This window comes from Bubalus kerabau, chromosome 7 (genome assembly GCF_029407905.1).
Source record: "Bubalus kerabau isolate K-KA32 ecotype Philippines breed swamp buffalo chromosome 7, PCC_UOA_SB_1v2, whole genome shotgun sequence".
NCBI classification, from domain to species: domain Eukaryota; kingdom Metazoa; phylum Chordata; class Mammalia; order Artiodactyla; family Bovidae; genus Bubalus; species Bubalus kerabau.
In genome coordinates this window covers 87,842,069-87,983,378 of record NC_073630.1, presented here as the reverse complement: position 1 = coordinate 87,983,378, position 141,310 = coordinate 87,842,069, and the positions used below count along the sequence as shown (strand labels likewise).

The window sequence follows — 141,310 nt, the reverse complement described above, 5'->3', positions numbered from 1 at the left end:
CAGTGTCTGGCATATATTATACACTATATAAAAGTTTGTTATAATGGGAAGGAATGCCTTTATGAATTTTAAAGTTAATGAACTTGTTTAATGAGTGAATGACCTGGGGCTTAAAACAGCCCCAGGTCTAGTAGGAGAGAGCACAGGCTTAGAACCAGACTGCTTGAGCTTGAATGTTGACTCTGACATGTGTAAACTATGGGTCCTTAACATCTCTGCATTAGCACTTTCATCTCTACAGTGAGAATAAAAATGATACCTACCTCATATCATTATGAGGATTAAATGCACTCATACAGGTAAATTACTTGGAACAGGGTCTTTATACAACAGGCTCTCAATATGGACTGTGTATCATGCCATGAGTGCATGCTCAGTTGTATCTATCTCTGTGACCCCATGGACTGAAGCCCGCCAGGCTCCTCTGTCCATGGGATTTTCCAGGCAAGAATACTGGAATGGGTTGCTGTTTCTTATTCCAGGGGGATCTTCCTGACCCAGGGATCGAACCCATGTCTCCTGCACTGACAGATTGGTTCTTTACCACTGAGCCACCTGGGAAGCACGTATATGGATTAGCTGCTACGAATTATTATTAATGTGCTTTGGACTCAGTAAAACAAAATACTTTTTAAAAATTGTACTTTGCTTCTTTAAAATCATGTAATTGATTTCAGAATAGTTTAAATTACATTGTAAAAAATTAGGTGAATTACTAGGTTTTCAAAATCAGTTTTGTATGCCTCAGTAATGTATGTCGAACCAAGTTTGCTTATACACAAGTAGTTATAAGATGCTTGGTCATCTGTCATCAAGGCTGTGGCCACAGAGATGCAGCTAGATTCACACTCAGGTCCCAAACATGAGGTCTCAAATTCTAGACTTGTTGCTCTGATTTATCTAAGAAAAATCTAGCCTATTAATTTCTTTAATGACCAAAACTTTAAATTTGCATGTATGTGTGTTATATGTAATATATATGTAAACAAGATAAAATGTAACTAAACAACTCCTAGTCATTTAATGTAAATGTTAAGATATAATAGTCACAAAATGGTTATTCATATATACTGCCTTTTTGAAAACAAAAGATCACCAAATTTCTGATCTGATGACTCCTAGCAACTAAATATCAACAGAAAAAGCAGAATAAAAATTTAAATCATTATGCTTCCTTTTATATGTAGAGATACAGCCAAAGCTTTTTGGAAAATATTTAACATATTCAAAATGTGTTTGATTGATGATGTAACTTCTTTATATTAAAGCCTAACACAGCCTTTAGTAGACACAAGAAAACAAATCTGTCTAGATTGGATGGATATGTGCTTTTGTGTACCTATATTTTTATTTCGGAAGACTGTGACTACTCTTTGAATATAAATATCTGTGAAACTATATACACATATTTAAATTATAATACAGTTAATTTAATTCAGCCCAATGACATTTTGACACATATAGAGGAATAAATGCAATAGACTATAAAAATCTAAGAAATGGAAAAGCAGATTTTAAAAATAGATTTATATATACTATTTATAGTTTGATTCTGATCTGTTGTGTGGTGATATGAGGATCATGCAATAGCTTCCTCATGTTTTCCATCTACTATTTGGGACATTGGGTGATCTAGCGCATGGCATTGTTGTAAAGCTTTCTTGTAAAATAATAGAGTTGAAAAATCAAAGAATGTTTAAAACCTGCTCAAAAAATGCAAAGTATATTACTGCAAACTGATATTAGTACAGATGAGGCTGTAAATGCATTAAAATTACACAGAAGGGGGTTTTTTTAGTGTTATTTTTATTTATCAATAGTATTGCTTTGTGAATTTTGCTGATGTTTTGTGGTTAAAAAAAAAAAAAAAGCCTGGGCTGTGTCTTGTATGCTGTGAATACTATAATAAAACACACATCTTTTCATAGAAAAAAAAAATAACAACTCTACAATTTGTCTGACTCATTGTTTTTAAAAAGACAGGTCAAAGCCATTTTAGTTGACATTTAGTTGACAGTAAATTATGACAGCACATAATTCCTGTAGAACCTTGGTAGAATTTGGGGTGCCATGTGGATGAAAGGGTTAATTTTTAATGCTAGAACAAGATTGAAACAAAAATTTTGCAATGTCTAACCACCTCTCAGGAAAATCTTCATGATTCAATAACACTAAGAGAAAAAATACATTAATAGCAATCATCCAATGAACTTGATGCTTTGCTCATATATTTATTTGACAGAGATGGGATGTGTGCAAGGCATTCATTCATGTCATCATAGAAGTGAAAAATGAACCTGTTACAAATTATTGAAATTAATGCTAAAGTTATAGCTGTTAGAGCTAGACAGGACCTAAGAGATTATCTATATGAAACTTCTTTTTCAAGAATTCAAAGCCAAGAGAATTTCCTCAGGAAACACAGTAGATGATAATCAGTAGAGGAAGAGAATGCAGGAACTCTTTCATCCAGTTCAGTCATGAGTTATGCATGTTCACTAGACAGGGATATTGTGATTCTAGAAATCACTGGAATGAAATGATTATTGCTAGACCAGTGTTTCTCCTAGGAAAAAAGTTCAACTCATATCGTGTTTGGCAAAGTATGTCATTTAATCAAACCAGCTTTATGGTTAAGATAAATAATACCACTTAAAACTATATCCAACTATACCTATGGAAATGAAGGATGATTTTAATGTAGGTAAAGTTGTAGAGCTAGTTAAATTGGCAGGTCAGAATAATCCATGGAAAGTTTCCCCTACAAATCTACACAATATCCCTTCTCTTTCTCATCCCTCTACACTAAACTTTCTAATTAAAGCCTTTAGTGGCATAAATTAAGAATCTATACCATATTTTAAATGAGGAGCAGCAAAAGATTTCAGATCTTGCTAAAACAAAGTGTTTGCTTTGAACTTTGTTCTTTTTAATGCCTCATTAGAAGATCTGTTTTATAAACAAAACTACAGGAAGTGCACTAAAATGCAGCGAACTAAAAGTTTTGATTAAGATGATTTTGTGAACACTTACAATGAACATTCTTTTACATGTTTCAGTATTTTTCTTGCCTGAAAGTTTTAACTATGGCTAATAAGAAATGAGAGAAATCTAATCATGTCAGGCAATTAAGAGAAATATATCTTTGCTCCCACTTGCCCTTAACTTTTTAAATGGAACGTTAACCTATCTACCTCACAATGTCGTGAGATTTTCTTCTTGAATGAGAGAGTCCAAGTTCAGAGAATGTTTCAAACTGCTTGAAAAGTGCCAAGTATATTATTATAAACTGGTAACAGAATAGCTGATATTGTACACACACTAAGATTTCATTAAGTTTTTATACAGTTTTAGCATTTGTGTTTATCATTAGTATTGCTTTATGTATTTTGCAAATACCACTGTTTTGTTGAAATTATAGTTATCATTTTCTTGAAGAGAAATAATGTATAATATAGCTCATACTGGTTGTTCAGTCACTCAATTGTGTCCAACTCTTTGTGACCCCATGGACTGCAGCATACCAAGCTTCCCTGTCCTTCACCATCTCCTGGAGTTTGCTCAAACTCATGTCTATCGAGTTGGTGATGCCATACAACCATCTTGTCCTCTGTCATCCCCTTATCCTCCTGCCCTCAATCTTGCCCAGAGCAGGGTCTTTTTCAATGAGTGGGCCCTTCCCATCAGATGGCCAAAGGATTGGAGCTTAAGCTTCAGCATCAGTCCTTCTTATGAATATTCAGGTTTGATTTCCTTTAGGATTGACTGGTTTGATCTTCTTACTATCCAAGGGACTCTCAAGAGTCTTCTCCAGCACCACAGTTTGAAGGCATCAGTTCTCTGGGGCTTGCTCTTTTTTATTGTCCAGCTCTCACATCTGTGCATGACTACTGGAAAAACCATAGCATTGACTATATGGTCCTTTGTCAGCAAAGTAATGTCTCTGCTTTTTTATACAGTCTAGGTTTGTCATAGTTTTTCTTCCAAGGAGTAACCATCTTTTAACTTCATGGCTAGAGTCACCGTCTGCAGTGATTTTGGAGCCCAAGAAAATCAAGACTGTCACTGTTTCCATTGTTTCCCCAACTTTTGCCATGAAGTGATGGGACCAGATGCCATGATCTTCATATTTTGAATGTTGAGTTTTAAGCCAGCTTTATCACTCTTCTCTTTCACCTTTATCAAGAGGCTCTTTAACTCCACAGCTTGTACGAGAATATTAATTTATCTTGAAAACTACCAGGCAAATCAAATTGTTGTTCACTTGATAGCTTTAAGAATGAATACAGTCCCAATTTATTTTATTTACAGCATATTTTGGGCTTCCCTGGTGGCTCAATAGTAAAGAATCCGCCTGCTAATGCAAGAGACACAGGTTTAATCCCTGGGTTGGGAGTAACCCCAGGAGAAGGAAATGACAACCCACTCCAGTATTCTTGCCTGGGAAATCCCATGGACAGAGAAGCCTGGTGAGCTATAGTCCACAGGGTCACAAAAGAGTTGGACATGACTTAGCAACTAAACAACATATTTTACCATAACATATTGGAGAACTCTATAATCAATCAACTGGGAATATTGTTAAAGCTACCTTATAATTGACAGTGGAAAATATCAAAATCACTTCAAAGTCATAATTTAACAAAGTATATTTCAAGTACTCTGCTTAGTACTAAATTCTGAACCATTTAAGATTCTTTAAGTCACAGAGTTATGTAATTGTGAGTATGATAACCAGATATTAAAGGTTTCCTGTGAAGTTCTATTTGTATACATTTTGTTCCATTATCAGAATCTATGTCCCAACTTCTACTTAAAATTTAGTTTTGGAGATGAGGAGGGCATTGTTAGATCTTTCTTCCCTTTCTACTCCCAAACATCAGTACTCTCCATAAAAGTTTTTCAGATATACCCCTATTAAATATTTTCAAGAGGACAAATTTCAGAAATACATAGGATTACTTTCCTAATGGTTTCAGCTACGCTTCATCTGTATTCAAAACAAGTGCATTCTTATGAGCCTCAAACTCATACCTTCCTGCTTAGATCTAGGTGGAGATTAGTGAATGCTTGGGAAATTTTGAACAATCCTCTAGTGTTTGTCTGGGTGGCTACGTGGGCACAGGAGGGCCTAGAGGAGCTATCCCACGTTGAAGGTCAGGAAGGGCGGTGGTGAGGAAATACCCCTTGTCCAAGGTAAGGAGCAGAGGCTGCGCTTTGCTGGAGCAGCTGTGAAGAGATACCCCACGCCCAAGGTAAGACAAACCCAAGTAAGATGGTAGGTGTTGCAAGAGGGCATCAGAGGACAGACACACTGAAACCATACTCACAGAAAACTAGTCAATCTAATTACACTAGGACCACAGCCTTGTCTAACTCAATGAAACTAAGCCATGCCTGTGGGGCAACCCAAGATGGGCGGGTCATGATAGAGAGATCTGACAGAATGTGGTCCACTGGAGAAGGGAATGGCAAACAACTTCAGTATTCTTGCCTTGAGAACCCCATGAACAGTATGAAAAGGCAAAATGATAGGATACTGAAAGAGGAACTCCCCAGGTTAATAGGTGCCCAATATGCTACTGGAGATCAGTGGAGAAATAACTCCAGAAAGAATGAAAGGATGGAGCCAAAGCAAAAAGAATACCCAGCTGTGGATGTGACTGGTGATAGAAGCAAGGTCCGATACTGTAAAGAGCAATATTGCATAGGAACCTGGAATGTCAGGTCCATGAATCAGCAAATTGGAAGTGGTCAAACAAGAGATGGCAAGAGTGAATGTCGACATTCTAGGAATCAGCGAACTAAGATGGACTGGAATGAATGAATTTAACTCAGATGACCATTATATCTACTACTGTGGGCAGGAATCCCTCAGAAGAAATGGAGTAGCCATCATGGTCAACAAAAGAGTCCAAATGCAGTACTTGGATGCAATCTCAAAAATGACAGAATGATCTCTGTTAGTTTCCAAGGCAAACCATTCAATATCACAGTAATCCAAGTCTATGCACCAACCAGTAATGCTGAAGAACCTGAAGTTGAATGGTTCTATGAAGACCTACAAGACCTTTTAGAACTAACACCGCAAAAAGATGTTCTTTTCATTAAATGGGACTGGAATGCAAAAGTAGGAAGTCAAGAAACACCTGGAGTAACAGGCAAATTTGATCTTGGAATACGGAATGAAGCAGGGCAAAGACTAATAGAGTTTTGCCAAGAAAATGCACTGGTCATAGCAACACCCTCTTCCAACAACACAAGAGAAGACTCTACACATGGACATCACCAGATGGTCAACACTGAAATCAGATTGATTATACTCTTTGCAGCCAAAGATGGACAAGATCTATACAGTCAACAAAAACAAGATGAGGAGCTGACTATGGCTCAGATCATGAATTCCTTATTACCAAATTCAGACTTAAATTGAAGAAAGTAGGGAAAACCACTAGACCATTCAGGTATGACCTAAATCAAATCCCTTATAATTATACAGTGGAAGTGAGAAATAGATTTAAGGGACTAGATCTGATAGATAGAGTGCCTGATGAACTATGAACGGAGGGTGGTGACATTGTACAGGAGACAAGGATCAAGACGATCCCCATGGAAAAGAAATGCAAAAAAGCAAAATGGCTGTCAGGAGGCCTTACAAATAGCTCTGAAAAGAAGAGAAGCGAAAAGTAAAGGAGAAAAGGAAAGATATAAGCATCTGAATGCAGAGTTCCAAAGAATAGCAAGAAGAGATAAGAAAGCCTTCCTCAGCCATCAATGCAAAGAAATAGAGGAAAACAACAGAATGGGAAAGACTAGAGATCTCTTCAAGAAAATTAGAGATACCAAGGGAATATTTCATGCAAAGATGGGCTCGATAAAGACAGAAATGGTATAGACCTAACAGAAGCAGAAAATATTAAGAGGTGGCAAGAATACACAGAAGAACTGTACAAAAAAGAGTTTCATGACCCAGAGAATCACGATGGTGTGATCACTCACCTAGAGCCAGACATCCTGGAATGTGAAGTCAAGTGGGCCTTAGAAAGCATCACGAAGAACACAGCTAGTGGAGGTGATGGAATTCCAGTTGAGCTATTTCAAATCCTGAAAGATGATGCTGTGAAAGTGTTGCACTCAATAAGCCAACATATTTGGAAAACTCAGCAGTGGCCACAGGACTGGAAAAGGTCAGTTTTCATTCCAATCCCAAAGAAAGGCAATGTCAAAGAATGCTTAAACTACCGCACAATTGCAGTCATCTCACAGGTTAGTAATGCTCAAAATTCTCCAAGCCAGGCTTCAGCAATACATGAACCGTGAACTTCCATATGTTCAAGCTGGTTTTAGAAAAGGCAGAGGAACCAGAGATCAAATTGCCAACATCCGCTCGATCATCAAAAAAGCAAGAGAGTTCCAGAAAAACATCTATTTCTGCTTTATTGACTATGCCAAAGCCTTTGACTGTGTGGATCACAATAGACTGTAGAAAATTCTGAAAGAGATCGAACTACCAGACCACCTGACCTGCCTTTTGAGAAATCTGTATGCAGGTCAGGAAGCAACAGTTAGAACTGGACATGAAACAACAGACTGGTTCAAATTGGAAAAGGAGTACGTCAAGCCTGTATATTGCCACCCTGGTTCTTTAACTTATATGCAGAGTACATCATGAGAAACGCTGAGCTGGAGGAAGCACAAGCTGGAACCAAGATTGCCAGGAGAAATATCAGTAACCTCAGATATGCAGATAACACCACCCTTATGGCAGAAAGAGAAGAGGAACTAAAAAGCCTCTTGATGAAAGTGAAAGAGGAGAGTGAAAAAGTTGGCTTAAAGTTCAGCATTCAGAAAACGAAGATCATGGCATCTGGTCCCATCACTTCATGGGAAATAAATGGGGAAACAGTGGAAACAGTGTCAGACTTTATTTTGGGGGGCTCAAAAATCACTGCAGATGATGACTGCAGCCATGAAATTAAAAGACGCTTACTCCTTGGAAGGAAAGTTATGACCAACCTAGAGAGCATATTCAAAAGCAGAGACATTACTTTGCCAACAAAGGTCTGTCTAGTCAAGGCTATGGTTTTTCCTGTGGTCATGTATGGATGTGAGAGTTGGACTGTGAAGAAGGCTGAGCACCGAAGAATTGATGCTTTTGAACTGTGGTGTTGGAGAAGACTCTTGAGAGTCCCTTGGACTGCAAGGAGATCCAACCAGTCCATTCTGATCAGATCAGCCCTGGGCTTTCTTTGGAGGGTATGATGCTAAAGCTGAAACTCCAGTAATTTGGCCACCTCATGCGAAGAGTTGACTCACTGGAAAAGACTTTGATGCTGGGAGGGATTGGGGGCAGGAGGAGGAGGGGACGACAGAGGATGAGATGGCTGGATGGCATCACTGACTCGATGGACGTGAGTCTGAGTGAACTCTGGGAGATAGTGATGGACAGGGAGGCCTGTGGTGCTGTGATTCATGGGGTTGCAACGAGTCGGACACAACTGAGCGACTGAACTGAACTGAGTGTTTGTCCTATAAGTAGTAATCCTTAGAGAAAGAGGATTAGGAAATTAATTCTTGGTTGAAATCCACAACGAAGAAAAGAAGAATTTAAAAGTGGGGAGGAAAAAATAAATAAATAAAAGTGGAGAGGAGAAATAAATAGAACCTGAAAATGAATAGGAAACCATTGGAAAGACAAATAGATTAAGCGAAAGCCACTTTATAGAACTGTCATAGAAAAAAAGTAGGCTACAGAATAAAAGCTTTTCTTTTTTTTCATTACAGGAAATGAATGATTTATTTATTCCGCCCTAGAAAAACCTACAGGAATATTATTAACTAAAACTTTTTGAGAGGATGAGGGCACATAATTGTATCGACTTACAACTATTTTTATCTTCCTATTTTTGTATTTATGCATACATGCATTAATGAAATTGACAAAGTAGCATTTTTAAAATTATTTATTTCTCCATCTAAGACTATATATTTTTCAATGACCACATGTTAATGTACTCATCAATTTTAATGGCTACCTTTGAGTCGATACATAGATCTGTACACCACATAGACCTTGCCCAGAACATCAGGCTAGCCTGCTATCAGCTTAATTTTATACCAGGGTCAAGAGTCATAAAGCATGGCATCCTCTCCTTCCTCACTCCATGAACTCTCTTGTACTGCATGAAGGAAGACCCCTAAAACTCACCTATCTTTCCCTTTACATTGCCTCTCTCTCATAAGACCTGTGGTTTCTTCTCCTCCTACAGTTCCTTGTCTTCCCATGGGCTTAACACCTCACTACTACCCCTTTTCTCAGCTGATTCTGCTTTATCTTTCTTGTTGTTGTTGTTTTTTTAATCAAAAATATTCCTATACCTTCAACGTTTCACAGTATGTTTCCTCATTCTTTTACTTGAGTCTGGATGTCTCTAACACATGCCTTCACTGTAACCCCCTCAAGTGATTGCTCTTTCTCTCTACTTCTCATACTAAGTCAAGATTCTTCCAACTCCCCATTAAAAGCTTCCAAATATTTGTGTTCATCCAACAATTACTGTTGCACAATAGCATAAACATATACTAATATTTTTAGTATTTAGGCTCATACCTCTAGCTATACCACATATTGTCCCTCTTAATAACTTCTAAGCTCTGGACACCACCCCCCACACACACACACACATTAGCTGAGGTACTAGGCATCTGCTCAAAATAGACCTCTCTGTCTGACTCCTAATTTCACTCTGGTCAATTTCAGCATCCAAATGGATAATCCACACCTAGCCTCAATTCTTTGAACTCATAAATCCAAATGACCTTAATTTCTTTTCCACTTCTGTCACTTCTGAATTATTAGAAGAACTTCAAAATGATCTTTTTCCAAACTTGCAGTCCTCTATTTCATGCTCCTGCACCTCTAATTTCAAATACCTCGTTTCTCCAATTCCTATAAGAAGTACTTAATCTAGAGCACAACAACTTAGATAGGAAAAATAAAATTGTCTTTTTTTATTTTTTGAATTTATTTTTCATTGAAGGATAATTGATTTACAGAATTTTGTTGTTTTCTGTCAAACCTCAACATGAATCAGCCATAGGTATACATATATCCCCTCCCTTCTCCCTCCCCATCCCACTCCTCTAAGTTCATACAGAGCCCTGTTTGAGTTTCCTAAGCCATACAGCAAATTCCTGTTGGCTCTCTATTTTACATATGGTGATGTAAGTTTCCATGTTACTCTTTCCATACATCTCACCCTCTCCTCCCCTCTTCTCCTGTCCATAAGTCTATTCTCTATATCTGTTTCTCCACCGTTGCACTGTAAAGATTCTTTATTACCATTTTTCTAGATTTTGTGTATATATGCATTAGTATACAATATACATCTTTCTCTTTCTGATTTACTTCACTCTGTATAATATAGGTTGTAGGTTCATCCACCTCATCAGAACTGACTCAAATGTGTTCCTTTTTATGGCTGAGATACCATCGTGTACATGTAACACAACTTCTTTACCCATTCATCTGTCGATGGACATCTAGGTTGCTTCCATATTCTAGCCATTGTAAACAGTGCTGAAATGAACAATTGGATGCATGTGTCTTTTTCAATTTTGGTTTCCTCAGGGTATAAGCCTAGGAGTGGGATTGCTGGGTCATATGGTGGTTTTATTCCTAGTTTTTAAAAGAATCTCCATACTGTCTTCCATAGTGGCTGTATCAATTTACATTCCCACCAACAGTGCAAAAGTGTTCCCTTTTTTTCACACCCTCTCCAGCATTTATTTTTTGTAGACTTTTTGCTGATGGCCATTCTGACCAGTGTATGGTGAAATATCATTGTAGTTTTGATTTGCATTTCTCTAATAATGAGCGATGTTGAGCATCTTTTCATGTGTTTGTTAGCCATCTGTATGTCTTCTTTAGAGAAATGCCTGTTTAGGTCTTTTTCCCACTTTTTGATTGGGTTATTTGTTTTTCTGGTATTGAGTTGTATGAGCTGCTTGTATATTTTGAAAATTAATCCTTTGTCAGTTGTTTCATTTACTATTATTTTCTCCCATTCTAAGGGTTGTCTTTTCACCTTACTTATAGTTTCCTTTGCTGTGCAAAAGCTTTTAAATTTAATCAGCTCCCACTTGTTTACTTTCTTTTTCCCATTACTCTAGGAGGTGAGTCACAGAGGATCTTGCTTTGCTTTATGTCATCGAGTGCTCTTTGTATGTTTTCCTCTACGAGTTTTATAGTTTCTGGTCTTACATTTAGGTCTTTAATCCATTTTGAGTTTATCTTTGTGTATGGTGTTAGGAATTGTTCTAATTTCACTCTTTTACATGTAGCTGTCCAGTTTTCTCAGCACCATTTATTGAAGAGGTTGTCTTTGCCCCATTGTATATTCTTACCCTTTTGTCAAAAATAAGGTACCCATAGGTGCATGGGTTTATTTCTGGGCCTTTTATCTTGTCCATTGGTCTATATTTCTGTTTTTGTGCCAGTACCATACTGTCTTGATGATTGTAGCTTTGTAGTATAATCTGAAGTCAGGAAGGTTGATTCCTCCAGCTCCATTCTTCTTTCTCAAGACTGCTTTGGCTATTTGGGGTCTTTTGTGTTTCCATATGAATTGTAAAATTTTTTGTTCTAGTTCTGTGAAAAATGCCATTGGTAATTTGATAGGGATTACATTGAATCTGTAGATTGCATTTGGTAATATAGTCATTTTCACAATATTGATTCTTCCTACCCAGGAACATGGAATATCTCTCCATCTGTTTATGTAGTCTTTGATTTCTCCCATTAGTGTCTTGTCATTTTCTGTGTACAGTTCTTTTGTCTCCTTAGGTAAGTTTGTTCTTAGATATTTAAGTCTTTTTGTTGCAATGGTGAATGGAATTGACTCTTTAATTTCTCTTTCTGATTTTTCAGTTCGTATATAGAAATGCAAGTGATTTCTGTGTATTGATTTTGTATCCTGCAACTTTGCTAAATTCACCGATTAGTTCTAGTTATTTTCTGATACTATCTTTAGGGTTTTCTATGTACAGTATCATGTCATCTGCAAACAGTGAGAGTTTTATTTCTTCTTTTCTGATCTGGATTCCTTTTATTTCTTTTTCTTCTCTGATTGCTATACCTAGGATTCCAGAATTATGTTGAATAATAGTGGTGAAAGTGGATACTGTTGTCTTGTTCCTGATCTTAGGAGGAATGCTTTCAGTTTTTCACCATTGAGAATAATGTTTGCCATAGGCTTATCATATATGGCTTTTACTATGTTGAGGTAGGTTCTTTCTATGCCCATTTTTTGAGGAGTTTTAATCATAAATAGGTGTTGAATTTTGTCAAAGGCTTTTTCTGCATCTATCGAGATGATCATATAGTTTTATCTTTCAATTAGTAAATATGGTGTATCACATTGATTGATTTGCATATATTGAAGAATCCTTGCATTCCTGGAATAAACCCAACTTGATCATGATGTATGGACTTTTTGATGTGTTGCTGAATTTTTTGCTAAAATTTTGTTGAGGATTTTTGCACCTATGTTCATCAGTGATATTGGCCTTGTGGTTTTCTTTTTTTGTGTTGTCTTTGCCTGGTTCTGGTATCAGGGTGATGGTGGCCTCGTAGAATGAGTTTGGAAGTGTTCCATCCTCTGCAATTTTTTAAAGAGTTTTAAAAGGATAGGCATTAGCTCTTCTCTAAATGTTTGATAGAATGCTCCTGTGAAGCCATCTGGTCCTGGGATTTTGTTTTTTGAGAGATTTTTGATCACAGCTTCAATTTCAGGGCTTGTAATTGGGTTGTTCATAATTTCTATTTCTTCCTGGTTCAGTCTTGGAAGATTGAACTTTTCCAAGAATCTGTCCATTTCTTCCAGATTATCTATTTTATTGCCATATGGTTATTCATAATAGTCTCTTATATGCCTCTGTATTTCTGCATTGTCTGTTGTAACCTCTCCTTTTTCATTTCTAATTTTGTTGATTTCATTCTTTTTTTTTTCTTGAGTTTGGCTAAAAGTTTGTCAATTTTGTTTATTTTCTCAAAGAACTAGCTTTTAGTTTTATTAATCTTTACTATTGTGTCTTTCATTTCTTTTTCATTTATTTCTGCTTGGATCTTTATGATTTCCTTCCTTCTACTAATTTTGGGGGGTTTTTTCTTCTTTTTCCAGTTGTTTTAGGTGTATAGTTAGGTTGTTTATTTGAAGCTTTTCTTTTTCTTGAGGTAGGATTGTATTGATATAAACTTCCCTCTAAGAACTGCTTTTGCTGCATCCCATAGGTTTTGAGTTGTGTTTTCATTGTCATTTGTTTCTAGAATTTTTTTTATTTTCCTTTTGATTTCTTCAGTAGCCTGTTAGATATTTAGAAATGCGTTGTTTAATCTCCATGTGTTTGTGTTTCTTACAGTTTTGGTTTTGTTTTTTTTTTCTTGTAATTGATATCTACTCTCATAGTATTGTGCTGGAGAAGATTCTTGATACGATTTCAATTTTCTTAAATTTACTGAGGTTTGATCTGTGACTCAAGATGTGGTCTATCCTGGAGAATGTTCCATGCACACATGAGAAGAAGGTGTACTCTGCATCTGGATGGAATTTTCTGAAGATATCAATGAGATCCATCTTATCTAGTGTATCATTTAAGTCTTGTGTTTCCTTACATATTTTCTGTTTTGAAGATCTAGCCATTGGTGTGAGTGGGGTGTTAAAGTCTCCTAATATTATTGTGTTATTGTAAATTTCTCCATTTTTGTCTATCAGGGTTTGTCTTATGTATTGAGGTGCTCCTAAGTTGGGTGCATTAATACTGCTACTGCTAAGTCGTTTCAGTCATGTCCGACTCTGTGCGACCCCATAGACAGCAGCCCAAGAGGCTCCCCTGTCCCTGGGATTCTCCAGGCAAGAACACTGGAGTGGCTTGCCATTTCCTTTTCCAATGCATGAAGTCGGGTGCATAGATATTTACAATTGTTATGTCTTCCTATTGGGTTGATCCCTTGATCATTATGTAGTGTCTTTCCTTAAAGCATCTGAATGCAGAGTTCCAAAGAAGAGCAAGGAGAGATAAAAAAGCCTTCCTTAGCGATCAATGCAAAGAAATAGAGGAAAACAACAGTATGGGAAAGACTAGAGATCTCTTCAAGAAAATTAGAGATACCAAGGGAATATTTCATGCAAAGATGGGCTTGATAAAGACAGAAATGGTATGAACCTAACAGAAGCAAAAGATATTAAGAGGTGGCAAGAATACAGAGAAGAACTGTACAAAAAAGAGCTTCACGACCCAGAGAATCACGATGGTGTGATCACTCATCTAGAGCCAGACATCCTGGAATGTGAAGTCAAGTGGGCCTTAGAAAGCATCACTATGAACAAAGCTAGTGGAGGTGATGGAATTCCAGTTGAGCTATTTCAAATCCTGAAAGATGATGCTGTGAAAGTGCTGCACTCAATATGCCAGCAAATCTGGAAAACTCAGCAGTGGCCACAGGACTGGAAAAGGTCAGTTTTCATTCCAATCCCAAAGAAAGGCAATGCCAAAGAATGCTCAAACTACCACACAATTGCACTCATCTCACACACTAGTAAAGTAATGCTCAAAATTCTCCAAGCCAGGCTTCAGCAATATGTGAACCATGAACTTCCTGATGTTCAAGCTGGTTTTAGAAAAGGCAGAGGAACCAGAGATCAAATTGCCAACATCTGCTCAATCATTGAAAAAGCAAGAGAGTTCCAGAAAAAATCTATTTCTGCTTTATTGACTATGCCAAAGCCTTTGACTGTGTGGACCACAATAAGCTGTGGGAAATTCTGAAAGAGATGGGAATACCAGACCACCTGACCTGCCTCTTGAGAAACCTATATGCAGGTCAGGAAGCAACAGTTAGAACTGGACACCCACTGCTGGGCATACACATTGAGGAAACCAGAATTGAAAGAGACACGTGTACCCCAATGTTCATTGCAGCACTGTTTATAATAGCCAGGACATGGAAGCAACCTAGATGTCCATCAGCAGATGAATGGATAAGAAAGTTATGGTATATGTACACAATGGAATATTACTCAGCCATTAAAAAGAATACATTTGAATCAGTTCTAATGAGGTGGATGAAACTGGAGCCTATTATACAGAGTGAAGTAAACCAGAAAGAAAAATACCAATACAGTATACTAACGCATATATATGGAATTTAGAAAGATGGCAACAATAACCCTGTATACGAGACAGCAAAAGAGACACTGATGTATAAAACAGTCTTTTGGACTCTGTGGGAGAGGGAGAGGATGGGATGATTCGGGAGAATGGCATTGAAATATGTATAATATCATATATGAAATGAGTCACCAATCCAGGTTCAATGCACGATACTGGATGCTTGGGGCTGGTGCACTGGGATGACCCAGAGGGATGGTATGGGGAGAAAGGAGGGAGGAGGGTTCAGGATGGGGAACACATGTACGCCTGTGGCGGATTCATTTCGATATATGGCAGAACCAATACAATATTGTAAAGTTTAAAAATAAAATTAAAAAAAAATAAAGAAAGAAAGAACTGGACATGGAACAACAGACTGGTTCCAAATAGGAAAAGGAGTTGGTCAAGGCTGTATATTGTCACCCTGCTTATTTAACTTATATGCAGAGTACATCATGAGAAACGCTAGGCTGGAAGAACCACAAGCTGGAATCAAGATTGCCAGGAGAAATATCAATAACCTCAGATATGCAGATGACACAGCCTTATGGCAGAAAGTGAAGAGGAACTAAAAAGCCTCTTGATGAGAGTGAAAAAGGAGAGTGAAAAAGTTGGCTTAAAGCTCAACATTCAGAAAAAGAAGATCATGGCCTCTGATCCCATCGCTTCATGTCAGATAGCTGGGGAAACAGTGGAAACCGTGTCAGACTTTATTTTGGGGGGCTCCAAAATCACTGCAGATGGTGATTGCAGCCATGAAATTAAAAGATGCTTACTCCTTGGAAGGAAAGTTATGACCAACCTAGACAGCATATTGAAAAGAAGAGACATTACTTTGTCAACAAAGGTCCGTCTAGTCAAGGCTATGGTTTTTCCAGTGGTCATGTATGGATGTGAGAGTTGAATTGTGAAGAAAGCTGAGCACCGAAGAATTGATGCTTTTGAACTGTGGTGTTGGAGAAGACTCTTGAGAGTCCCTTGGACTGCAAGGAGATCCAGCCAGTCCATCCTAAATGAGATCAGTCTTGGGTGTTCATTGGAGGGACTGATGCTGAAGCTGAAATTTCAATATTTTGGCCACCTCATGGGAAGAGTTGACTCATTGGAAAAGACCCTGATGCTGGGAGGGATTGGGGGCAGGAGGAGAAGGGGACGACAGAAGATGAGATGGCTGGATGGCATCACCGACTCAATGGACATGAGTTTGAGTGAACTCCGGGAGTTGGTGATGGACAGGGAGGCTGTGATTCATGGGGTCGCAAAGAGCTGGATGTGACTGAGTGACTGAACTGAACTGAACTGATTTCATCTGATGTGAGGATTGCTACTCCAGCTTTCTTTTGCTTCCCATTTGCATGAAATATAGTTTTCCATCCTCTCACTTTCAGTCTATATGTGTCTTTAGTTCTGAAGTGGGTTTCCTGTAGACAGCATATATATGGATCTTGCTTTTGTATCCCTTCATCCAGTCTGTATCTTTTGGTTGGAGCATTTAATCCATTGACATTTAAAGTAATTATTGATGTATATGTTCCTATTGCTGTTTTATTAATCGTTTGGGGTTGATTTTTGTCAATTTTTTCTCTTCTCTTGTATTTCTTGACTATATAAATCTCTTTAATATTTGTTGTACAACTGGTTTTTTGGTACTGAATTCTCTTAACTTTTGCTTCTCTGAAAAGCTTTTATTTCTCCAACAATTTTGAATGAGATTCTTGCCTGGTACAGTAGTCTTGGTTGTAGGTTTTTCCCTTTCAATACTTTAAATATATCCTATCATTCCCTTCTGGCCTGCAGAATTTCTGCTGAAAGATCAGCTGTGAAGAATATGGGGTTTCCCTTTTGTGTTACTTGTTGCTTCTCCCTTGCTGCTTTTAATATTCTTTCTTTGTGTTTAGTCTTTGTCAGTTTGATTAGTATGTGTCTTGGCATGTTTCTCCTTAGGCTTATCCTGTATGGGACTCTGTGCCTCTTGGACTTGATTGACTATTTCCTTTTCATGTTGGGGAAATTTTCAACTATAACCTCTTCAAAAATTTTCTCATACCCTTTCTTTTTCTCTTCTTCTTCTGGAACCCCTATAATTCGAATGTTGGTGCTTTTGATATTGTCCCCAAGGTCTCTGAGACTATCTTCAGTTCTTTTCATACTTTTTACTCTATTCTCCTCTTCAGAAGTTATTTCCACCATTCTATCTTCCAGCTCACTGATTCGTTCTTCTGCTTCAGATATTCTGCTATTGATTCCTTCTAGATTATTTTTCATTTCAGTAATTGTGTTGTTTGTCTCTGTATGTTTATTCTTTAATTCTTCTAAGTCTTTGTTAATTGATTCTTGCATTTTCTCCATTTTGTTTTCAAGATTTTTGATCTTTATTATTCTTTATTATTATTCTGAATTATTATTTTTTATCATTATTCTGATTCCTTTTTCAGATAGTTTGCCTATTTCCTCTTCATTTATTTGGACTTGTGTGTTTCTAGTTTGTTCCTTCATTTGTGCAGTATTTCTCTGACATATTATTATTTTTTAACTTATTGTGTTTGCGGTCTCCTTTTCCCAGGCCTCAAGGAAAGTTGAATTGTTTCCTTGAAGAAGGTTAAATTCTTTCTTTCTTTTGGTTTCTGCCCTCCTAAGGTTGGTCCAGTGGTTTGTGTAAGCTTCATATAGGGTGAGATTTGTGCTGAGTTTTTGTTTGTTTGTTTGTTTTTCCTCTGATGGGCAAGGGTGAATGAAATATTAATCCTGTTTGCTGATGATTGGGTTTGAATTTTTGTTTTGTTTTGTTTGCACAGGGTGCTACTGGTGGTTGGGTGATGCTGGGCCTTGAATTCAAGTGGTTTCCTTTGTATGAGTTCTCACTGTTTGATACTCTCTAGGGTTAGTTCTCTGGTAGTCTAGGGTCTTGGAGTCAGTGCTCCCACTCCAAAGGCTCAGGACTTGATCTTTGGTCAGGAATGAAGATTCCACATGTGGTTTGTTATGGCATTAAGTGAGATTAAAACAAATATCCAAAAATGAGAAACCAAAGATGAACCCCAGACAAATGGCAGCTACAAAATCAGGCAAGTAATGATTAAAATAATGGAATGTACATATATACAAATACACCCATGTGCAAAGTCAAAACTCAAACAAAAATAAAGTACAGTAGATTGACCTGAAGAATAAAGGAAATCAAAAATTATATTTACCAGTTAAGAACAAAACTAACTAAAGCACAAACTGGAAAACAAAACTAAAGCAAGGTGCCAAGTGGGGAATAGAGCAATGAAAACAAAACTAACAGATATGGTGAGAGGAAAGGAAAGAAAAAAAGAATAGATATGCAACGTTCAATAGAGGTAGATGAAGAAAATGTATATACATTAAAGATTAACTACAGGGGGGAAGAACAGAAGGAAACACAAACAAAGGAATGAATGTAGAAAAATATAATAGGTTTTAAAAAATTAAAATTATAAAAAAGAGAAAAGAAAAAAAAAAAAAAAACAGAAGAAGAAAGAAAAAAAAAAAAAAAGAAAACTTCTCAGAACTGCAAAAGCCCAATGTATAGGCAGAGGTTTATAACAACAATAAAAAGTGTGACTGAATATACACATATACATATACACTCATAAGTGGAATCAAAACAGTCCAACAAATGTAAAGTACAATAGATTGACCCAACAAACAAAGGAAACCAAAATTATGTCTACCAGAACAGAACTAACTAAAGCACAAACTAGAAAACAAAACTAAAGCAAGGTGCCAATTGGGGAATAAAGCAATGAAAATAAAACTAACAAATATGTTGAGAGGAAAGAAAAGAAAGACTAGATATGCAAAGTTAAATAGAGGTAGATAAAGAAGATTCAAATATGCAGTTAAAGATTAACTGCAAGGGGAAAAGAAGAGTAGGAAAAGCAAGCAAAGGAATAAATGTAGAGAAAATAATTATAGGTTTAAAAAACTAAAATGAAAAAAGAGAAAAGAGAGGGGGCAAAAAGGAAAACTCCACAGAGCTGCAAAAGCCCAACGTAGAGGCAGAGGTTCATAACAGCGATAAAAAACTTGACTGAGGAAAAAATAAAAGCTCAGAAGCTTAATTGGACTTCATACTGCTACTGCTAAGTCACTTCAGTCGTGTCCGACTCTGTGTGACCCCATAGATGGCAGCCCACCAGGCTCCCCCATCCCTGGGATTCTCCAGGCAAGAACACTGGAGTGGGTTGCCATTTCCTTCTCCAATGCATGAAAGGGAAAAGTGAAAATGAAGTCGCTCAGTCGTGTCCGACTCTTAGCGACCCCATGGATTGCAGCCTACCAGGCTCCTCCATCCATGGGATTTTCCAGGCAGGAGTACTGGAGTGGGGTGCCATTGCCTTCTCCGATTGGACTTCATAGTGCCAATAAAATCAACAACTACAACAGAGGTGGGAAAAAGGGAAGGGGGGTGATTAAAAAAGAATCTACAGAACAAGTTAAAACATAAGAATAAGAAATGTTTTCTTGAGTCATTGCTGTCAGAGTCCTTTCCCTAGCTGGGAGTCACAGTCCACCTTAATTCCCTATGATGCCCTCCATCACTGTGGACCTGCAGTGGGGGCAGCTGATTCTAATCTGGTCCTGCTCCTGTATGTCCTTGCCTCCAATGTCCACAGCTATCAGAACTAGTGTGTTTTATTTTGTGGGCACTCTCCCATGACCTTTTATATATTCCATAGACACAGAGTCTGCCTAGTTGATCGTGTGGATTTAACCTGTAGCTTGTACAGCTGGTGAGAAGGTTTTGGGTGTTCTTCCTGAGCCACACTGCCCCTGGGTTTCAACTGTGGTTTTATTTCCACCTCTACATGTGAGTTGTCCACTGGGGTTTGCTCCTGAGGCTGCCCTGGAGGACCTGGGTTTGCCCCTGTGAGGGCCAGGTGTGGAGGTGGTGCAGCTGCTTGGGTCACAGGGGTTCTGGCAGCACCAGGTACTCAGGGGAGTTGACGGCTAGGGCCACAGGAAATATAGTGGTCTAGAAGGGTATGGCAACCAGTATGGGCCAATAGGCTCCAGAATTCTTGCCTGGAGAACCCCCCTCCCTGACAGTGAAGCCTGGCAGGCCACAGTCTACAGGGTTGCAAAGAGTCGACATGACCAAAGCAACCCTTCATCCATAGACAAGAGACTTTTTTTGCCTGTGGCAGCTCTGCCCCAGTAAGAGTTGAGCGTGAAGGTGACACAGCTGATTGGCTTTCAGGGACCCTAATGGGACCAAGTGTGCAGGGACACAGATTGCCTATGCCACAGGAATTATGACTCTATCCGAGTCTTTTTTTGAGCTTCTTGTAGCTGGCGCTCAGAAGGCCATTTTGGCTAGTCTTTCTCCATAGCTCCACCCATTCAGGCACTTAGAGGGCTCCCTTGGCTGGGGTCCTACTCTGTAGTTCCGTGTGTCAGGTGTCTGATGGGCCAGACTCTTTATTGTTCAGCTGCAGATGCTTGCGGGTGGGGAAAGAGAGGCTATGGTGATGGCTCCACCCACTATGTGTGACTCAGCAGTATCACCTTGCTTTCATGGCTGCCAGGCTTTCTTCCACCAGCATGTCCCACCACGATCTCCTCCCTCACATCCCCTCAATCCATCTCCCCACAGTCAACAGTAGCCTCACCCTGGGATTGCTCCACAATCCCTAAACTCCAGGCCCCAGCCACTGCGCCTTCCATGGGGGGCCAGAGTCCCTGTCCAGGGTATGTATGACTGTGGCAAGGACTATCTGATTCTCACTCCATTTAGGCTGCCTCAGATGAGCTGTTTCACTCTCAGCCTTAAATGTTTCTCCTCTGACTCAGACAATTGCCCCAATGTGGGGATCGGACCGCTGCTTCAGTTTCCCCACCCACCAAGGGCAGGTCCTGTCCTACTAACACTCCTGCTTTTTCCCTTAATTCCTTCCTCCTACTGAGTTTTTCATGATTCTATATATTCTTTTCCACTGGTCAGGTATTCTTGTCCACTCTCAGCTGGTGTTCTGCATGCACTTCTGTGTCTGAAGGTGTATTCCTTATGTATCCATGGAGAGAGATGTACTCCACGTCCACCTACACCTCCTCCATCTTTTTTCTCCTAAAATCATCTTTACATTTATTAACTTTAACAGAAGCTTACTATTTCTTTCCATTACAAAATAGGCCAAACAAACAAACAAAAAAAAAACCCCTCAAAAACCCTGTAACATAAGCTGTATCAGTGACTTTTTCACCAAGAGAAATCATAGATATTTTCATTTAATAGTTGTTAGATATGCATCAAAATATATTTATACTCATTACAGCTATGAAATTATGTTATTAGACTCATTGCTATATCCCATTATCTAACATTTTAAAACAGAAGCATATTTACTTATATTCAAAATTGTAATGGACACATATATAGCTATGGCTGAGGCCCTTCTCTGTTCACCTGAAACTATCACAACATTGTTAATTGGCTATACCCCAATACAAAATGTTTTTGGTATTAAAAAAAAATTTTTTAATCCAAAATAAAAAAAAGATTTTGATAACTACATTGCTATATACTGTTTTTTATATAATCCTATGTATTTTATCTTATGCATCTAAAAACATTATTATGAGAAGGGGTCCATAGTCTTGACCAGAGAGCCAAAGATGACAATGGATATGGCACAAAAAAGAAGTAAAGAGCCTTTAACCTATAGAGTAAAGACAAAATATAGTTTCAAGACATACAAAAATTTAATGATTATCCTCTTCCCATTTTCCATTTTAATCTCTCATCTTGGCTCTTTCCTTTTGCTCTTATCCTTAATTTTCATTTTTTAAAAAGGTAGTTTAGTGCTGTAAACACACTATAATGTCACATGCACACATGATTCCCATTGCATAGAATTTCTTTCTTCCTCATCACTTTAGCAAGTTTGCATTCTTGAAAGGGATATACCAACTGACCATACCCTTAGAGTATGTGAATGTTAAATTTTTACTAAATATCTACTATTGTTAAACATATAGTTCAAAAGATAGAAAACAATGCTTTTTTATATTATTGTGCTAGGCAGGATTCTAAAATAGTCCTCCAAGATCTTCTGCCCTAATCTTACTGCAAATACAGTGAGATATCATAGCCATGCTTATGCTACTGCTGCTGCTGCTGCTAAGTCGCTTCAGTCATGTCCGACTCTGTGCAACCCCATAGATGGCAGCCCGCCAGGCTCCCCCATCCCTGGGATTCTCCAGGCAAGAATACTGGAGTGGGTTGCCATTTCCTTCTCCAATACCTAAAAGTGAAAAGTGAAAGTGAAGTCGCTCAGTTATGTCCAACTCTTAACGACCTCATGGACTGCAGCCTACCAAGCTCCTCCGTCCATGGGATTTTCCAGACAAGCGTACTGGAGTGGGGTACTTATGGTACATCACTTGGCAAAAGGCATTTTGTAGATATGATTCATATTACTAATCTCTTGACTTTGAGTTAATAAAAGAAGGAGATTTTTCCAGGTGGGTTGAAGTCTAAGCCCTTAGAAGTAGATTTCCTGAGAAATAGAGAATGTTCACTTCTGAACAGTGGAAAAATCAAACAGATTCCAAGTGTGAAAAGATGCACCACTGCTGGCTTGAAGACAGAGGGGACCATTTATGAAGGGATGCAGATAGCCTCTAGAAACTGAAGGCAGCCCAAGCTGACAGGCAGCAAAGAAACCAGGACCTTAGTCCTGCAATGAACTTAATTCTACCATCAGACTAAATGAGCCGGCAAGTGATTCTTTACCACAGCCTCCAGATAGGAGCCCAGCAGAGCCCTCACCATGCTTTTAGTCTTTAAACACTAAGCAGGGAACAACACTGAACTCACCTGGACCTCTGTCCAACAGAGTGAAAAACAGATAATAAATGGCTATTGTTTTAAGTGGTTACATTTGTAGCAATTTGTTATACACGAACAAAAAGTGGACAAAGGCATAGAATTTTTAATTTATTAGCAAATATGTTCATTTATTTGTTGCAATTATATGTGCCTGCTTTGCCAAAAACTTCTTTTCAAAGCAAAAGGGAACTTGAAATATGAATTCAAATGTTGATTTTCAAATCAACTAAAAGAAAGATTGAGTAAATATTGAATATCAAAGTGTTTGCAGAAGTGCTGAAAATTCCATTCATTCATAGACATCACAATTTCTGGCCTCAAATCTTTCATTATCTAGCAGAAGGAATATTTTGAAAATAATCAAAACTAAAACTAGATGCCTGCTTGAGGGGAAAACATGGGTCAAGGGCTATTTAGAGGAAATTAGAGGAAAACATCCTGGGGGGAACATAGGCTCTCAAAGTCTAGGGACCCTGTGTAGTCAGATTCTAATTAAATGACTTGAATCTTACAGTGAGGTGGGTTTTTAGCTGAGAACTATACTACAAAGAGGGGAAACAATATTTTAGGTATATGGGCAAAGACACAATGGGGAAAAAAAGGATCTGATCTACAGAAAACAAAACTCTAAGTCAATGAATGTAGGTGCTGATGTTGTTGTTTAGCCGTGACTGACCCTTTTGTGACACCATGGACTGTAGTCCACCAGGCTTCTCTGTCCAGGAGATTTTCCAGGCAAGAATACTGGAGTGGGTAGAATAGAAGATCTTCTTGACCATAGGATCAAACCCACATCTCCTGCATTTCAGGCAGTTTCTTTACCACTGAGCTATCTAGGAAGCCCAGGTGCTATTTTAGCTACAAAGAAAATCACAAGATGAGTTGGGAGAGCCCTTGAAAATGGCAGTTGGCACAAACATCAATATATTTTCACTTTCCCATCTTAAAGTTAGATATCTCTTTAAGCAGACACCAAAGAATTACTGGGCCAGATCCAGATATGTCTCAGACTATTGCATTAACAAAATTCAGTGAACAGCTATCCAACCTTTTACGAAAAAGGTTGATCTTGTTCAAAGGTTGATCTGATCGTGTTTCACACCTGTCTCTAAAAGGGAAAAGGGCAGGGCCTGAAGACCAGACTGTCCTGACTCAGAACAAAGAGTACCATCTCTTGAAAGACAAACACAAAACTGCTCCAAGTATTAAGGGTGTTGCTTAGGTTTTGGACACAATATTTTCTCATTTAATTAGCCAGAACCAGGAAATTCTTACTTGCTATGACAAAGGTTATCAAGCGATTCTTCACCTCAAGTCACACTATTGGTTAAAGTTTACCCATCCCAACTTGTTCAACTAGTTTATTTTAAATCCTTTAAGTATCCTTTCTTTAGTCAGCTGAAAGAATGCCCAGAGTGCTACTCATTTGACGAGAAATCACAAAGCAGCACAGAGGTGGAAGAGTTTGCATTCTTGACAGTGGATGATGTATCAGTAAGTTTAATTTTATTTCATGTTTAAAAGATATGTTTCATATTTGTGGCTTCCAATTCAGGAATTATTCTGATTTGTGAATTTAATAGTTTTTTTTTTTTTCTCTACTATTGGAGAAAATAGTAACAATAGTAATATTAAAACTCTTTATTTCAGGAAACCATGCTAACAATTTTTTTTTAATCTGAAAATTCCACATGTTGGATTTTAATTGGGAAATTTAAATTTAATGTGAAAATGACATAACAACAGAGAAAGGGAGGAAAAACACAGAGCCTGAGGTAAAATTGTGTACGTTTTCAGCATGGAAAGATAGAGAAAGTAATAAAGTGTTTTCTCATCCCAGTTTAGAATGCTGTTTGTGATCTTTCTAAATTATGCATTTAATAGATACACTGAAAATAGAAGAAGTATATAGGTCGTATGTGTGTGTCTGTTAGTTGCTTAGTCGTGTCTGACTCTTTGCAACCCTATAGACTGTAGCCCACTAGGCCCCTCTGTCCATGGGATTTTCCAGGCAGGAGTACTGGAGTGGGTTGCTATTTCCTTCTCCAAAAGGAACTATAGAAAGAAATAAAGTGAAGTCACTCAGTATGTCCAGCTCTTTGCAACACCATGGGCTGTAGCCTACCAGGCTTCTCCATCCATGGAATTTTCCAGGAAGGAGTACTGGAATGGGTTGCCATTTCCTTCTTCATATAAGTCATATAGGAAGTATCATGTTATAGCCCTTCTTCTGAAAATGATAATTATTATTAAAACCTCAAAAAGCAAATAAGAACTTTAATGTCCTTTGATAAATTCTTTGTCTTTTAAAATAAAAAATTAAAGAACAATATAAGAATAATTTATACATATGACTATAAAAAGTGAAAAGCAAAAAATAGTGAGAAGTAAATAAATAATTCTAAGATTTTGTCTTTAATAGATTTGGAAGGAAATCTACTGAAAATAAAGCTTAAATGTTTTAACCTCCATTTCCCTGTCCTATCTATTCTTCATTTTTCTACATTTCCCAAATGTTTTATTTGGAACATTAATTCTTCTTACATAAATATGATGTCAATAAGTACAAACTGCTCAAGGTAATAAAAGAATTACAGATGTCTTTTCTAATGACTTTTAACTGGAGTTGCACTCTTGTCTTCATTGGTAATAATAGAATATTGTCTATAAAATTCAAAATACATGGATTTCTGGACCACAATCCCCCCTCAACAAACTCTTTACAATCACTCAAAATGTTCCCCTTTCTCCTTGCTCACCTTAGAGACACAAATTAAGTTTTAAGTGGTTAAAAAAAAAAAAAAAAAAAAACTTTTCACACGACCTTATTTCTAGAACAGGCACACGCTAGCAATTTTCTTTTCAAATGGACAGTAATAGAAACATAATGATGATGCTATTACCAGTATTTTTATTTTTATTTCAAAGTATTTCTAATCTGTAGGGGAAATATGATGATTCTATACTAATAATGATAATTCAATTAATCAAATTATTTTTTGCTCTTCAGTATATTTAACTGTCATGTATTTATGCAAAACCTATTTGCTATGTACCAGTCACCATTTTTTGATATTGAAATGCTATGCGAAGTCACTTCAGTCGTGTCCGACTCTGTGCGACCCCATAGACGGCAGCCCGCCAGGCTCCCCCGTCCCTGGGATTCTCCAGGCAAGAACACTGGAGTGGGTTGCCATTTCCTTCTCCAATGCATGAAAGGGAAAAGTGAAAGTGAAGTCGCTCAGTCGTGTCCGACTCTTAGCGACCCCATGGATTGCAGCCTAACAGTCTCCTCCGTCCATGGGATTTTCCAGGCAACAGTACTGGAGTGGGGTGCCATTGCGTTCTCCGTGATATTGAAAAGATGGGAATAAATAAACATAAAGTTTTTAAATTTTTATTTTTTAATTGAAGGATAATTGCTTTACAGAATTTTGTTGTTTTCTGTCAAACCTCAACATGAATCAGCCATAGGTATACATATATCCCCTCCCTTTTGAACCTCCCTTCCATCTCCCTCCCCATCCCACCCCTCTAGGTTGATACAGAGCCCCTGTTTGAGTTTCCTGAGACATACAGTAAATGCCCATTGACTATTTTATATATGGTAATGTAATTTTCCATGTTACTCTTTCCATACATCTCACCCTCTCTTCCCCTCTCCCCATGTCCATGAGTCTGTTCTCTACTTCTGTTTATCCATTGCTGCCCTGAAAATAAATTCTTCAGTACCATTTTTCTAGGTTTTGTATATATGTGTTAGTATACAATATATATCTTTCTCTTTCTGACTTACTTCACTTTGTATAATAGGCTCTAGGTTCATCCACCTCATTAGAACTGACTCAAATGTTTTCCTTTTTATGGCTGAGTAATGCTTCATGGTGTATATGTACCACAAGTTCTGTATCCTTTCATCTGTTGATGGACATCTAGGTTGCTTCCATATTCTAGCCATTGTAAATAGTGCTGCAATGAACAATTGGATACATGTGTGTTTTTCAATTTTGGTTTCCTCAGGGTATATGCCTAGGAGTGGGATTGCTGGGTCATATGGTGGTTTTATTCCTAGTTTTTTAAGGAATTGCCATACCATCTTCTATAGTGGCTGTATCAGTTTACATTCCCACCAACAGTGCAAAAGTGTTGCCTTTTCTTCACACCCTCTCCAGCATTTATTTTTTGTAGACTTTTTGATGATGGCCATTCTAACTAATATAAAGTGATATATCATTGTAGTTTTCATTTGCGTTTCTCTAATAATGAGTGATGTTGAGCATCTTTTCATGTGTTTGTTAGCCATCTGTATGTCTTCTTTAGAGAAATGTCTGTTTAGGTCTTTTTCCCACTTTTTAATTGTGTTGTTTGTTTTTCTGGTATTGAGTTGTATGAGCTGCTTGTATATTTTGGAAATTAATCCTTTGTCAGTTGTTTCATTTGTTATTATTTTCTCCCATTCTGAGGGTTGTCTTTTCACCTTACTTATAGTTTCCTTTGCTGTGCAAAAGCTTTTAATCAGCTCCCACTTGTTTACTTTTTATTTTATTTCCATTACTCTAAGAGGCAGGTCATAGAGGATCTTGCTTGGTTTGTGTCATTGAGTGTGTCATTGAGTGTTCTGGCTATGTTTTCCTCTAAGAGTTAAACCTACAGTTTTAATTCAGCTTCTTTTAGGATTTATGTAAATTTCAATTCTGGTTAAATGTTACAGCTGGTTAATGGAAAATGAAATCGACCAGAAAGGTAAGGAGAGAAATGAAAGTGACATAAAGAGACAAAAAAAAAAAAAAAAAAAAATAGACTGAAGTAAAAATCAAAGAAAAGCAAGAGACCTACATCTGGCTAACAGACTAACAAACCATTTAGATCTCTCCATTCTTATTACTTTCCATTTTCAAGGTTTTCAAATTTTTCACCTCCAGGACCAAAATTCTTAAAACCTTGACGGTCCCATCCACTATTCAGATAAGTCATATGCCTGCTTTACATATTTTTGCCATATTAGCCTTGGCTTTCTTTGGCTTTGTGCCTCACAGGAATAGTAAAGGATGAGGGTGCTGGAAAGAGTTGGAAGAGGTGTTGTTGAAAAAGCTGTCTCTACTCTTTCCATTGATGATCCACGCCCCAGAGTAATTAAGTCTCAGAGGATTTTTTCCATTTGGAATACCCAAACATTTAGTTATTCGTTTTTGCCACCCATGGCCAATATGGAGAAAACCTATCTTATTCCTCATTGTGCATGCCAATACCAAGTAGAATGCTTGGGACATGTTAGTTGAACCATTATTCATTCTTCAAATTTATTTGGGACCAATTTCCAACTAACAACTCATCAACTACTGGTTGTTTGAATATTCTCTGTTATCTTAATATCCACGTAGTTAGATTTCATACTATTTTTAAAGACTCCCTTGTATAGGGAAATATTTTGTTTACTTGTCTAGTGAGCCATTCTGTATTTAGATATAGTAACATATGTGCTGTGCTTAGTTGCTCAGTTGTGTCCAACTCCATGACCCCATGAACTGAAGCCCACCAGGCTCCTCTGTCTGGGGATTCTCCAGGCAAGAATACTGGGGTGGGTTGCCATGCCCTCCTCCAGGGAATCTTCCCAACCCAGGGATTGAACCAAGGTCTCCGGCATTGCAGGCAGATTCTTTACCACTGAGCTACCAGGGAAGCCCATGAATACTGGAGTGGGTAGCCTATCCATTCTCCAAGGGATCTTCTCAATCCAGAAATTGAAACAGTGTCTCTACCAGGGAAGCCCCATGTGTATATGTATATGTATATATATATATATATATATATATATATATATATAGAGAGAGAGAGAGAGAGAGAGAGAGAGGCATAAATATATTTCTAATATTTAGTCCTTTTTTCTTTCCTGAAAATGAATATCTATGAACTAGATTCCCTGGATTATTGCATTCTTACAGTGAGGTTCTGAGTAATATTACATTATTCTTTACCCCACACAGAAATATTGGAGTCTGTTTCCTTTTTTTAAAAAAATTAAGATACAGTTGACATATAACCTTACAGTTTCAGGTGTATGATGTAATGATGTAATATTAGTATTAATATATCTTGTGACCACCACAGTGATCACCAGAATGTTTAGTTAGCATCTGTCATCATACATAGTTACATTTTCTTTCTTGTGATGAAAACTTTTAAGGTGTACTTCAGTAATTTTCAGATACAAAATATGTTATTATTAATTATGCTGTATATTACATCCTCATAACTTCTTTATTTTATAAAAGTTTGTACCTTTTGATCCCCTTCACCCATTTCACCATCCCCACCCCTACTTCTGGAAGCCACCTAGAATCTCTTTTCATGTAGTAACACCCATCAGTGAATTTTACTTCCCACAATGATTGTTTAAATGAGGTTTATGTTTTATACCAATAGGCATAAAAGAACTCTGTCAAGTGAAAACATATCAATGTAGAAATCAGAGACTAATGATTTTAATTTAAAAACAAAACTTGATTTTAAATGAGAGTCTTTCCTCAGCTTCTGTAATAGTACCGTATGTCCTAGGAGTTCAGCATGATCAGTGTAGTAATAGGAATAGATATCAAAAAGGTGAGATGACTGATGGCCCCCAAAATGAATAATTAATATCTCTGATGTTTCTTTCAAGTTCAAAAATGCACTTAAAACTTTACCAGAACATAGACACATATAATATATATATATATATATAGTCTTTTTTATAATATATATTTTTAAAAATAAGAGTTAAGATACAAACATATCTATTTTATCTATCATGTATTTTTTACAGGAAAATATCATGATAGATTATCCATAATTTAAAACTCTTCTGTTTAAAATGTTTTTAATCTTGGAATAATTGATACCCATTTTATAAGAAACACCACAATAATGAACAACCCTCTGGCTAATTTTTGCATGCATTCAAAATTATTTCCTTAGAATAAGTTATTTTCTGCACTTGCACAATTTCTGGAGTACCATCCCATAATTACCAAATTACTCCATGTCCCAAATAATTTTTTCTCTGAATATTGCCTATGTCCCTGTAAAACTGAAATATAATCATTCCTCAGGACACAGCATTGTTTACAGCCCTCTGAAGTAAGAGCTTATTATTGAAGATTTTGCCTTGTCCTTACTTTTTAATGCCACCTCAGATCATTCCTTTCCACATCCCTGTAAACCACCTTATTCCTTTGAGGCTCACACAGTTCTGCTCGTACCCTTTTCCTTCCTCATCTTTGTCCTCATGGACCCATGATAATGCCTTTTATTTATTAAAGGCTGACACTTGCTTCCCTATATCATTCTTTACTCCAAGTCCTACATTTACCCTAAGTAGCCTCAGTGCTCATGCTGATTGACCTTGAAATCCTACTCATTCATTTCCTTGTCTCATCACTATAACCTTCTCTTCAAATATTACTCTCATCCCACACCCTAGACTTTGTCATGACTCTCTGAATCATACTTTTGGACAACTATCACTATCCTAACCTTCCTTCTTACAGTCTCAGTTACTTCTAGTGTATAAGTCATCCACCTTTTAAAAATTATTATTCATTGGTTTTTCCAGTCTATGAATTCTTCCTATCCTTCAGCTTTCCACCTCCACCAAACATACCACACACACATACATACACCTATCTTGGTTTCTCTTGTGATCCTTAAATTCATCAATGGAACAAATTTTTCAATATCTCAAACTCCACTAAATTCTCCTGCTGCATATTTTCCTTCATCATTTATACCTGGATAAATTCTAGAGAGCACATACCTCTGAACAATGGTTCAGCTCTGCCAAGACAGAACTCTGGGAATGCAACAAATGTGTATGACATGCCTGTTCATCTGAGCCCTCAGCCCTAATCATTACCTCCCCTTATTCTATGCTCTCATTTTCTATAATTACTGTTTTCAATTTCTCTAGCCTCCTCAAACTGCCAGTTCTCACCACCTGTCCTCTCATGTTTCTATTTCTAAGATACATTTTGATGATCACTTAGATGAGAATTCCTTCAGCTTCCTTACCTCAAACCAACAAAGCTACCTATATCTATTCATACTCTCAAGAGGATGCTGCAGTTTATTCAAGTTCTCCAATCTATTAGATTGAACCATATGAAGCTGTCAACATATCATCAGTTTTGTCCTACACAAATGGCAATTTTATATGTGTGAACTTAATAGTTTAGAATTCATGATCCTTCAGCTGTGCTCTCAACTCAGTCCTCCTCCAAACTTCAGCTTCTCTACAAGTTCCCTGGTGGCTCAGATGATAAAGAATAAGCCTGTAATTCAGGAGACCTGAGTCTGATCCCTGTGTCCAGAAGATCCCCTGGAGAAGAGAATGGCTACCCACTCCAGTATTCTTGCCTGGAAAATTGCATGGACAGAAGAGCCTGATGGGCTACAATCTATGTGATCCCAAAGAGCTGGACGTGACTAAGCAACTAATATTTTGACTTTCACTTTTCAAGTATACTCAAAACTTACATATTCTTAAGAAAAAAAAATCTTCCATCAACCCCATAACTTCTCTCTCTTCTAATCTATAATTCAACTCATAAAAAATTGTTGATATCCACTGTTTCATCTCATTTCTTCCAGTTATTCCTCAAACCCTTGACATTTGGGTTGTAACTTTGGTTTGCTACTCTGTTCCTTCACCTGTTGTGGTCACCGTGATCCACTATTATTTAATCCACTAGTTATTCTAAACTTTTATCAAGTTTGATTTCCTAACCATATTGGACAATTTGGATCAATCTCTCCTTGAATATCTTTTATCCTTTATTATCATATCACACATGTTTTCATTAGAGAGTGAAGAGGAACTAAAGAGTCTCTAGATGAGGGTGAAAGAGGAGAGTGAAAAACCTGACTTAAAACTCAATGTTCAAAAATCTAAGACTATGACATCTTGTCCCATCACTTCACAGAAAAGAGAAGGGGAAAAAGTGGAAACAATGACAAATTTTCTTTTCTTGAGCTCCAAAATCACTGCGGGTGGTGACTGCAGCCATGAAATTAAAAGACGCTTGCTCCTTGGAAGGAAAGTTCTGACGAATCTAGATAGTATATTAAAAAGCAGGAATATCACCTTAGCAACAAAAATCTGTATAGTCAAGAAACTATGGTTTTTCCAGTGGTCATGTATGGATGTGAGTTCAGTAAGTTCAGTTCAGTCGCTCAGTCATGTCCGACTCTTTGCGACCCCAGGAACTGCAACACGCCAGGCCTTCCTGTCCGTCACCAACTCCCAGAGTCCACCCAAACGCACGTCCATTGAGTTGGTGATGCAATTCAGCCATCTAATCCTCTGTCGTCCCCTTCTCCTCCTGCCCTCAATCTTTCCCAGCATCAAGGTCTTTTCAAATGAATCAGTTCTTCGCATCAGGTGTCCAAAGTATTGGAGTTTCAGCTTCAACATCAGTCCTTCCAATGAACACCCAGGACTGATCTCCTTTAGGATGGACTTGTTGGATCTCCTTGCAGTCCAAGGGACTCTCAAGAGTCTTCTCCAACACCACAATTCAAAAGCATCAATTCTTCAGTGCTCAGCTTTCTTTACAGTCCAACTCTCACATCCATACATGACCACTGGAAAAACTGTAGCCTTGACAAGATGGACCTTCGTTGACAAAGTAATGTCTCTGCTTTTTAATATGCTGTCTAGGTTGGTTATAACTTCCTTTCAAGGAATAAGCGTCTTTAAATTCCATGGCTGCAATCACCATCTGCAGTGATTTTGGAGCCCAGAAAAATAGTCAGCCACTGTTTCCACTATTTCTCCATCTATTTGCCATGAAGTGATGGGACGAGATGCCATGATCTTAGTTTTCTGAATGTTGAGCTTTAAGCCAACTTTTTCACTCTCCTCTTTCACTTTCATCAAGAGGCTCTTTAGTTCTTCTTCGTTTTCTGCCTTAAGGGTGGTGCCATCTGCATATCTGAGGTTATTGATATTTCTCCCAGCAATCATGATTCCAGCTTGTGCTTCCTCCAGCCCAGCATTTCTCATGATGTACTCTGCATATAAGTTAAATAAGCAGGGTGACAATATACAGCCTTGACGTACTCCTTTTCCTATTTGGAACCAGTCTGTTGTTCCATGTCCAGTTCTAACTGTTGCTTCCTGACCTGCATACAGGTTTCTCAAGAGGCAGGTCAGGTGGTCCGGTATTCCCATCTCTTTCAGAATTTTCCACAGTTTATTGTGATCCACACAGTCAAAGGCTTTGGTTTAGAGAAGGCTGCTAACTGCTGCTAAGTCACTTCAGTTGTGTCCGACTCTGTGCGACCCCATAGACAGCAGCCCATCAGGCTCCACCATCCCTGGGATTCTCCAGGCAAGAACACTGGAGTGGGTTGCCATTTCCTTCTCCAATGCATGAAAGTGAAAAGTAAAAGTGAAGTCGCTCAGTCTTGTCTGACTCTTAACGACCCCACAGACTGCAGCCTGCCAGGCTCCTCCGTCCATGGGATTTTCCAGGCAAGAGTAGGGTGCCAAAGAATTGATGCCTTCAAATTGTGGTGCTGGAGAAGACTCTTGAGAGTCCCTTGGACAACAAGGAGATCAACCCTGAATATTCACTGGAAGGACTGATGTCTGAAGCTGCAATACTTTGGCCCCCTGATGTTAAGAGCTGACTCATTGGAAAAGACCCTAATGCTGGGAAAGACCAAAAGCAAAAGGAGAATAGGGTGGCAGAGGATGAGATGGTTTAGATAGCATCACCAACTCAATGGACATGATCTGAGCAAACTCCAGGAGACAGTGAAGGACAGGGAAACCTGGTGTGCTGCAGTCCATATGGTCACAAAGAGTTGGACACAACTTAGTGACTGAACAGCAACAATAAGATTTATGGTAGGTTAGAGACCAATGTCAACCTGAGAGTGACAGTGAAAAGATGGTAGGTTCTGTGGCTTATAAATCTCAGTAGGATTGAAGTCAGGGTACTAAGGCAGTAAACTAGAAGGATATGTCATGACAATTGAAGAGTTGGATGACTAAATTAACATTTAGTTTATGGAGAAATAGAAGCTTTTGGTAATGACAAGATATAGAGTTTGAGTATGAAGGTGGGCAGCTAAGGTAAAGAGAAGGACAACGTCACTGGCACAAACAGCCAGAATATAAAATAGGACATGATCACTATAACAAAATAGATAGCAACAAAGCAGGATAGGAAGCGTCAAGGTAGCTGTTAACTGGAGTGGGATAGCTGTGAATAGATTAATGGTTTTGGCCCTTATAGAAGGCTTTAGAGCAGCACACTGAAAGGTTTTCAGAAATGGAAACACCAGGGATTTCCCAGGAGGCTCAGTGATTAAGACGTTAGCTTCCAATGCAGGGGCTGTGGGGTCAATCCCTGGTCAGGGAGCTAAGATTGCACATACCTCAGGGCCAAAAAAAAAAAAAAAAAAAAAAACAGAAGTAATATTGTAACAAATTAAATAAAACCTTTAAAATTGGTCATCAAAATATCTTTTTTAAAAAATGAAAAAGAAATAAACAAATGGAAATGTCAGCCACTGGAGAAAAGGAGGTTAGAAACACAGAGGGAGAGGGGATATTTTAGGTAGAGCGGTGCTGTGAGTAGAACAGGAGTGGGTGGCTGTAAGAAAGATAATAGCACATGTGAAGGGAAGTACTATACATTAAGAACCCAAAAGTGAATTAGACACAGTAAATGAAAGACATTTTTTTAAACAACATGTAAAGCATATCAACATCCCTCCCATATTACTGCCCACTGTGTTCCTATAAACCCTCAGAATTAATAACACCTTGCCATGGGTTTCGGGGACCCCATGATTTGGTCCTTGCTTGTCTCTCTGCTGAACCTTTTCTACATTTCCCTGGACCAACTATGATCCAACACTGTTCATTTCTTCCTGGGACTCAACAAACTCATTCCTGTTCCAGCTCTAGGAACTTGTTACCACTGGGTTGCTCTTTGCCCAGTTCTTCTAGATGTTTCCTCACTATTTACCACTTAGCTCAAAGGGCATCTCTTTGGGGATGATTCCTTAAATACTCTCTCCCCCTGGCTTCCAGTCACTCTTTATTCATCATTGTGTTTTACTTTCATGAGTTGAATCTTACTCTTTGGCTTAAGTATTTCTTGAATGAATGAATGAATATTAATCTAAAGAGTACAGTCTATGTAATGATAAACATCTGAGAGTTTTTATAAAAGGGGATCACATTAATAGAGCTGTATATTTAGAATATAGCTCTCACTGTAACACTGTAGAATGTAAATATTTGATAGGAAATCATCTGGAGATAAAGAGATCTATTAATGGCCACTCTGCTTGTTCAGATAAGATACCATGAATGCCTAAGGTTGGATGGTATTAAGCAAATGGGAAAAAGACAAATAAGAAAGACAATTCAGCAGTGACTGATGAGGTAAAGGAGTTGTTGAGAGGAAGATGTCTGTGATTTCAGGTTTCAGAGAATGGGTAATCTAGAAAACTGCAAATAATATTGTTAATACATATATTTGCTTTCTTTATTTGATAAAAAGGTAAAAGGAAGTAAAAGGTGATGGGAATAAGAAATGAATAGACTCAAGTGAAAAAGAATGATATAATAAGAATGAGTCAGAAGAAACTAGAAGACAGAAAAGATAAAAACCACTGTGCTGTGCTGTGCTTAGTCACTCAGTTCTGTCTGACTCTCTGTGACCTCATGAACTGTGGCCCTCCAGGCTCCTCTGCCTATGGCTCTGTCTGTGTCTTCTCCAAACAAGAATACAGGAGTGGGTTGCCATGCTCTCCTCCAGGGGCTCTTCCTAACCTAGGGACTGAACCCAGGCCTCCGGCATTGAAGGTGGATTCTTCACCATCTGAGCTACCAGGGAAGCTCAAAAACCACTACAGCACAGCAAAGAAAAAAAGATTAGTTGAAGATGTGGTGAAATTATAACATTTTTAGATTGTCAATGGTAATGTAAAATGCATAGACACTTTGGAAAAGTTTAGCAGTTCCTCTAAATGTTAAACATAGATTTAGCATATGACCATATTCAACTCTTTGATATATATGCAAAGAAATGAAAACACGTACATACAAACTTTGAACATTAATGTTCACAGAACCATTATTTATAATAGCCAAAAGTAGAAACAATTCAAATGTCCATCAGCTGATGAATACATATATAAATCATAGTATATCCATAAAATGGAATCTTATTTGACAATAAATAGAAATGAAGCTTTACCTTTCATTATGGAAAACCATATGGAGGTGATACATGCTACCACATTGATGAATTTTGAAAATACTACATTAAGTGAAAGAAGACAGATAGCAATCACTTCATATGACTTTATTTATATGAAATATCCATAATAAACAAATCCACAGAGACAGAAAGTAGATTAGTGGTTGTCTACAGTGAAGCATTAGGGGAAAACGGAGAATGACTATAAATGGGTATGGAGTTTCTGTTTGGGGTGATGAAATGTTTGAAAATTGATTGTGATGATGGTTGCACAACTTTTGTGAACACACTGAGAACAACTGAATTGCATACTTTAAGTGAGTGAACTGTATGGTATGTGAATTACATCTCAAGAAAGCTGTTAAAGAAATAAAGGAAGGAAAGAGCCAAAAAGAAAGAAGAAGGAGGGAAGACACCAAAAAGTTCAAAAGCTCAAAAGGGAGTTTTCATTAAATATAAAAGCTCCTGAGAGCTATTGTTCACTGAAGCTGCCAGTTACCTGCCTCTCACCATCCCTCCAATTTGGCATTCATGAGACCTCTACAGCAGTATCAAACAGTTCCTTCAGTAATTCTTTCTGACTCAAGAAAATCCTCAGTTAATTGTCTTTTCATGTTTTAAACTTTATTTTTTCAAATAAAACTATCTCCCAATGCTCAAATATAGTGACCGAACTCTTTCATTAGGAAGGATTTGTAGCTAACACATTAGGACATGTTTCAATGTTCAGAGAAGCCCTGTGTCCTTGTGGAAGTCAAAATTTGTTGGTAAATATCAGTAGGAAGAGACATGATTAATTGAAAACATTAGTAGGAAATCAGGAAAAATTGAAGCCAAAGTGGGTGGGAAGTACTGCTCCAGCTATCTTCTTCAACAGCCCAGGTCAATGGCATATGCCCTCTTTTTGGTTTTCTTCAGGCTTTAATGACCTCAGTGTTCTAAAATTCCCTTCAAAGAACAGCTTCTCATAGAGTTTCACCATGTAAATTTGCATTAATAAGCAAAGTTCTGAAGAGTAACACTCTCTGACCTTGTTTATTTCCTTTTGAACTCTTATCAACTAAAATACTAATTATTTTAATTACATTTTAATTATGACACCATCAACTTTCTATCTATGAAACATTATATCTTTCCTATTTGCATTATGTGGGGTTATGTAAACAATACACACAGCTTGTCAGAACATGAAACATAAAAGAAAGCACAAATCACTTAATCTTTTACACAGCGTTGAATAAGTCTACGCACATTACAGATTTAATGAAAGTCTCATAATGTCTTGTGGTACCACTGAAATGATCATCATCATTGTTCAGCCACTGTTAGTATGAGTAATAACACCACCGCCTACGGATATTTGCATAACAACTTTCTTCCAGAGTTATTCCGTCTTCCTCAGGTGATGAATTAAAACCCCAGCTAGATGATTCATCTGTATTATTTTGCCTTGAATTTTCCCATACCCATTATTTTTGCCCAGTAATTCTTTCCTCATGGATGATCACCATGTGAGCATCAAAATGTGTTCACCAGATAATGTCTACTTTTGAATCCTATGATTTCTCTTGAAGGCTCTAAAGTCCTTCCTCAACCCAGATAGAATGATTCTATCTGCTGGAACTTTCCAGGGGAAAATCAGGGCTTTGCTAGTCTCCCAAGCTGCTTCTCTATCTCTGTGTATTTTGTGCCAAGTGTCGTCACTCAGATTCCGAAGTCCTGGACACCAGTTCTCACTTTTTCTTTCATGAACAGCACATCCAATATCTAGTATAAACTTTCCACCAGCTCACTCCACTCGATTTATGTACAAACTTCTTGCTAACATTTTCAGTTGCTTTTGATAATAAAAATAAGAAAATAATCCAAACTCCTAAGTCCTCACCTTGTTTTAGATAGAGTTCTAAGTGCCTTTTCATACATTAACTCATTTAATATTTTCAATAAATCCCACAAGGTGGGTATTATTACTTTCATCTTACCATAAGGCAGCTGAGGCACAAAGAAGTTGAATGGCACAAAGACTGTCCATGGTCCTGCAAGTGGGGAGTCAGGATAAAAACTCAAGTAGGCTGGCTGCAGAAACTACACTCTTAACTGCTCTGCTGGGTAACCTCTTTCAGAGACCAGAAGCCCTTCAAATCATGTGGTGGCTGCTGTGCATAAAAATCACTTTATTCCTCATATTTGAATTATTGGGCTTCCCACATGGTACAAGTGGTAAAGAACCCACCTACCAATGCAGGAGACATAAGAGAAATGGGTTCAAACCCTGGATCAGGAAGATCGCCTGGAGGAGGGCATGGCAACCACTCCAGTACTTTTGCCTAGAGAATCCCATGGACAGAGGAGCCTGGAGACTTACAGTCTATGGGGTCACAAAGAGTAGGACACAACTAAAGTGACTTAGCATGCATGCACATTGATTCACTGACTGACAACATTTTGATTAAATAAAGCATTTGAAAAAGCTCCAGAAAAAAATAATAGATGTTCAGAGAGCCATGTAAGGTGAAATAACCTGAAGATATACCTTGGTAAACGTTGTAACATTGAAAGAGAATGGTTGATAATGAAAAAAGCAGGATAAGTTCTTTCTATTCTGAGGTTTGGTTGAATACCTCTGCATGAGATAGTCTGGATAATGTGTCTGTGAGTGCTCAGTCACAACTGACTCTTTGCGACCCTGTGGACTATAGCCCACCAGGCTCCCCTGTCCATGGGATTTCCCAGGCAAGAATTTTGGAGTGAGTTGCCATTTCCTCCTCCAGAGGATCTTCGTGACCCAGGGATCAAACCTGTCTCTCCTGAATTAGTAGGCAGATTCTTTACCACTAGAGTCACCTGGGAAGCCAGTCTGGATGATAAGCCCCCTCAGAATTTAAACAAAAGTAGAGAGCGTCAAAAGATGAGATGGCTGGACAGCATCACCGATGTAATGAACATGAACTTGGGCAAACTCCGGGAGGTGATGAAGGACAGGAAGGCCTGGCATGCTACAGTTCATGTGTTGCAAAGAGTCGGACATGACTGGACGACTGAACAACAACAACAACAACAACAACAAGAGGAGGGATTAAAAGGATGACACTTTTCAAAAATACTTTGACTCTTTGTGAAAGGCTTTCTAAAGCCTGCTGAAAGGAAAACTTTTGTCACTGCTCATCTTCACTCTGATGTGAATGCCTCAAAGGTGAGGTCACTTAAATTTTTATTTTGTTTGTATGGCAAAGGCTTTTCTAAGGCTGGATTTTCCTAATTACAGTGAACTTGTTTAGTCATCTTATTGGAACAGTCTGACCAAAATTAAATTCTTTGTATCTGAAGGGTTGGGGGAAGGAGAAACCAAGAAGGGAAGAGGAGAAAGCTGCCCATTAGCAATTTTTAAGTACAAAATGTACAATTATATCTTGATTCCAAATAAGTGCTTAATCTGATTTTTTCCCCTGCCATGTTTGAAGTGATTCATCTCTAGCGAAACTCTCTACTAAAAATAGTTTTTCTGTTGCAAATAGTTTAGGGTTGCTTCTACCTTATTACACAATATTTTATTTAGTAAACAAATATCTACCAAGAACCTATGAGGTATAATCTCTACCAATATCAAACAACCACTGAAATTAGTCATTGAAATTTGTCAATGTTTAAGATAAAACTGTGTTAGAACTAAAATAAATCAGAAATAAAGCATTGTTTTACTTAAAACAAAAACATATATTAATAAATATTTGAGGGTATGTCAGCATGGTTTCCTGGCAGCTCAGACAGTAAAGAATCTGCCTGCAATGAGGGAAACCCGGTTTGATCTCTAGGTTGGGAAGACTCCCTGGAGAAGAGAATGGCAACCCACTCCAGTGTTCTTGCCTGGAGAATTCCATGGACAGAGGAGCCTGGTGGGCCACAGTCCATAGGGTCACAAAGAATCGGACACAACTGAGCAACTAACACTTTCACTTTCTGCATGGTTAAGGAGAAGAACTCAAACAATTTTTCACTTATGACCCTTACATAAAATGGTAAATAAGTCACATTGATTTTATGGAGTTCAAACAGTTCAACAAGAAACCACATCATTTTGATGATGAGAATTTTGTTGCAAAACAATCTCCCGCTTTACGAATGGTTTTCTATATCTGATACAGAGGGGGAAAGAATGAGAAGTGGATCTAGCATTTTCAAGTTTTAAAAAGAATCATTATTTTTCAGCCATTATTTCCTCCAAGGAGAAATTGTTAGTTCTTCTCTGAAACTCCATTAGAAATGCTCTGCAAATCTGGTACAATGTGTTACACTATGCTCCTCCTTTAAAATACTGTAAGTTCCTGGAGGGGAATATTGAAGATTCTTTTCTATGTTCCCCTGCATTTTCATACATATGTAAATAAGTGCTAGTCACTCAGTCATGTCTGACTCTTTGCAACCCCATGGACTATGGACCTCCAGGCTCCTCTGTCCATGGGATTTCCCAGGCTAGAATACAGGAGTGGGTAGCCATTTCCATACATAGTACTGCTCAATAAATATCCACCAAGCTAACTAATTGCTCCCTCTTAATTAACTTCACCTCCATTCTCATTTATGACTTCTTTTATGACTTTCTCAGGTATGTTCTTGAGACATTCTTGTCCTTGTCTCATGTCACCTTAATTTATACTATTCCTTCTCCCTGTGATACATCCATTCTTGCCAGCCTTCCTTCTCAGCCTTCAAGAAGCAGTTCACAAGACAACTTCTCTAAGGCAAAACCATGTGCCCACTCAGCTTCCATAGCGTACCAGGCATAATTCCATCATGACATTTATCACTTCTATTACAGTAGTTACTTAATATGTTTCTAGATCACACATTCTTTTAAGATGGGAACCTATATATTATTCAGTTTTGAGTCTTAAGCAGAAAGTGGCACACAGAAGGAACTCAGCAAATCTCAACTGAGTTCATGATTGCCCATGATCTTCTATTAATAAATGTGATGAATACATTCACCAGCACTTGCCTGGACCCAAGCAGGATCCCAGCCCTTTTATAGATATTTCAAATGTTTGCAGATGTAATACTCTTCCCACCAACCAAAGAGTAGAAGGCCAGAGTAACTTTAACTTTAGATCTTTCCAGAAACACAGAAGAACTCAGATTTGGTGCTACCTGAGATACTTATAAGAGGTCAGGTTAATGGTTCTGAGTGGGGAAACTGCCTCTATCTTCTTGCCCAGATACAAAGATGCATTGTTGCTATTGTTTTTCAGTCACTAAGTCTTGTCCAACTCTTTACAAACTCATAGACTGCAGCCCACCAGCCTCCTCTGTCCTAAACTATCTTCCGGAGTTTGCACAAATTCATGACCTTGAGTTGGTGATGCTATCTAACCATCTTATCCTCTGCCACCCCCTTTTCCTGCCCTCAGTCTTTCCTAGCAACAGAGTCTTTTCCGGTAAGTCAGCTCTTCACATCAGGTGGTCAAAATTTTGGAGCTTCAGCTTCAGCACCAGTCCTTCCAGTGAATATTCAGGGTTGATTTCCTTTAGGATTGACTGGTTTGATCTCCTTGCAGTCCAAGGGACTCTCAAGAGACTTCCAGCACCACAGTTTGAAAGCATCAAGGATCCCTAATCCTTCCAGATCGCTGATGCCAAAAGGCACATCTCAGTTAATATCTTTAATTTTTTAGCTGGAGCCTATTTTCCACCAGCTACCAACTCCAGGGAAGAAAATTCCTTATTCTTTTTTTTTCCATGTGTAATTTTTAACAGAACAAGAACTGGTACCTTTAACTTTGTAAAGGATATTCCTGTTCAGTTCTCCCATAGATTAGATCCTCCCAGACCATCCATGTTCATCACAACCCATTGTTCAGTTAGTCCTTAGACTCTGGGCCCTGACATTAGGATGGAGACAGGCTTTGCCACATTTTCCCCCTTCCACAAAATTTTCCCAAATATCAGTCATTTGCATTCCACTTTCATTCTTTCCATTATATTTTCAATACATTTCAATATATTACTGTCTTAATATTTTTCTTTAAATCTATTATTTATTCAAATAAATCTCTCCTTATCCTGTGCAACATCACCTATAAAAGTCACAAGTTTAAAATCTCATCGTCTTATGAAATAGATGTTTATTATATAACACCAGTGGTTCTCACACCACATAATTCCTTGGTCCAAAATGCCTAGCTATCACTATTTATTTGTTTATCATATTAATGATATCATTTTGGTTCACATATTATTTTTTTTCCTTATAGTTCCATTCTGTTTTCTTTTCTTCAACCTGTCCTATTTCAGATGCTCTTCATATGCATTATAGATTACTTGTCTTATAAATAGGGATTATGGGTTTAAGAAGTGTGAAAGAGTCCCAGAACCCATGTCCTAGTGCCAATTCCTCCAATATCCAATTTGAGGATTTAATAATCTCTCTGAGTCTGACTATTCATGCTAGAATGAGAGGAGTGTCCCAGAAGCCCTCACTCTTTGAGGCTCATATGATTTGAGGCACATAAACCAAATATAAAGTATTAGTTTATTTACAAAAACAAAAATATTTCAGAACATCTAGTATCATGAACCAGAAACAAAAGAAATAGTAGTCAACTATAGTACAATTCTGAATTTTTTAAATAGAAATGTAAAGTCAAATGCCAGTGAGACCTTTAATGGTACTTTTTCTAATTTTTTATAGAAAAAATATATTCAAATGTTAGTAAGTGCAGTAAGGGCTAACTATGAATTCCAGAAAAAAAAATTCTATACCAAAGCTATGTGAAATGAGATTCTAATGTTTAAGTTCTATTTGTTTGTAACATACCACTCTTTCTCAAAAGGCCATCAATTCTTGGTAGAAGAACACATTCATTGAAACCATGGATGATTGCCCTTATTATTACAGCTGTTGTGTTGGTTCTAGCAGTAATCATCGGTCTCCCTGTTTATTTTTTGGTATTTGGTAAGAATCTGATTGCATTATTTTGAAAATTTAAAGATCTAGACAATTGGTTTTAAAATCTTAATATTTTAGAAACCCTTTTCTAATATTTTCAAATGTAATTTTCATTGCAATAATAGTTTATATAGATGTATATATACTTTGTATAATTAGATATTTATTTTCATAAATTTGTCTACATTTGGGAAATGTAAACATTTATGTGTAAAAATTACTTCTAGCATTTAAAATTTTACTTGGTTCATATAATATTTTCTCTCAAACAGTGCAGTAGATTCATAACATATGTTATTGTATGGTTTAATAATATTTAATATACTGAGAGCAAAATATTATTTTAGTAGCAATTCTAACTTTGTGGTCAGCTTTTTTAATATAATACAGTCTACTATTATTATTTAATTAACAACTTAAATTTATAAGTTACCACTAACAGGTGGTAATTGTGTCAGGATACAACTGGCAGCCATGTGACTATGAGAAGGTTTGATCTTAATAAAGAGTTAAAGGAAGTGTTGGCTACAGCTGTTGTGTTTAATTCCCAACAACTTGTCAGTTACAGGAGTTTTCTGCATATCATTTCTTCTGATGGTTATAGAACTCAAATGATCCATTTTTGTTTTCCTTTCCAGATCAGAAGGTTCATTATTACCAAACTTCCTTCCAGATCCCTAGTATTGAATATAATCTTGATTTTTCAGTGGAACATTCAAAAAATAGGACAGACCTGAAACAAAAAATCAGTAATGAGGTAAGTCTGAGCTTTTCTGCTATCATTCCTACCCTGATAATATTATTATGAGGGAGTTTAAATTATAATAAGAGGCAATTTGAGAACATACCAAATTGCAGTTATGTTAGGGTTGCCAGAAAAACAAAGAATGCCCAGTTAGATTTTAATTTCAGATTCTCCTGAGTATATATTTCATGCTTATACTAAAAAAAATCATCGTTTATCTGAAATTAAAGCTTAACTACATTTTTATTTGCTAATCCTGGCAATTCTATCTCAGGAAGATTGGAACAATACACTGGACAAAGGATAATTGTACCATATGCTGAACAACATAAGCCCAAGAGATAAATGGGTAGCTCAAATACACACACACAAAAATAGATTTATCTGGATACATAACTTAGTTAGGTACAAACTTTACCACATACTATATAGTAAGCACTTACTGTGTGCATGACCTGATACATTTCCCATTAGGCAACTTATACTGAACATTTTAGTCCTGAAAATAAACACAGAAACACACACACTAGCTCTTTCACTGAAGACTTCAGTCTATACACAGATTCTACAGAATATACCATTGACCAAAAATGGCAGATCTTTGCCAGGTTTAGAAATACTTCTTTAGATCTTTCCCAACCAAAAGCAGAAGCTGATGAGATGAGTCGAAGGATGCAACTGAGCGGGATTGGTGTGCCTTTCCAAAAATACATCCTAAGCAAATACTTAGGCGGAAAGAAAAATTGGTGCAGAATATATACTATTTTGTTATATGATTCTAGGTAAAGATTTGATGCTTTTTTCTTGATAAGTAAATTAATTTTTAAAAAGTGTTCCCCAAAATACACATTTTCCTCCTCTTCCCCATTTACCACAGTTTCAAAACACAGCCTATAAATTTTCACCAAAGCCTAAAAAGTTTATTTTTAATCACACTCATGGGGATGATAATTATGTTTGAATGATAGTAGTTGTTAAGTCCATTCATAGCAAGTTTTCAATGAAATTCAGTCTCTGTACTGGCTGTTGAAATATGTTGAAACATTCGACTCTTTATCATTCATCTTTGACCAGGTGATAATTTATTCAAATACCAACATTCAGTTACAGAGATGACCTTTATGATGAGATTATGCCCAAAAGAGCTTTCTGGGCATAGCTGTAAACAAACTTAGAAGTAAATGCTATTTGAATCACTGTACATTTTATACAAGCATTTTTGTAATGTACTGAAATGTGCAAAATTCATATTTAACAAAGTTCTACACTTTTTTTTTTTCTTTTCTCAGATAGATGAGATATTTCAAAGATCCAGTTTAAATCATCATTACATCAAGTCTCATGTTTTCAATGTTAGGTAATTATAGCTAATTACTTTGATGAAAAGGCAACTTTGTATTATTTAGTTTTTCTTCAATTATTTGCTTTCTGGATATGATGTAAAAAATTAAAATATACTGAGAGTAAAAATAATTTAATATTATTACATTTAATTGTTATTTCTCCTTTACAGAGTACATTTAGGGAGAGAGTGCTGTAACTGGGTAGTGATGAAATATATTCTACTGGTTGTCCTTTTAAAGTTTTTTGTATTTCAGTTAAAGATTCTTACAATCATTAAAAACTCCTCTCAATTTTACTTACTTTTTTAAAAATAAACAAATATAATGGATTTTTAAAATCAAGAATAAAATACAAGTTTGATGAATTTAACAAGTGCTTTTATTTGTCCAGAAAAAAAAAAGATTTTACCATTTTCAGATACTCTCCCCTCCCTAAATATGATCAAGTTTTACAAACCAGGAGTAATTCAGGTATTAACACCTATATGATACATAAAGGGAAAACATCCATGACAATGAAGAGTATAAAATATTTATGTTGTATTTTCTTGAATATATAACTATATTTATGTAATAAGTTATAGTAATTACTATGCTACATCCTCACTCATTTATTCTGATATTTTTGTTTTTCAGGCCAAGTAATAATGGTTTGAAAATAAACATATTGCTCAAATTTCAGTTTACCTCTAACAATGCATTCACAATAAAAAGAGAAGCTGATAGCATTTTGCATCAGAAGTTGAAATTAAATGAAAGCTTCTTGAAGATAGATACTTCTTTGCCCTATCTTAAAGGCAAGAAATACCATTTTTCTTTCTTTGTTACAGTTTATCATTTTAACAGTCTTCTCAGCTACAGAGAAATCTTTATTTAACCATAAAATTAAATCACTTTTATTTGTAAGTCTCTTATTCACTTGATAATAAACAAATCTCCACACAATCAACACTTCCTTTGGTTAGTATGGACACAATTGTAAAACAAGGATAATATGATAATCCAAATAGAGTAGTATGTCTTACTCTTTAAAAAATATTTTAGTGCAATTTTTTGAACTAATTAACCATTGTTGTTTTTGTTCAGTTGCTAAGTCTTGTCCAACTCTCTGTGACCCCATGAACTGCAGCATGCCAGTCTTCCTTGTCCTTCACTATCTTCCAGAGTTTATTCAAATCCATATCCATTGAGTCTGTGATGCCATCCAACCATCTAATACTCTGCTGCCCACTTGTCGTCCTGCCCTTAATCTTTCCCAGCATCAAGGTCTTTTCCAATGAGGTGGCTCTTCACATCAGGTGGCCAAAACATTGGAGTTTCAGCTTTAGAACCAGTCCTTCCAGTGAATATTTACAATTGATTTCCTTTAGGATTGACTGGTTTGATCTCCTTACTGTCCAAGGGATCTCAAGAGTCTTCTTCAACACAATTCAAAAGGATCAATTCTTTGGCACTCAGCCTTCTTTATGTTCCAACTCTCACATCTGTATGTGACTACTGGAAAAACAGCTTTGACTATATGGACCTTTGTTGGCAAAGTGATGTCTCTGCTTTTTAATATGCTGTCTGGGTTTGCCATAGCTTTCCATCCAAGGAGCAAGTACCTTTTAATTTAGTGGCTGCAGTCACTATCCACAGTGATTTTGGAGCCCAAGAAAATACAATCAGTCACTGTTTCTACTTTCCCCCATCTATCTGCCATGAAGTGATGGGACCAGATGCCATGATCTTAGTGTTTTGAATATTGAGTTTTAAACCAGCTTCTTCATGCTCCTCTTTCACCCTCATCAAGAGGCTCTTTAGTTCCTTTTCACTTTCTGCCACTAGAGTTGTATCATCTGCATATCTGAGGTTGTTGATATTTCTCTCAGCAATCTTGATTCCAGCTTGTGAGTCATCCAGCCTGGCATTTCACATACTCTGCATAGAAGTTAAACAATCAGGGTGACAATATATAGCCTTGACATATTCCTTTCCCAATTTTGAACCAGTCTGTTGTTCTATATCTGGTTCTAACTGTTGCTTCTTGTCCTGCATACAGGTTTCTCAGGAGACAGGTAAAATGGTCTGGTATTCTCATCTCTTGAAGAATTTACCAGTTTGTTTTATCCACATAGTCATAGGCTTTAATGTAATCAATGAAGCAGAAATAGTTATGCATGTGATAAAAATCTACTCTCTCCTACTAATATAGTAATACTTAGTGCTTGGGTCTTTCTGATGCAATACTCTCTCCAATCTGAATTCAAAATGTAAGAATGGTCTGCACACAGGTATCACAATATGTGAGGTACAGCATGATTTGGCTCCAATGAAATGAAGTCTGATATTTTTTCTTGTACTCCCATAACCTTTTCTAGGCATGTAGGATAGGACTGGTCTAGGGAATAAAAGGAAAAGAAAAATGCCACACCCTGATAGTACCTGTCTCAGGCATAAAGACACCATCTCATTCACAACAAACATATTTCTAGGTGATGAATGTTTGGGGCCTGAGATTAAACAAAGCTTATTATAATTTGAAGACTACTGTTCAATTCAGTTCAGTCACTCAGTAGTGTCCGACTCTTTGTGACCCCATGAATCGCAGCACGCCAGGCCTCCCTGTCCATCACCAACTCCCGGAGTTCACTCAGACTCACGGCCATTGACAGTGATGCCATCCAGCCATCTCATTCTCTGTCGTCCCCTTCTCCTCCTGCCCCCAATCCCTCCCAGCATCAGAGTCTTTTCCAATGAGTCAACTCTTCACATGAGGTGGCCCAAGTACTGGAGTTTCAGCTTTAGCATCATTCCTTCCAAAGAAATCCCAGGGCTGATCTCCTTCAGAATGGACTGGTTGGATCTCCTTGCAGTCCAAGGGACTCTCAAGAGTCTTCTCCAACACCACACTTCAAAGGCATCAATTCTTCGGTTCTCAGCCTTCTTCACAGTCCAACTCACATCCATACATGACCACTGGAAAAACCATAGCCTTGACTAGAACGAACCTTTGTTGGCAAAGTAATGTCTCTGCTTTTGAATATGCTATCTAGGTTGGTCATAACCTTCCTTCCAAGGAGTAAGCGTCTTTTAATTTCATGGCTGCAGTCATCATCTGCAGTGATTTTGGACCCCCAAAAAATAAAGTCTGCCACTGTTTCCACTGTTTCCCCATGTATTTCCCATGAAGTGATGGGACCAGATGCCATGATCTTCATTTTCTGAATGCTGAGCTTTAAGCCAACTTTTTCACTCTCCTCTTTCACTTTCATCAAGAGGCTTTTTAGTTCCTCTTCACTTTCTGCCATAAGGGTGGTATTATCTGCATATCTGAGGTTATTGATATTTCTCCCAGCAATCTTGATTCCAGCTTGTGTTTCTTCCAGCCCAGCGTTTCTCATGATGTACTCTGCATATAAGTTAAATAAGTGGGGTGACAATATACAGGCTTGACGTACTCCTTTTCCTATTTGGAACCAGTCTGTTGTTCCATGTCCAGTCCTAACTGTTGCTTCCTGACCTGCATACAAATTTCTCAAGAGGCAGGTCAGGTGGTCTGGTATTCCCATCTCTTTCAGAATTTCCAACAGTTTATTGTGATCCACACAGTCAAAGGCTTTGGCATAGTCAATAAAGCAGAAATAGATGTTTTTCTGGAACTCTCTTGCTTTTTTGATGATCCAGCGGATGTTGGCAATTTGATCTCTGGTTCCTCTGCCTTTTCTAAACCAGCTTGAACATCAGGAAGTTCACGGTCCACATATTGCTGAAGCCTGGCTTGGAGAATTTTGAGCATTACTTTACTAGCGTGTGAGATGAGTGCAATTGTGCGGTAGTTTGAGCATTCTTTGGCATTGCCTTTCTTTGGGATTGGAATGAAAACTGACCTTTTCCAGTCCTGTGGCCACTGCTGAGTTTTCCAAATTTGCTGGCATATTGAGTGCAGCACTTTCACAGCATCATCTTTGAGGATTTGAAATAGCTCAACTGGAATTCCATCACCTCCACTAGCTTTGTTCGTAGTGATGCTTTCTAAGGCCCACTTGACTTCACATTCCATGATGTCTGGCTCTAGGTCAGTGATCACACCATCGTGATTATCTGGGTCATGAAGATCTTTTTTGTACAGTTCTTTTGTGTATTCTTGCCACCTCTTTTTAATATCTTCTGCTTCTGTTAGGTCCATACCATTTCTGTCCTTTATCAAGCCCATCTTTGTATGAAATGTTCCCTTGGTATCTCTAACATTCTTGAAGAGATCTCTAGTCTTCCCATTCTGTTGTTTTCCTTTATTTCTTTGCATTGATCACTGAAGAAGGCTTTCTTGTCTGTTAGCCTTCTAAAAATTAACTTTGAAATGTTCATATTTTACCAGACTAAGGTGTGAAATGAGATTAATAAGCTGACAAGTTACCAATAAGTCTTCTCTTGGTACTTTTTTTCCCCAAATTGTTTAGAGGGCTAGAACAGATATATTATAATATGTTGAAGAGGAGAAAAGCATTGTGGATTTGACTAAAGAAGAAAAACAGCTTGAAGATAAAGACATGAAGTCTCTGTAAGTGATGTTCAGCATTCAGTTCTGCTAGTTGTGCAAATAGAACAGGGTAGATTCTGAATCCAGTGCATTGGGTTTAGACAGCAAAACAAGATTTCCTGAAAGAAACATTTTGTTAAAGAGGTGGAGGTATGTACAAAATTTTAATTTCAAAAAATTTAGATTTTGGCCTCCCATTAAGACAACTGTTAGAAACTGAAACTGCATCATTTCCGTGTCTGTCCCCACCAATCTTACCCCTACTCTGTGATGTTAGTGGATTTAAGTTGTATACAGAGTTGCTGGATCAGGGTTGGGGGACTGGTCCATGCAGGCATCTGCTGGTGATCCATCCATCTGAAGATTTTCAGTTGCCTATCTAAGCAAGTTACTGTTAAGACATTCCTCATTCCCATGGGAAGGTCTCCTAAGATTCATAATTTATCCTGAGACACTTCTGTCCTTATCAGGGTGCTTGAAAATTAATTCATATATTATTTTTAAAAATTTACTTCTCTGCAAAAGAGTGGTAAGTCCTTGAATACAGGAAATGTGTCTTCTGTAGACATAATCACCTTCAGAAGATTAGCACAGAACTCAGTACAGGACAGGAACAGGGTATTTGCAAAACACTGTGTCTTTAACTCTGTAAACTAACTCAGGTTCTCGAAAGTGAGCATGAAACAAAAGTAGTGTTTTAATGTTAACATATACCACAGAACACTGAGGAACCTGGAATCCTTCCTTTTCTCACCTAAGAGTTTTACAACTATGCTTTAGAAAATAAGAGGTTATATATATATATATATAATTTAAAAACCAAAAGTCGCGTTTTATAGGGTAAGAGAATTCGTTTAAATACATATAATATAAAGAGAAAATGCATGGAATGTACACTAGGAAGGACTGTAGGTGGTAGTGAAAAGAAACCAAGACTTGAAACCAGAAGACCTAAGTCCTAGTAATAACAGTTGTAGCCTTTGATAAATTATCAGACCTCTGTGTCTCGATTCCTGTTTTGCAAAATGAAAATAATAAGTGAAACTTATTCTTTAGGAAAACGTAAACATTTTGAAATGTACAAGAACAAGCAAATTAATGTGAAGTATCATTAAATGGATTTTCTTTGATATCTTTAACAATGTTGATCCTGAGAAGTTGGAGAATTGATTAACTTGTCTTTTAAAAAAAAAGAGAGCTTGGAAACTAAACACACAAATGGCTCCAAAACATAAATATTGAAAGAGTTATCTGAGAATATCTTGAGTCCAGCAGAAATCTGTTAAGCTTAGTCTTTTAAAGGTAATTTTTACAGGATTATGATAAAGCTCAAGGAGAAGCTTTGAGTTTAGCTTTCAACTAAATTTTGTTTTGGGTAATGAATATTTAGTTATAATAGGAAAGGAATGACAGCAAATCAAAAAATTTTTAAAGCTGATTATCTAAATATCATGTAATTCAGAAAAAAGAATGCTTTTTAAAAATCAATTTTAATTGGAGGATAATTGCTTTACACTGCTCTGTTTATTTCTGCCATGTAACAACATGAATCAGCCATAAGTATACATATGTTCCCTCTCTCCTGAACCTCCCTCCCACCCCTCACCCTATCCCATCCCCTCTAGGTTGTCACAGAGCACCAGGTTGAGCTCCTTGTGTTACACAACAACTTCCCACAGCTATCTATTTTACATATGATAATGTATATGTTTCCATGCTACTCATTCAATTTGTCCCACCCTCTCCCCTTACTGTGTCTACAAGTCTGTTCTCTATGTCTGAGTCTCTATTCTTGCCCTGCAAATAGGTTCATCAGAATCATTTTTCTAGATTCCATATATATGCGTTAATATATGATATTTGCCTTTCTCTTTCTGACTTACTTCACTCTGTATAACAGGCTCTGTGTTCATCCACATCAGTTCAACTGATTCAAATTCATTCCTTCATTCCTGGCTGAGTAATCGTTGTATATGTGCATTGCAACTTCTTTATCCATCCATCTGTTGTTTGTTTGTTTGTTTGTTTTTAAGGAATGTCCATACTGTTCTCCATAGTGGCTATATTCATTTATATTACCACCAACAGTGCAAGAGTTTCCTTTTTCCCACATACTCTACAGAATTAACTGTTTATAGATTTTTGATGATGGTCATTCTGACTGGTGGGAGATGATACCTCATTGTAGTTTTGATTTCCATTTCTCTAATAATAAGCAATGTTGAGTATCTTTTCATGTGTTTATTGGCCATCTGTATGTCTTCTTTGGAAAAATGTCTTTTTAGGGCTTCAGTCCATTATTTGCTGGGCTGTTTAAAAACATCCTTTTTTTATTTGTTAGTTACTTCATGTTTCTCTGTAATATCTTACTATTTTTCCCTTGTCTCTTTTTTTTTTTTTGCTGTACACTCTTCAAACATCAAACTTTTTATATTATTTTCTATAGAAAAAAGAGAAAGATAATTCAGACTTTCTACCAGCATGTTTGATAGGCTTTTAAATTATTATTTTGAAATAATTATAGATTTACATGAGGTTGCAAAGAAATTAATAGAGAAATCTCATGCACTTGCACCCTTCCCCCAGCCTTCCTTAATGCAGTACATTAAACCAAGAAATTCAAATGGATACAATGCACAGAATTTATTCAGATTCCACAATAATATATGAACTAATTTGTGTGTGGATTTGTATGTACAGCTCTAGGCAATTTTATCACATATTGTATAACTACCATCAGCATCAATATATTCAACTGTACAATGTCAAGGATCTCTAGTGTTACTTCTTTAATGCCACACCTATTTCCTCTATCTATACCTAGCCCAACTACCACTAATCCATTTTTCATCTCTGTAATTACATTATTTTATAGATTTCACATAAATAGAATTATATACTTGGTATTCTTTTGAGATTGACAATTTTTGTTCAACATATTTTGCTTGAGGTTTATCCACCTTATTGTATCAATAATTTGTCCCTTGTTATTGCTAGGCAGTTTTCATAGCATTCCAGTTTGTTTAACCACTCATCTGCTGAAGAGCTTTTGGGTAGTTTCAAGTTTTTGGCTTCTACAATGAAACTGCTATAAACATTCATGTCCAAGTTTTTTCATGAAAATGTCTTAATTCTTTGAGATAAATGTCTAAGAGTACAACTGCAGTTGATAAAAACATTTTTAGTTTTGAAAGGAACTACCAAACTATTTCTAAGAGTGGCTGTACCATTTAGCATTTCCTATTATATGAGTTACCCAATTTCTCTTCATCTTTGCCAAAATTTGGTGTTATCACTATTTTTCATTTTAGCCTTCCTGATAGGTGTGTAGTGATATCTACCTACACCCTCTTCTATTTAACTTATATTTTAATAAATTGATGTGGGATTAATTAATTAGATGTAGTCATCCATCATGGCAAACAATATCCTTCCCCACGCCAATGATTTTGTAATTATCAACAGGATTTTCCCAGAGGCTACATATAGTCAGAAGAAGAGTTTAATCTATGTCTAGGCCTCTACTTTTTGTAGAATTTTATTTAAATTAAGAATTTATTGACTCTTCAATTCCTCCAGAATAGAAACATTCATGTCGTGTAGACAGAGTATTTAAATTAGAATTGTTCCACTGCTGACCAATCATCTTGTTTTTTTTCCACAGCTATGAATAATGTACAAGCAGAGCACATCCTGAACAGCTGTAAGTTCAACATTATTATTGAGATGTACATAAATCAAATGCTTGCACATGTGCTCAGTCATGTCCGACTCTTTATGACCCCATGGACTGTTAGCACCAGTCTCCTCTGTCCATGGGATTTTTCAGGCAACAATATTGAAGTGGGTTGCCATTTCTTCCTCCAGAGTATCTTCCCGACCCAGGGATCTAACCCACATCTGCTGCATTGGCAGGCAGATTCCTTACCACTGAGCCACCTGGGAAGCCCATATAAATCAAATAATATAACCCAAAACACTTTTGGAATATCACTATTCCCATATAAACATTTTCCCGGAAGTATATAACATCTTTTAATGGATACATAATTTAACTCTCCCTAAGGGGAAAAATTACTATTAATTGGAAATGTCTATATGGACATACTTGCTCTACTGCAAAGAAAATTTTGCTGATGACTTTTTTTTTTACAATCCCTTTTAATTTTATCTTATTTGTTTTTATTTGACTCATTTTGTTAAAGCAGAAGATTTTGCTTAGAATTTAATGACATCCACTAACTTTAAATATGTGAACTTTGACATTTATGCTATTGTAGTGTAATGATTTTTTGTAACACTAGAGAAGTATTTTAGAAGAGTAAAAATGGTATTTTTCTGCTATAAGTACTGTACATTTCACACTCAAAATTGTAAAAAATCACTTGGGTAAATTTCTGCCTATAAAAATGTCATTCAGAAAATATGAAAAAATATTTAAAATGAAATTGCTGTAAGATGTATCAAATACTTTTTTAAGTTAATCCTTTTTTCAGTGTGAATAATTATTATTCTGTCATGCAGTTTTGATTAATTTTTAAGGTAAGGCAAGGTTACATTTCTATCTTAATGTGCCAAGCATACTCACACACATTTATAACTCTGGAAATAACCGTCTAATTCCCTCTGACAGGTTGCGGTTTAGGGAGGGAGTTCCCATCCATGGAAAGAATTGCTTATGGTAATGTTGCAAAGAAAGCTGATTGGCCTTGGCAAGCCAGCCTGCAAGTTGATGGCATCCATTTCTGTGGAGCCACTTTGATTAGTGAGGTGTGGCTTCTGACTGCTGCTCATTGCTTTGATTCGTAAGTCCTCACCTGTACCAAACTCTCCATATGTAATAGATCACCAATTTTATCTCCTCACCTTCACATCCTGTAATTATTATCCCCTTTTCATTGGTCATCTTAGACCCTAAAATGGTATACATAATTGTCCAGCAGACTTAGAAGAAGTAACAATTACTGCAGAATAGGAAAAAATTAGAATATTTTCAATTCCATCTGAATATAGATTCTCCAACAACCTCAACTTTAAAAACTGGAGCCTATTATACAGAGTGAAGTAAGCCAGAAAGAAAAACACCAATACAGTATACTAACGCATATATATGGAATTTAGAAAGATGGTAACAATAACCCTGTGTACGAGACAGCAAAAGAGACACTGATGTATAGAACAGTCTTATGGACTCTGTGAGAGAGGGAGAGGGTGGGAAGATTTGGGAGAATGGCATTGAAACATGTAAAATATCATGTATGAAATGAGTTGCCAGTCCAGGTTCGATGCACGACACTGGATGCTTGGGGCTGGTGCACTGGGACGACCCAGAGGGATGGAATGGGGAGGGGGGAGGGGGGAGGGTTCAGGATGGGGAACACATGTATACCTGTGGCGGATTCATTTTGATATTTGGCAAAACTAATACAGTTATGTAAAGTTTAAAAATAAAATAAAAATTAAAAAAAAAAAAACAAGTTAACATCACCAGAAGTTAAACACATACACACATATCAGTTTTCCTGAAGTATACTGTACATTTCTTAAAATAAAACTCAGATAATAGTATCCCAACCCTCAAACTTACATCTAATTTTCCCACATGAATATCTGGTGCTGTGCTTTTATTATTTGTATGCTTTTTGTGACTTAACATACTGAACACTTGGGGATACTAAAGAGGTACAATAAACCTATTGAAATTCATATAAAATGGGGAAATATTCTGGATAAAATGTTTACTGAAAAGGAAGGATGTGAAAACAATATGAAAGTGGCTCCATCTCTCTCTCCTTCCCTCACTCTTTTCTCTCTCCATAGATATACATACATTTACGTGCACAGATATGAGTACTTATGTGTGTGTACATGTGGGTACATATGTCTAATTTTTATTTACTTGTATACTCATCAACTAATCTGAATTACTTTTACAACCAAAACTGGTGATGGTAAAGTTTCCTTTAAAAAAAATACAAACTTTCCCTCAAGAAGAGTAATTTTAAGCTATTTTAGAATGGGGAAGGGTTATTAGCAAAATGAAACAAAGCAGTCCCAGGGAGAAGCCACAGATAAAGAAAGTGGGAGGATCCCAAGCAACTACCACTTTAAATAATTTGCCTTTCCCCACCGTTATGTCCATGCTCATTCAGAGTCCTGGGCAACTTCTGATCAGAAATGATCTAAACCAACCATAATCCTTTTAATCTGTGATCAGCTACAAAAACGCCAAACGCTGGACAGCTAGCTTTGGAACAACTCTAAGCCCCCCACTAATGAGACGAGAGGTGCAGTCGGTTGTCATTCATGAAGACTATGCTTCCCATAAGCATGATGATGACATCGCTGTGGTGAAGCTCTCCACCCCTGTCATATTTTCGGATGAGGTGCACAGAGTCTGTCTCCCGGATGCTACTTTTGAAGCCTTGCCTGAGAGCAAAGTGTTTGTCACTGGATGGGGAGCTCTAAAAGCAAATGGTGAGTATCTCAATAAAAATGTACAAGTGAAAAAAGAAAACTCATCCTCCATTGGAATGCATGTGTGCATGCTAAGTCACTTCAGTCATGTCCAACTCTTTGTGACCGTATGAATCATAGCCTGCCAGGCTCCTCTGTCCATGGGATTCTCCAGGCAAGAATACTGGAGTGGGTTCCCATTCCCTCCTCCAGGGGATCTTCTCCCCCATTGGAAGAGATATAAGATACAAAATCAAAATATAGAAAATAGATGAAATCAAGATGTCACATGAAAAATATGGCTGAAACAAGATATAAACCCTTGGTGATGGACAGGGAAGCCTGGCATGCTGCAGTCCATGGGATCGCAAAGAGTCAGACGTGACTGAGTGACTAAACTAATGGTAAATTATGAAAACTACTATTAAACAGTGCCTGTATGTATTATCTTCTTTATGGGGTATTTTGGAATCTATATAGCTATAGCTTTCCTTAAAAAAAAAAAAAAAAAAAAAAAAGGCAACCTACTCCAATATTCTTGCCTGAGAAACCCCATGGACAGAGGAGCCTAGCAGACTACAGTCCCTGGGGTGTCAGAAGAGTCAGACGCAACTTAGTGACTAAACACAACTTTCCATATAATGTTATTCTTTCTTTTGTTATCTTTTGTACACAGAGATTGTTATGGTTGATGATTCTTAAAGTATGTAATTTGTGAGCAGTAATAATGACAAGCTTTCTGTAATGTGCACAAATACAGTTAAACAGAAATACCTTAAGCAAGCAATTTGAATGGTGTTCTTGATGCTAAACATTAAAGGAGCCCTTTGTATCCATGTATCTATGAAAGCGTTTTTGAGACTGAGACTTGATAAATTTGACAGACATAACATTTTACTACACTTAATAATATACAATAAACTGCAAAGAGAGAACTTTAGAGCCTGATTTGAGTTTCCAGTTCTATGTCTCTTGGTTGGCTTTATTACATATAATTTAATCTGCTCTTGAATTTCTGACTCTTATAGGCTTCCCTGGGGGCTCAGTGTTAAAGAATTTGCCTGCCAATGCAGGAGACACAAGTTCCAACCCTGGGTTGGGAATATCCAATGGAGAAGGAAATGACAACCTAATCCTGTATTCTTTCTAGAAAATCTAATGGACAGAAAAACCTGGTGGGCTCTAGTACATGGGGTCGCAAAAGAACCAGACAAGAGTAAAATACGAGCAACAATATAGACTCTTAAAATGGCATTACAGTCTTGTTTGTGTCCTTGCTCAAAGTATAGCTTTTATCTGAGTCTTTATCAAGTAGCAGTTAGTATTTTCCAGCAATAAGATTTTTAAATTAATGTGTATATATATATATACATACATATATATATATTAGACATAATGCCATTGCACACTTACTATCAGTTCAGTTCAGTTCAGAGGCTCAGTCGTGTCTGACTCTTTGCAACCTCATGAATCGCAGCATGCCAGGCCTCCCTCTCCATCAACAACTCCCGGAGTTCACCCAAATTCATGTGCATCGAATCGGTGATGCCATCCAGCCATCTCATCCTCTGTCATCCCCTTCTCCTCCTGCGCCCAATCCCTCCCAGCATCAGAGTCTTTTCCAATGAGTCAACTCTTTGCATGAGGCGGCCAAAGTATTGGAGTTTCAGCCTCAGCATCAGTCCTTCCAATTAACACCCAGGACTGGTCTCCTTTAGGATGGACTGGCTGGGTCTCCTTGCACCGCAAAGGACTCGCAAGAGTCTTCTCCAACACCACAGTTCAAAAGCATCAATTCTTCGGCACTCAGCTTTCTTCACAGTCCAACTCTCACATCCACTGGATGTGACCACTGGAAAAACCATAGCCTTGACTAGATGGACTTTTGTTGACAAAGTAATATCTCTGCTTTTCAATATGCTATCTAGATTAGTCATAACTTTTCTTCCAAGGAGTAACCATCTTTTAATTTCATGGCTGCAATCACCATCTGCAGTGATTTTGGAGCCCAAATAAATAAAGTCTGACACTGTTTCCACTGTTTCCCCATCTATTTCCGATGAAGTGATGGGACCGGATGCCATGATCTTCGTTTTCTGAATGTTGAGCTTTAAGCCAACTTTTTCACTCTCCTCTTTCACTTTCATTAAGAGGCTTTTTAGCTCCTCTTCACTTTCTGCCATAAGGGTGGTGTCATCTGCATATCTGAGGTTATTGATATTTCTCCTGGCAATCTTGATTCCAGCTTGCGCTTCTTCTAGCCCAGCGTTTCTTATGATGTACTCTGCATATAAGTTAAATAAGCAGGGTGACAATATACAGCCTTGACGTACTCCTTTTCCTATTTGGAACCAGTCTGTTGTTCCATCTCCAGTTCTAACTGTTGCTTCCTGACCTGCATATAGGTTTCTCAAGAGGCAGTTCAGGTGGTCTAGTATTCCCATCTCTTTCAGAATTTCCCACAGTTTATTGTGATCCACACAGTCAAAGGCTTTGGCATAGTCAATAAAGCAGAAATAGATGTTTTTCTGGAACTCTCTTGCTTTTTCTATGATCCAGCAGATGTTGGCATTTGATCTCCAGTTCCTCTGCCTTTTCTGAAATCAGCTTGAACATCTGGAAGTTCACCGTTCATGTATTGCTAAAGCCTGGCTTGGAGAATTTTGAGCATTACTTTACTAGTGTGTGAGATGAGTGCAATTGTGCGGTAGTTTGAGCATTCTTTGGCATTGTCTTTCTTTGGGATTGGAATGAAAACTGACCTTTTCCAGTCCTGTGGCCACTGCTAAGTTTTCCAAATTTGCTTGCTGGCATATCGAGTGCATGGCACCCCACTCCAGTACTCTTGCCTGGAAAATCCCATGGACGGAGGACCCTGATGGGCCGCAGCCCATGGGGTCACTAAGAGTCGGACACGACTGAGCGACTTCACTTTCACTTTTCACTTTCATGCATTGGAGAAGGAAATGGCAACCCACTCCAGTATTCTTGCCTGGAGAATCCCAGGGACGGGAGAGCCTGGTGGGCTGCCGTCTATGGGGTCGCACAGAGTCGGACACGACTGAAGCAACTTAGCAGCAGCATATTGAGTGCAGCACTTTCACAGCATCATCTTTCAGAATTTGAAATAACTCAACTGGATTTCCATCACCTACACTAGCTGTGTTCTTAGTAATGCTTTCTAAGGCCCACTTCACTTGACATTCCAGGATGTCTGGCTCTAGGTGAGTGATCACACCATCATGATGATCTGGGTCGTGAAGATCTTTTTTGTACAGTTCTTCTGTGTATTCTTGCCACCTCTTCTTAATATCTTCTGCTTCTGTTAGGTCCGTACCATTTCTGTCCTTTATCGAGCCCATCTTTGCATGAAATGTTCCCTTGGTATCTCTAATTTTCTTGAAGAGATCTCTAGTCTTTCCCATTCTATTGTTTTCCTCTATTTCTTTGCATTGATTGCTGAGGAAGGCTTTCTTATCTCTCCTTGTTATTCCTTGGAACTCTGCATTCAGACGCTTATATCTTTCCTTTTCTCCTTTGCTTTTCGCTTCTCTTCTTTTCACAGCTATTTGTAAGGCCTCCCCAGACAGCCATTTTGCTTTTTTGCATTTCTTTTCCATGGGGATGGTCTTGATCCCTGTCTCCTGTACAATGTCATGAACCTCAGTCCATAGTTCATCAGGCACTTTATCTATCAGATCTAGTCCCTTAAATCTATTTCTCACTTCCACTGTATAATCATAAGGGATTTGATTTAGGTCATACCTGAATGGTCTAGTGGTTTTCCCTACTTTTCAATTTAAGTCTGAATTTGGCAATAAGGAGTTCATGATCTGAGCCACAGTCAGCTCCTGGTCTTGTTTTTGCTCACTGTATAGAGCTTCTCCATCTTTGGCTGCAAAGAATATAATCAATCTGATTTCGGTGTTGACCATCTGGTGATGTCCATGTGTAGAGTCTTCTCTAGTCTTGTTGGAAGAGGGTGTTTGCTATGACCAGTGCATTCTCTTAGCAAAACTCTATTAGCCTTTTCCCTGCTTTATTCCATATTCCAAGGCCAAATTTGCCTGTTACTCCAGATGTTTCTTAACTTCCTACTTTTGCATTCCAGTCCCCTATAATGAAAAGGACATCTTTTGGGGGTGTTAGTTCTCAAAGGTCTTGTAGGTCTTCAGAGAACTGTTCAACTTCAGCTTCTTCAGCATTACTGGTTGGGGCATAGGCTTGGATCACCGTGATATTGAATGGTTTGCCTTGGAAACTAACAGAGATCATTCTGTCGTTTTTGAGATTTCATCCAAGTACTGCATTTCAGACTCTTTTGTTGACCATGACGGTTACTCCATTTCTTCCTAGGGATTCCTGCCCACAGTAGTAGATATAATGGTCATCTGAGTTAAATTCACCCATTCCAGTGTTTACACTATACACTTACTATAGTATAGTGTAAACATTACTTTTCATATGTACTGTAAAGTAAAAAAAATTTGTATGACTGGCTGTATTGAGATATTAGCTTCAGTGTGGTAGTCTGGAACCTAACTTGCAATATCTCTGAGATATGCTTATATAGTTGTGTGCTTTGTCAAATGATGAGGCAGATTTTCAGATAAGGTAAGGTAAACTGTCACAGATTATCCCAGGTGGTGAGGAATCCGCTGAGTTTAAATCTAACATTATCCTTCATGTAACTATGTGATCACATCTAAGACTCAAAACCAGGTGAGCTTTGGTTTCCTCATCTGAAAAAAAGAATATTCACACCTATCTTTGATGACAGTAACTAGGATTAAATAAAATAGTAGGAGTCAGTGTGCCAAGCATGGTACCTAGCACATAAGAGATACCCTAGAAATAAAACTTGAATCTGAACACTGTCATCGAGTCCAGAGTTATATTACCTCTAGAAATATGTTTTATCACTGGTTGATCATTTGCAAGAAACAACAATTAACTATCATAAGCAATAATATGGAAATTCTTCATCTGTTTATTTTTTTCTCTTTAGGTCCCTTTCCCAATACTCTGAGAGAAGTTGAAGTAGAGATCATAAGTAATGACATATGTAATCAAATTCATGTATATGGTGGAGCTGTATCATCAGGAATGATATGTGCTGGATTCTTGAAAGGAAAACTAGATGCCTGTGAAGTAAGAATATATTCACATCTACAAAATGAATCTGTTACTAGAGATGACTTGACTGAACATAGACTAATGTCACTTTATGTGACTCTATGAAATTAAATTTGTGGAGGAGAGAGAATAGCAGAGTATACAGAGTTACATTTAAAACAGATAACCAACAAGGACGTACCATATAGCACAGGGGACTCTGCTCAATATTCTGTAATAATCTAAATGGGAAAAGAATTTGAAAAACCATAGATACATGTATATGCATAACTGAATCACTTTCTTGTACATCTGAAGTTAACACAACATTGTTAATCAACTATACTCCTATATAAAACTGAAATTAAAAAAACTTGAATAAAATTTTAAAAACACAGGCATGATTAGAAATTTTTTTAAAAAGTTACAGGGAACAGAAGAGCAATAAGAAATAGTTCTCGTTTACTATTCTCTAGTGCTGTGCTTAGTCGCTCAGTCGTGTCCAACTCTTTGCAACCCTGTGGACTGTAACCCGCCAGGCTCTTCTGTCTGTGAGGATTCTCAAGGCTAGAACACTGAAGTAGATTGCTGTGCCCTCCTCCAGGGGATCTTCCCAATGCAGGCATTGAACCCAGGTCTCCCACATTGCAGGTGGATTCTTTACCATTTGAGCCACCAGGGAAGCCCAGAGCCATGTGTAAAGAATAATCACCAGCTGCAAACTGGTGGGCTCTGATTAAAGAAAAGCACTTCTTGTAGAAGAGAGATATATAATCATTGCTTCAAGCCATAGTCAGACTCTGTAGTTAGGTATCTAATCCCTCTAATTGCAAGGTGCTGTGGCCTGGGACCTGGGGATGTCTCCACAGCCAGTACAGCATCATCCCACCAGTGCTTGAACCTTTGAACTTAAACAGTGTACATCACATAGAATTATACTACTTAAATGAGAAAATATCTATACATTCGTTTTAAAGTATTATCTCACAAATCATGTACTAATTAAATAAATTACATTTCCCTCAACCTTACAGAGCATTAATTTTAATCATTAAGCATTTAAAGAAAACACATTGTAAAGTATGGCTATTTCAAGGACTGAAAATAAATAATTAAACCTTCTACCTATAGCATTTGAAACTGAATCCAACGGTTTAGCAATTCTATGTTTGAAATAGATTCAGCTCCACAAAAAAAGGAATCTGTTGAATAGAGACTTGTATCTGAGTTTATTCCATAGGAAAGCAGATGTTCTCATTCTGTTGGTTCATGCTCCCTTGCTTCCTTCACCTCTTGTATACTAAGAACCTAAATTAGGATTTAGGACTTTGGGAAAGAAGATCAGGATGATTGCTTTTGGTAGACCAGAGTTCTTACTCTCTGTCCACTGGGCACGAGAGTATACTAAGAAGTATGTGATGGGAAGAGAGTTTAAAGGCACAAGACTCTAAGAACCCTGCCTACTTCAAACAGAATCATCTCTCTTATTTAAAAGAAACATCTGGAAGGAGTTTCCACATAATATTTCTTTTACATGAATAAACTCATTGCTAAAAGATAAAATTAAAAATCATTTGTGAAAGGGTTAAATACATCAGGGAAGCCTTCTTGATTCCTACACTCAAACCAGTTCACTTGGGAGCAAAACTCTGTGTGTAATCAACAATGCACATTTATTTGGAATGTCCTTTGCCTATCTTTCTCCTCTCAAACCTATTGCTACACAGTGATACAGTGCCTCAGACACTTTCCTATCAACTGGTGGAGCAAGGTGGGGATTCAGATTCAAAGCATGAGATTATTCCTACCTAACAGATTTAGGAGAGGCTTCATGGCAAAAGTGACACTTGAGGTCACATTTATGTAAGAAATTGATGCTTAGACCTAGGTTCAATTTGTGCTGTCTGCTGAGACCAAGCAAAACTAAAAACTATACAAGGATAAAACTGAAACCTCAAATTTAGTCACACTACCTTCCAGAAAGAGACATTAATAGAGGTAAACAGAGATAATCAGGTAACAGATAATAAGAACCTCAACTATTAAATTAATGGTGAGTAAAACAGAATTTGTCTTTCATATTTCAACTTAAAATGTTATTTATTAGACATCCAGATTCTGATTAACTTGTATTTCTGGCACCTCTTTATTTATCACATTGATCTTTTTTTCTCTTCCCACTTGCCAGGGTGATTCTGGAGGACCTCTGGTTATACCACGTGATGGAAACATCTGGTATCTTATTGGAATAGTAAGCTGGGGAATGGACTGTGGAAAAGAAAACAAGCCTGGAGTCTATACCAAAGTGACTCGTTATCGGGACTGGATTAAGTCTAAAACTGACATCTAATGTAATAATCACCTCTACATCCAAAATGTAAATGCCATGTGTGGCCTCTGGCAAATCATGTGCTGCTATGTATATTGTCATCAAATTCAAGATGCAAATAAGCCTGATCTGACAACTCTCCTCTAACATGTGAGGAAAGAAGGCTTTCTTTCACATCACCTGAAGTGTCTCACTGACCATAGTGTCAACTCCAGTAAGATCTGCCATTGCTGCTAAGTGTCTCTGATTGCCTCCTGGCTCATCTTTTGGTTTCTACTACACACTTTGCATTTTAGAAAAATCCAGCAGTTTAATCAGATGAGTACCAGCTGGCTAAGTATTCCTTATTTTTTTCCTGACACAGCATACTGCCCTTCCCTGACTTCATATCTTTTAGCTTCCTCCTCAAATAATCCTCATTCAGGATCTGTAGGTTCACTGCACCAGACAAATCCAGGTAATTCATTTTGGCTGACACTAATGCAAACGATGAAGAGGCATTAGACATGAAACCAGGACTCAAGAGATGGCGCTGCAAGAGTCCTTTCCCCTTTGCCCTCAGATGTTCATTTAACCTCTTTCTGAAACTTGAAAAATCTTGACATTTAAATTTACACCCAACAGTGCAGATTTTAAACTCTTTAAACAACTACACTAATGTTCACTTTAGAACAATGAATAAATTCTTGGATCAGATAGTAGAAGAACTGGAAATATTGCCAAGGACAGGATTTTGTTTCAAACTATGTAAAAATGACTTTTGCTATTCAGAAAATAAAAGCAGTTCCTTGGCCTTTTCGTCAGGTGGGGAATGAGAAGAAGCAAGGACTTAGTGAGAGAAGTTACTTTCCAGCTCTAAAAAATGGAAAATGTTCTGGTTCTTGTGTAACTGTGCTTTTTACTTCTGTTTAATTACTTACTAATGCAGTTTATTTCTTAAACCATTTTATTTTCAACTTTAGAACACTTAAGGGACCCACAGAATGAGATGCCAGTATAAATTATATATTCATAAATATATGAGAAGTCAACAGAAAATTAGAAATTCATTCAGTTTGATATGAGTTTGGGAAAGACTTTATTGTATAATATTTAAATTTACTTTTACAAATGGTAGTCATTCTTTGAAGAATTGTATTTATAAAGAATATTCAAATAAGAAAGCATCTTTGGAATGGTTTAATAATGATATAGTCATTTTATATATCTTTAAATGCATATTTTGTAGCACGGTACATGACTAGTGTTCAGCAAAACTCAAACTTTTCTTGTGCATCTGAACTTTATTTGGCTCCCCCTCCTGTTACAATTAATTTAGTTGATGAAATAACTGCCACGTGAAGACATTTTGAGTTTTATATCAAGTAAGAGTCTTTCTTCTCCCACATAATATTATATTGTAAATTAAAATGTATTTATAATGATAAATTCAGACTCATTATCTTTGAATCATCACTACAAGACAGGGTTTCTCAACCTTGGTACCACTGACATTGTGTCAGGTAATTCTTTCTTGGGGCGGAGGTGGAGGCGGGGGAGGTTTGAGGGGCGGCAGAATCTTCTACAGTGTAGAATGATTAGCAGCTTTCTTTCCCTCTGTACCCTAGATGCCAGTGGTAACTCTACCAAGTTGTAACAAATAAAAATGTACCCAGACATTGTCAAATGTCCCCCAAGGAGCAAAATCACCCCCCCAGGGGAGAACCACTGCCATGGAATCAATAGAGAAAAAGAGTCATCGTTAAAAATCTTGCACCCCCAATTGCCTTACATGAGTTTGAAAATATCTTTCTTCTCATCCTTTATATAATGTTGATACCCTGAGAATGCCAAAATGCCATTTATCATGATGGTATTTAGACACTCATATCTAAACAATCCAAGCCAAATTAAGATCATTTGGGAATTGAAACTAGTTTGATAAAGGAGGCAGTTTGAAGACTGAGTTGCTACAAGCAAATAATTAATCTCTAGTTGGGCAGATGGGTGGGTGGATGGATGGATGGATGGATGGATAGATATAGACCTAAATAGATAAATCTATTTATCTAGAGATATAGACAGATTATATAGATATTGATATAAACATTTATCTAGAGGCATAAATGTCAAATAACTAAATCCTGAGTAATTTTTATCTATTAAGTATCCTTGCAATATATAAACAGATACCATTTGAAAGAGTATTACATAATGAGTTGAGGCAGAATGTCTCAGACCATCATTCACTAACACTGTAGACTGAAGAATAGAGAATCATGTAGCATTACTATGCACTAAAATTTGGATTGTCTAATATAGTAGACACTAGCCAGTTGAGGCTATTTAGATATAAATTAATTTAAATTAATACAATTAAAATTTATTTCTTCAGTCATACAAATCACATTGTTTTAAACAATTAAGGTCATTTCCTTTTTTCTAAACGAAAAATTAAACAAGAACCATATTTCAAATCCCTTTTCTGCTGGAACCAGAAAGATGTAGATACAAATATGTTTTAAAGCTTTACCCTGAACACTTTTACACTCATGTAATTTAACTTCATAAAAATCAGAGTATAAAACACATATGTAATCTAAATATTCTTAAGCCCCAAGTGAAACTGCATAAATGTTAGTATTCATCAGCTACATAAACAAATCACAATTTAAACACAAAATCACTACCTGTGACTAGCGGCTACCAGATTGGGTAGTGCAGATATACATCATTTTCATTGCAGAAAGTTCTATTGGACATCACTGACCTAGCATATTTGATGCAACTACTTACATAATAACTTATTCATCTAACAAACATTTCTTAAATCTCTATGCTTTAGACATTGGGTATTCTAGACAATGGGTACACTGTTGTATATAAACCTGAGTCCTATGCTCAAGACCACTTAAAGAACCAAAAGTATTTTTTTAAACTGCTGTTGAAAGTAGCAGACCCTTTGGAGAGTATGGTTAGGCAGGCAAAGCATGACCACTTTTGGACTCTCCTTCCAATGGAGCTGCTGGTCTACTAGTGGAGAAGGGATCTGTATGATCTACAGCAGGTCCACAGGGACCCACAGGTAGAAATGGGGCTTTCCTATTTCCCTTAGATAAAGATCCTAGAACTTCCTCAATTAGTAGTGTATTAAAGAATCAAAGAGAGGTGGGTTTTTTTTGGTTACTTTTTAAATCAATAGGGAATTTCTTGTAAACACAAAAGCTATGTTAATGGCAACCAAACAAGAGTAGCAAATAATGAGGTGTATGAGAGTGACTTAGTCACAAAGAAAAGAAATATCAAATTATAGGTTAAGCAAGAAGTCAACCCAAGAAAACAAGGATTGGATTGTGCAATCTGTTAATGTAGATTTATTATAGATGAATCTGTAAAATATGAAAACAACAAATCACTGTGACCCACACCTATGTTCATTCAAACGTTGCGAGGACCTAAGAAACAGGAAACCTAAGAAACTTAGACCAAACGTGTTACTATGCTGCCATCTCCTGGTTCGTGTTATTTTAAAATATATTTTATTGCCATTTCATTTCAAGATATGAAATTACAGGAGCTGTACAGAGATAACTCTGGCAATACCTCTCCAATTTTTTCCTAAGATAACCAAGTTTAAAGTTCTATATATGTTTCTATTGGGCTGGCCAATAAGTTCGTTCAGGTTTCTCTGTTACAGCATATGGAAAAATCCGTACAAACTTCTTGGTCAACTGATTATGTTGTTTTCTATGTATACAAATATAAACGAACATATCTGTTCACTTATAAATAACTTACCCACCTTTTCCCCCCAAAATGATATTATCTTGGCCTATCTTGAACCAGAGTATGTAGGAAGGGTGGGCCACTGAAGCCTAGAATGTAATGAGCAAATAGTTGAAAGAAGTTTTTTTAAGTTTTATTCGGTCCCCCAGGACCCTGCCTTGCCCTACATTACCTTGAGACAACATTCACCTGTTTTTCATACCAGTCTAGGCTCAGCAACCTAAACCACCAATTTTGGAAGTATCAGGGAAAATTCATACAAAGGAGAGAAACTTCTGGAAAAGATAGCAAATGATCAGCTGCTTTCAGGTTTTCTTTTCCTCACCCTCCCTCCTCCAGCCCTCCAGCACTGGTGAACTGCAGTCTAAGAACAACATGACTTCTCCTGAGTGCTGCTTCACTCTGAGAACCCAGATCTGTAGCTATTAGTATCATGGTCAGCCTTCACCTGCAGAGGAGCACCAACACTGAACTTCTTAGCTATGCTCAAGCCCCTCCCACCAGTTCAGTCCTGGTGGATTTGGTAAGCAGCATGGGCCTGACCATGGTACATATCCACTGGTGGGTCTTCTGGTTTCATATAATACCTGTTCCAGAATGGCCATTTTCCTTGGCCTTTTTATTTCTTTCTCCAGTATCTGCCCGGCCAACTAGGGAATTTCTGCTTCATTCAGTATTAATTGTGCTTCTTCCAATCTGTTAAGATCTACTCTTGCAAGTGTGTCCAATCTCCTTGGTCCTTGCCAGGATGTTAAATTCCCTACCTCAAGAAGGTCAATGGATTCTTACTTATCCCATCTTCAGTTCAGCCCTCCTTCATCAGGCAGCTTCAGAACCCAATGCCAGGAACAGGAGTACTCCTCTGCCAGCACATACTCACTAATTCTTATAACTTCTTCAGTGCATAGTCTCCTTACCTCCTTCTCAGGCTCAGCACATTCTTAGCTGAGTTATTGGCATGGTTGTCAATAGAGGAGGGGGGATATCTCTTGAGGAGCCATCGGTTGCCAGATGAGGGAAAGGGCTCTGCAGCTCTTCCACCATGGGAGAAGTGTTGGCTCCTAAAAGGAACAAGGGGCTGAGGTTCAGGAAATCTGCAGGACTAATACCAATATCTTTCCACCTGGCTCCATCTCACATTTCAAGATTCCAGGTTTTCTTTGTGTGTGTGTTACTCAGTCGTATCTGACTCTTTGAGATCCCACAGACTATACACCATGAGGCTCCTCTGTCCATGGGATTCTCCAGGCAAAAATACTAGAATGGGTTGCCTTGCCCTCCTCCAGGGAATCTTTCTGACCCAGGGATTAAACCTGCATCTCTTATGTCTCCTACATTGGCAGGTATGCTTAACCTTTAACTGATTTTAAACAACCTTCAGTTTCTCCTTATCTCTCTGCAGGGCAATGATACAATTTAACAGTAACCAGCCAATTCCACTATTTGTGTAGGCATTCCTCCTTCTCATCCCTTAATTGCTGAACCATCACCCCTACAATCATGTCCCCTCCACCAGGAAGTTTTCCGAGATCACTGTTGGTGAAATCTTTAGCAAATTAGATGTCACCTCCTGCCACGGATTATCTGTGCCTCACATGCCACTCAGAATGTCCTCTTTACCAATAGGTGGGGAAATAAGTTTTTTGACCTTCAATTTTCTGAAATTACTCAATCATACCCCATAGTCGGATTTAAGGCACAAGAGATTTATAGGGGTAAATTTCTGTGAAAAAAGTGGGACATATGTTGGAAGAGGAAAACAGACCCTTCAAGATGCAGTTCAGGTCCAAAATTTGTGTAGTTAAAGGGGGAAAAGAAGAGTTAGGGGAAAAAAGTGCAGTGCAGGTTCAAGAAAATTTGGCCAAGTCTATGGGGAGTCTTCAAATTAAAGTCAACCATCAGAGAAGTCTCACATTTTCTAAGAATATGCTTGTCTTAATATGCCTGCTGTGTGCTTGTATACTGCTTCTATTAGGTAAATAACACTATGGATAGAATGGAAAAAAGATATTTAAAATGTTTAAAATTGAAAAGGTAGTGATATCTTTAGCAAAATACAAAATACTCTTGCAAATCAACAAAGAAATGAACAACCGTATTAGAAATATGGACAAATGATATGAAATGGCAATTTATAAAAAAGAAGCAAGCATATAAAGCAAATGCTTAAAGAATTAGTATTCAGATTATTCAAATACAGTTAAAGCAAATGTAAGGCAGGGCTTTATACCTAATAAGCAAGTAGAATAATGGCAAGTGCAAGGAAGGATGTAAACCTTCATGAACTACTGATATTTGCATCAGTTTTAGTTAAATTATGTATACACTTGTCCTATGACCCCCAAATTCTATAATATATCATATCATCCACAAAGTCAATTTCAAATTGTTTCCTTCTACATTTTCTTCAGATCAGATAACTTGGAAAAGTTTTAATTTTCTCATATAATTTCAAGTTCAAGCTAAAAATCAAGAACACAGGAAATCTTCATTTAACAATAGTTTAGCTATGAGAGTAGAAGACTTATGACAGAGAAAAAGCGTGCATTCTCAAGTAATGCTGTTAGCCTTCACAGTCTTGAGAATTGATGACCCATCTCTATTGCTGAAGAAAGGAGAGAGTGTTTTCTCACTTTGAATAAATTTTCCTAGGTTGTTAGAGTAAGCAGTAAATGATGACCCTGGCATTCTATGCAAAATAAATGACATATTTTCATCTCTCAGAGGTGCAAGGAGTAGAGGGAAGGTTTTGAACATTAATCTTTTAATTTTAATAGATTCTTATATTTATAACTAATACCTGTAACTGCATTAATTCACAATTTTGATTGAAATTAATACATTAACAAATTTTCTTCCTTTTTTCTACTTAATGTAAAATGTAAACAGTATGATATCCATGCCAATGATATTCCTAGATTATAATCCAAGCCATGTTCTTTCTTTTTCATAGAACAGGGTAAACAGGCTTCTGAAACCTCTAGGGCAATAGCTTTCATGGGGACCATCTCTCAGGAGACAGAGATGCTAAGTAAGTGGGATTCCAGTTTTGCCCTGCTCAACTCAACCAGAACTACTTCAGTGTGATTTGCTCATGTATTTAACTTCAGCATAAAATTCATTTAAATGGTTCCATTACTTCATCTCCCCCACACCCAAATAACTGTTGTAATTCATTGTTTTAGGAGGATGTTTGTTAATATTTTGTGACTTCGTGGAGGTGGGGTATAGATTCTTATGTTAATAAGGAGGCTTTGAAGAGAATAAATGCAAGTCATGACAATTTAATAGATGTAGAAGACCCGAGAATGGATGAAGGGAAATTGGAGAACAATATCTTGTTTGGGCATTTTAAATTTGAGATATCTGAAACAATACCATGTAGCACTATTTCAGAAAACAGAACTTTAAATCAGAAGAATTATAATAAATATTTAAAGAGATTTTTGGGTCAGATGCTTATAGATGATATCTGTGGCAGTGGATTAGAAAGTATGGAACACAAATTTCATGATATGAATTTGGCAGTAATTTCTTTACACATGACACCAAAAGAACAGGCAACAAAAGAAAAAAATGGTTAACTGGACTATGTCAAAATTTAAAACTAGATGTCCATCAGCAGATGAATGGATAAGAAAGCTGTGGTACATATACACAGTGGAGTATTACTCAGCTATTAAAAAGAATACATTTGAATCAGTTCTAATGAGGTGGATGAAACTGGAGCCTATTATACAGAGTGAAGTAAGCCAGAAAGAAAAACACCAATACAGTATACTAATGCATATAATGCATATATATGGAATTTAGAAAGATGGTAACAATAACCCTGTGTACAAGACAGCAAAAGAGACACTGATGTATACAACAGTCTTTTGGACTCTGTGGGAGAGGGTGAGGGTGGGATGATTTGGGATAATGGCATTGAAACATGTATAATATCATATATGAAATGAGTTGCCAGCTGGATGCTTGGGGCTGGTGCACTGGGACATCCCAGAGGGATGGTATGGGGAGGGAAGAGGGAGGAGGGTTCAGGATGGGGAACACGTGTATACCTGTGGCAGATTCATGTTGATATATGGCAAAACCAATACAATATTGTAAAGTTAAAAAATATAGTAAAATTTAAAAAAATAAAAAACTTTTGTACATCAGTGGACACTATCAACAGAGTGAAAAGGCAACCCATGGAATGAAAGTACATATTTGAAAATCAAATAAGGGGTTAATAGCCAGAAATATCAGAGAAGGCAATGGCACCCCACTCCAGTACTCTTGCCTGGAAAATCCCATGGACAGAGGAGACTGGTAGGCTGCAGTCCATGGGGTCGCTAAGAGTCAGACACAACTGAGCGACTTCACTTTCACTTTTCACTTTCATGCATTGGAGAAGTAAATGGCAACCCACTCCAGTGTTCTTGCCTGGAGAATCCCAGGGACAGGGGAGCCTGGTGGGCTGCTGTCTCTGGGGTCGCAGAGTCGGACATGACTGAAGCGACTTAGCAGCAGCAGCAGCCAGAAATATATAAAGAAACTCTATGACTCAGCAACTAAAAAACAACCAACCAAATTCAAAACTGGGCAAAAAACTTCAACAGTATTTCTCTAAAGATACACAAATGGCAATAGGCATATGATATATTGCTTCCCTGGTAGCTCGGCTGGTAAAGAATCCACCTGCAATGCAGGAGACCCCGGTTTGATTCCTGGATCAGAAAGATCTGGAGAAGGGATAGGCTACCCACTCCAGTTTTCTTGGGCTTCCCTGATGACTCAGTCGGTAAAGAATCCAGCTGCAATGCAGGAGACCTTGGTGTGATCCCTGGGTTGGAAAGATCCCCTGGCAATCCACACCAGTATTCTCACCTGGAGAATCCACATGGACAGAGGAGCCTGGCAGGCTGCAGTCCATGGGGTCACAAAGAGTTGGACATAACTGAGCGACTAAGCACACACACGTGTTGCTCAATATCACTAATCATTAGGGAAATGCAGATCAAAACCACAGTGAGATACCACTTCATATCCATCAGGATACAAAAAAAAAAAAAAAAAAAAACAGAAAATAGCAAATGTTGGCAAAGATATGAAGAAATTAGAATACATGTTCATTTTTTGGTAGAAAATAAAATGATATAACTGTTATGGAAGGTGGTATGACATGTCTTAGTTCTTTCTGGCTGTTATAACAAAAATAGCAAGGAATGGGTAGCTTACTAATAAACATTTGTTCCTCACAGTATGGAGGCTGGGAAGTTCAAGGTCAAAGTGCGGGCAAATCCATGACTGTTGAAATTTTACTTCCTGGTTCTTAGACAGCCATCTTCTTGCTGTGATCTGACATGGCAGAAGAAGAAACAGAGTTCTTTGGAGTCTCTTTTATTAGGGTTCTAATCTCATTCATGATGACTCTACCCTCATGACCTCATCACCTGTGGAAGGCCCTACTTCCTTTATCATCACATGGGGGGTAGTATTTCTACATATGAATTTTGAGAAGACACAAATAGTCCATAACCAGTGGTTCCTTGAAAAATGAAACAGAATTTCCATATGAACAGTGATTCTATTTCTGGGTATATATCCAAAAGAAATGAAAACAGGGACTGATATTTGTATATCCATATCCATAGCATCATTATTCTCAATAACCAAAAAGTGGAAGTAACTTGTTACTCAAGTACATCGACAGATGAATAAACAAAATATGATATGTATGTATACAACAGGATATAATTACAGTTTTAAGAGGAAGGAAATCCTGACACACGCTATAATATGGATGAACCTTGAGGATGTTAAGTGAAGTAAGCCAGTCACAAAAAGACCTACTATATGATTATACTAATATGAAGTAGCTTTAAAGTCCTTAGAGTCGTCAAATTAATAGAGACAGAAAATAGAATAGCAGTTGACAGAGTCTAGGGGAAGTGGGAAATTAGAAATTAGTGTATAATTGGTACAAAGTTTCAGTTTGGGAAAATGAAAAAGTTCTAGAGATGGTTGATGGTGATGGTTGCAGAACATGTGGGTTCAATCCCCGGTCAGGGAGTTAAGATCCCACACATCCCAGAGCCAAAAAATCAAACTGTAAAACAGAAACAATATTGTAACACATTCAATACTTAAAAATCATCCACATCAAAAAATCTTTAATAAAATAAATAAAATGGTAAATTTTGTGATCTGTATATTTTATCACATTAAAAAAGAGAGACAGGAAAGGAGGGAGCACAAAGAGAACAAAGAAGAAATCCATGTCAAGACTAAAACAGAGATTGGAGATTTTTAGATACAAGCCAAGGAATTCCTGGAGCCACCAGGACTAGAAGAGGCAAGGAAGGGCTCCCTTAACCTTTGGAGGGAGTGCAGCTCTGATGACACCTTAATTTCAGATTTCTGTCTCCTGAACTGTGAGAGATTAAATTTTTGTGTTTGTTGTAATTTGTGACAGCAGCTTCTGCAACCTAACATAATCATGTAGGAAGCAAAGTCATCAGCTAATAGTGAGAAGTGAAGGGATTTGAGTAAAGAAGAGAGGTGAAAAATTGCTGTTCAGGAGTATGAGAAAAGGAAAGGTCTATGAACTATAAATTGACTACCTGCAGCACTAGGAGCCACTTTAGGATGACAGAAATTTAAAATTAGATCTATCAGTTTGTGTGTTTTACAGGTTTGTATATCTGCATAAATTACAGGTGTAGAATCATAAAAAGTTCGATTTATCTAAGGTTATCTTTTTATCAAGAGAGTACTAAGTGAGAGAGAAGTTGGCAACATATGAAAGTGAAGTGAAGTGAAAGTTACTCAGTCATGCCCAACTCTTTGCAACCCCAAGGACTATACAGTCCATGGAATTCTCCAGGTCAGAATACTGGAGTGGGTAGCCTTTCCTTTCTGCGGGAGATCTTCCCAACCCAGGGATCGAATCCAGGTCTCCCACATTGCAGGCAGATTCTTTACCAACTGAGCCACAAGGGAAGCCTGAGAATTCTGAAGTGGGTAGCCTATCCCTTCTCCAGTGGATCTTCCAGACCCAGGAATCAAACCATGGTCTCCTACATTGCAGGTGGATTCTTTACCAACTGAGCTATCAGGGAAGCCCCAGCATACGGAAGGAAGCAATTTTTTGTTCAACAAAAATTTAACAGCATTTCCTGAGTCATATTATAAATCTAGGCTTTAAGAATAGCTGATTGCTTTTATTGAGAGCTTTTTATGTGAAGGTTTCTTTAAGATATTTGTATACCTACCAATAATCTTCTTTAAACTCTTAATCCTAGTGCATTCCTAAGGTATTTCTCATGCAAATCCCTGTAAACAGTTTCTTCTCCCTTAATAAAATTAGTCAATATCAAAAAAAAAAGAAAGAAAGAAATATTGCTTTCTTGTTGGGACTATGCTCTCTCTGGGCTCTTTTCTTCAAGCTGTTCTATGGGTTGAGGCTTCTCTGTTCAGACTTGTCAAACTAGTTTCATTTCAAGTGCTTGTAATTCGTTTCCTTATTTCTTCCAGCCGTAGACCTCTAATATATCTAGAGATGTCATATAGTTGATTAGAAGGTCAGACTGAGTAGGTGCACACCTTGAGATCATATTCTCCTCCTACAGATAATGTATCGGTAAGTTCAGTTTTGTTTAGTAATGGCTTGTTTGTCTACTCTTTGTCAATGGCTAGATTCTCGGTGTATCCGGAGGACTGCCTTGAGGTGTCCTCAGAGGATTCACTCTGCACTGGATGTTGTAAGATTTCAGAAATTATTATAGCAGCTGGATTAATTATTCTTTATAGTTAAAATGAGTATTTTTGTATTAAAATCATTATTAGCTTTATTTCATGTTGCCAAATTCAATAGTTGGGATTTTAGAAGAAGTTAATGAAAAACTATATTACATTGTGTCCTGATTGCTTCTGATTTTGGAGGGGATGGAAGAAGGTGTTAATTTGATTTAAGAAAAGCCTCCTTTCAGCAATCTGATTAAACTTATCTTCTGTAACACTTTACCTTCACCTGCTTTTTCTTGCACCTTATAGTCAGACATTGGGAACTAATGCAGATTGGGAGGTCAAAAGCTGCCAAGACACTTACCTTTATCTGGAAATGTTAGGACTTCTTGCTGAGAGAAAGAAAATGAATTAAGTTTTGGGAAAATATGTTTACTCTGTAAAATTTTTTCTATTAAATATTAAAGATAAAAGAAAACTAAATGATTTCAAGGGTTTTATTCAAAGTAAGGTTTGCTTACTGGCATAACCTTTGATAAAATTAAAATAGTGGTTTTAAACATCCATGATGACAATAATATTTCACCATTGCTTATATGTATGCCATTTCCAAAACATTTTTTCATATATTATTTCATTTATATGTATGTGACTATGTTTCATAATAGTCAGGACAACCTTGTAAAATCAGCAGAACAGAAATCAACTATCATTTTAAAATGAGGAATCTGAGGAAAACAGATGTTAAGGGCTGTGATACCAGAATCAGAGCACTGCAACCCACAAATCCTTAAGTCCGGTCTTCCTGGACTCTTGCAGTCTCTCTAGGTGGCAAGGATTCCACCTGGGGAATTTCAAAGATGAGAGCTTGACACAGATCAGCCGCTAAGCCCAGTGAATTTCACTGGGTTTCCTTCCTCACTAATAAAATACACATTTAGATCAGTTCTTTAGTGAGCAAATAGTAGCTGTCAGAGGGTCTCTGAGATCCTTAGATGGGGTCTACAATGCTTCACACAAAATTGGCACTCCACAAATATTTGTTGAACAAATTCATGAATAAACAAATGCAAATGTCTAGCATTAGTGTTTTGCTTATTAAAATTCTTTGAATTTGAAAATGTATATTCCATGCCTATAGAAATCATGATATTGTAAAGCAGTAGTTCCAACCTTTCCTATTTCACATTTTCCAAAGTATTCTTTTAAAAATATCAAGTTTCATTATTATAAACACCAAAAATCCTCTTTTTTAATGAATATGTGTTTAGAGGAATGTTTTCAGCTTAAGGGAAGTAAATTATAAGAGTAATATGGGGAATCAGTGCTATTATTTAGAACCTCCATGACAAAGGGAACAGTGAGAAACACTGAATTTTTATGGTTTCTTTAAGATAAACTCAAGGAACATTAATCCAGGATTGGGAGGAATTGCAGGAGTTGGCCAGTCAGGCTTAAAGATTGAGGCAGAGCAAATGCTTAATAATTACTATGACGCCCTATGTCTCACCTACACAAATTCTACAATACTCTCTAGAGTCGTGCTGACCATCCTTACTTCTCTACTAACAAGAAACTCAATGTGGAAACTGTGTCAAAGCATATTTGATTCATATCATTGCTGTTTCTGTCTGTTAAATCTTGGACTTTTTTCAGGGGGTTTTGTGACCTTCTTCTTGACCTTTCAGAGATAGTCCTTAGTGTTCCAACTTTGCAATGAATATCCACTTGCATTTGCTTTTAGTGATATCCTTACCCCTACTCTTTCCTATAAATTTATTAGTTGGGTGATGCATTCACTTAAAATCTCAATTATTTCTCTCATAAAAGATAAAATATCAAATGAATTCTTCATCTGAGATTTCTGTCCTTTACCCAGATAACTGACATCTCTCTCTTCCTGGGCTTCCCTCACAGCTCAGTTGATAAAGAATCCACCTGAAATGAAGGAGACCCCGGTTCAGTTCCTGGGTTGGAAAGATCTGCTGGAGAAGGGTAGGCTACTCACTCCAGTATTCTTGGGCTTCCCTTGTAGCTCAGCTGGTAAAGAATCCGCATGCAGTGTAGGAGACCTATGTTCGATCCCTGGATTGGGAAGATCCCCTGAAAAGGGAAAGGCTACCCACTCCAGTATTCTGGCCTGGAAAATTCCATGGACTGTATAGTCCATGGGACCCCAAAGATTGGACATGACTGAGCGACTTTCTCTCTTCCTATCACTTCATAAATGCAAAAATTAGATTTCTCCTTGTCATTATCCTCATTTAGAGAAAAAGTCCTGGAAAAGTCTTTGCAAGCATTCATGTTTTACACTTTTATTTAATTTTGAACACTCATTTTAATCAGCTTGTTAATTTGCCAAGTTCTTTCTCTAATATTGGGCTTCCTTAGTGGCTCAGAGGGTAAAGCGTCTGTCCTCAGTGCGGGAGACCCAGGTTTGATCCCTGGGTTGGGAAGATCCCCTGGAGAAGGAAATAGCAACCCACTCCAGTACTCTTGCCTGGAAAATTCCATGGACTGAGGAGCCTGGTGGGCTACAGTCCATGGGGGTCACAAAGAGTCAGACACAACTGAGAGACTTCACTTCACTTTCTCTAATATACTCAAAAACTGTATCTTCAGAGTTAAAGTCAAAATAACAGGCTAAAATTTCCATGTTACTTACTGATCACTAAATTTGTATAAATTATCAATTAAACTTTACTGTCTTGTTAGATTTTAGCAAATTCATAGTGCTTGCTAGGTGCTGCATATGCACTACATTATATTAGCTCATTTAATTATCACAACAATTCTTTGATCAAGCAGTATTATTATCTCTATTTTATAGAGGAAAAAGAAACTAGCCCTACATCACAGGCTAATGAGTAGAAGAATTGGGATTTGAACAATGTGGAGCCAGTACATGTGGGTTCAATCATGTTGCGTTAATGAAAACATGTGACTCTGTTCTACCTCTAATCTGAAATCTAAATTCAACGCCATTTATTTAGACTTTGTGCTAAACTACCACAATAAAACTCTCTGTTTTGCTTATATATGAAGGTTGAGAGAATTAAATGCCAGTCATTTAAAAAAAAAATAAATAAATCCCAGTCATTTCTCAGATTAAGGCTAGAGAAATCCCCCTTACTGAATCAGGACAGGGAAATCTAGAAGGGACTCATTAGGGCTGGGTAGATGCTAGAGGAAAGACAGAGCTGCCAGGATTCAGAGCAAATCCAGCCCAGCAGGAAGATATGATAAGCAGTGAGTAACTGTCTATGCCGGGAAGAGGCAGGGGTGGGAGGATCCCTCCAAGAGGATGAGTACATCCATAGCGATTCCAGGAAAGGTGTTCTTAATCCCCTTTAGTTCACGTTTTCTTCTCCCAGACTCAAATGTTCAGTTTTGTTCCTTTTTGGTCAGTGCGATCATTTTTTGGGGGCCAGGGTGAAGGTATTTCCCCAAATAGGTGAAGAAGTAGGGTCTTGTCTCTTCTGGTGTTCTATTTTCTTTTTCTGAGTCATCTGAATTCAGTTCAGCTTGAATGTCTTCATTATTTTCTATAGACAATCTTCTTTGGTCTGAAATCACAATGATGTTTTATTCAATTTTGCCCCTCCTTTTTTGTCACAACCCTCACTTCACTCTTAGCTGAAAATTAAATACAGAAGGAATATTAGAAGTTTTCTTTGTTTCTTCTTTTGTTGTTAACCTTCTGACAATGAAGCATTGCATGGAGTAGCTGCTGCTGCTGCTGCTGCTGTCACTTCAGTCGCATCCAACTCTGTGCGACCCCAGAGACGGCAGCCCACCAGGCTCCCCCGTCCCTGGGATTCTCCAGGCAAGAACACTGGAGTGGGTTGCCATTTCCTTCTCCAGTGCAGGAAAGCGAAAAGTGAAAGTGAAGTCGCTCAGTCGTGTCTGACTCTTAGCAACCCCATGGACTGCAGCCTCCCAGGCTCCTCCGTCCATGCGATTTTCCAGGCAAGAGTACTGGAGGCATGGAATAGCACATTGGTGTAAATACATCTGTTGTTGTTGTTTAGTCTCTAGGTCATGTCTGACTCTTTTGCAACCTCATGGACTGTAGCCTGCCAGGCTCCTCTGTCCATGGGATTTGTCAGGCAAGAATACTGGAGTGCGTAGCCATTCCTTTCTCCAGAGGATCTTCCCCACTCAGGGATCAAATCTGGGTCTCAAGCATTACAGACAGATTCTTCAGCATCTGAGCCCAGATAAGCCCAAATGTGATTATTAATTCTCCTCATACATACCTGCTTTTATAGCCTTCTTTCATTCCTCTTCCTCCCCTCTAGATGACCTCTGCTACTGTCTAGAGAAAGAAAAGGCAATATTATACTGTAGTATAGTTTGAGAGTTCTATACCCACTATACTCTGAGAGTTCACAAGCATTTAAAGTCAGTAGAAAGGAAGAAGATGTGCAAGCAAAAACAAATTCAAGGCTTGACCACAAAGGAGAAGGGTCGTTCCTCTGACCAGTAAAACACCCTCTGCCTTCACTTTATAAAAACTTCACAACACTTCATAGAAAGTGTTGATTTTATCCTCCAAACGCTCTTGTCAGGCTCCTCCGCAAAAAGTTGGGCCAGAGCTAGGTACTATCTCTGCAACTGGCTGCATGAGTTGAGCAAACCGTTCACCTGTAAAATGAAGATAAATAATTCTACTGACAAGAGCGTTTGGAGGATAAAATCAACACTTTCTATGAAGACAGCACTTGCCAAATAGTAGCGCTTGATCTTATCACCTTTAGTACTAAGTGTCATTCTAAAATAGTCACAGAGTACCCAGACAGATACTCACGTATCAGAGTCTATTAGGTCACCACGAAAGGTTGCTTTTCTGTAACAAATGACTGAGTTCAGCTGCTCAAAGGGACTGATGATTTTTATTGATGGAAGGAGAGTTTGGCACTTTGGTTTATAAGAATGTTCCTCCAGGGATGGGTGCCAGGCTAGGAAAAGAAGAGCAAAGTTTTCTATACTAATTGGCTCCCGGGAATTCAATGCATTTAGCACTTTTGACAATTATGTTATGAGTTAAGTAGACTATAGTTTGGCCTGGGAAGCTAACCAATAATCAAAAGGTTAGCAATAATAAACCTTTTCAAATCATTTAGTGTATCTTAAACCTCAGAAAATTGTCTCTATGAAGATTTATGGGAATATTGCTGCTGCCGCTGCTGCTAAGTCACTTCAGTCGTGCCTGACTCTGTACGACCCCATAGACAGCAGCCCACCAGGCCCTTCTGTCCATGGGAATATTACCTGCCTGTAAATTGGCACTTGTATAATGATCACATGTATCTAGATTTGTATAATGATAACATGCAACTACAAGAAAGCAGAAAACTAATGCTAAAAAGTAAAGATTTAGAGCTTGTAGATAAAATGATAAAGGGCATGTAGTTGACTATGGAGTAAACCAAAGCGACTGCCTTCAGGAGAGGTCTTTTTAGGAAGGGAAAAGTGAAAGTGAAGTTGCTCAGTTGTGTCCGACTCTTTGCGACCCCATGGACTGTAGCCTACCAGGTTCCACCATCCATGGGATTTTCCAGGCAAGAATACTGGAGTGGGTTGCCATTTCCTTGAGGAGGATCTTAATGGAGGAGGGGATCCATGATGTCTTTTGCTAACTCAAGTCATCTTTGAACTCACATATTTAAAAGTCATCAGCTTAGAGTTTGGTTACTGAGAAAATGAACATCCCAACTCTGATCATTAACAATTCATGCTGCTCTGTGTATTCTTCAAGGTGTGTATCCTTCAGTCTTCAAATTTGCAGAAAGCAAAGCTACAAAATTATTCATATTATCACCATGTTTTTATTGATAACATCTTTGGAAAAATCATACCATAAATAAACTCTTTTAAACAATGAATAATCAAACTTAATGAAGGTAATGGATAAACTGGATTTTACACAGATTATAGGTTACATTAGTCTAAATAAATGTCTTCTGTACTTGTGCTTTCTTTAAAGGAATGCAACGTGCTAATTAGGTCATGACTAGGGATTACTTTCAGCTCTTTTCCTACTTTATTAGAGTTCACTTTGTATTCTTCCAAGTTGTTACTTGAATAAAATAGTCTTATAATTGTATCATTAAAATAGAATTCCCTTTTAATAGTCTTCTCCCAACTCCACAAAAATTACAGAATATTTTATATATCACGAAGGCTGCAGATTTCTGCCCCTTTTTATGAAATTTTTGCAAAAAAATTTCCATTGCAAAAAAAATTCTAGGATCCTCCAAGATTCCCATATGTCTGTGTATGCAATCTTTCACATTTAAACACTAACCTAGGTGCTGTTGTGAGAGGATTTTGTAGATATAAGGAAGATCTTAAATCACTTTTTTTTTGTAATATTTATTTATTTGACTGCATCTGGTCTTAGGTGTTTGTGGCATGCAGGATTTTCATAGCGTCATTCAGGATTTTTCCTTTGCAGTGGATGGACTCTCTGGTTGTGGCATGTGTGCTCCAGAGCACACCAGTTCAGTAGTTGAGACACACAGTCTTAGTTGCTCCGTGGTATGTGGGATCTTAGTCCCCCAGCCAGGGATTGAACCCACATTCCTTGCATTGCAAGGTGAATTCTTAACTACTGGACCACCAGGGAATTCCCAATCAATTGATTTTTAAATGGAGAGATGACAATTAGTAAGCCTAACCTAATCAGATGACACCTTTGAAAAGAACAAGACTACCTAGAGAAAGATTCAGAATGTGAGAGATTTGATGGGAGGAAGATTCCCCATAGCTGGCTTTGAAGATGGAGCGGGCTACATGACGAAAATGTGGGTAACCTCTAGGAGCCAAGAGAGGCCTCTGACTACACAGTCAGCAAGGGAATAGGAATCCTGGTTCAGTGTCAAGGAACTGAGCTCTGCCTAAAACCTAAGTAAGCTTGGAGGAGGGTCACAAATATTAGATGAGACTGCAGTCCCAAACAACAGCTTAATTTCACCTTTACGAGATCCTGAGCAGAGAACTCAGCCATGCCATGTACTGAACTGTGAGTGAATAAGTGACTGTTGTTTTAAGTTGCTAACTTTACGGTAATTGTTACAGCAACAGAAAATTAATACACCAGTGTTTGTTTAATGGGTGCAGGTAAAAAAACATGCTTAAGCATCTCTACTTACAAACAGGCTAGATTCCAAAAGGCTTTATGAAGTATATTTCTTTTCAAATCTGAAATGATATGATGCAAATCACTAGCAGAACCTCTTCATAATGGGTGGTTGATGATGTATATTTGCTTTCATGCATTTCTTTTTCATATTCATCAAAGTCGATATTGAGTTGAAGTTTATTCATATAGGATTAAGTAGCTATGGCTTTAACCTATGAATCCTGCAACTTTTGCAGTTTGGCATTGTGCACCCAATACATACCCCAGAGGTTTTCTGAAAAAGGAGACATGCTCTAAATGACAATGTATCACCCCTGTCTGTTGGCTACCATTTGCCCCCCAGTGTTCACAGCTCCTTGTTTGGGATTTGTGGATGTGACTGCCAGGGCACTTGAAGAAGCATGTCAATGAGTGTTGAACATTCTCCTGCCTACTGTCTCATAGTCTGTAACAGTGTGAGTCTGCATAACTCCTGATGGCAGGGATGCGATCTTGCTGTGTCTACTTTCTCCATTTGTACTACTCAGAGGAACTATGTCATGATGGGAAGATAAACTTGAAAGTCTGTGAATCTCCTTGAGATCTAGCCTTTCTCTTTGGCCTATTTTTAGTCTTGAATGAAGATACACTGATAAGATTCTCTAAGAAAATAAATGATCATATATGATCATAAATGAAGAATGAACTGACTCTTTGTGACCTTCTCCAGGGGATCTTCCCCATTCGGGGATCAAACCTGGGTCTCCTGCACTGCAGGCAGATTCTTTACCATCTGATCCACCAGGGAAATCCGATATGATTTTACATATATATGTGTGTGTGTATATATATATATTATAATAATCTAGTTAAGTATTAAAATGCAATCAGCATGGGGGGGGGGGGTGTTACTATGGCACTGAGAAAAAAAATAGTGTCCCTGAAGTTAGAAGACATGAGTTTGAGATGATTGCTAGTTCTTCTAAATTGAAGAAGTCACTTAATCATCTGTAGGCCTCAGCTTCCTTAACTAGAAAATGTGCTGCATTGTACTAAATAGTCTATAAGTTATCCTTCATTTCTGAATTTAGATTTTAAGTCAACTAAGAGGCTAAATAATTTAATATCTCATGAAGCTTCTATCTGTTGTTTTTATGTTCTGGTACCTTAGCTCTTGTGGAAAGAGCTTTCCACAGAGAGTTGTCTAGATTCTTTTTAATCAGTCAAATGTACATTGTCAGTATTTTCCATAACCAACAGAATTCAGGTCTCTCAAATTCTACTAAGTTTATTGGCTAAATGTAATTTTTATGCCCAAACTATCACCTTAACTATTTAGATCCAAATAGTTTGTATAAAGCTGGCATTTATATATGAAAATATATTTTAAAAGACTTCCTGTAAATCAATTAATATTTGTTTAAAAGTCTATTAGAGTGGCCTTCCTTGGTGGCTCCATGGTAAAGAATCTGCTTGCAATGCTGGAGACTCGAGTTTGATCCCTAGGTCAGGAAGATCCCCTGGAGAAGGAAATGGCAACCCACTCCAGTATTCTTGCCTGGAAAATCCCAAGGACAGAGGAGCCTGGCTAGACACAGTCCATGGGGTTGCAAAGAGTTGAATATGGCTTAGTGATTAAACAACATCTACTACTTAGAGTAAATCAATGCACTAAATTTTGTAAAACATGAAAAATAGCTTCTGCCCCCAAAGAATTTAGGTTATCAATACACACACAAAAAAAAGATAAATACTAATGAAAGGGATAAATTGACTACAATGGCAAATGGCAGAGAAGGAACACTAGAAAATGAGTTACATGTCCTTTCAAGACTCTTGACTCTAACAAATACCATATCCTCTCTCTCAACCTCACTTAATTCATATGTAAGGCTGATGTAATACCTGCCTGATTCTCATGGATTTATAAAATTTTCACTTTGTACTAGATACGTTATTAGATCTTAATAATAAAAAAAAAATGAATAAGACTAGTTTAACCCATTGAGGAAAGTGTTAGCTACTCTGCAACTAACACACAGAAAGTGTGTCTGACTCTGCAACCCCACAGACTGTAGCCCACCAGACTCCTCTGTCCATGGAATTCCCCAGGCAAGAATATTGGAGTGGATAGTCATTCCTTTCTCCAGGAGATCTTCCCCACCTGGGGATCAAACCTGGGTTTCCTGCATTGCAGGCAGATTCTTTTCTCTTTTTTTTTTTAATATATATTTTATTTTTTAACTTTACAATATTGTATTGGTTTTGCCATATATCAACATGAATCTGCCACAGGTATACACGTGTTCCCCATCCTGAACCCTCCTCCCTCCTCCCTCCCCATACCATCCCTCTGGGTCATCCCAGTGCACCAGCCCTGGGACCAGTATCATGCATCAAACCTGGACCGGTGACTCATTTCATATATGATATTATACATGTTTCAATGCCATTCTCCCAAATCATCCCACCCTCTCCCCCTCCTACAGAGTCCAAAAGACTGTTCTATACATCAGTGTCTCTTTTGCTGTCTCGTATACAGGGTTATTGTTACCATCTTTCTAAATTCCATTTATATGCATTAGTATACTGTATTGGTGTTTTTCTTTCTGGCTTACTTCACTCTGTATAATAGGCTCCAGTTTCATCCACCTCATTAGAACTGATTCAAATGTATTATTTTTAATAGCTGAGTAATACTCCATTGTGTATATGTACCACTGCTTTCTTATCCATTCATCTACTGATGGACATCTAGGTTGCTTCCATGTCCTGGCTATTATAAACAGTGCTGCGATGAACATTGGGGTACACGTGTCTCTTTCCCTTCTGGTTTCCTCAGTGTGTATGCCCAGCAGTGGGATTTCTGGGTCATAAGGCAGTTCTATTTCCAGTTTTTTAAGGAATCTCCACACTGTTCTCCATAGTGGCCGTACTAGTTTGCATTCCCACCAACAGTGTAAGAGGGTTCCCTTTTCTCCACACCCTCTCCAGCATTTAATGCTTGTAGACTTTCGGATCGCAGGCAGGCAGATTCTTTACCATCTGAGCCACCAGGGAAGCCCAACACATTGAGGAGTTCATAGGTAAGTATAGGTTAATATACATGAAAATAAAGTTAATACAATGTGATTAGCACTATTCTTGAGCATATCCAGAGGAATAGCAAAGGTTTACTTTTTTCCTCCTAAACTGTGGTAATTTCCTCTAATCCAGAGGTGATGCAATATAAAATATACAGTATCACTTTTGAAATATTTTGCCAAATGAATTTAAATCTAATCAAGTATTTTAGATCTAAATTTAAATTCACAAGAAATGACAAATTAAATGAGATCACACGAAAACATTCAGACAAGTCCAGAAGCTGGTCACTCTAAAGGAAAATTGGCTTGATCTCTTCAACAAGTCAATGTCATTAAAAATTAAAAACTGATCAATACTCAAATATTAAAAAAGACTTAAAAGACATAACAACCATGCTACTATGAGGTCCTTGATTTGTATAAACCATCTCTAAATATAATAGGGACAAAAAAGGAAACCTGACGATGGATTTGGTATTATGAAAAATCATGATTTCGTATTTTACATTAAAATACAGAAGAAAAAAATGAGTAAAGCCATTATAGGAAAATGTTAACAACTGATAAAATGATGTGATGAATATAGGGATATTCTAGTATAATATTTTTTCTAAATTTCTGTATCCGAAAATTTTTATAATAGTTAAACATGAAAGATAAAAAGTAAATAGAACAATAGATTTGAAATCACTTTGTAAACTTTAAAACTATAGATAGATAAAGAGATTTTTAAAAAGTCTATTAGAGAAAGAAGGAATAGTTCTTTCTCAAGCATAGGTACTACTTTGTACCACATGCTAAGACTGGCCAACACAGCAATCCATCCAATGCCTCTAGAAATAGAAGCCAGGAGCACTAGCATGGATTCTCAGATCCTGATCTTCTTAATACCTCCCTTAATGTCAATGTGCCCTTGAAAAGTGCTCAGTCACTCAGTCGTGTCCAACTCTTTATGGCACTATCGACTGTAGCCCACCAGGCTCCTCTGTCCATGGAATTTTCCAGGCAAGAATACTGGAGTGGGTTGCCATTTCCTGCTCTAGGGTATCTTTCTGATGCAGGAATCAAACCCACCTCTCTTACATCTCCTGCATTAGCAGACAGATCCTTTACCACTAGCACAACCTGGGAAACCCCAACCTTGACATAAATTCAAGACAACTGTCTTCTTGCTGCGGTCAGTCAGTTCAGTCGCTCAGTCATGTCCAACTCTTTGCAACCCCATGAATCACAGGACGCCAGGCCTCCCTGTCCATCACCAACTCCCAGAGTTCACTCAGACTCACATCCATCTAGTCAGTGATGCCATCCAGCCATCTCATCCTCTGTCGTCCCCTTCTCCTCCTGTCCCCAATCCCTCCCAGCATCAGTCTTTTCCAATGAGTCAACTCTTCGCATGAGGTGGCCAAAGTACTGGAGTTTCAGCTTTAGCATCATTCCTTCCAAAGAAATCCCAGGGCTGATCTCCTTCAGGATGGACTGGTTGGATCTCCTTGCAGTCCAAGGGACTCTCAAGAGTCTTCTCCAACACCACAGTTCAAAAGCATCGATTCTTTGGCACTTAGCTTTCTTCAACAGTCCAACTCTCACATCCATACATGACCACTGGAAAAACCATAGCCTTAACTAGACAGACCTTTGTTGGCAAAGTAACGTCTCTGCTTTTCAATATGCTATCTAGGTTGGTCATAACTTTTCTTCCAAGGAGTAAGCGTCTTTTAATTTCATGGCTGCAGTCACCATCTGCAGTGATTTTGGAGCCCCAAAAAATAAAGTCTGACACTGTTTCCACTGTTTCCCCATCTATTTCCCATGAAGTGATGGGACCAGATGCCATGATCTTCGTTTTCTGAATGCTGAGTTTTAAGCCAACTTTTTCACTCTCCTCTTTCACCTTCTTCAAGAGGCTTTTTAGTTCCTCTTCACTTTCTGCCATAAGGATGGTGTCATCTGCATATCTGAGGTTATTGATATATTTCCCAGCAATCTTGATTCCAGCTTGTGCTTTTTCCAGCCCAGCGTTTCTCATGATGTACTCTGCATACAAGTTAAATAAGCAGGGTGACAATATACAGCCTTGACGTACTCCTTTTCCTATTTGGAACCAATCTGTTGTTCCATGTCCTATTCTATCTATTGCTTCCTGACCTGCATACAAATTTCTCAAGAGGCAGGTCAGGTGGGCTAAAGCAATATATGCTTATCCAAGGACAACCAGAAAGCCTGTAACCATTGCAACATGAGAGTAACTGGTGAGTTTTCCTTTTTGCAGAGTGGGAGTATTTGACACCCGAAGCAGAGGTTTGAACCCATGGATGATTGCCCTTCTCATTGTATTGTTACTGACAGCGGTGGCTGTGGCTATCGGTCTTCTGGTTCACTTCTTAGTCTCTGGTAGGTAAAATTATGGATTTCTCTCAGTTTGATTCATTTTTTCTGTAAAGCTTCATTTGTACATATGTAAATTTAATTCCATCCAAAAATAATGTACTTTCACTAGTAAATGTCCACATTTTGAATTGTTTAATTTATTCAATCATTTCATCACCTACTGTCTAGTATGTCCGAGTATTTTTCAGGGCACCAAGAAACAGCATTAAGCAAAGCAGATAAATTTCTCACCTCCTTGGAGGTCACAATCTAGTATTCTTTTGAGAGTCTACACAAAAGATAAAAATATTAATTGCCTAAAATTTACCAATAATCATAATAAACTCTAATCATTCATGTATATTCAAGTGAAAATTTTTGATGAATTAGTGATTAAAATTGGCTTTTTTACTCAGCATTTTCTATTAGCATTTCTAGAGGAAAAAAAATACATGTCCAATGAGATAATGAATTTTGAAGTGATTAATAAACTACAAGTATGATGTAATATGATTACTTATTTTTACAGAAAAAAAATTTACTCTTTCAAAAAGAATATTCAGGGATTATTTTTCTATTACCTGATATATTTATAATTCCACAAAAATTCATTTCAGAATTCTCTTTATATTTCATTACTCTGCAGAATGCAAAACATTTTGGATAAATGCCCACATGTCAATCTCACACAGATGTATGTGATAAAAACAACTAGTTTTTACTGGAATGGACTTATCTGTTGTCATCTTCCCCAGACTTGGTGGAACAGTGAAGATTCTTTTAGGAACTTTACAGGGCGTCTAAAAACATAGTTCTGGGCCCCATATAATATCTGTAGTTTACGCCAATGGCAAAAGATTCTCAGGTCAGTTTATTTAACACATAGAAGTCCCTTTACTATGAGTATAATGTTCAATTATAATATGGACCATATAGATTAGCTATTGGAGGGGCCAATAAAATTGCTACCGAGTCCAGAGACGTCCCTCCGAGACAGACCATCCTGAGGTTCCCTTTCTTAACTAGATCCATGGCTCCCTAAGGACAGAGGTAGTTCTGTGATTGCTCCATTCTCTATCTTTAACTCTGTAGATTTCTTGCTCACTAGTACCATACTCCTAAGATTATCACATTCCTCAGGAGTCTTCACTGCTCTGTTTTCTTACCTTTCCTGAGAGACAAGCAGAGATCTGATTGATTCATTCCTATTATACACTGTTCTCACCTCCAGCCTCAGACAATCTTTTCCTTGCCTTTCTTTTCACATCTTTCTTAGTGTCCCTGGTTCTTCCACTACAAATCAAAATTTACAAATATACTTATTTACTTCTCCTTTCAGTAGGGTATAAGGTGGTATACATTTCACCTCAGCAAGAAGCAATATAGTAATTAAATATGCCACCTCTAGAGCTACACTTGTCTGGGTTTAAACTTGGATAGCCACTCACTAGTTGTATAGCTCAGAGCAAGATATTCAATGTCTCATGCCTCACTTTCTTCATCTGTAAAATGAAGGTGATGCCAATCTTAGATTTGGTGATTGAACCACAACAACTATTATTAACATAGAGCATTAATCATTATTTTTATTGTATTTACTATTAAACTAAAGTATTTGGCAAATCTAATACAGTTATGTAAAGTTTAAAAATAAAATAAAATTAAAAAAAAAAAAAAAAATAAAGTATGATGTATGGCAAAACCAATACAATATTGCAAAGTAATTAGCCTCCAATTAAAATAAATAAATTTAAATTAAAATAAATAAATAAATAAAACCAGTCAAAAATAAAAAAGAAAGTCTGGACTAAAAGCTGCTGAAAAAAAAAAAATCTCAGATATATATTCAAGACTTCATATTGGCCCTATCATAGTTGAGCCTTAGATCCCAAAATCTTTCCTCAAAACCTCTTAATTTCATGACTTTTCTTTTCATCACAGACCAGAAAATGGAGTATTATCATGGCACTTTTAAAATTTCAGATCTACGAGGCAACGGTAATTCTAGACAAAACAGCCCATATGGGTTTATGGAATTACGGGAGATTAGTGAAAACCTGGTAAGTCAGATAAAATTCTATCACAAAATAATGCAGGTGTAAGGAATTTTTGTTAGCTGTTTCCCCTACTATTTCTTAAAACATGATTTTAAGACCACTTGCACCATTATCGTCTTGTAGATTCCAAGGCCCCACTCCAGACCCTCTAAGTCGGTGTCTGATAGGATGGATGGGTGGGGAGAGGAGACTAAGGAGATCTACAATCTGGCAAATGGGTGACTCTGATAAATCACTCTTTATAGAACTCAACCACCTCACTTAAAAGTGAGAGAACAGAAGCCAAGGTATCCCAGTCCATCACTCCTCCATTCTACCACAATATTACCCAAATGAAAAGCTTAATCATACCAGAAGTGGTTATATGTAAAACCACATGCCTTTTTTTAGACCACATTTTAAGATTTAAACTATTTTTTAAGAATGAAAAAAGGAAAGAGGATTATAAATGTTCATTTTATCTCATAAACATGCTAATTAAGATAGAAATCATAGACATATTGTGAAATACTGAAATGTAATGCCAACAACTTTGTTAAAATTGAAATACAGGACAGCTTTTACATCCCCCCAAAAGTAACCTCATTTGTATAATAGCTCTGCTCATGATGTATGTGAACCCTCACTCAAAAACTAAGGTCAAGTTAACTTCCTTGACAAGGAGCCACAGAGCATAGAGTTATTTTAAAAGAGTGGAAATGTCAGGTATGTTGGTTTGTTTTAGTCAAAGAATCTTTTTTTATTCAAGACATTTCCTTTCTTTCTCAAACCAGTTTCATTTTTTCATATCACTATTTGATCTTTGTCCATGTGGATACCCAGCTGCAACATATTTACAGTAATATTACTGATGCAGTTTATAAGTTATATTTTCAATTCTCATTAAGTTATTCACATATGTTCTATCTTGCAGTCTCATTTCCCCAAATCAATAATTACATTTATAGATTGATATATACCCTCCATTCTTCTATATTCAGAGTACCTTAAAAATTAGCTTTAGCAATAATTTCTTGAGGAATGCCAGAAAAAACTTGGTTATATTACCCCAGTACCCCTTTTCTTCTTCTGACCCTGAGTGACTCCACAAAACCTCCTCAATGTGAATGTACTAATAATTAATTAATCTTAGTTAAAAAGACACACAATTTCTTTGAACATTGAGAAATATTTATAATTTATCAGGAAAATTTTAAATTTGTTTTACAGCCAACATTGTTGGTGTTGCTTTAGGCTGACATTGTTTCTACTGAAGTAAATGGAGAGGAATGCAGTAGATCTTTTCAAAGAAAGTATAAGAAATACACTTATACAGGTTCATCTATAAGTGTTAGAAAGTGGACTTTGAAGCTTCAGTAAAGCATACATTTGTAGATGTGAAAGAACTTCAGATACAAATGTTGTTAGGTGATAACACATTACCATCATGAGAGCATGCAAGTCCCTTATCTAGTTGTTGTTGTTGTTGTTGTTGTTTTTTGAGTTTGCGTGTGTGTTCAGTCAAGTCTGACTCTGCAGCCCCATGGACTGTGGCCCTCCAGGTTCCTCTGTCCATGGGATTTTCCAGGCAAGCATTTCCTTCCCAGGTGATCTTCCAGACCTCAAGGTTGAACTCATGTCTCCTGCGTCTCCTGTATTAGGAAGCCCTCCTTCTCCAGTTGCTACTATTTATTTCTTCTCCTTTATTCTCATTCACCTCCCTTTGCAGGCAACCATAATATACTTCACATATATTCTTTTGTTTGTAATAGTTCTTACAAAAGTACAGTTTTTGTTTTGTGTATAGCTCATGTTTTTACTTTATTCTTTGTGTTATAAATTCCTTGTTTTAGTCAGTTTGGACTGCTATTAAAAAGCACCATAGTTTGAGTGGCTTACAAACAACAGAAATTTATTTCTCACAGTAATGGAGGCTGTGAGAAGACTGAAGTCCAGACACTAACATGCTCAGGTACTGGAAAGGACTATCTTGCAGATTGCAGACTTCAGACTTCTTGGTGTATCCTTACATGGTGGAGAGCAGGGAGGCTAGAGGTCTCTGGGATGTCTTCTACAAGGCACTAATCCAACTCATGACCTAATCACCTCCTAAAGGCCCCACCTCCTATGAAAGTGTTAATTGTTCAGTTGTGTCCAACTCTATCTGACCCCATGGATTGTAGCCCACCAGGCTCCTCTGTTCATGGCATTCTTCAGACAAGAATGCTGGAGTGGGTTGCCATTCCCTTCTCCAGGGGATCTTCCTGACCCAGGGATAGAATCCTGGTTTTCTGCATTTCAGGCTGACTCTTTACTATCTGAGTCACCAGAAAGAAAGCCACCTCCTGTACATGGTCTTTATTATGTTAAGTTCCCTCTATGCCCACTATCTGGAGAGGTTGTTTTTTTTTTTTTTAATATGCTATCTAGGTTGGTCATAGCTTTTCTTCCAAGGAACAAACATCTTTTAATTTCATGGCTGCATGAAATAATGGTGTATGATCCTTTTAATATATTCTTAGATTCAATTTGCTAGCATTTTGTTGAGGATTTCTATATCTATATTCATCAGTGATGATAGTCTGTAATTTTATTTTTTTTTAATTTATCTTTGGTTCTGGTATCAGGGTGATGCTAGTCTCAAAGAATGAGTTTGGGAGTATTCATTCCTCTGCAAATTTTGGAATAGTTTCAGAAGAATAAGTGTTAAATCTTCTCTAAATATTTGATAAAATTCACCAATGAAGTCATCTGGTCCTGGACTTTGTGTGTTGGGAGTTTTTTAATCATAGTTTAAATTTCAGTACTTGTAATTAGTCTGTTCATATTTTCTGTTTCTTTCTGGTTTGGTCTTATAAAGCTGTACCTTTCTCAGTATTTGTCCATTTCTTCTAGGTTGTCCATTTTATTGGCATATAGTTGCTTGTAGTAGTCTCTTTATGATCCTTTGTATTTTTGTGTCTGTGTAACTTCTTTTATATTTCTAGTTTTATTGATTTAAACCCTCTCCTTTTTTGTCTTGATAAGTCTGGCTAAAGGTTAATCAGTTACTTCTGTCTTTTCAAAGGACAAGCTTTTAGTTTCATTGATCTTTTGTTTTCTTCTTCTCTATTTCTACTCTGATTTTTATGATTTCTTTCCTTCTACTGACTTTGGGTTTTGCTTATTCTTCTTTCTCCAGTTGCCTTGGTGTAGAGTTAGGTTGTTTGAGATTCTTATTTCCTGAGGTAATATTGTATTGAACTTCCCCAATATGTTTAGTAACATATTGTTTAGCCTCCATGTGTTTGTAATGTTTAGTTTTTTTCTTATGTGCATGCTAAGTCACTTCAGTCATGTCTGACTGTTTGCAACACTATGAACCATAGCCCACCAGGCTCCTCTGTCCATGGGATTCTCCAGGCAAGAATACTGGAGTGGGTTGCCATGATCCATTTCTAATCTCATACTGTTGTGGTTGGAAATGATACTTGATGTGATTTCAATCTTCTTAAATTTACCAAAGCTTGCCTTGTGACCCAGCATGTGATTTATCCTGGAGAATGGTCCATGTGCACCTGAGAAGCATGTGTATTCTGCTGTTTTCAGACAGAATGCTCTATAAACGTCATTTAGGTCCATTTGTCCTAATGCATCATTTAAGACCTGTGCTTCCTTATTGATTTTCAGCCTGGATGCTCTGTCCACTGATGTAAGTGGGGTATAAAAGTGCCCCACAATCATTGTGTTACTGTCAATCTTTAGATGTGGCTGTGGGCTCTGGAAAGCTTTAGGAAGCCCATCTATTGATGGATGGGGCTGTGATCCCACCCTGTTGGTTGTTTGGTCTGAAGTATTCCAGCACTGGAGTCTACAGACTGTTGGGTGAGGCCAGGTCTCCATACAAAAATGGCCACCCCTGGAGCACACACCAAGGAATATTCCTTAGGGCCTCCATCATCAAAGTCCTTGCCCTGCCAGTGGGCCCACACCTGATCCTTGGCTCCCCAAGAGACTCTGTAAGACTTGCTGGTAGATCTATGGGCTCCTATGGAGTCACTGCTTTGCCCTGGGTCCCAGTGCATATGAAAATTTATGTGGACTATCCCAGAGTAGAGTCTGTATTTCCTCAAGTCCTGCGGAGACCCTGCACTCAAGCCCTGCTGGCCTTCAAAGACAAATGCTCTGGGGCCTCCCCCTCTCAATGCCAGAACCCCAGAGCCTAATGTGGGACTCAAAACTTTCACTCCTATTGGAGAACTTCTGCAATGTATTTATTTTTCAGTTTGTGAGAAGCCCACCCAGCCAGTATGGGGTTTGATTATTAGTAATTGTGCTCCTTCTAGCATCTTGTGATATGTTTTCTTTGTCTTTGCATGTAGAATATTTTTTTCTGATAGATTCTACTCTTTTTGTGGATGCCTATTCAGCAGTTAGTTGTGATTTTGGTGTTTTTGTGAGAGCAGGTGAACTACATCATTCTATTCTGCCATCTTTTCTCCAATATCACTTACTGGCCCCACCTTCTAAGACCTTCATGTTGTGGGTTAGAACTTCAACATATGAATTGAAAAGTGAAAGTGAAGTCGCTCAGTCATGTCTGACTCTGCGACCCCATGGACTATACCTGCCAGGTTCCTCCATCCATGGGATTTTCCAGGCAAGATTACTGGAGTGGGTTGCCATTTTCTTCTCCAGGGGATCTTGCCAACCTAGGGATCGAACCCAGGTCTCCTGCATTGCAAGCAGAACTCTTTACCATCTGAGCCACAAGGGGGCTTCTATGAATTGGGCAGGAAGCAAATATTTGACCTTTGCATCATTTTTATTTAATACTTTTTTACCCAGATCTGTTTTTTTTTAACTCTATCCATATTGATAAATGTACATTTAAATCATTTCTATTAACTCCTATATAATGAGTTATAGTGTATATCTTGGAGAAGGAAATGGTAATCCACTCCAGTATTTCGTCTGGTAAATCCCCATGGACAGAGGAGCCTGGCAGGCTACAGTCAATGTGATTGCAAAGAATCAGACATGACCTAGTGACTAAACACCACCACCAATAAAACCTTGTTTTCTTTGGAATCTGAACTCTATAATTACAGTCACTAAAATCCACAATGGAGGAAATGTGGGTTCGATCTTTGAGTCCGGAAGATCTTCTGAAGAAGGAAATGGCAACCTACTCCAGTACTCTTGACTGGGAAAAAATTCCATGGAGATTGAAGTCTGGTGGGCTACAGTCCATGGGGTTGCAAAAAGTCAGACATGACTTAGCAACTAAACAACAAGTGTATATCTGTAATAATGATCTCTTGTCTATCATCTCAAGAAAGACTGAACTAAACATCATCCTACTTAGCCCTTTATGGATCCATTCCAGTTCTTCTGGAAGCAGAATTACTGGCTCATTGGGTGTGCATACACTTAATCCAACTAATTGATGCTGGATTGCTCTTCAAAATGGCTGAATTAGTGTGCACTCCCATCTGTAGTGCATGAGGATTCCTATGTCCCCTTATCTTTGTCAACACTTGGTAACATCTGGCTTTCTAATTACTGCCAGTGGAATAGGCATTAAAAGTGTATCTTATTCATAGTTTAATTTGCATTTTTCTATTGCATATATCAATTGTGCATCACTGCCATATACTTGTTAGCTTTTCAGACTTCTGTTTCTAAAAACTGCCAGTTCTTCGAATTTGAGTCAGTTCTAGTAAGGTGGATGAACCTAGAGCTACTTATACAGAGTGAAGTTACTCAGAAAGAGACAGACAAATATCATATATTAATACATATATATGGCATCTAGAAAATGGCATGGATAAACCTATTCACAGGGCAGGAATAGAGACTCATATATAAAGAATAGACTTATGGACACAGCAGGGGAAGGAGAAGGTGGGACAAAGTAAGAGAGTAGCATTGAAACACATACATTACCATGTGGAAAATAGATAGCTAATGGAAAGTTGCTAATGAGCAGGGAGCTAAGCCTGGTTCTCTGTGACAACATAGAGGGGTGGGTTGGGGTGGGAGATGGGAGGGAGGTTCAAGAGGGAGAGGACATATGTATATCTATGGCTGATTCATGTTGATATATGGCAGAAACCAACAAAACATTGTAAAGCAAGTGTCCTCCAATTAAAAATAAATACATTTTAAAAACTGTTCTTATTGTTTGCCTATTTTTCTATTATAGCTGTTTTATTAAATTATTAAAATCTTGCTTTGCAAGATTTTCTTATGTTTTGTACATGGGAACAGTTTTTTGTAGTAGACATTGCACTTATCCATTCCATTTTTTATTAATTTGAGCCATATTGTCCTTCAGAAAACAGAAGTCCATAATTTTAAAGTAATCATATTTACCAGTTTTGTCTGCCCATAAGTTTTTAAGAGAATTTATTTCCTTTTTAAGTCATAAAATTATTTTACCATATTTTCATTCTATTAAACTTATACTTTTACCTTTAACAGAAGGTTTTTAAATGCATCTTAAGTCCACCTTTGAATGTGATGTTAGGTAGGAACCTAGGTAGTGAGCTAGTTTTTTCAATGTAACTAACTAAACAATCTATGAAATATATGATTATTCAGCTCATGACAATTCTTAGCTCCTGAGTCTTACAGTAAAAGAAACACAATCCACCTCTTTAAACTCCTTTCCATCTCTTTGGAGTGATGACGGTAACACACATTAAGCTGAACAGCATGACATGATATAATTAAGGACTAAATTGTACACTGAGGACAACAAGTGCAGAAGAACTTCAAAGAAGAGGATCAACTAGGGTTCACATGGTCAAGAAAGGCTGTGTATTATTTTAGCCCTGTTTAAGTTAGATGGTGTCCCTTTCCTTTCACTCCCCATGAATTTACCTTTAGGAGAATTCCAGGAAGTGTTCAGGCCTCATCCAGAGCCACCCTGTGTATTGTTGCTAACTCCCAATGAATAAACCAGATTTTTCTCTCTGATCTATGTGAGTGCTAATTAGACAGCCAAGAAAGACAGGTTGTAGAACTTGTTCTTCCTCATATTTGGGGATTTACTGATTTGAATGGAAATGGAGATGCAAAACTGAAATGAGTTCATGCTCAGATTCTACTAAAATCCATTCCAGTTACTAGATAGCAGCAAGGACATATCTCATCTTTCATATTATTCTTCGGATAAGACTCCAGTAACCAGACACTATGATATTCCCAAATAAGTAGGTCTTTTTCATTATTATTATAAATTTGAATAGGATCACTGATTAAGGGAGCACTTCTTTTGAAGAAATATATTTCATAAATATTTTTAAAGTACAGCATCATTACAAATGTGAAAATGAAAAACTTGTAACATTCTAACAATAACATTAGTTAACATGTGTTGAATGCCAAGCTCTCAATTAGCTTAGCACCTTAACCACTGTATCTGTATTATTTTAGTTAATCCTCAAAAACAAACTTATTAAGTAAGTACAATTATTATCACAGTTTTATAGATGAGGAAATCAAGGTATCAAAGTTAATTTACCCAAGATCATTCAGCTAGTAAGCAATGTAGTTAGGATTTGACATTACATTTTCTTAATAAATTTTTGTCATCTGTAAGAATCATCTGCATGATTTTATTTCCTATCTACCATCCCACAAAACACCAGAAATCAAGTAATTATCCGTGTTATATTTTTCTCTTTCAATTACAGTTGACCCTTGAACAACATGGGTTTGAACTGCACAGGCCCACTTATATGCAGATTTTTAAAATAAATACATGCTATAGTGCTGCATGATTAGTGGTTGGTTGAATTCACAGATGCAGAACCAGGGATACAGAGGACCAACTATGAGCTATATGCATATTTTTGCCCTAACTATGTGACCACCATCTGAATTGACAATGGTACCGGTTAGAAACTTTCTTAGGGTTGTCTCCAAAAAAAAAAAAAAACAAATGACTCCTGTACCCAAAGTAGTTCTAAATTTTATCTTCTTTGTGCCCAGGAACACCAGAAACAGGGCCTAAAATGATTCTCAAACTATCCTTGAGATTATGTGTCTAGAGTTGCAGAGACAAAGAACTTGGAAACAGAAAGTGATGTAAGGAGATAATATAGTTTAAGAACACTCTATAAAGGATTTGAAGAACCAGTGAGAGACTTGGCTCACTGAAGCAGGATGCTCTCCTCTTGAGGAAAGGCAACCGGGTCAAAGTAAAAAATTTAGCAAAGGTATTAGGCTATCTAAAGTTTGGAGTTGCATAAGGTAATAGGAGTAAGAGGCCCAATCCCTGGTGTAGGGCTATGGTCCTCTTCTGAAAGGAGTGATTGAACTTGAAAGTCTAGAGAAGAAAATAAGCAGCGAGTATTTAAAAACAAGAACAACAACAACAACAAAAGCTCCGTGTTCAGAGGTTCAGAAAAATTGGATGAAGAATGTAACTGAATTCTTACTTGGGAGCTCAAACTCACATTCATTTTGTAATTGAAGATTAGGAATGACTAATAGAAGAAAAGTATATCACAACCTCTGCCTTCAGTGTGTTTAATTTGAATTCTGAAAGAAAAAAGGTAATTGTATATTTCATGTCTGATCTTCAATAAAACATTGCAAAGGAGGCATTGTTATTCACACTTTATGATAAGAGAATTAAGCTCCTGAAGCTAAAGTCCACAGTTTGTAAATCATGTAGGTGAGATTTGGAGGATATAGGTTAACTCTAACATGTGCTCTGTCCACTACATTTTTCTACTTGTCAGGAAGGGACTCAACTATAATAGAAAGTTCAATTCTACATCAGTTCTTCTCCCATTTAATTTTTAAATCCATATATATTATAAATCTATGTGTTGGATTAGATCACTTTTACTCAGCCAACACATTGGGATAACATTACTAATTATATAAAGATGTCTTCATCTTCAGTTTCTTCATTTTCTTGTATCAATTTTTTCAGCTTTATTAAGATATAATTGACATATAACATTGTGTAAGTTTAAGGTGTGAAATTTGATGATATGATACACTTACATTGCAAAATGATTACCACTGTAACATCTCCATCATATCACATAGTTATTTCCTTTTTTGGGTGAGAACATTTAAGATCTACTCTCTTAGCAGCTTTAGGATATATAACACAATGTTGTTAAGTATGATCACTACAATGTACATGAGATTCCAGAGCATATTCATTTTATAACCAGAAGCTTTCAATATTTCCATATTTTCCCCATCCTCTAGCCTTGGTAACTACCGTTCTGCTACCTGTTTCTATGAGTTCAACTTTTTAGATTCCACATGTAAGTAACATAGTAAAGTATTTGTCTTTGTTTATTTCACATAGCGTAATGCCCTTAAAATCCATCCATGTTGTCATAAATGGCAGAATTTCATTCTTTCTCATGGCTATAGAATGTACAGCTAACCTTTGAACAATGCAGGATTGATTTGCAAGGGCCCACTTATATGTAGATTTTTTTTCATTAGTAAATTCAGTAGGATTCCATGATTCAACCATAGTTGATGGAATCCATAGATGCAGAGCCATGAGTAGAAAGAAAACATTTATATGGGAACTGTGGATATGTAGGGTGAACTATTTGTTTTATGGGGACTTTCAATTGCATAGAGGTTCAGCATCCCTAGCCTCAACATTTTTCAAGGGTCAACTATATCTTTAACCATTTATTTTTTCATGAACAGTTAGGCTGTTTCCATATCTTAGCTATTGTAAATAATGCTGTGAGGAACATGGGAGTGCAAATATCTCTTTGAGATCCTGTTTTAATTTCCTTTGAATGTATATCCAGAAGTCGATCCAACCAGTCCATCCTAAAGGAGATCAGTCCTGAGTGTTCATTGGAAGGACTGATGTTGAAGCTGAAACTCCAATACTTTGGCCACCTGATGTGAAGAGGTGACTCATTGGAAAAGACCCGGATGCTAGGAAAGATTGAAGGCAGAAGGAGAAGGGGACGACAGAGGATGAGATGGTTGGATGGCATCTCCAACTCAGTGGACATGAGTTTGGGTAAACTCCAGGAGTTGGTGATGGACAGGGAGGCCTGGTATGCTGTGGTCCATGGGGTTGCAGAGTCAGACATGACTGAGCAACTGAACTGAACTGAACTGAGGATTGCTGGCGCATATGGTAGTTTATTTTTAATTTTTTGAGGAATGTCCATGCTTTTTTCCAGAGTGGCTATATCAATTTACATTCCCAAAAAGAGTGTGCAAGGGTTCCTTTCACCAAAGTCTTGCAGTTTTAGTGTTAAGATCTTTCACCTCTTCGGTTAAATTTATCCCACGGTATTTTATTGTTTTTGATGCTATTATGAATGAGACTGTTATATTTATTCTACAGATATTTTGTTGTTAGTGTATAGAAACAAAACTGATTTCTATATGTGAATTCTATATGTTTTATTTCTCCATTGATATGTATGCAACTTTGTGGAATTCACTGACCAGTTCCAATAGCTTCTCAGTGGCATCTTTAAGATTTTCTATGTAAAATTATATTATCTGCAAATAAGGCAATTCTACTTCTTCTTTTCTGGTTTTGATGCTTTTGTTATTTTTCTTGCCTGTTTCCTCTGGCTAGAACTCCTAGTACCACAGTGAATAGGAGTAGCAAGAATGGGCACCATTCTTGTCTAGCTCTTGATCATAGAAGGAAAGTTTTCAGTCTTTTATGGTTGAGTTTGGTGTAAGCTGAGCCTTTGTCATATATGGCCTTTATTGTGTTATGTTCCTTCTACATGTGGTTTGTTTAGTGTTTTTATCTTAAAAGAACCTTTTTTTTTTTCAAATGCTTTTTCTGCATCTACTGAGATGATCATATGATTTTCACCTTTCATCCTATTGATGTGTTGTGTCACATTTGTTGTTTTGCATATGTTGAACCAACCTTGCATCCCAAAGATTGTTGTTGTTAAGTCACTAAATCATGTCCAACTCTTTGTGACCCCATGGACTACAGTATGCCAGGCTTTCCTGTCTCTCACCATTTCCTAGAATTCATCCAAGTTCCTGTCCATTGACTAGATGATGCTATGCAACCATCTCATCCTCTGCCACCCTCTTCTCCTTTTGCTTTCAATCTTTCCTAGCATCAGGGTCTTTTCCAATGAATTGGTTGTTCGCATCAGGTGGCCAAAGTACTAGAGCTTCAGCCTCACCATCAGTCCTTCCAATCAGTATTCAGGGTTGCTTTCCCTTAGGATTGACTGTTTAATCAATTTTTCTCAGAGATAAGTCTCACTTAAGTATGGTGTATTATCCTCCCAATATGCTGTTGAATTTTGTTTAATACATCATTGAGAATTTTTGCACCAGGAATATTTGTAGTTTTCTTTTCTCATAGTATCCTTACTGGCTTTGATACCAAGGTAAGGCTGGCCACTCAATTTGAGTTTGGGAGAGTTCCTTCTTCTCTGATTTTTTGGAAGAGTTTGAGAAGGCATGTCATCAATTCTTATTTAAATGATTGGTAAAATTCACCAGTGAAACCATCAGGTCCTGGACTTTTCCTTTTGAGAAAAAGGCTTTTCCTTTTTTATTACTGCTTTATCTCCTTACTCATCATTGGTCTCAGATTTTTTATTTCTTCATGATTCAGTCTTCACTGTATTTTTCGAGGAATGTATCCATTTCTTCTAGATTATCCAATTTGCTGGTGTATAACTGTTCACAGTGGAAAATTATTAAAGAGATGGGAATACCAGACCACTTGACCTGCCTCCTGAGAAATCTGTATGCAGGTCAAGAAGCAACAGTTAGAACTGGACGTGGACCAGCAGACTGGTTCCAAATAGGAAAAGGAGTATGTCAAGGCTGTATATTGTCACCTTGCTTATTTAACTTGATACAGAGTACATCATACGAAATGCCAGGCTGGATGAAGCACAAGCTGGAATCAAGATTACTGGGAGAAATATCAATAACCTCAGTTATGCAGATGACACCACCGTTATGGCAGAAAGTGAAGAAGAACTAAATAGACTCTTGATGAAAGTGAAAGAGGAGAGTGAAAAGTTAGCTTAAAGCTCAACATTCAGAAAACGAAGATCATGGCATCCAGTCAAATCACTTCATGGCAAATAGATGGGGTAAAAATGGAAACAGTGACAGACTTTATTTTGGGGGGCTCCAAAATCACTGCAGATGGTGACTTCAGCCATGAAATTAAAAGACGCTTGCCCCTCAGAAGAAAAGCCATGACCAACCTAGATAGCATATTACAAAGCAGAGACATTACTTTGCCAACAAAGGTCCATCTAGTCAAAAGGCTTTAGTAGTCATGTATGGATGTGAGAATTGGACTATAAAGAAAGCTGAGCACTGAAGAATTGATGCTTTTGAACTGTGGTTTCAGGGAAGACTCCTGAGAGTCCCTTGGACTGCAAGGAGATCCAACCATTCCATCCTAAAGGAAATCAGTCCTGAATATTCATTGGAAGGACTGATGCTGAATCTGAAACTCCAATACTTTGGCCACCTGATGCAAAGAACTGACTCACTGGAAAAGACCCTGATGCTGGGAAAGATTGAAGGTGGGAGGAGAAGGGGATGACAGTGGATGAGATGGTTGCATGGCATCACCGGCTCACTAGACATCAGTTTGAGTAAGCTCCAGGAGTTGGTGATGGACAAGGAAGGCTGGTGTGCTGCAGTCTATGGAGTCACAAAGAGTCGGACACAACTGAATGGCTGAACTGAACTGAACTGTTCACAGTAGTCTTTATGATCCTTTGTACTTCTGTGTTATAACATCTACTCTTTCATTTTTTATTTGAGCCTTCTCTCTTTTAGATATTATCACTAAAGCTTTTCAATTTATTTATCCTTTCAAAAACACAGCTTAGTTCTGCTGATCTTTTCTATTGTTTTTATGATCTTTATTTTATTTATTTCTGTTCTGATTTTTGATACTTCTTTCCTTCTGCTATCCTTGGGATTAGTTTGTTCTTTTTCTAGTTCCTTGAGGGCTAAAGAGACCAAGAGACCAATAAGTCTCTAAAATCCTGTGAGCACCACCTGTGCTCAAGTTGGTCATGTTCCATACAGGCTTAAGATAGTCATTCACAAGTCTTAAATCTTGGATTTTGAAAAAGACTGGATTTTATATAGATAGCTTAGCAACCTTAAAGGATTTCAATAAGGACTATCAAGACTATCATCCTTATTTTTAAAGGGCAAAGAATGTAGACTGCCTTTGGAGAGGGGTAATCATTACACATTGCTTGTACACGTCAGGAATCAAATTATTGAAAAAGTCAACTAGGAGAAAAAATTCTCCTCAAATATTTATGGGCAGTTATATTTTTTCTCTAGGAGTATTGATCTCAACCTGGCTAAATCTCATTAAAAATGCTAGTAAAAACTTCTTGGTAAATAAATGCAAGCAATATTGTTGTTTAGTTGCTAGGTCGTCTCTGACTCTTTTGTGACCCCATGGACTGTAGCCCACCAGGCTCCTCTGCCCATGGAATTTTCCAGGGAAGAATACTGGAGTGGGTTGCCATTTCCTTCTCCAGAGGATCTTTCCAACCCAAGGATTGAACCCGCAATTGAATCTACAGATTCACCTGCTTTGCAGGCAGATTCTTACCACTGAGCCACCAGGTTTGATCCAAATGCAAGGTAAATGCAAGGCTTTCTAATGAATTTTCACTTTCTTTTATTAATCCATTCAAAAAACCATGCTACATTCCTACATATTGTAGAGTATGAAAAGACTGATTGTCCCTATCCATAAAGAGTTTGCAGTTTAGTAGAGGTCTTTCCTTGTGGCTCAGCTGGTAAAGAATTTGCCTGCAAGCAGGAGACCTGGGTTTGATCCCTGGGTTGGGAAAATCTCCTGGATAAGGGAAAGCCTACCCACTCCAGTATTCTGGCCTGGAGAATTTCATGCACAGTATAGTCCATGAGGTTGAAAGAGTTGGACACGACTGAGCGATTTTCACCTTCAGAGGAGATAATGTATTTGCGTAAGCAACTATATTAAAAGATATAAGAGGGATAAGAATAATTAAGAGAGAAAAAGGAAAGATTACTTTGAGGTTTAAGGAATTAACCCAAAGCAGGTCTTATCTGAAATAGACCTTGAAGGAGATTCAGAAAAGCAGAGCTAGCAGGATGAGAGAGAGAGCCACAGACCAAAGGAATAGTCTGAGAAAGGCAAGCATACAATGAAGCAAGAGCCATGACTGAGAACAGTGCTCCCAAGCATGAAAGATAATGGTGGTGCTGATGGGTGGCAGGGGGGATCAGTGGCAGATGGTGAAAGCATCTAAAATGAAAGACAGGCTACATGTGTGAACAGAGTTAGTTTGGGAATGAGAGCTCAATGGCTGGGTGTGTCTATTTGTTTGAGTTGAAAGACTCTCCCTAACTCTTTCATTAAACACACAACTAAACTTCAATTGCCCTCTTATAACTTAATCTCAGTTCAATTTCCAGTATTTCAAAATCATCATATATAAACAGGTACTTCCCTGAAAGAGGGTCTTTTGTTCAATATTAGGAGACTAACTCCAATCACAAAACTCTGCAAATGCCCCCAAAAGTGAGAAAGATAGATTTATAAATCACTAAATCTATTAAGTTATGCAAATAATAAATTTATAACAAGTTGGCACACAGCTTTAAAAAAAGTGTCCTTTGAAACTTCTGAGAATTCAGAATTAGAATGCTAAAGTGTTGGCAGATTATTTGATGAAAGAGGCCTTAATCTGCCAGGGAAACGTTTTTAGGGGATCTTTAGAAAGCAGGTTCATATATAAACTCTATTCAGTAATAAAGTTTACATTCATGTTTTCTCTGATTTCCCCTGTTTTAAATTCCTTTGGCGTAGGAACTTCTTAGCCAGTCTCTGTGCCCCAGTATTTCTCAAACTGTTTTCCTGGCTACATGGATCACCTTAAGATTTTGGGCTTCACACCAGACCAGGCTATATGGATCACATAAAATTCTGGGCTTCACCCCAGACCCAACCAATGAGACTTTACAGGGACAGGTCCTGGAATTTGAACTATAGAGAAGAAACTTTTATATTTCTGTGATTACAAAAGTTACTTCTACCTAGATTCTTCCTGTGTTATTCTTTTATCGCTTGCCTTCCCAGACACCTGAACTATTCAAAGATGGAATGGATGCTGGGGATGGATATTCTTCTCAGTAGGCGCTTTGCCAGATGAATGATGTCATCTGGAGTCAAAAACTTAATCCAATACTTTTACCAACAAGTCACAAACAGCCAAGGGATCTACTGTGGGTAGAATTTCAGAGGATAACTACAAACCAGACTTCTTTAAATGCCTAAAGAAATTTACTTTTATTCCTTTTAATATTGGTCAATTTTCTCCCCTTTGTTTTTGGTTAGCCTTTTCTTTTCTTTTGTATTTCCCCCAGATATTGAGTAACAGACTGGCTCTGAGTACCATAAGTGAAATTATTAAAATAATATCGTTCTTACAAAAACATAGCTTACCAAACAAGTTCATTTCTAACATATGAACCCCACATTTCTTCAGCCTATTTAAACTTTTCTTATTTAAAGTCAAATAAGTGTATATTCTGGATACAAGCAATTTCTCTGTTTTCTAAATACTGCCTTGGATGGAAAGTGTAAAATATATATTACCAAATATATCTTTACCAGTTTTATACTTTAAGTCAATCAACTGTTTATGTTATAACTTATTGTCATATGTTCTTTGATAGAAATTGAAGTAAAATGTACATTATATGTAACAAGGAGGTTGTGTGATTGATAAGAGATGAATGTAAAGACAGAAACCTACATTTAAATCCCAGTTTATTAATCCACATGATGGTAGGGAAATTCACACAATGTCTCCATGTGTCAGTTCTGTCTTCAAATGAAATAAGAATCAAAAAATTTCTTATTTCATAGTTATTATAAGGAGTAAAGAGTTGGCTTAAAGCTCAACATTCAGAAAACTAAGATCATGGCATCTGGTCCCATCGCTTCATGGGAAATAGATGGGGAAACAGTGGAAACAGTGTCAGACTTTATTTTTGGGGGCTCCAAAATCACTGTAGATGGTGACTGCAGCCATGAAATTAAAAGACGCTTACTCCTTGGAAGGAAAGTTATGACCAATATAGATAGCATATTCAAAAGCAGAGACATTACTTTGCCAACAAAGGTCTGTCTAGTCAAGGCTATGGTTTTTCCAGTGGTCATGTATGGTTGCGCGAGTTGGACTGGGAAGAAAGCTGAGCGCCGAAGAATTGATGCTTTTGAACTGTGGTGTTGGAGAAGACTCTTGAGAGTCCCTTGGACTGCAAGGAGATCCAACCAGTCCATTTTAAAGGAGATCAGTCCTGGGTGTTCTTTGGAAGGAATGATGCTAAAGCTGAAACTCCAGTACTTTGGCCACCTCATGCAAAGAGTTGACTCATTGGAAAAGACTCTGATGCTGGGAGGGATTGGGGGCAGGAGGAGAAGGGGACAACAGAGGATGAGATGGCTGGATGGCATCACCGACTCGATGGATGTGAGTCTGAGTGAACTCCGGGAGTTGGTGATGGACAAGGAGGCCTGGCATGCTGCAACTCATGGGGTCCCAAAGAGTCAGACACGACTGAGTGACTGAACTGAACTGAACTGAACTGACTGAAGGGAGATCATGTATATTTTGTTTCCTAATTAAGCTTTTTATGAATGCCTGATAGTGCTAAGAAAGTCATAACTTGTTCCTTGATCTCTGAAACAGTCTTTTTATTTTCATTAAGAGTTAAACTTTCCCTGTCTCCTCCTTAAGGATTTAGGATGTAGTTTTTTCACATTTGGCTCATCAATCAAATATGAAAATCAGTGCCTGGATTCAGATGACACTGGTCACTAGGGGATACTGCAAGCCAAAATCTACATGTGATAAGTCACAGCATCATGGTGCCTTGTTGCTGTTGTTCAGGAGCTAAGTAGTGCCCTATTGTTTGTAACTCTGTGGACTGTAGCACACCATGCTCCTCTGTCCTCCACCAACTCCTAGAGTTTGCTGAAATTTATGTCCACTGAGTCATCGATAGATCTAACCACTTCATCCTCTGCCGCCCCTTTCTTTTGCCTTCAATCTTGCCCAGCATCAGGGTCTTTTTCAATGACTTGGTGCTCCATATCAAGTAGCCAAAGTATTGGATCTTCAGTTTCATCATTAGTCCTTCCAATGAATATTCAAGGTTGATTTCCTTTAGGATTGTCTGGTTTGATCTCTGCAGTCCAAGGGACTCTCAAAAGTCTCCTGCAGCACCACCATTCAAAAGCATCAATTCTTTGGTGCTCAACCTTCATATGAACCAACTCTAACATCTGTTCATGACTACTAGAAAAATCATAGGTTTCACTGTATGGATCTTTGTCAGCAAAGTGATGTCGCTGCTTTTTAATATGCTGTCTGCGTTTGTCATGGCTTATCTTCCAAGGAGCAAACATCTTTTAATTTCATGGCTTCAGTCACAGTCTGCAGTGATTTTGGAGCCCAAGAAAATAAAATCTGTCACTGCTTCCATTTTTTTCCCTTCTATTTTCCATGAAAGTGATGGAACTGGATGCAATGATCTTAGGTTTTTGAATGTTGAGTTTTAAGGGACCTTTTTCACTCTCCTCTTTCACTCTCATCAAGAGGCTCTTTAGTTCCTCTTCATTTTCTGCCATCAGAGTGGTGTCACCTGCATATCTGAAAGTGAACATGAAAGTGAAGTTGCACAGTCGTGTCCAGCTCTTTGTGACCCCATGGACTGTAGCCAACCAGGCTCCTCCATCCATGGGATTTTCCAGACAAGAATACTGAAGTGGGTTGCCATTTCCTTCTCCAAGGTTGCTGATATTTCTCCCAACAATCTTGATTCCAGCTTTTGAATCCTCTAGCCTGGCATTTTGCATAATGTACTCTGCATATAAGTTAGATAAGCAGGGTGACAATATTCAGCCTTGACATACTCCTTTCCCAATTTTAACCAGATAGTTGTTCCATGTCCAGTTCTAATATGGTGCCTCAGCAGGTGATTAAAATTCTGCTCAAATAGACCCAAAACAGTAGTTTTCATTCTATTTCCCTGTTGACATAAACTGAGTAACACAACTTTGACCTAAACCTGCAAGACCACCTTACTCTTTCTTCCCCCCTTGCCCACTCTAGGGCTCATAGTCAACAACAATTAAAAGATCATTGCCTTTCCTAAATCTCTAATACTTCTTCCCTGTACTCACATCCAAAGACCTGCAAAGAAATCTGAGACCTGCAATGCCAGGATGGGGGTTAACCTGATCCACCAACAGGCTACTACCAAAATGTACCCAGCATTTTATATGTGTTTAATCTTTACAATCATATGAGTTAGCATATTAACATCTTTGTTTTAGATGTTAGGATACTGAGGCTCAAATTGGCTCAGTAACTTTCCCACAGTTGCCCAGTTCATGAGTAGCAGAAAAGGTTGGCTTCAAACCCAGTACTAAGCCAGGATTCTCTCCACCACCTCTCCAGGACTCCCTCGATATCCCATCTCTGCTATGCATCTTTCTGCTTCACTTTCTATGGAATTTTAGGAACATAATGTCTACCCCAAACACCTGCATCAACATATTCGAGTCATCTGGGAGATTTTTACAACTACAAATGCCTAGGTTTCCTCAGGGTCATTTATAACCAAAACTCTGGCAGAGGCACTCCAGCATCTTTAAGTCTTTTTTCTTTTTTCTGCAAATGATTCTGTTGCACTGTTAGATTTGAGAACCAGTGGTTTAAATAATGATATTACTCATGTTAAGCATTTTTATTTTGCTTTAACATTTAATCAGTGGTATGTTCTTATTATAAAATATCTTATTAACACATAGTTTCTCTTTATTGTCATAACAGGTGGATGAGACATTTATAGATTCGGCCTTGAACAAGCATTATATCAAGAACCAAGTAGTGAAACTGACGTACGTATGCTTGGGCAAAGGTGACTTCACAGTCTAGAGTGACCAAAAGCACGAGAGACAGGAACCTTTATACACTGTTGCCTCTACGAGACTGGCTTTTGGCCAGGATTTCTTATTAATGTGATTGCAACAACATTTACCAACATTTTGTAAATGCAAAAACTGAGACTTTGGGAGGTTATGTGAAATGTTCAAAATTCCTCAAGTGACAGAACAGGATTCAAATCCCATTAAGTGATGGTAAGGCCTGAGACTACCAGAAACCAGGGCCTTGAGAAAACCCAGCAGCATGTCACTGCATGCACCAAATGGTATTCTTTCAATACATATGTCATTTCAAAAATATTAAGGAGCCAAAGTTGACTACAAAATGAGGTCACAAGTCTTTCCTGTATTGAACCCCTAGTGACAGGAGGCATGCCCAAACATAAAGAAATAAATTTGAAATAAATGTTGAAATAAATTTCCATTTGTAGAGATGGAGGAAGAGACTCATATAGTCTGAGAAATTACTCAAAGGTTTCAGTTGTCTTATTTGGAAAGTTCATAGCAGAACATGTATGTAACAGATACAAACATATGGGCCTGTGTGACTCATCTTCTTAAAAAAAAATGAGAATACCCAGATGGATATATTTGAAGGAAATAATAATCAGTTTTCTTACCAATAGGCTAATGCCCTATTGGCAGAATGACTCCAAGTTTCTTACACCTTTACCGAGTAACTAGTGACCTCCAGAAGGATTTTACAATATAAATTTGATACATTTTATAATATCTAGGAGAGGAAAAGCATGTTTTTGCTGAAACTTTCTAGATTTCACACCCTCCATTTTCAAATTCTGACTTGCCATAATATCGTAGCAAAATTATCATAGCCTTATGCACTCTTTTGAATGTGTAGTCATTATCATTTTGTAAGTTTTTGTGTGGGTGCATTCCACCTAGTAAACAATGTTTTCCCTCTGATTTAAGAAGAGGGAATATTTGCCAATTTGACATAAAATTCTGATTGTTTATATCTTCACATTCCAGAGCCTAAATGAACCACAGTATATAAAATCCCTTCAAATTGATACCATTTCCTCTTTTTTAAAGTCAAGGGATTCAGGAAAATAGGGCTTTCATGCTTTTATAGCTTACATCTTTTGAAGTGTAAAAATAAGAGATGTGGCAGATCAACATATAGGTTTCCATTTTTTAAAAGACCTTTAACTGTTTGATTTTCATATGTTAAGTATATTTGGAAATTCAGCCCCTCAAGTGAAGGGGCTTAAATGTGTTTATATGGAAAAAGTTCAAGGATTTGGGTATACTTAATTTGGAGAATACTCAGAGACCAAGAATATCACTGTCTTCAAATATTACACGTGGAAGAGAGAACTGATGTTTTATGTATGTCCCAACTGGTAGGCATAAGCCTATGAAATGGAAGGTTTAGGGAGATATGTTCAACTCCAAGTGAAGAACTCTCTTAAAATCAAAGCTGACCAAACAGAAATAGCCTCTTTATGGAAGTAAATTTCTCATTATTTTAATTACTTGCTGGGATGAGATGACCACTTATCATGGAAGCTTAGAGCTGATGAAGGTATCACATGAGTGATAGATCAAAGACACCACTGAATTTTTTCCAATATTCAGGGTTTATGATTTTGCTGACAACATTTTAGTGTCTGAGTCTTATACAAATGCTATAACAAGCCTTCAAATTAATGGCAAAATTCACTTAAAGCAAAAAGAGAACATGAAGAGAGAATATATGAAACAATCTTGAGTCAGAGTGACATAAATGAGTAGCAATGTGAGATAATCAGCTGCTGACACTTTCAATTGAGGCATAATTCAAGCGAATAAAATACAAAAAAAAAAAGAGTGTAGGATAATACTGGATGTATTCTTTGAACAAGTACCTTTCTATTCTGTGTCACAGTCCAGAGGAAGATGGGACGACAGTAGATGTCATTATGGTGTTCCAGTTCCCCTCTGCTGAGTCAAGTGCAGTGAGAAATAGGAAAATCCGCAGCATCTTAGATGAGAAGATAAGGAACACCAGAGCCTTGTTAATAAACACCTCATCAGTTGAAGTTAATGGTAAGTAGGTACCTTTCACGGAGAAGGCAATGGCACCCCACTCCAGTACTCTTGCCTGGAAAATCCCATGGATGGAGGGGCCTGGTGGGCTGCAGTCCATGGGGTCGCTAGAGATGGACATGACTGAGCGACTTCACTTTCACTTCTCACTTTCATGCACTGGAGAAGGAAATGGCAACCCACTCCAGTGTTCTTGCCTGGAGAATCCCAGGGAGGGGGGAGCCTGGTGGCTACCATCTATGGGGTCGCACAGAGTCGGACACGACTGAAGCGACTTAGCAGGTACCTTTCTACGTGATGTGAAGTTCTCTATTAAGTCCATTTTATGTCTAATCATAAATTTATTTACTATTATTTCCATTCCAAATAATAGCTAGAATTCAGATGAAAAAAATTCAAGTTAAAAAAGTGACTTTTAAAGGTTTTATTATTCTCTGATAAAAGCATATCTGAAATTAGTCAAGTGGCTTTTCCTGTAAGTAATTGACTGGCACTCATCCTGAAATAAAAGCAAACCTTTACCACTAACAGAGTTCATCTGATCCAGCCACTGCCTCCATGACTAGCAATTGAAACCAAGTGTTGAGCAATGGCTGTTTTTCTGTTTCAGAAACATAAACCCAGTTGCTGCCCTTTAAAAATAAGAATAGTTTCTGTGAATAGTGAAATTGTGAAGTTTGTGTTAACTTTTTTCCTGTGGGCATTTGGGAAAATGGTAAACTAACTTTGGGGCCATTAAAGCCATCTTACAAGTAATGATTAAAAAAAAATCACAAAACTAGAAATCATAGGAACCATTTTATCATCATTGCTTCTTTAAAAGAAGTAAATTTTACCGAGGCCCTTCTCTATGCCTTTTACATGCAGCATTTAACAACTTTATTCTTATGAATTAGGCAAATTCATCTTTAGAGATGTGAGAGAGGGGCTTTAGACCTTCCATCTATAGTAAAAGGACTCTGGTAACTAAAAAGGGTCAAGATTTAGTTAAGGACTCCAGTAATTAAAAAGGGCAGAGATTCAAGTCTATTGATAGATTGCTAATTTCTTGAGAAGCTGTATGCAGAAAAAAAAAAAGTGTTCTTTGGTCAAACACTTTTTAGAAATGCAGTCTACAATATTGACCTCTTAGAAATTCACCCCTTATATTAGCATATCAAAAACTCTCAGGAGTCCAGCCAGACAGAAACCTGTTTGAAAGCGAAAGTGAAAGTCACTCAGTCCTGTCCGACTCTTCGCGAGCCCGTGGACTGTAGTCTGCCATGCTCCTCTGTCCATGGAATTCTCCAGACAAGTATACTGGAGTGGGTTGCTGTTTCCTTCTTCAGAGGATCTTCCCAACCCAGGGATTGAACCCAGGTCTCCTGTATCACAGATGGATTCTTTACCATCTAAGCCAGTAGTGAAACCTGAAAACCTGTTTACCCCTGTTCATTAAGCTGCTTCCACAAGTATCTATTCCTGAAAGACAAGTACAGATATCCCCTACACATTCCAGTGGACACCAGACTTAAGAGTCACAGAAGAGAATCAGAGTAAGTGTGATTCATATCAGACATGACACAGAAAGCCCTGCCCTTTCAAGGGTCTGGCTGACTCTTTAGGAGGAAACCTGACCAGGAAATAAAATCTGTGGGAATGGGATGGGCAGGGATTTGCTGATGAGACAGAGTCAGTTAGTCAGGAAATGAACCTGGGGACCTCTCCCAACCCAGGAGGGAAGAACCTCTCAAGGGCTTAATCCACCTTCTTTGTTTTCTCCTTTGTGGAGAAACAAATGAATCGAGGTTGTGAAATAGTGAAGTTCTGATAAGTTACAAGATATGTTCTACATAATTTTAAATAACCAGTTAATTTGGAAGGAACTTAAAAGCCTGAGCTATCTGAAACCAGAAATGAAGCATGAAGTGGTCATCGGATATCTGGGCTTTTTGTCTCTTATAGGTCAGCTTGTGACCTGTAGTCTGTTTTAATATCTATAGTACATTAAAGGGCAGGACGTGCTGATGAAGAACCTGATTTGAGAGTTACCTGATTCTAACTCTACTGAGTCACTACAGGACTACCCAAGTTCTGTAAAGGACTTGTATTTACGAAGTCCACCAAAGGGCTACCATGCCTTTTCCTCCACTTTCTCACCTATAATCTTGCAAATATAATATTTGTTCTTCCTGAAGTCACAGAAATATCAAGAGGTGGGAGGGGGGTTCAGGAAGGGGAACACATGTACACCCGTGGCAGATTCATGTTGATGTATGGCAAAACCAATACAATACTGTAAAGTAAAAAAAAAAAAAAAAAGAAATGTTAGTAACTTAAAAAAAAAAGAATATATACAAGGAAACAGAAAATATAATATTGAACATATAGGCTATTAGAAAGCTAGAAAATTGTGCATATGCTTTGGAAACCTGAAAACATTAATGCAAATAATTGGTGGTAGAAAAATCTAGAAAGCCGAATGTTTCCAAATTTCCAAATGTGAAAAGAGCAGCACTTACTAGTACTTAGGAAAGGCTCACTTGGTAGAAAACTGATTAGAATCCTAAGGCAATCCTTGTAGACAAAAAAACTGCTCTCCAGCAATACTTAATTTGGGGGATTTCAAATGAATGGAAAATTGCAGAAATTCTAGACAAAATCTAGAAATAACCTTGCAGCCCCAGATTTATCCATAATCTGGCAAGAATCTGTGTTTTGGTTTGACAAATAACTGTGCGGTGTGCGCCCTTCCTGTGATGTGATGTCAGAACAAAACTAATATCGACTCCTTTGAATTGCAAATGCCATGGCTGTGGAAGAGCTGCTCATCACCCATGGGCTGTTGATGTGGGCCCCAGTCCTTACCGTGTTACTTGTAGTGTGTTCAGCCCTGAATACGATTACTGTCAACTCAGAAGTGTGTTAGAGGGTCATGTTCAAAACTAAGGTGTTAGTGTTTTTTTTCACTCCTAAACATAGAAAGTAAAACCATTTTGTCAAACTTGGTAATTTGCAATAGTCAGTCACTTGTATATGGGCAGTTTACCTCCAGGTATAATCATTCTGTCTTAAATTCTTTCCTCAAAAATCCAATGAAACTCCCAACTATTACATGTACCCTGGTCTCATTCCTGGAAAGGACTGAGTTGCATCTTGCTCAAACTAAGCAGAAGAAGCTCTAACTGAAGAATTCTAAATTTATACCATTTAATGCATTACTAACATGGGGCATATTCAAATACCTCATTTTATTTTACTTCACTTTATTGCACTTCACAGATGCTGTGTTTTTACAAATTGAAGGTTTGTGGCAATTCTGTGTCAGATGATAGTTAGCATGCTTTAGCAGTAAAGTACTTTTTAATTAAGGTATGTATATTGTTTTTTAAGACATAATGCACACTTAATGGACTACAGAATGGTGTAAACATAAACTTTTAAATGCACTTGGAAACAAAAAATATTTTGACTTGCCTTATTGTGATATTTGCCTATTGCAGTGGTCTCAAACTGAACCCACAAAATCTCCAAAGTATGCTTATAATTTTAAAAAATAAAACAAGAAATTTACTACCTTAAAACTACATTTGACCAAAAATTGAGTTTCTTCTATAAATAAAGACTGAGGATCTGTACTGAGCAACTGATTCTTCACTATCTAATGATTTAGTCATGCCTTTTATGAGTTTATTGGATATTCTCAAGAGCTCCCACTTTGTATAGTTCATCATCATTAGTTTCCCAAGTGAAATTTATAGAAGGTAAGTGGAAAGAAACATTCTTATTGTGCTTAATGGGAAGTTAAATGTAGAGAATATGAGTCTGAGACACACAGCACTGGTAGAAATAAGTAAAACCATCCATCCTCATTCTACCTATTAAGCACTTTTATTTTGAAAACCATCCCACTTTTCATGCAACCATTCATCAACTTAATTTTAAATGTTTGTATTTCCTTTATCAGGTTACCAACTTTGTTGGAAATGACAGAATTTTATCTTAGATTCTGTCCAATAATTAGCCTCTACCAGTATCCAGCAGGTGTTTGATAACAATATATAGTAGTTTATTCCTCAGGCAGGGGAATATTTTGATAATTTAAGAACTGTGTTTTAGAAGTATTTTAAATATACTTTCTGTGGTAGTTTTCAAAGTTATTTTTTTTTTTCATCCTTAAACCCTTGCACCAAAGAAAGGCTTACGTGAAATCTTAAACAGAAGAGATAAAAGCAGACTTGTTCTAGTTGAGGCTGAGTTTGAACCTAAAGACTCCATCAGTTGTTCCCTCTTTCCCTACTTTCTCTATATACTTAAGTAAAATCCAAAGATTTATCCTAAGCCATTGGAAAGCCACAGTTCTGTATTACTACGAATGATTTGTGGGTTTTGATTATGCATATTTGAGCCTTAATCACTCACTGCTTATTGCCTATATGTGCAGTGCTTAGTCACTCAGTCATGTCCAACTCTTTGCAACCCCATGGACTGTAGCCCACCAGGCTCCTCTGTCCATGGGGACTCTCCAGGCAAGAATACTGGACTGGGTTGCCAGGCCCTCCTCCAGGGGATCTTCCCAACCCAGGGATTGAACCCAGATCTCCCACAGAGCAGGAGAATTCTTTACCATCCAAGCCACCAGGGAAGCCTAGAGATTGCCTATAAATCTCTACCAAAACCATACATATATCCTGTTATATCAGCTGTTTTCCTGACTCATCCATATGCTCAAATTTCTGTACTCAATATATGATGAGTATTCTCTGATAATTTCTGGTCATTGAGACTAACTAGGAGAATATCAAATTATCATTCTTTGTTCTATCTTGTTTTTCAGCAATGAGCTCATCAACAGGGAAGCTAACTGTCCAAGCATGTAAGTCTAGTTAGCTTAAAAACACAAGTTCCATTTCCATCTCAGAAAGGATAATATCTTCAAATATTAGCTCATAATTTCCCACTCATGTTCCACATTTTCTTTTGGAGAGAATAACAATTGTGTAACTAATGAAAATACTTTTTTTTTTCCTAACTCTAAAACCAACCTTTTTTGTCATCTTCAATAAAAATATTTTACATGGTGGAAATCTAGGAGCAATTTGAAGAAATTTTATATTTCTGATTTGGAATAAATGGACTTGCCTTGATAATTTTTAAATGCTACTAATTATGCTGTCTACTGAGAAGTAAAATAATGAGAAAATGATAAATGGAAAAGAGATAGACCCCTTTACTTGTGATTGTCTATACAATTTCCTGATCATACTCGTCTTCATGGTTGACAGCAGCTCTACTCACTCACTTCATATCATCCCTTGCTTCATATCACTGTGGTCTAAAGTTTGAAAGAATTTTTTAAAAGTGGTGATGACTTTGAGCAAAGGTGTTCATTCATTTTCATCTGTCTTGCAAATATACTATATATTTTTATTCATTCATTCAATAAATATCCTTTTAAAATCTACCAAGTGCCAGAAAGTGAATACAAGTGTCACTAAGACATGATTCCTCCTCTAAAATTAAGGGTTTGAATTTAGAGGAAGACATAAATAAATCAGGAAATGTTAAAACAGTGTGATAAATGCTATGACAGAGATAGTGCAGGAAAGTCAATCACAGAGTCAGCTAACCTGACTTGGTCTTGTGGGGTCTGAAAGTAATCCTTGAGCCAGGAGAAAGGAAGGACCACACAAATCAAGTGATAAGTGGGATGAATGTCCTGGGCAGGGAGAATAGTATGTAAAAATGTCTCTAGAAAAGCAAGAATATGATCACTTCTTATAAATGAAAAATGTCAGTGTGGCTGTAATACAGGATTGGGGGTTGGGGACATGAGAAAGGGGTGTGATTAATAGTCATCAAGGACCAGAATCATGCTGAAACATTTCAACTTTATCTGGAATGAAAAGTCACCAAAGGGTTTTAGACACAACAGAAAGGCCACTCAGGTTCCAGGGTGGAGAATGGATTGGAGGAGCAACACTGGAGGCAAGGAGATGATCAGGGAAGCTGTTGCAGTCCTCCAGGTGAGAAGAACAGTAGTCTAAACTAGAGATGGCAGTGATGGGGATTTCTAAACGACTGGCCACAGTAGCAGTGTCTTCAGTACCAGTAAAGTGAATTTCCTCTTTGATACCTAATTTTTTGGAATAAAAATTGAACCTACCATATTTTATTTATTAGCAGCATGCTTTAAACAGGCTTCATTCTTAGCAGGAATCCTAAGCAGCAAACTAATCTCTGATCTGACCCACATAATAGAGTACTTATTTATCCCCACCTACAGTGAATGTGATATTTATGTGGAAATATAGAGTCCTCCATCCTAAAGAGCAAGAGACTGGTCATGATGCATTAACCATGCCACTTGAGGAACTAGTCACTCAGATAAATGTATGAGAGAAGGAGTTCCAAGGAATTGGCAATTACTTCTCTGATCAGTTCTTCTGGTGAGGACTTTTATATCAAAATAACAGGGTGGGATCACCTAAAACTAGGAAACAATAATCTTAGTAGGAGCTCCCAGAACATCTGGATAATTGACACTGAAAGTCCTCAAGACATACACTTTGTGGTGTGTCAATACTTCTCAGACTTATGTAGCTTCAGTGGGCAATATATATCCATTCTATAAATAAGGGAGTGAGCAAAACATCAATGAGAAGGCGGATATTAATATTGTACATGTTTATATAATGACTGATGCAAACATTGCACTGCAGCACTCTACTAATTTCTCTGTATCAAGAGTTATAGAGACATTTCTTATAATTTAATAATCGCATCTCTTTCAGGTTGTGGTAAACGAGTTGCTCCATTAGTAAGCAACAGAATAATGTCCGGAGAGATCGCAGGCAAGGCTGCCTGGCCTTGGCAAGCTTCTCTTCAGCATAATAAAATACATCAGTGTGGGGCCACCTTGATTAGTAATACTTGGCTTGTTACTGCAGCACACTGCTTTAAGAAGTAAGTGATTGATGTTACTACTACTTAAAAAACCATCTGAGTTTTATTGTCTTCTGAGTAATAATCAACATCCCCAAGTATTGCTGAGGGAAAATAAGAAAAGCATCTTTCACGTCTTTTTCTAAAGTATAGTGTTGTACTTGAACTTATTTGGAAAGTTCCTAGGGGGAGTAGTCACAATCCTGCTGCTGCTGCTGCTAAGTCGCTTCAGTCGTGTCCGACTCTTCGCGACCCCATGGACTGCAGCCTACCAGGCTCCTCTGCCCATGGGATTTTCCGGGCAATAATAGTGGAGTGGGTTGCCATTGCCTTCTCCGAGTCACTATCCTGGTGGTGAAAATGTAAATTGGTGCAGTCAGTATGAAAAACACTATGGAAGTTCCTTTAAAAAAAAAAAACTAAAAATTGAGTTGCCACATGATTTAGCAATCCCACTCCTGGGCATATATCCAGAGAAAACCCTAATTCTAAAAGATACACACACCCATGTTCATTGCAACACTACTTACAGTAGTGCCAAGACACGGAAGCAACCTAAATGTCTGTCAACAGAGGAGTGGATAAAAAAGATGTAGTATATATGGACAATGGACCAGTATTCAGCCATAAAAAAAAGAATGAAATAATGACATTTGCAGCAACAGAGATGGACCTAGAGATTATCATACTAAGCAAAGTAAGTCAGAGAAAGACAAATATCATATGATGTCACTTATATGTGAAATCTTTAAAAAGATACAGATGAACTTATTTACAAAACAGAAGCAGACTCACAGACATACAAAACAAACCTACAGTTATCAAAGAGGAAAAGTGGGGAGGGATAAATTAAGACTTTGGTATTAATAGATACTCACTACCATATATAAAATAGATAAACAACAAAGACCTACTGTGTAGCACAAAGAGCTATATTCAATGACTTGTAATAACGTACAGTGTAAAAGAATCTGAAAAAAGAATATACATAAGCTGAATCATTTGATGCATACCTAAAACATTTTGAGTGAGTAAAAGTTGTTTAGTTGTGTCTGACTCTCTACAGCCCGCCAGGTTCCTCTGTCCATGGGGATTCTCCAGGCAAGAATACTGGGAATTACCATACCCTCCTCCAGGGGATCCTCCCAACCCAGGGATCAAACCCAGGTCTCCCACATTGCAGGCAGATTTCTTTACTGTCTGAGCCACCAGGGAAGCCCAAAATATTATACATCAAATATAATTCAATCATTTTTTAAAAAAGAAATAATTAGGTGGATAAACAAGTATCTATATGCACAGCATCTGTATCTTTGCCTATTCCTCTTCAATGATGTTATTAATAGTTCAGTTAATTAGTTAAGGAACATTAGTCAGTTCAGTTCAGACGCTCAGTCATATCTGACTCTTTGAGACCCCATGGACTGTAGCATTCCAGGCTTTCCTGTCCATCACCAACTCCTGGAGCTTGCTCAAACTCATATCCATCAAGTCGGTGATGCCATCCAACCATCTCATCCTCTGTCATCCCCTTCTCCTCCTTCAATCTTTCCCAGCATCAGGCAGGATCTTTTCTAGGGAGTCAATTCTTTGCATCAGGTGGCCAAAGTATTGGAGCTTCAGCTTCAATATCAGTCCTTCCAATTAATAGTCAGGACTGATTTCCTTTAGGATTGACTGGTTTGATCTCCTTGCAGTCCAAGGGACTCTCAAGAGTCTCCTCCAACACCACAGTTCAAAAGCATCAAGTCTTCGGCACTCACCTTTCTTTATGGTCCAACTCTCACATCCATACTTGACTACTGGAAACACCATAGCCTTGACTAGATGGATCTTTTTTGCTCTCTAGGTTGGTCATAGTTTCTCTTCCAAGGAGCAAGTGTCTTTTAAATTCATGGCTGCACTCACCATCTTCAGTGATTTGGGAACCCAAGAAAATAAAGTCTCTCACTGTTTCCATTGTTTCCCCATCTATTTGCCATGAAGTGATGGGACCGGATGCCATGATCTTAAGTTTTCTGAATGTTGAGTTTTAAGCCAGCTTTTTCACTCTCCTCTTTCACTTTCATCAAGAGGCTCTTTAGTTCTTCTTCACTTTCTGCCATAAGGATGGTGTCATCTGCATATCTGAGGTTATTGATATTTCTCCCAGCAATCTTGATTCCAGCTTGTGCTTCATTCAGCCTGGCATTTCACATGATGCACTCTGCATATAAGTTAAATAAGCAGGGTGACAATATACAGCCTTGACATACTCCTTTTCCAATTTGGAACCAGTCTGTTGTTCCATGTCCGGTTCTAACTGTTGCTTCTTAACCTGCACACAGATTTCTCAGGAGGCAGGCAAGGAGGTGGTTAGTTGCCAAGGAACTTTAATCTTATTATTAATAATAGATTTTACTGGGAGATGGTATCCAATAAAGAACAGAGAGAGTCAAACAGACATGTGATACTAGGCATATAATTTAAAACATCTAGGCTCTATTTTCCTTAAGTATAAAACAAAGCCTTTACTAGATGACCTTTCATTACTAGATGATCTTTCCAATCCCTACATGTGCCATGATCCACCAGCTTCTCAAGCCCACAAGCTAGAAGTCACTCACAATCATCTCTCATAGGACCTCTGACAGCTTTACCTAACCCACTCTTACCTTCTAATCGTCTAGTCTCTGGAAAGAACCAATGTAATTTTTCATGCAAATAAGAGTACATTACTCTCAGTTAAAATCATCCAGTAAATTCCCATATTATTTGAATAAAATTTAAGAACTTTATTCAAGACCTATTTGTTGTCATTCAGTTGCTATGTTCTACTCTTTGCAACCCCATAGACTGCAGCATGCCAGGCTTCCCTGTCCTTAGCTATCTCCCAGAGTTTACTCAAACTCATGTCCATTGAGTCATTGATGCCATACAACCATCTCACCCTCTGTTTCCCCCTTCTCTCCCTGCCCTCAATCTTTCCCAACATCAAGGTCTTTTCCAGTGAGCCGTCTGTTCGCATCAAGTGGCCAAAGTCTTGGAGCTTCAGTTTCAGCATCAGTCCTTCCAATGAATATTCAGGGTTGATTTCCTTTGGGATTGACTGGTTTGATCTTCTTGCAAACCAGGGGACTCTCAAGAGTCTTCCCCAGCACCACAATTTTAAAGCATCAGTTCTTCCACACTCAACCTTTCTTATGATCCAACTCTCACATCCATACATGACTATTGGAAAAACTATAGCTTTGATTATCTGAACCTTTGTTGGCAAAGTGATGTCTCTGCTTTTTAATATGCTGTCTATGTTTGTCATAGCTTTTCTTCCAAGGAGCAAGCATCTTTTGATTGATGTACAAAACACTCTAAAATCTGGCCCCTGCCTACCTCACCAACCTCATTTCCCATCATTCTTCCTTTGTTTCCTGAACTGCAGCCAGTCTGTTCTTGGGATATTTGCCTGAAAACTTATCCCATCTTCCCATAGCTGACTGCTCATCAACCATGTCTCAACCCAAGTGCCATGTCCACTGCCCTATTTATAGTCCTTATCAATGCTCTAAGTTATTGATCTATTCATTCATTTTGCTCTTTTTCCTTCCCTGGAATCAAATGTACCCACCAGCAGGGGCTTTTCTGACTTGCTCACCACTTTATTCCTGGCACTTCAAATAAGGTTCGACATGTAGATGATCAATAAATATTTACTGAAGAAATGAATGAACAACTTTTATAGGCTTTACAGCTCTAAAATTCAATAATTCTGTACTGGATTCCAGCTCGAAGATGCTCTTTGTATATATTTTATCTTTCAAAATAGTAGCGGTAGACTATATGGTCAAAGAAAGCTATCATTGAATCCAAGTGTATTAGGGTGGAATTTTCTTTTTTATTAGCCTACATGCAATTATTGTTATGCAATTCATATATTCTGATAATATCTAAACTTTTCCAGTAAAGCAAACCCACATCAGTGGACTGTTAGCTTTGGAACAAAAATCAACCCTCCATTAATGAAAAGAAACATCAAAAGAATTATCGTCCATGAGAGGTACCGCTCCCCAGCAAGAGAGTACGACATTGCTGTTGTGCAGTTCTCTCCCAGAGTCACCTTTACTGATGACATCCGACGAATTTGTTTGCCAGAAGCCTCTGCGTCCTTCCAACCAAATTCAACTGTCTATATCACAGGATTTGGAGCACTTTTTTATGGTGGTGGGTATCTAAAAACGAATCACGGAGCTCTAAGCTCTATTTATGGCAGTGTTATTTAATGTCCATCAGTAATATCCTGTCAGACTTTCCCACACAGTTTGGATCAGGGCTCTTGTTTTTGCAAGTGACAGAAGCTCAATCCAAATTAACTAAAGTAAAAAATAATAATAATATGGCAAATTTGGCCTTTGTAATTTGGAATTAAGAGGTGAGATGAGTCTGACTTCAGGTACATGTGAATTCAGGAGTTTGTGTGATGTCATCAGGCTCTGAATCTCTGAGTTTTTCCACGGGTTGGCTCGGTTTTCCCCAGGTCACATTCATTACAAGGAATTCTAGCGCCACATAGTGGTGAGGGTGGCCAACAGCAGCTCAGCGTGTACATCTTCACCTAGCTGATGTCAGGGAAGAACACGTCTCTCCCTTTGCCAGAATCTATGTTAACCCCAGAAAAGGTCTCTTTTGGCCCAGCTTGTGTCCAGGGGTACCAGACTGACTGGTTGACTCAATTCTCACTCTTACGACTACAGAAATAAAGGTAGATATGTGATTGGCAGCTTGGTCAGAATCACGGGTAATGAGGGAAAGAGCTCCAACAGGAAAGGCTTCAAGGAAGATATAAAGGGAAAGAAGGTTCCCTCAGAAACACTAAAGTCTATCTCTATGTACCATTACCTATGCAATGCCAGGTATACACTATATATGCTAAAATACTCATGCCCACCTTCACTCTGACGCCTTCACTTTGAGCCTCACCTCTGTGAGCCTCCTCTCTTTTTCACTGCCCTTCCCCTTAGTTTGCTCCTTCACTTAGTATCACTTTTCTCAGTCACCTCAAAAATGTTTCCTTTGCTCAGCTATAATCTCCAGTTGCAGCAAAATCTGCTTCAGAACTAAAGAGGCTAATTAAGAGTGATTTGGGGTAAGAATACTGTATAGAGACAAATCATCTCTGAAAATAAAGTTTCCACTGACCTCTCTAAAATGATTTAACTTGATATACTAACAATCTCCTAAAAAATAAAATTGGCTTCATGTTTTAAGGTTTTCAAAACATACTCAGACATACTCTGGATTCTAAAATTTGGTCCAGGCGCATACATATAACAACAGCAACAGGGTTTCTTTGACTCTAGGCTTGAGAAGATAAGAAAGGACTTTTTGAGAAAGAAAAAATTCATTCACAGAGCTCTATACAATTTATTGATATACAATAAACTCTAAAGAATAAATCATTAATTCTTATTCTTCACTAAGGAACCAGGAATACCTTTCACTAATGTGGTTGATGATGGGCTTGATGGTCTTTAGATTTTTCTCCAGATGTCCCATGTGGTTTCTTTAAGGTTATATTTCCAATCACAGAAATTATTACCCATACCTTAACAAGCCCAGGGAGCTGTAAGCCTGACAACAATATGTCTTCTCTCTCTCTAATGGATCTTCTCCTAAGATAGAGTTGCATTCTTCGTTTGATGAGAGGAGCATTTCAGATTCCCTTTGGCTTGATGGAAAGAAATCATTTCTGACCTGGAGTCTCAGGTTGGCACAGAAATATATCTGCCATAATAGTTTTTGAGTAGCAATACAATCTAATTTATGTAGAACACTATAATTAGCAACAGGATACCTACTTTTTTAAAGCACCAATGGAACATTCGCCAAGATAGACTATATCTAGGTCTATAAAACATTCTCTGACAAACTTAAAAGAATGGAAATCATATATAGTACGGTCTCTGATGATAATGCAATCAAACTAAAAACCAGTAACAGAGAGATAATAGAAAAATCTCTAAATGCTTAAAAATTAAACAACACACTTCTAAATAATCCATAGGTAAAAGAGGAAATCTTGAAGATAATTATAAGTATTAATAGAATGAAATGAATACAGGATGCAGCTAAAACAGTACAGAGACAGGGAAACATAGCAAAATGCATGTATTATAAAATAAGAAAGCTCTCCTTTTAAGACACTAGAAAAGAAGAGAAAATAAACCTAAAATAAATACGAGGAAGGCAATAATATAAGAGTGGCAATGAATATAATAAAAATGAAAAAATGGAGAAAATTGAATTTAAAAACTGATTCCTTGAAAAAAGAGCAATACTTTCTGGGAAATGTCATTAAGCATTCTCACAATAGTTGAGAAATAGTTGAGGGATGTACAGGATTTGTAGGCTAAACTTTTTATAACTCCTTGCCAATGAGTTTTATTAAAAAGCTATGAATTTATACTGTCACCTACACTGTGCATTTCATCTTACCTTTCCCAGCACTGGGCATGAATTATTTTTAATTGGTAATGTAATAGCCAAAAAAAAATTACACTAGTTGTACTCAAAGAACAGAATATCTTGAGCATTTTTAAACATTTTAGCAAATACCTGTCCAGAAAAAATCCTGAATTGACATTCTACAGAAATTAGTGTCCATTATTAGTTTCTGAAGGAGATCAGCCCTGGGGTTTCTTTGGAAGGAATGATGCTAAAGCTGAAACTCCAGTACTTTGGCCACCTAATGTGAAGAGTTGACTCATTGGAAAAGACTCTGATGCTGGGAGGGATTAGGGGCAGGAGGAGAAGGGGACGACAGAGGATGAGATGGCTGGATGGCATCGCTGACTCAATGGACGTGAGTCTCTGTGAACTCCGGGAGTTGGTGATGGACAGGGAGGCCTGGCGTGCTGCGATTCATGGGGTCACAAAGAGTCGGACATGACTGAGCGACTGATCTGATCTGATCTGATCTGATCAGTTTTCTACTGCTGTGTAACAAATTGCCACAAATTTAACAACTTGAAAGAAAATGCATTTATGATTTCACAGTTTCTATGGGTCAGAAATCCAGACATAGCATAGCTGGCATCTCATTTCAACGTCTCATTAGCAATCAAAGTATTGGCTGGGGTTGAGGTCTCATCTATGACTCTTTTCCAAGCTCACTGGTTGTTGATGGAATTTAGTTTCTTGCACCTACAGAGTTTATGGCAGCTTGCTTCTCCAACACTATTGGGAAAAAGTCTCTGAACTCAGGGAAAGCCTAGTTCAGTTCATTTCAGTCGCTCAGTCATGTCCAACTCTTTATGGCCCCTTGGACTGCAGCACTCCAGGCTTCCCTATCCATCAGCAACTCCCGGAGCTTGCTCAAACTCAGGTCCATTGAGTTCATGATGCCACCCAACTATCTCATCCTCTGTCATCCCCTTCTCCTCCTGCCTTCAATCTTTCTCAGCATCAGGGCCTTTTCCAGTGAGTCAGTTCTTCACATCAGGTGGCCAAAGTATTGGAGCTTCAGCAGAAGGCCTAAACCCCTTTTAAAAGGGCTTATCTGATTCAGTCAGGCCCACCTTGAATAATTTCTGTTTTGATGAACTCAATATCAAGCTGACTACATCTTAATTAATCTTCAATATTCCCTCACCTGTGTCACAGAATATAACCTAATCATGAGAATGACATCCATTATATTCACAGGTCCCACTTAGACCTAGGGGAAAAGACATCACTTAGGAATCTTGGGGATCATAGTAGAATTTTGTCTACTGCAGGGTCAGTTTCCCAACCAGCATGTGGCTGATACAAAGAACCCCCAAATACTTGTTATATTATTGGTTTCTATCATAAATAGTTGTCTTCTGCATTAGTATCGGTTTCTATAACTCAGGCTCTAGTTTATGACCTGAGGTTCCAAAATTATAATACATAATGAAATCATTGCCTTTACCTGTCATTATGTGTGTGAGAGTTCCCCATAAAATATAAAGGATAAAATAAAGATATATAGTTATTTTATCAGGCCAAAACTGTCTAGGCCTACAAAGTTTCTGGGAACAATCTACAAATATAAACTTATTAAAAAAATAAATACCTTCCTAAATATACAAACTGATTGTTTTTAAGTAAAGGTACAAAAAGGAAACAAAATGTTTTCTTTGCTAGTATAGGTATTTTAAAATGAGATAAGGACAATTTTCATTTACATTTGCCAGAGAATAAGTAGAACTTATTTCCTTAAGAACTGCTTACATTAACTTCATCTTGTTTGACAATTTTTGTTGTTGTTCAGACACTCTGTCATATCCAACTCTTTGCGAACCCACGGACTGCAATGTGCCAGGCTTCCCTGTCTTTCACCATTTCCCAGAGCTTGCTCAAACTCTTGACCATTGAATCAGTGATGCCATTCAACCATCTCATCCTCTGTCATCCCCTTCTCCTCTGGCCTTCTATCTTTCCCAGCATCAGGGTCCTTTCTAATAAGTCGGCTCTTTGCATCAGGTGGCCAAAGTATTGGAGCTTCAGCTTCCGCATCAGTCCTTCCAGTGAATATTCAGGATTGATTTCCTTTAGGATTGACAACTTTAGTTTGAAATAAAAAGGTCTGCACTTCATTCTAGCTAAGAATACTGGTTGTAAACACTAAAATTACTTTGCTTTTCCTTAAGGGGAATCCCAAAATGATCTTCGAGAAGCCAGACTGAAAATCATAAGTGATGATGTGTGCAAGCAGCCACATGTGTATGGCAGTGATATAAAATTTGGAATGATGTGTGCTGGATATCTGGAAGGAATATATGATGCCTGCAGGGTAGGTGGAGAGAGATTATTTTGATGCCATTAACTCAAAAATATTTTATCTGGCTCAAAAATATTCTATGCTTTTTATATTAGTAAAATACAGAGATTATGTCCATGCAAAAATTTATAAATGCTAATTTCAAATACAAACATTTTAATGTTTTATTAAGCAAAACAAACAAATTAAGCAAAACAAAATAACCAAAAAGCTTCCTTGATGTTATCAAACTAACCAATAAAATTTAATTTTAATATCAGAAATCCAGAGTTTCATAAAGCAGAGTCTCTTTCCTTAAAGAGCTAACATCTAGAAAAGAAATAATCATGAACAATAAACTATGATGTAATAAGTTATATAATAGAGAACAATTTTTTATTTAAAGTATAGTTGATTTACAATACAATGTTAGTTTCAGATGTGGAGAATACATATTTTTAGCTTGAAGGGAACATCTTTGGAACAAATATGAGAGAGATAATGCTTCAATGAGGCCTAAAAGATAAAGAACATTTAGCTGGTTATAGAATAAGCAGAGAATATTATAGAAAAGAGATAAAGCACAGCCATATTATGAAGGTGTGAAATACAATTCATATTTGAGGCAACTGCAAGTAATCTGTTGTGTCTCAGCCTAAGGAGGATGAGAAGTGAGAAGCAGTTAATGGTGAGGCGGATTAGGTCAAGTTGTATCTAGTCCCCTTTCCAGGGCCCTCCTCTTGTCCAGCATCTGTCCTGCATGTATATTTTCGGACAAATGCATTTGTAACACGTTTCATCCTGTAGGCACTTGCTTTATAAGTGTTTACAAGAACATGTGGGGGTTCTTGAAAACTCCAAGGAGGTGATTCCATATGGTGAAATGATGGGAATTGTATTGTCATCAGGTGGCAGAAAACTCTGCCCAGAGTCCCACAGATTACACAGCATAGACAACCTCTGTCAGAAAACCAGCAGGGAGTTGTGCAGCACATGGGTTGGGCCAGAGCAGAATCTGGTACACATCTAGGCTAAGAGTGTGCAGGGAGGCAGCTAGCATTCAGGGATTCCAGAGAGAGGTTCATGCTATGACAGACAAGTGTAAGGTGGTGACTGAAACACAGAGGACATGGGAATCTAGGCGAATGGTGAGATTAGTGGTAAGTCTCTGGATAGAGTGGTAGTCATAAAATAAAGAGCTTTCACTGCATTGGGGAGCACAGGTAAGATTCCTGCCTTGTGACTGCACAGTGCATAATAAGGCAGCTCTAGGCAGTTCTAGTCATAAAAAAGTTGGGGATATCATCAAGGAAGGGACTCAGGCACAATGGAAGCAGGAATACAAGGATGGCTACTAGGGTTCATGGGGAGGGGTTTGGTTCATCTGATAAAACGGAAGCCCAGGCACCCTACTTGGAGTCAGGGGAAAAAAAAAATCACAGCTTGACTTTCTGTGTTGTATACTTGAAATCTGCTAAGAGTAGACCTTAAGCATTCTCACCACACACACATGCACACATACACACCAAGTAACTATGTGAGGTGATGGATGTGTTAATTAACCTGATCATGGTGATCATTTCACAAAGTATATATGTCAAATTATCACAATATACACTTTAAATATATATGATTTTATTCATGAATTATACATCTATAAAACTGAAAAATAATTTTTAAATGTGGAAATTTAACTTTAAGGCTTTTATAATTACTAAAACCCATGTTTCAATGAATTATCCTACAGTTGGTAGTCTATAAATATACTTCCTAATAATAAAATATGTGGTTCATCAAAATATCTTAAGTAATGAGTTTCATATTTAATTCATTTTCTTTCTCTTTTTTTCTTTTCAGGGTGATTCTGGGGGACCTTTAGTTGGAAAGGACTTTAAAGATACCTGGTATCTCATTGGAATCGTGAGCTGGGGAGATAACTGTGGTCAGAGGAACAAACCTGGAGTCTACACAAAAGTGACTTATTACCGAAACTGGATTGCTTCAAAAACAGGCCTCTAATGCGCTATACAACTTAAACACTGAGAGCTGTATGCAGGTCATACATGCATGAGAATCCATATATTTTGTGGTTGTAGTACAATGAAGTGAAATTAAATGACATGATTTATTTCCAAATCACTTTAATCAACCAAAATCCCATGGCCAATTTGTAAAGGATTTAAATTTATAAGGTAGTGAGCCAGTTTAGCCTGGTTTGAAAAATACAATAGAGATACTGGGCTTTTTAAGTCAGTGAGCTAGAGTATAGAAGAGAAGCAATGCAAATTTTTGAGGATAATCCATAACATTTTTAGGATGTCTTTGTTAGGGATGTCTTCTTAAACAAGAAACTTTTTAAATTCTCAGAGTTTAGGAAACCCATGTATAACTTTATCATTTCTCCAGAGCTCACAAATACTTATTTCCCCCCTTTTTTTTCTTGTTCTTCCATGTTTTCCAAAGAGATTTTACATATTTTCTATTTATAAATCCATTGGAAGGATTTTAATTTAAAAAAATTATATCTAAAAAACAAAGTACAGTGATAAATCAAGCCAGAGATCTTCTGACCTTTGCGTGCTGTGAAATCTTAATTTTTCAGTGATAAAGATAATATAAAGACACACACATACCCCACACACATGTGCACATACAGAATATCCCTACCTTCAGATATTCACAGAAAAGCATGATTGATAAATATAGACAGCAATTAGCTAGTCAAAAACGTATTTTTGTTTCAAATATTTGGGGGAATGTGATAGTAACTTCATGAGCTGTCCCAAAACAATGGCACAAAAAATTGAACATTTTATAGGTGCATTTACACACTTTGACCACCAGGGGGAAGTTTTGTAAATTATTGTTAAGGTTAAATGCCTAGAAAAAAATGAAGATTTGTTAATACGTTGAAGAATTAATGAGCATTATCTTTCCACGTGGGATTCCCTGATAGCTCAACTGGTAAAGAATCCGCCTGCAATGCAGGAGACCCTGTTTCTGGGTCTTCCTGGGTTGGGAAGATCCGCTGAAGAAGGGATAGGCTACTCACTCCAGTATAAAAGTTTATTCCTTTGTATTACTGTAGCCAATTGTCTCCTAAGGCTTGTGGCAATAGCCTATTGCAACCATGAAATACCAAGTATTTTTTTCTAATTTAATAAATGCAGATTTTGATGACCCACCATACAGAAGATATGAACAAAGTGCTTTGAAATAGCAAATGAACCCATAAGTGTCTCATGAAGATATTAGGAGAGTCACGCTCATGTATTCCATAATATTAATAGAGTTAGATGATGATTTTGTAGAAACTGTTACTCTGTGTGACAATACTGGTTAGACATCAGGGTTATGCATCATTTACTCATGTAAACCCAAATATAAACCAAGCCATTAGACAATTGAGTTATTTTATAATTCCCATCACATGCTATTGATAAGGCATAAAAATAATCCTAAAATAATCCAAAGGAGATTTAAAATTTATTCACCATAAAAATTAATCCATAAGTTAGACTCAGAATTTGAAGCATAGAAAACACTACAAGCCCTGTAGGCCAGTACACTTAGAGTTCAGAGAACTGAAGCCAGTAAAGTGAAGCTGTAGGTAATATGTATCCCCAGTGGGCCTAGGGCCCAGGGCCTAAGCTAAGCTAAGCTAAGTCACTTCAGTCGTGTTTGACTCTGTGCAACCCCATAGACGGCAGCCCACCACCCAGGCTCCGCCGTTCCTGGGATTCTCCAGGCAAGAACACTGGAGTGGGTTGCCATTTCCTTCTCCAATGCATGAAAGTGAAAAGTGAAAGTGAAGTCGCTCAGTCGTGTCTGACTCTTCGAGACTCCATGGACTGCAGCCTACCAGGCTCCTCTGTCCATGGGATTTTCCAGGCAAGAGTACTGGAGTGGGGTGCCATTGCCTAGGACCCATCAATTTCACATATCCTTTTGTTACAAAGTATCTTTATGATCATCTATATTATTGAATCATCAGCTGTATAAAAATTTCAGTGAGTTCTACCGAATCTGTTTTAAATTAAGAAACTCAAGAATTTTAAATTAGTGATTCACTTAGGCAGCTGGCTGCCAATTCTCAGAACTCACTTCAGGATAAAGTTGCTTCTTCATACATAAAGATATACATAGGCACATAAATTATTCAGTATTATGGTGGTAAGAAACAATTTCAATTTCTAGTGTTAAGATTCAAGGAACGACCTTAGAGTTATAACTTTGTGTTTCTAAATAGTCTTGTGAAACATTTAATCCTGGATCACATATAAGCAAATATTGGTGTATCATTTAAAATCTAATAATAAACTTGGTGATCAGAGCATTCTACAAATAATATCATTGAATCTGTGTTAGGCCAACTGAATAAATCTTTCTTTCAACTTTTGTTTAAAAATTACATTTCTTTTAATTAACTAGTTTGGGTCACTCAACCTAGTTTGAACAGAAGCAGAAGATATTAAGAAGAGGTGGCAAGAATACATGAAGAACTGTACAAAAAAGGTATTCATGACCCAGATAATCACAAAGTGTGATCACCAACCTAGAGCCAGACATTCTGGAATGCGAAGTCAAGTGGGCCTTAGGAAGCATCACTAGGAACAAAGCTAGTGGAGGTGATGGAATTCCAGTTGAGCTATTTCAAATCCTGAAAGATGATGCTGTGAAAGTGCTGCACTCGATATGCCAGCGAAAAATCTGGAAAACTCAGCAGTGGCCACAGGACTGGAAAAGGTCAGTTTTCATCCCAATCCCAAAGAAAGGCAATGCCAAAGAACGCTCAAACTACTGCACAATTGCACTCATCTCACACACTAGCAAAGTAATGATCAAAATTCCCCAAGCCAGGCTTCAACAGTATGTGAACCATGAACTTCCAGTTGTTCAAGCTAGATTAGAAAAGGCAGAAGAACCAGAGATCAAATTTCCAACATCCATTGGATCATCAAAAAAGCAAAAGAGTTCCAGAATAACATTTACTTCTGCTTTATTGACTATGTCAAAGCCTTTGACTGTGTCGATCATAGCAAACTGGAAAATTCTGACAGAGATGGCAATACTAGACCACCTGACCTGCCTCCTGAGAAATCTGTATGCAAGTCAAGAAGTAACAGTAGAACTGGACATGGAACAATAGACTGGTTCCAAATCAGGAAAGGAGTATGTCAAGGCTGTATATTGTCACCCTGCTTATTTAACTTGTATACAGAGTACATCATGCGAAATGCCAGGCTGGATGAAGCACAAGCTGAAATCAAGATTGACGGGAGAAATATCAATAACCTCAGATATGCAGATGACACCACCCTTATGGCAGAAAATGAAAAAGAACTAAAGAGCCTCTTGATGAAAATGAAAGAGAAGAGTGAAAAAGTTGGCTTAAAACTCAACATTCAGAGAACTAAGATTACGGCATCCAGTCCCATCACTTCATAGCAAATAGATGGGGAAATAATGGAAACAGTGAAAGACTTTATTTTGGGGGGCTCCATAATCACTGCAGATGGTGACTGCAGCCATGAAATTAAAAGACGCTTGCTCCTTGGAAGAAAAGCTATGACCAACCTAGACAGCATATCAAAAAGCAGAGACATTACTTTGCCAAAAAAGGTCTGTCTAGTCAAAGCTATGTTTTTTCCAGTAGTCATGTATAGAATGAGAATTGGACTATAAAGAAAGCTAAGCACTGATGTATTGATGCTTTTGAACTGTGGTGTTGGAGATGACTCTTGAGAGTCCCCTGGACTGCAAGGAGATCCAACCAGTCCATCCTAAAGGAAATCAGTCCTGAATATTCATTGAAAGGACTGATGCTGAAGCTGAAACTCCAATACTTTAGCCACCTGATGCGAAGAAATAACTCGTTGGAAAAGACCCTGATGCTGGGAAAAACTGAAGGTGGGAGGAGAAGGGGATGATAGAGGATGAGATGGTTGGATGGTATTACCAACTCGACGGGCATGAGTTTGAGTAGGCTCTGGCAGCTTGTGATCGACAGGGAAGCCTGGCATGCTACAGTCCATGGGGTCACAAAAAGTCAGACACAACTGAGCGACTGAACTGAACTGAACTGAATTTGGGTCACTCTGAAGCAGGATTTTTCAACTTTAGCACTCCTGACATTCTGGACTAGATAATTCTTTGTTTTGAGAGGCTACCCTGTGCATTGTAAAATTTTAGCAGCATCCCTGACCTCTGCCTTCTAGACATCTGAAACACACTTCTCTCCATCCCGTCCAAATTATGTTAACTGAAAATATCACCAGATGTTGGCAAATGTCTCATAAGGGGTGAACTTCTTCCTTGTTGAAAACTATTAATAATCAAAGGCATTTGATTATTTTCAAAAATGCCAGAGATAATCTGAAAATTTTCACAAAGTATTCAAAAACTATAGTCTGCTGGTCAAACTGTGTGTTCACTATCATGTTCCTAAAAGAAATGGCAGAGTAAGGGACAGATACTTTAGTCAGTGACTATTTCAGATACAGAGTGATTGCCTCACACACAATGTGACTGAAGAGTTTCTCATACTCCTGCTTACAGCAAATTCATAGAGCACTATCAGCTATTGCTATGAAGACAGGCTTTCTATGAATACACCCCCTAGTAAGAATTTCTCTACATTGACCACAATTCACAGTAAGAAATGTCTCGTATCACAGCTCCATAAATATGTAACAAAATACATATATAGATTAAAAATTGAAACAGAAGATTCATAAAACAATGCCTCTCTTACTAAATACAATAAAATTTATTATTTCTATTCTATTTTGTTTTTAAAAAAATGCTTGACCGACCAACTAAATTGATTTCACAATCTATTAATCACAGGTTGTAACCTGTGTTTCCTATAACACATTCTGGAATAATCATTCACCATTATTAATACCATAGTATTATTATCTTACCTGTTCCCACGACATTCCCTACCTTCAAACTATATTTTTAGCAAACTGTAGCTAGATTACAGGGCTTCCCAGGTGGTACTAGCGGTAAAGAACCTGCTTGCCAATGCAGGAGACATGAGACTCAGGTTCAATCCTTGGGTTGGGTAGATCTCATGTAGGAAGGCATGGCAACCTACTCCAGTATAATTGCCTGCAGAAGCCCATGGACAGAGAAGCCTGGCGGGCTAAGGTCCATAGGGTCACAGAGAGTTGGACATGATTGAAGCAACTTAGCACAGCACAGCACAGCTAGATTATGACACTGTTCAATACTGCTATTCCCACGCACTCAAATCTTCACTGATTTCCCCTTTGCCTGATAAACAGAGTATAAATCCACATCACCATAGCTTGTAAGGCCCTTTACAATCTGCCAACAACCAAGTAAAATTTTGTTTCACTCGTTCTCAGTGTTCTTGTAACACTGAATGTTACTCTTTATTTACTAACACATAGATAGTAGGTTATGCAAGATTCTCTTCACTCTACAAGATCTAGCTCAAATATCACCTCTATCAATAATACCTTTACTATCCAATAAAAATTACTCTTCATCCAAAGTTTTTTGAATGCTTTTTTTTTCCCTAGAGCTTTTCTCGTACTTTACTTTGTATGATAACTTTTATGTACATTTATTATCTCTAAAAACATACTAAGTTCCATTAGGCTAAAGACTGCTTTATTCATTTTTGTATTCCCCACAGCTTTTAGGAAAATAATCTGTATATATTATGGTTCATGAAAGAATAAATTAACAGGCTAATTATGATTTCTAGGAAGGAAAGACTCAGTTCTCAGTTACTAACTGCTTCCCTCAGCTCACTTTCTTTTACACTGCTTTCCAATCTGTGCTGGCCCCATCTAGCATATTCTTGGATGTTTCTAAGGAGTTCCAGCTCTCTGTCTACATTAGAAGCAATCAAAACACAGTAAGACAAGTCACTAACCTTTCAGGAGCCTCTCTAAATCAAAAACTTTGCCCCGTATTCCCTTAACTGAGCACATTCCAAACCTATAGGGATATTTGGAGATAAGATCAAAAAGTACATCTCCCATCTTCTTTTTTGTGTTTTTATTTGATCTACAAGGACTGTCCTTTCATCTTTTTTCTTTCATGGACCTCACAAATATGGGTACTTCCAAAAGGTCACCTTAGATCTCCATGATTGTATTTTTGCAGTTTAGGCTCTTCTTTGTTGAATTTGCTCAATGAGAGATAATAGAGATAAAACTAAAATTCATATGCAATATCCACTTTTGAATGCTCACAGAAATAAAAGGATTGGAATTTCAGAAAAAAAAAAAGATGACATTTGGTTCACCAACTTTAATTATCCATATGCCTGTCCTTTCCTTTCCATTAGTAATCAAGATTTAAATGATAAACTAACATTTTTAAACTGATTTTATTCTTTTCTAAGTTCAGGAGACTCCTCTTACACCAGAAGTCAATTAAAAAAAAAAATGAAAGGAAATCCCAAATGTCACTTAGAAAGTGAGGGAAAATCAAAGATAAAAATGAGGCTTCAGGAGTCAGAAAAAGAACTGAAGAGCAGTTCTTCAGATCACCCTACACTGTGTTTAGCCTTGAAATAGGTGTTACAGGTTAAAGCATATAGATGACTCACTGGGGAAGCTTACATTTTTTCACTCAACCTTGATGATTCCCACATATTAAACTGTTGTCAATCATCTTGCTGGGATCATGTGTGGGTAGAGACAGCATTCAGGATTCCTATCAGTGCTTTCTTGAAACTGTACTATGCTGCTGCTGCTAAGTCGCTTCAGTCGTGTCCAACTCTGTGCAACCCCATAGACGGCAGCCCACCAGGCTTCCCCGTCCCTGGGATTCTCCAGGCAAGAACACTGGAGTGGATAACTGTACCATAAACGGTAACATAATCTGGCTCACGATACACTGCCCAGTGGGGGTCAGCACAAGCCTTTAGCTGGGCCTCTAACACCCGAAGCTCCTCTTCCTTTCCCTGGAGGGACAACTGGGAAGTAGGATGGAGACCATTCTAGGTCAAAAGTCATGCCACGGCCGACCACAATTCTGTTTCCTCTCTCTCCCTCTCATGCAATGAACACTATTCCTGGTACAAAGGCACAACCTTTTCTGGTTTTTCATGAAAACCACTCCCAAAACAGCCTATCCCTCACATTGCCTTTCATGGGGTTATTTTAAGAACCTAACCATCAAATAGGAGATGGTGTAACGATCTCCTAATTCAGCCGCATTCCTTATTTCCTTCTCGTTTAGATGCCTCTGGAAAAAATCAGATCAACAGTTTCTAGCACAAGACAAATAAACAAATTTAAAAAAAAAAAAAGACTAAATTCCAAGGTGATCTGGTAGCTTTTCCCTGTTCCATGACTACAGACTATTCCTAATCATCAAAATGATCATAGTATTAAATGTGCTTGTTCAAAAGCCTTGGAAAACAAATAAGGATGAATCAGTAGAAAATCACCAGTATTACTGATTAAAAAAAAAAAAAACAAAACTCAAGTACAAGCTATTTAAACAGTAAGTGAGAACTGTTATCTTTGTGTTAAAAGGATGTTATGATGCACTTTCATGGTTCCAAATGACCTCAAACTCTGTTCAAGTACCTCTCTATTATCACGTATTTCACACACTGGTCAAAGAGTGCATTACTAATACAAAGCTAGTACACTGATGTTAATTTAAATCAAATGGATTATTAAATATAGGATTAAATAATCTTGAACAAACAAAAGGCTATGTGGCAGTCTAATAACATTATGCTATGTTAATGTTACATGTATATGTATATATTATATAGACATATATAATGTTTTATATATGCATGTGGAGGGGGAGCTGGGGGAGGAATGTATACACGTATATGTATGGCTGGATCCAATTGCTGTGCCCCTGACACTATGACGACATTGTTAATCAGCGATACTTCAGTACAAAATAAAGTCTTAAAATATTAAAAAATTTTAAAAACAAAATCCTGTCTAGACTTTAAAAGGAAACCAGAATGGAAAGATACACGTGTACCCCAATGTTCATCGCAGCACTGTTTATAATAGCTAGGACATGGAAGCAACCTAGATGCCCATCAGCAGACGAATGGATAAGAAAGCTGTGGTACATATACACAATGGAGTATTACTCAGCCATTAAAAAGAATACATTTGAATCAGTTCTAATGAGGTGGATGAAACTGGAGCCGATTATTACAGAGTGAAGTAAACCAGAAAGAAAAACACCAATACAGTATACTAACACATATATATGGAATTTAGAAAGATGGTAATGACAACCCTGTATGCGAGACAGCAAAAGAGACACAGATGTATAGAACAGTCTTTTGGACTCTGTGGGAGGTAGGGGTCATGATTTGGGAGAATGGCATTAAAACATGTATAATATATAAGAAACGAATTGCCAGTCCAGGTTCGATGCAGGATACAGGATGCTCAGGGCTGGTGCACTGGGATGACCCAGAGGGATGGTATAGGGAGGGAGGTGGGAGGGGGGTTCAGGATGGGGAACATGTGTACACCTGTGGTGGATGCATGTTGATGTATGGCAAAACCAATACAATATTGTAAAGTAACAAAAAATAATAATAATAATAAAATGAAACACAAACCAAAAAAATAAAACCATCAGAGAACCTTTACTTTTTACTACATTTGTTGAAACTACTCATGTATATTGCATAATTTTTACATTTGGTATAATGCCATCACCTTTCTTTCTATCATTTATCTCATTTTTTTAGCTAATTTCTTCATAATCTTTATTTTATTCCACAAACACGCACCCACTCTCAGCAATAAAGACCTTAATACATATTTCTAGGTACTTTCTTCCCTTGGTAGGAGATTTTATATATCTTAATCATAATAGGCTAATCATTCTGTTTTAGACATATATATACTACTTTAAGCATCTAAAAACAAAAAATGAAAAAAAAAGTTTTAGCTAATACTTAATGTAATTTTATCTCACAAAACACTCCTACTTGCCTCACCTCTCCAGAGAAATTTCCCCTACTGTGACTTAATCTTGGTAACTGGCCTGGCAGCCAGGAGAAGAGATGTCTGCTGTTCCTGGAGAGAATGGCTATCAGCTTGTGAAGAAGAGGTCTGTGCCGAGTCCCTGCACAATGTGAGTGCATGCTAAGTTGCTTCAGTTGTGTTCGACTCTTTGTGACCCCATGGACTGTAGCCCACCAGGCTCCTCTATCCATGGGATTCTTCAGGCAACAACACTGGAGTGGGTTGACATGCCCTCCTGCAGGGGATCTTTCCAGTCCAGTGATCGAACTTGTGTCTCTTACATCTCCTGCATTGGCAAGTGGATTCTTTACCACTAGCACCACCTGGGAAGCCCATCCCTGGACAATGCTAGCTCTCAAAGGAGAGAAAACTCACTTCTGCAGACTCAGAAGGCTCAAACAACAACAACAAAAAGTCTACAGAGTCAAAAACTTCAGGTTTTCTTGCCCAGTAGCCACATCCCATGTTCAGGTCCCAAGTTTTACCAACTAGGTCTCTGACTGGATCAACAGATCTGTCTATGTTGAGCATCCAACTATCACTGGAGTTCAGACACTCTATCCAATCCTGCGCTTTATATTCAGCTTTACCTGCTCACCCACCACATTAGATGAGAGCTTCTCGGTCCACTGAGGATAATCTCTGGATCTCATACTCAGCTTTCAGTTATGTTAATTTCCCTCAACTTTTCATTATCCACCTCTTGCACACACATGCAAACTAGCAGCAGCCATGCAATTCCACTGTCTTTATGTGTATCATCCTCACCCTCATTCCTTTCAGTGCATAAATTGGCACTGGTCCATGCACTCACCTCTACTGTCATGCTGGCCTGGCACCAGGGCTGAGAGTTGTAACAATCATACAATCATACCACCACCTTGTGCTGGAAGCTATTGGCATGCCACCTAGTATCCAGTTCTCACTACCAGCTGAGTGGCGATTGATCCAGTTCCCAAATCTCATCTTAACTTCTGTTTCCTTGGAGCTCTTTCAGTACTACCTACTACAAATTGGCCTTTCTGGGTAGCAGAAACTTTGACAAAGTAAAAAAGAAAAGGTTTATTGAGAACTAAAACCTGTGAAAGGAAAAGAAAAGAAGGATCTGCCAGGGAAAGTTATCAGATGGCAACACCAACCTGACAAAAATGTCTTTCAGATCATCTGGGAAACTCTGAAGCAAACATTCAGTTCAGTTCAGTCACTCACTCATGTCTAACTCTTTGCAACCCCATGGACTGCAGCACGCCAGGTTTCCCTGTCCATCACCATCTCCCGGAATTTGTTCAAACTCATGTCCATCGAGTCAGTGATACCATCCAACCATCTCATCCTCTGTCTTCCCCTTCTCCTCCTGTGTTCAATCTTTGCCAGCATCAGGGTCTTTTCTAATGAGTCAGTTATATGCAACAAATGGCCACAGTATTGGAGCTTCAGCTTCAGCATCAGTCCTTCCAATGAGTAAATATTACCTGTTGAGAAATGCACACTAGGTGGAAATGACAAGACCTTTATGCCACTACCTTGCTCAATCACTGGCTGAGTGCTACCCAGAAAAAAAAATGCTTTGAAAACTGAGGCAAACCCTGACAAAGTTAACAGCTAGAATCAGGTTATTTTAAGCATATCTTCTTATTCTGATACTTCAACATCTGAGGGCTTGCCGACCCTTGGATGGACTGCCTCCTCCAGGGCTAGCTAATTCCCAGAGACAGCAAATAACTACACAGTGAGTATGTACTCCAAATGCAAACTGACCAATCCAGAGCCTATCCCCCTCCTTTTTTGAGTTCTTACACTCTGGGCCATTATTCCTCTGCCAGGGAACAGTATACACACAATTACAGTGTACCCATACCAGAGTCAGATATCAGACAACTGGCCACAGCCCCTGTGTCACAGAGCCCACTGAAACTATTCAAACTAGCCAGTCTTAAGCCTGCTCCCCTGACTTGCCTATTCTTTTGATGGAAATCACAATGAAAGCTCTCATACACAGTTGTTCCTTTTTCCCTCTGCCTCTGAGTGACCCTGTGCTTCCCCATGTGACCCTGTGTGATGTGCATGTCCCCTCCTCGGGAGCAATAAATAACAAACTATCTTTTCTATCAATGGCAATCATCTCCTGATCTGCTAGCCTCACTTTACTAAATAAAAATGAAATCTGTGCTGTAAAACACTCATACTCATACTCTTTGCAGCTAAGTAGGTTGTCTCGAAGGATGATCTGAAGGCTACCTCCATGTGTCTTACAGGAGCGATTTTTTAAGCGCATCAAAAATAGCTATAATACTTCAGAGAGAAGTAAATTTTTATTCATCATTTCATTCAATAATTTTTTTAATTAACCTAGTTACACATGTTAGTTACAGATGATTGGCTCTCAAAGCATAGCATTCTTTTCCCCGTAGGCCATTATGGTCTACTATAGAATGATTTCAAAAATGTGCTGACAATGAAGGAAACTATAAGCAAGATGAAAAGACATCTCTCACAATGGGAGAAAATAATAGCAAATGAAACAACTGACAGAGGACTGATCTCCAAAATATACAAGCAAATCATGCAGTTCAATGCCAAATAAACAACCCATCAAAAAGTGGGCAGAAGATCTAAACAGACATTTCTCCAAAGAAGACATACAGATGGCTAATAAACACATGAAAATTCTCAACATTGCTCATCATTAGACAAATACAAAGCAAAACTACAATGAGCTATCATCTCACACTGGTCAGACTTGTTGTTCAGTCATATCCACCTCTTGGCAACCCCATGGACTATTGCAAGCCAGGCTTCCCTCTCCTTCATTATCTCCCTGAATTTGCTCAAACTCATGTCCATTGAGTGAGTGATGCCATCCAATCATCTCATCCTCTGTTGCCCCTTCTCCTTCCCTCAATCTTTTCCAGCATCAGGGCCTTTTCAGTGAGTTAGCTCTCTGCATCAGGTGGCCAAAGTATTGGAGCTTTAGCTTCAGCATCAGTCCTTCCCAAGAATATTCGGGGTGGATTGACTGGTTTGGTCTCTTTGCTGTCCAAGGGACTCCCAAGCATCTTCTAGACTCCTGCTTCAAATCAAAATTTGAGAGCATCAGTTATTTGGCACTCATCCTTCTTTATGATCCAACTGTTACATCCATACATGACTACTGGAAAAACCACAGCTTTGACTATATGGATCTTTATCAGCAAAGTGATGTCTCTGCTTTTTAATACACTGTCTAGGTTTGTCATAGCTTTTCTTCCAAAGAGCAAGTGTCTTTTAATTTCATGGCTGCAGTCACCATCTGAGGTGATTTTGGAGCTCAAGAAAATAAAATCTGTCACTGTAGAATCTGTCACATTCTGTCACCAGTCAGAATGACCATCATCAAAATTTGTACAAGCAATAAATGCTGGAGAGCATATGGAAAAAATGGAACTCTCTTGTACTGTTTGTGGGAATGCAAATTGATAGCCATTATGGAGAACAGTAGGGATATTCCTTAAAAAGCTAGGAATAAAACTACCATATGACCCAACAATCCCACTACTGGGCATATACCCTGAGAAAAATCATAACTGAAAAAGACACATGTACCCCAATTTTCATTACAGCACTATTTACAATAGCAACCAAGATGTCCATTGGCAGTTGAATGGATAAAGAAGTTGTGGTACATATATACAATGGATTATTACTCAACTATAAA

At 37.7% G+C, this 141,310-nt stretch overlaps 2 protein-coding genes across 4 annotated transcripts; both read left to right on the top strand.

Annotated features, from left to right (window-relative positions):
- Nucleotides 1-27,786: 27,786 nt before the first annotated feature.
- LOC129657092 (transmembrane protease serine 11G-like) lies at nt 27,787-63,798 on the top strand. The gene is made up of 10 exons (XM_055587408.1): nt 27,787-27,811; nt 43,118-43,276; nt 43,909-44,027; nt 45,305-45,372; nt 45,995-46,155; nt 53,542-53,580; nt 54,511-54,682; nt 56,095-56,354; nt 61,342-61,484; nt 63,637-63,798. The coding sequence occupies exons 1-10, from the start codon at nt 27,787-27,789 to the stop codon at nt 63,796-63,798; spliced, it is 1,308 nt and encodes a 435-aa protein (XP_055443383.1).
- An 18,201-nt stretch (nt 63,799-81,999) lies between these two features.
- Nucleotides 82,000-128,873, top strand: TMPRSS11A (transmembrane serine protease 11A). 3 transcript variants are annotated; one of them, XM_055588701.1, is made up of 11 exons: nt 82,006-82,082; nt 87,758-87,879; nt 89,797-89,919; nt 90,551-90,555; nt 108,764-108,831; nt 110,765-110,925; nt 115,742-115,780; nt 117,699-117,870; nt 121,787-122,046; nt 126,498-126,640; nt 128,465-128,873. In XM_055588701.1, the coding sequence occupies exons 1-11, from the start codon at nt 82,024-82,026 to the stop codon at nt 128,624-128,626; spliced, it is 1,314 nt and encodes a 437-aa protein (XP_055444676.1). In that variant the 5' UTR covers nt 82,006-82,023; the 3' UTR covers nt 128,627-128,873. The 3 variants fall into 3 exon arrangements, 1 of the variants encoding a protein (XP_055444676.1); XR_008717179.1 differs by lacking the exons at nt 90,551-90,555; nt 115,742-115,780; nt 117,699-117,870; nt 126,498-126,640; nt 128,465-128,873 and adding an exon at nt 99,111-99,169 and having other exon boundaries at nt 82,000-82,082; nt 89,797-89,915; nt 121,787-121,913; XR_008717178.1 differs by lacking the exons at nt 90,551-90,555; nt 117,699-117,870; nt 121,787-122,046; nt 126,498-126,640; nt 128,465-128,873 and adding an exon at nt 99,111-99,169 and having other exon boundaries at nt 82,000-82,082; nt 89,797-89,915; nt 115,742-115,785.
- The last annotated feature ends 12,437 nt before the right edge of the window (nt 128,874-141,310 follow it).

What these genes read in the sequence shown, in the direction of transcription:
- LOC129657092 (XM_055587408.1), top strand. Translation starts at nt 27,787, where the DNA reads ATGGAAAATGAAATCGACCAGAAAG. An exon ending in AACAAAAAATCAGTAATGAG is followed by an intron (nt 44,028 to 45,304) that starts GTAAGTCTGAGC and finishes TTCTTTTCTCAG; the next exon opens with ATAGATGAGATATTTCAAAG. An exon ending in AGAGCACATCCTGAACAGCT is followed by an intron (nt 53,581 to 54,510) that starts GTAAGTTCAACA and finishes TCCCTCTGACAG; the next exon opens with GTTGCGGTTTAGGGAGGGAG.
- TMPRSS11A (XM_055588701.1), top strand. Translation starts at nt 82,024, where the DNA reads ATGGGAGGAAGATTCCCCATAGCTGGCTTTGAAGATGGAGCGGGCTAC. An exon ending in GCAGCACACTGCTTTAAGAA is followed by an intron (nt 117,871 to 121,786) that starts GTAAGTGATTGA and finishes AAACTTTTCCAG; the next exon opens with TAAAGCAAACCCACATCAGT. An exon ending in TGGAGCACTTTTTTATGGTG is followed by an intron (nt 122,047 to 126,497) that starts GTGGGTATCTAA and finishes CTTTTCCTTAAG; the next exon opens with GGGAATCCCAAAATGATCTT.